At 39.0% G+C, this 124,265-nt stretch overlaps 4 protein-coding genes and 1 long non-coding RNA gene across 11 annotated transcripts; 2 read left to right on the top strand and 3 right to left on the bottom strand.

Annotated features, from left to right (window-relative positions):
• Window positions 1–1,692: 1,692 nt before the first annotated feature.
• Window positions 1,693–2,726, bottom strand: LOC110472175 (uncharacterized). Its single transcript, XR_002465699.2, has 2 exons — window positions 2,477–2,726; window positions 1,693–1,904 (listed from the first exon to the last, which is right to left on the bottom strand). It is a non-coding gene; the product is annotated as an uncharacterized LOC110472175 (long non-coding RNA).
• Window positions 2,727–2,878: 152 nt separating this feature from the next.
• On the top strand, window positions 2,879–20,624 carry TMEM62 (transmembrane protein 62). 2 transcript variants are annotated; one of them, XM_021533533.2, is made up of 14 exons: window positions 2,879–2,964; window positions 6,739–6,850; window positions 7,735–7,872; window positions 8,677–8,722; window positions 9,924–10,065; window positions 10,262–10,386; window positions 10,520–10,642; window positions 11,470–11,625; window positions 12,472–12,631; window positions 14,202–14,315; window positions 15,263–15,347; window positions 16,873–16,977; window positions 17,723–17,841; window positions 18,727–20,624. In XM_021533533.2, exons 3-14 carry the CDS (start codon window positions 7,833–7,835, stop codon window positions 19,051–19,053), a joined length of 1,542 nt encoding a protein of 513 aa, XP_021389208.1. In that variant the 5' UTR covers window positions 2,879–2,964; window positions 6,739–6,850; window positions 7,735–7,832; the 3' UTR covers window positions 19,054–20,624. The 2 variants fall into 2 exon arrangements, with proteins under 2 accessions (XP_021389208.1, XP_021389207.1); XM_021533532.2 differs by lacking the exons at window positions 2,879–2,964; window positions 6,739–6,850; window positions 9,924–10,065 and having other exon boundaries at window positions 7,818–7,872.
• Window positions 20,625–25,552: 4,928 nt separating this feature from the next.
• PTGR2 (prostaglandin reductase 2) lies at window positions 25,553–39,100 on the bottom strand. 5 transcript variants are annotated; one of them, XR_002465696.2, is made up of 11 exons: window positions 39,044–39,100; window positions 34,186–34,281; window positions 32,891–33,009; window positions 31,665–31,856; window positions 30,598–30,768; window positions 29,409–29,618; window positions 28,858–28,979; window positions 27,582–27,669; window positions 27,461–27,486; window positions 26,814–26,853; window positions 25,603–25,766 (listed from the first exon to the last, which is right to left on the bottom strand). XR_002465696.2 is itself a non-coding variant. In XM_021533534.2 (10 exons), exons 2-10 carry the CDS (start codon window positions 34,220–34,222, stop codon window positions 25,702–25,704), a joined length of 1,044 nt encoding a protein of 347 aa, XP_021389209.1. In that variant the 5' UTR covers window positions 34,223–34,281; window positions 39,044–39,100; the 3' UTR covers window positions 25,553–25,701. The 5 variants fall into 5 exon arrangements, 4 of the variants coding, with proteins under 4 accessions (XP_021389209.1, XP_021389211.1, XP_021389210.1 ...); XM_021533534.2 differs by lacking the exon at window positions 27,461–27,486 and having other exon boundaries at window positions 25,553–25,766; XM_021533536.2 differs by lacking the exon at window positions 27,461–27,486 and having other exon boundaries at window positions 25,553–25,766; window positions 34,186–34,254; window positions 39,044–39,090.
• Window positions 39,101–54,127: 15,027 nt separating this feature from the next.
• MIDEAS (mitotic deacetylase associated SANT domain protein) lies at window positions 54,128–107,434 on the top strand. 2 transcript variants are annotated; one of them, XM_077784142.1, is made up of 13 exons: window positions 54,128–54,348; window positions 82,975–84,673; window positions 88,754–89,074; window positions 90,048–90,393; window positions 90,816–90,882; window positions 95,254–95,396; window positions 96,255–96,358; window positions 97,715–97,790; window positions 98,954–99,042; window positions 100,159–100,308; window positions 100,508–100,687; window positions 101,058–101,257; window positions 102,339–107,434. In XM_077784142.1, exons 2-13 carry the CDS (start codon window positions 83,210–83,212, stop codon window positions 102,544–102,546), a joined length of 3,348 nt encoding a protein of 1,115 aa, XP_077640268.1. In that variant the 5' UTR covers window positions 54,128–54,348; window positions 82,975–83,209; the 3' UTR covers window positions 102,547–107,434. The 2 variants fall into 2 exon arrangements, with proteins under 2 accessions (XP_077640268.1, XP_021389215.2); XM_021533540.3 differs by lacking the exon at window positions 54,128–54,348 and adding an exon at window positions 54,480–54,759.
• A 1,767-nt stretch (window positions 107,435–109,201) lies between these two features.
• Window positions 109,202–124,001, bottom strand: DNAL1 (dynein axonemal light chain 1). The gene is made up of 8 exons (XM_021533542.3): window positions 123,951–124,001; window positions 121,458–121,496; window positions 118,838–118,947; window positions 118,122–118,177; window positions 116,580–116,635; window positions 115,222–115,348; window positions 114,652–114,795; window positions 109,202–113,273 (listed from the first exon to the last, which is right to left on the bottom strand). Exons 1-8 carry the CDS (start codon window positions 123,951–123,953, stop codon window positions 113,176–113,178), a joined length of 633 nt encoding a protein of 210 aa, XP_021389217.1. The 5' UTR covers window positions 123,954–124,001; the 3' UTR covers window positions 109,202–113,175.
• Window positions 124,002–124,265: the final 264 nt, after the last annotated feature.

The following is a 124,265-nucleotide window of genomic DNA, read 5'->3' as shown; positions in this document are numbered from 1 at the left end:
TATCTAACCTAAACCTCCAGTGGTGCAGGGGACTATGTCCCCTCATTGCTAGCAAGATAATAGCGCAAGTAATTTCATCTACACGGTGCAAAGTCACTTCCATGTGGTTCCCACATGGGCTAAGCAAAGGGAAAATTTTATTAACTTGGTGTAGGAAGCAACAGTAGCTTTAGGCAAATGCCTAAAGACCAAAGGATCTCCAAGATCAAAATTTTTCCTCCACACCTCCTTCCAACAGCGTATCAAAACTGTTCTGGGTGCTTAGCAGATTTGGCAGATTAGGGCATTTAGGATCTTGATTGAAGTGTGACAAACATGGCCTATGCATTGCTGGAAGTTTTCCAGATTGTTGCAGTCCAGTTGTACAATTCCGTGTGTTTCCACCTTCGTAAGGCTGAGGAAATAGGCAAATAGCCATAGCATTGGATCTTGGGGTCCATTTTGAATGCCTGATATCTTGGATATTGGGAAGACTGCCTTCTTCCACTGTAGTCTTCCTGTTTCAAGCCTCCAAACAGCTTTTTCACTTTCTTCAGTTATCAGTATGTGTGGGTCTCAGATTCAGTTAAAGAAAGAAACTGAGAGTTTCTAGCCAGGCAAAAAGCCTGGGAAAGAGCTGGAAAAGAATGTAAATAATTATTTATCTCTCTTGTTTTTCACATTGTTTATAGTTAAGTTCTATCACTGTGCGTCAAGCACTTTGCACCAATGGTGGTGGGTTGTTTTCATTTCAGAACCAATGGATTTGGTCCTCATGAAGCTTTGTATAAAAGAGCAGTGTATTTTGAATAAAGGGGAGTCTTACTTTCACAGCCTTCTGAGTCAAGTCTATTCATTCCCATCCTGCCTCGACAGTGACAAGTATGGATGGGATAAAGCTTACAGGTGATCTTTTCAGGTATATCCAATGATTTTTTTGTGCTGTACCCAGCCACAAGTACTCTCAAAGTTCTTCTCTTATATCTTCAGAAATCTGAATGTAGTTCCTCTGCCACAGCTACCAGTCATCTTCATATTAAGAAGTCCTGCAGACTTCTTTAATTACTGAAATCTGTCAGTTAAAATCACCATCACTGAGACAGGTTTAGGTATGAGGTGTAAAAAATAAAAATTGAATTTTGCCATGAGACAACAATCTCATCTCGTTCTGTCTGTCCATATTGCTAATTGGTGCCCAATCCTTTCCAATAGCACAGCTGCCCGCTAACCAGAAGTGTTGTTTGCACAACAACTAAGTTTGGACTGTGATTACTGGAGTCCTTCACCTGTTTTGGCATCAACACTAGCAATTATATAATCCAGCTTCCAATGTAGTCGAGCAAGAGAAGCAAGGCAGAATTCCAGCAACAAACCCAGTCAAGCAGCAGGAGGGCTGCCTGCAGCCCCCTGTGCTGCAAGGCAAGCAGTTTGCCTGGCTATCTCTTTTAGCTGTCAGTGGGGGTTTGCTTTCCTGTGTGACTTCAAAAGGTATGCTAATGTAAATCACTGTTTTAATTGAACAGGATTTACTGTTAGACTTACTTTAAAAAATTATTATTAAAAAAATGGAACCCACATGCACTAAAAGACAGCAAATAAAGTGTCAGTAAACCTCTTAAAAAAACAAGTTGGCACCATTGCCCAGGCAGAAATGGCACCAAACAAGATCTCCATGGATACTACAGTAATAGAGGAAAGAAGAAGAACAAAACAGGAATTCAGATCAATTTTAATACAGACAAAATAATTGACAGCCTTGCTAGAGCTAAAATAAAATGGTAGAGCTTCAGGAAGAAAGTGAGAAAGCCCTAGTTCTCCAGATTACTTCTGAAGATTGACAGGATTGCTGATTGATGTTTATTTAGAAACATTTCTTCAGGGTGTTTTGTTGGGGGGAAAGAGTAGACAAACAAGATGAAAGGCAGCTGAAAAAAAAACAAAGCAAACATACATGAAGTCCTGCAAAAGAGTAACTAAATTATGAAGAACATCTAAAAAGACGTGTCATATTAATGCAGTCTAACTGAGCTGAAAAATGTTTTTTTCCCGATCAATCAATGCTATTTATTATCAATGCTAAAATTTAAATCTTTGTCCTATGAGAAATTACATGAGAAAATATAATTACAATTAAATAATACTGAATTAGAAACTTCTAATACCTGAAGTTGTTTGAGAATATTATGATAAATAACAAAGAGTGATGTGAAGTGACAGGAGCTTTTTCACCTGAACTCATACTTAAGATGGGAAGAAAAAAATCTCAACAGTAAATGGGCAGCAGTTAGTAAACTGAGTTGATAGCAAAGAATAACTTAGCAATTATGAAACTGTTCGGTTACTATATCAAGGTTTTAAATGGTGTGTGTACATATATATATATTAAAATGTTCAAAATACCATAAAAATACTTCTGTCAGGATCAAAATAGGTCAACTGCCTAGATTTCCGAGCAGGTAGAATTATAATACCGTAACGAGAAAAAGCCAAAGTTCACATGCTGTATTTGTAGGGAAGCAGGCTGAGATACGGATCTCTTCGTACGCCTGGGTTTCCTTCTGCTTTAACCCAGGCATTTCCAGGCAGCCCTGCGGCTGGAGGGGAAAGCAGGAACGCTCAGGGCACAGGGAGCGGGGGCAGAGCCGGGATCCCCCAGCCTCGCCGGATAGAAGCTCCAGCACAAGGGGAGCGGCGGCATCGCTCCCCCGAGCCAAGCGCGGCCGGGCGCGGGGCGGCGCGGCAGCGGAGGAGGTGGACGCGGAAGTGCCGGGTTCGGCGGCGCAGGGCTCGCCCGGGGCGGGCGCGGTGGCGGCGCGGCGCAGGATGCTGGGGCTGGCGGCGGGGCTGCTGGCGGCGGCCGCCGTGGCGCTGCTGCTGGACTGGTACGGGCCGCCGGCGGCGCCGCCGGCCCCGGGGCCGCGCCGCCGCTGGGCCCCGCAGCCCGCGCCCGGGGCGGCCGCCGCCAGCCTGCTCTGGGTCGTGCAGGTGAGCGGGGCCGGGCGGGCGAGGGGCGGCCGAGCGGCGGGCACGGCGGCGGCGCGCGGTCAAGCCCAGTTACAGGTGTTCGGCCAGGCTGCCCGAAAGGTCGCGTTGAGGAGTATGTTGAGTGCCGGCAGCTCGGTGTGCAGCTGCAGCCTGAGCTCTGGGGGCGAAAGGCCGGGACCTGCGAAATCCTTTGCACAGCGAAGAGCACGGGGCACGGGACCTGTGTCCCGGCCTGGGGACCGGGCACTCAGAGACGGCAGGAGCCCATCACCCCCAGACTTGCTTGCTCTCAGACTCTGAGGGTATAAAAGCCCGGGGATTCCTTTCTTTGGGGCACCTCCTCAGAGGTACCCAAGTCGAACTGTTATTTTGATAATTACTGCACCAAGATTAAATTATTTTAATGATCTCGAAGTCTGAGCTATGGGAAACCTGGAGCTGAGCTGGTAAGGAAACCTGGCCTGACTGTGAGTGTGGGGATGTAGCTGTGAAGGGGCCTCGGTCCCAGGTGGTGTGAGTGTGACTGCCATTATGGCTCCTGGATGGTTGCACAGAGAAGTTTCCTTATCAGACAAGATATGTGTAGTGGAAGCGGGTAATTAAAAATCACCTAATTATTACGCTATCCTGTATATTGCATCAGTACCTGGTGCGATATTATCTAATATCCTGGGGAGAAATGCAGGCTCTGCCTGTCCCTTTCCCCATTCAAAACCTCAGAAAGTTGTGTGGCTGAGAAAATAGCTTTACTGATTTATAGCAGTAGAAGGTACTATGCCAGTATTCAGAAGCTTTGTTTCCAGGTTAAACATAAAAATCCAAGTTGACTGGCATAGTCCTGGAAGGAAATTGTCACATCTTAGGGCTTCTGTGGCCTCTTCTGTGACTCTTCTCCCCAGAGCATTCCCAAAGTACTTAGTGTAGAACTAGCCACAAAAATATGTAAACAAAAATATGTTTACATATTTGTAGTTACTCTATGGCTGAGATGTCACAGGGATTGCTGTGCATTTCCTTCTAACAAATAACTTTTACTGTTTTGTTTTCATTCTAAATCTCAAGAACACTTTGCCTGACTTTATTAGCTGCAGGCAGTGCTCTTAGTGGATGAGCTGGCATATATAAGTCCTTAGGTTCTCTCTAATTGGTGGTGTGATTTTTTTTTCATTAATTTTTCCTTAAGTGACTTAAGGCTTATTTTTACTGCAGAGTACAATTATCAAGAGATATGCTTGAAATAATGTAAGGAAAGCCCCTATCCTGCACTGCTGTCCTGTGAAGAGTCAGATACAGCAGCATATAGCTGCTGCAGAGCTATACTGACAGGCAGTGCACAGGCCCGTGTTTCTCTTACTGTGTTCTCTCTGGTTATGTCAATTCAAGTAGAGCTCTCCCAAGGATAGGTCATAGCACAGCTAATTTGAAACTTGGCTTTGCTTTCAAGTGGTTATGTTCTCTTTCAGACGTGCCCTTTAACAGCTCCTTTATCATTGACCAAACTTGGAAACTAATAAAGCACCAAATCCAGCCTTGTGCCTGATAATGTTATGGGAAACAGGCTTCAGGCTCCCTGGTGATTCCATAGGTCTAGCCTAGGTCACTGAATAGAGCTCAAGATGGTCAGTTCTGCCTCTAGCAGTTCCTGCCTTGTTTTTCTTTCCATACACAGGACTATCTCTTCTTAAACTGAACTAAATCACAGTCTTTCTACTTTGATCTTCTATTAATGGCTCATCCATTTTTTGTAGCAGAATTTCTCTTACTAACTGACAGACACTCTAGTTCAGTATTTGACAGGTATATAATTATTTCTCCTGTTTCTGTCAGCTGAATGCATTCTACTGTTGCTCTAGACCTTGTAATTCTCCCTCGTTAATGCCTGCCTTTCCTGAACCACATCTTTGTTAGATAAGGAATGTTGATGGTGACTCCTTCTCACCCCTAAATCTCTCCCAACACATTTTAATAAAGGTAACTGCCTATGATGCAATAAGAGGCCAAATATCCACATCAGTCAGAGGGAAGGGAAAGAGCAGCAAATGAGCTTTCACCTACATTTTGGAAAGTAAATAAAAGCATTACAAGTTTTTCATCTTGCCCACTCTCTTTCTTCTTATTGGGATATCAGCTGAAATTAATTTTTTTAAAAATTACAAAAAAAAAAAAAAAGAAAAAAAAAAAAAGAAAAAAGGGGAAGAAGCTCCACTTCTGAAATCTTCATATGTCATGGCTGTTAGTGATGAGTGAAACTTAGTCCCAGCTCTCAGAAGTCCCAGGACACTGTAACTCTTAGAAATTACAAGTTGAACCTTTTTTTAAACCTTAAACTCATAGGGAAGAAAAGTGGGATGGTCATTGTAGGAAATTAGGCTTCCAAACCACTCTCTGCTGTAAGGTTGGAAATCTACATTTGCTGTAGTTACTGGTAGAGCAGGAGTAAGATTTTTTTGTCAGACTTTTTTCTCAAGAATGAAAACTGAGTAAGTTAAGTTTTAATTTTCTCTGTTTGAGTGCTGAGATAAATTAATTGCAAATCCACAGGCTGAAAAGAAGCAAAACAAGCTGTATCCTTGTCAATGATTAAATGAGGTTTGATGTATCAAGGTAGTTTTGCTGTGTTCTTTGTCTCACACTAGTTTGAATGCATCAATGCAAGTGAAGATAAAGTTATATCTAAAAGTGTTTGCCTTTTTTAGCATGCAATTCTGATCAAGGCAAAAATTCCATGTCATTCCAAATGGGGAGTTTTCCTAAGCAGAATTTAAAAACTGTATTCAGGTAGTGTTTTCTTTGTATACAGATGAGTGACTAAGTAGAAGTAGATAATTTTTCTCCAATATATTTTATCTGTATTTTTCAAAAACTACAAGCTCTACAAGAACAGGTTTATTAAACTGAATGTAAAAGTTAATGCTTTTCTTTCCAAGTGATATTGTCACATGAGCATTTGCTTACTGCTTTATGAGAATCAAATACCATTTGTTCAGACCAAGGAGGGCAATTAATTGATTGACTGAACTAGAATGGAAAGTGAAATTGAAACCATTCACACAAGGGTTTTGTTTTGGGGTTTTTTTTGTACAGTACTGAAAAGCCACAATGTAAAATAATAGAAAAAGCTTATATTTCTTATTCTCCCCAAACAGTTCTTCTGATGTGAGGGCTTTGACTGACTCAGAAATGAAAAGCATCTTTCATATCATCATGTCTTAGGGAATCTTTGCCTTCTTGAAGGCACATGGAATGGGATCTAAACACACTTGTTTGATCCAATAAAATGCGTGGATAGAATGTTAAAAATCCTTCCACTCAGCTACTGGAAATGTCACACCAGGTATAAAACGAATTTTCGGTACATTTTAAGTACTAGGTAGCTTTAACCTATTGCTTTGCAGAACTTTGTATTCTTACTTGCAGCAAAACCACTGTATTGCACAGCAACTCACAGAATTTGAAAGGCAACAGGCCACTTGCAGTCATCACCATTTACTGTGGATACCCAAGTATTTCCTCATATTTTTGTATTCTCTTAGTTTTAAGGAAATTTTCTTGATGTAAATGTGATTTTAGGGGTTAGAGTTGCAATATCATTTGTTTGTTCTGCTTTCCTTCTCCCCTAGTCAACTACTTCCGTTTCTCCCTGTATCCCTTACACTGACATGAATCACTGTGACTGCTCTTATGATGCATTCTTATGTATACTTGGCTTTGCAGAGCAACTTGGATAGCAATAACCCTCTACTTGGGGCAGTGTTTCACTCTTCTCTTTTGCAGGTGTCAGATATTCATATCAGCAAATTTCAAGATCCCAAACGAGCTCCTGAATTCGAAAAATTCTGTTCTGAAACAATTGATGTAATTCAGCCAGCACTTGTTCTAGCAACAGGTAAGCAATTGAAAAGTGTGAATTTCCTGTTGAGTGTACTGTCAAAGCAAATAGCCAAACTTCTAGGATCTCAAGAGAGAACTTTAAACATTCAGGTATCTTAAGCAATGGAAATTGAATTGCAGCTAAAGGAAGACTACTAGAAGCTGAAAAGAATAACCTCTCAACAAAGGAATTATTATTTTCTTCAGCATTCAGTTTCTTCAGTGAGTTTAGTGTGTTCTATATGTAACAGACACAATCACACAAGGTAGCTATTGTTTTCCCAATATGTGTTGCTGCATCTTGGCCCCTGCTAGCAGCCACCTTCCTTCTTGTCCCGGTCATGATTCTACATTCTTTGTGTTTGAAATTACAGAAGTGAGCAATGTCTGTGGTTAGCCACTAGGATACAGTTCCTCTCTCAGAACAATCCATGCTAATTTGTATGAAATTCATACAAAATACATTAACTTGTGAATTAATGTAAGATTTTATTGTTGGTTTCCATTTGAACATATCATACCAAGAGAGGTGAAATAAACCTTGCCACTTCACTTGACAGCTTGCTATTGAAATAGATTAAGTTTTGACAAGGAAATCTAAAAGACCAAGCCATTACTGTGTGCAAGGCTTTGGAATCCTAATGCTAGACCTGGAGTTTTGTTTCTACAGAGAGTTACTTATCTAATTAGTGAAAGTGCTGCAGTGATGTGGTCAGTAGATGTCTGGTGAGGCTGCTGCATCTGCATTAGAAGGAGTTTACCTTGACATTGTGGACCATATACAGCACCCAGGCCTGCAGCTACTTAAACTTGGAGGCAGAGATGGCATGCTTGCCTAGTTACAGTATTTATATAAGCTTTGTAGGCCTCTAGTTATATCTCACCTTTGTACACTCCCAGGTGATCTGACAGATGCTAAGACAAGAGATAAACTGGGATCTGAGCAGGTAGAAGATGAGTGGAAAACTTACCAGTCAATCCTGAAGAGATCAAGGGTCATGGAAAAAACCAAGTGGATAGACATCAAAGGGAATCATGGTAAGAAGAAAATGAAACATTTCTGTCTTTTCTGTGATTGCAGGTCACAGAATATAGAGGTAAAATGTTCATACTCATTAGTGCAATTCATTAATCAGAAGGGCTTGCCATCCACATGTCTACTGAGGACATACTTTGCTTACAAGCTCTTACTGGAGTGAGTTTTAGTACCAGAGAAGTAAGAGTCTTTTACCTGGCAAGTGGTAGAACATGACTTCAGATGTTAGTTTCCATGTCATTATTTTATATACCACACTATTTAATGGAGGGGCAAACTGTAATCTTACCATACTGAAGAAAAGGTTTCAATTTACTTTTCATAGACTTCCGCCTCACAGGTTTACATTTGCAAGATGTCACATGTCCAGCAGCTAAAGGAAATTTGGTTTCTTTTGAATAGAAAGGAGTCATGGGAGTTTAGATCCTTCAGCTGTTGCCACACTGTGAGCATTCAAACACAAGCTGACAATCATGTAGGCTGTATAAGCAGGCTGTACAGGAAGCTGCACTGGGGGGAAGAAAGTGCATGCTTTGTCATATATACTCATTTTCCTATTAGGCTTCTGTTACCAGCATTAATGGAGAAGTAGAACTGTTGCAGTGCAGGCTTCCCCAAGCTGGTGTCTGTTCTACACACACTATTCTCTAATGCTATGGCTACTTTATTTTCCATTAATAAGTTAAGTCTTTCTTACAGAGCATGCAACCAGTCAAAAAAAAACTTTTGAAAAGCTCTGTGGTCAAAATGGAGACAGGTTTATTTGATCTGAAAGTTTCCTTATTTCCTTTTTTACTCCTTTACAGATTCATTCAACATTCCACGCCTGGATAGTGTTCAGAATTATTACAGGTACTTTTATTTACCATACATGCAGCTATATTCAAGGTCAAATTAACTAAACGATATTCTGTTTTCAGTTACTACATATATGCTTTTTCACTGAGTTTCCTATAACCCAGGATCATACCTACTATTCCCTCTGTCTTTTGCATTGTCAGTTAGTAGAGCAGAATTGACTGAGAAAATAGAGACTTGTTTGTGCAGATTTCTTATCTCTTATCCTTCTGTGTTTTGTAATTGAGTGTGTTAAATCTGTCAATGTCTACAAAATTTTAACTCTAGGAGAGAGAAGATGGAGGAGTGAAATGGAGTTGTTTTTTCAATATATAAAAATATAAATAATATTGTAAAATATTAAAATTATAAAAATTGCTTGCAGAAATAAAAATAGAAGCTAGGAAGAACAGTTATTCAACACCACATTCTGGTTTTCATTATGCATTAAAATTAAAGAGGGCAGGGGGTTATTTTGAAATACAATATTTTTACAGAAAAACATAGGTTCCTACTGCATGTTCACAGCATTAGCATAGGATTAATCAACTGTTACACATACTCAAAGTGGGACTAAAGGAAGAAATTGTATTGAAGTTGATGATGTTCACAGAGATAATGTTAACTTAAATATTGTGAAAGGGTTTTTATGGCATCAGAAGTATGGAAAACGTGTTTTCAATATATTGTCTTATATTCTATTCAGGTCAACCTTCCTGGCAATTTTATTGTTCTGATTGGTGGAGAAACAGGGACATGAACTGATTTTTGGATGGCTTTGTTCAAATTATACTCATCTGAACTCAGGAATGTTTTGGCTCCCACAAATCATGCAGGGAATAAAACAAAATTAAAACAACTAAAAAAACCCAAATGCACACAAAATGCCCACCCCCAAAACCCCCAAAGAATTTTTTTAAAAAAACCAACCTAAACTTAATGAATTTTAGTGATTCTCAGATTAACTCAAAATCATTTTAGTTACAGAATTTAATCCTTAATACAGCAATTTAGGTGGTACTGTTAGTTGAAATGTCATGTCTTTACCAGTGGAAGATATGTACAATTCCCATCTAGCATGAAGTATCAAAAGCATTTCAATTTTGTAGCTCAGAAATAATAAAATACCTGTCATCAGTGGAAGGAGAGAAAGCAATGTATGTTTGTCATGGCTACAGGCTTTCCTAACAGGAGTATTTCCATCTTATTTTGTTAGGAAATACTCTGCCTGGCGTAGAGATGGTTCTTTCCATTACATCCACACAACCTCTTTTGGGAACTATTCATTCATCTGCGTGGATGCCACACTCAGCCCAGGCCCTAAGAGACCCTATAATTTTTTTGGGATTTTAAACATGGTATTGTATAAGTCTTTGCACTCCATTTGGCTGGCTGTTTTATTTCTGTAGTGGTTTGTTTGGGGTTTTTTTAATATAGAAAAATTGTTTGAAAGATTTGTGTTCATCTATAAGAGTGTTTACATTTTTAAGTTACATAATGCATGGGAGACATTTATTTATTTAGCAAAATGGATTTGTCACCTACCTATTTCAGAATCAAATGGCAGAGCTGTCTTTGATGGCAGCAGAAAGTCTACACAGCAACCATACTATCTGGTTTGGCCACTACCCCACCTCAACAATCATCTCCCCATCCCCTGGAATACGAACACTAATGAGGTAAGATCTTCTTACCCTGTATGTTTTCAGCATGAAGTACATTTCTTGCCTGTCTTCACATGCTCATCTCTCAGTTTTCAGATTTTCTGCAGTGGTATTTCCTTCCCACCCAAATAATCATAATTCTTATTAGTTCTGCCACAGCCTATTTATGTGGACATCTCCATACAATGGGTGGGCTGATGCCAGTCTTGCACAGTCAACACCGTGGTGGCACTCTGGAACTTGAGCTGGGAGACTGGATGGATAATAGGAGGTAAGAAAAGCCCATATGAGCAAATTATTATATGAAACCTACCTTGCTGTACTGTGATTCCCTTTTATGCTGTGTGGTGAATTTGAAAGAAGCATGAGATCAGCCTGACTGGTTATTACTATTAGTGCTTTTGAAAAAAAGGCCTTGTGTGTATGTTTGGGATTTTTCCCCATATCAGCAGTGTACTAATAAAGTAAATATTTTTTTCTTAATTCTTGATATTTAAAAACTCAAAAGGGGACGTCTAGATAGTATGTTTAGTATTCAAATGTAGATGAAAAAATTGTAGTAAAGTTCAGCATCACTACTTCAAAATACATATGCTCTGCAGTAGCTGTTGGAATTCTTGACACAGAAATAGTCCACCTGAGAAATGTTACCTTATTTGCATATCAAAAAGTGTCTGATGCTATGTGTAGTGTATAGTAGTATACTAGCTTTTATTCTGCAGTAATCCAAAGAAAGATACTGGTATGAATACAGGGGAAGAGGATGCTGGTGTCATTGTCCTGAGTTAGAGTACCTACACAGACACTGTGGAAATGTACATTATATTTGAGTTCTTTAATGTAATATTCATTTATCTGATTCATGTGCAAAATTCACACTTGGAATTTTGGATGCTACTCCCATGATTTGTAATAAAATTAACCTCATCAGAGGTAAGCAACTGTATAGTTAATATAGCAGAGTTGAAAAATGTAAGATCAACTACAGAAGAGAATAAATGGAAAATAAAGCCAGGTTCTTTAGGAACTTGAGAAGCATAGAAATCAGCTGTTCACACAGTGGTTTGTATTAACAAAATTCTTTTCCTTTAATTATAGATACAGGATCCTCGTGTTTGATCATGACCTCCTCAGCTTCGCAGATCTTAACTTTGAAGAGTGGCCTGTAGTTCTCATCACCAATCCCAAATCCTTCCTTTACAGCAGTTCTACTCATGAACCACTAGTCAAAATTCTTTATTCCACTCATATCAGGTACCCTGTAATGTCATGATTTCACAATATTAAATTATATGTATATACTCAAACCCTTTTTTTTTTTTTTTTAAATGTGTGTCTGCTGTTCTCAGAATTCACTTTTCTCTGGAGGATTGTCCACCATAACTGTATGAAATTACTTCATTTGACTAAAATATGCTCTGGAATGCCATTCATATTACCAGAAATTAAAGGAATTGCATGTGCAATATTTTGAGCCTGTATTAGTATCACTGTTTCTCTGAATATAAGCACTACTGCCAAGTGACAATACATTTCTTGGTATCTGAGATCTGTAATATCAATATTGCATTCTACTCCATTTGTCTTAAATGCAGTTGCAAACTCTGAGAGGTTATATACTGACTAGCAAAAAAAACCAAAAAAACAAAAACAAGGAAAAAGCCCCACTCCCAACAACAAAGGACTTTAGAGAGAGAGAGCCTGGCAATTTTTTACTAAGCCATCTACAAGTATTTAGTTATGTGTCTATGTGTGCTAGAGGATACATCCCACCTGTGTTAGCAAATGTTTTGGAGCAGGAGTTCTAAAATTATTTCTGCCAGGGCCTTACAACATCTGCCACCTTTTTGTCTGTTCCACAGCCAGTTTTCTATCCTGTTCTTTTTTGTAGTGTCATACAGAACTACTTTTTTTTAACAGTAGGAAAGACCTACTATGTTACCATTAGCCTACAGATATTTCACTGTTTTAATTTCTAAAACTTTTGAACTCTTTAATACAAGGCAGCTTAACTTTTAGGGACTTTTTGTTAAGGAAGTAATGACATACCTGCAAGTCCAGTAACAAATCTGTTTCTTTTCCTGTTTATTTACTCCTTAGAATTCTGGCATTTTCTCCTTCTGTCATTATCTCTGTCAAAGTCTACATAGATGGAGTTCACCTGGGGAATGCACATCATGTGTCTGGCCCTCTCTATGTGCTGAAGTGGAGTCCACAAAACTACAGTGAAGGGTTCCATCACATAGAAGCGACTGTCCAGGTAAGGTACCTGTTGGCATTCTTTGTATTATTTTTTTTCTTATGGCTTCTCTATCACCCTCCTGCTTCACATAACTAGGAACAAAATACATGATAACAGACTTACTTTCATATTTCTCTGATTACAAAACTCAAAGGATTTAATAAAGAAATAAACATTGAGTGCTAAGCACCAAAATATTAATAAAGCTTCTGGGATAAAGAAATAAATATTTTTTCATAAGAAGTAAAATAAGACATGACAGAAGTGCGAACTTGCATTTAAATTGGCCAGAGATGTAAAAAATTACAAGAAAGGGTTCTAAAGGTATTTAAACAGCAAACAGAAACAGAAGGAAATTACTAGCCAAGTGTTAAACAGCAGAGGTGAATTAGTCACCAACAGCTCTGAAAGGGCAAAGGTTCTCAACAGTTTCTTCACCTCTGTGTTGGGCCTTGGGAGCAAGGATCAAGCTTGATGCAGAGACCCACTGTCAATGAAAGAAGAGTTGGAGTAAGACCTGGCAAAGGAGCTTGATCCTACAGATCAAGGAGTCCTGACAGTTTCCACTCCAGAGTATTAAGAGACTTGGTTGACATCTTTGTGAAGCCACTCTCCATAGTCTTGGAGAAGTTGTGGAGATCAGGGGGCATACCCAAAGATGGGCAGAAGGCTAATGACTCTCCTGTCTACAAGGGCTTAAGGGAGGATCCAGGAAATTATAGGCCCATCAGTCTTACTTCAGTCCCTGGGAAAATTAGGAAACAAATCCATCCTTGTTGGGGGCTTTCTCAGGTCAGATGAAATACGTGACTGGGAAGAGCCAGCACAGATTAATCAAGGGCAAATTGTGGGCCAAGAAGAACATCATGAAGTTCATAAAGGAAAATTGTAAGGATTTGCACCCAGAAAACATAATCCAGGAGTACAGCACAGGCTGTGATTTGCCTGGCTGGGGAGCAGCTCTGTGAAAAGGGACCTCAGTGTCCTGGTGGAGCACAAGCCCAGTGTGAATGAACAGTGTGCTGGTGCAGCAGAGAAAATCTACTGCATCCTGGGGTACTTCCACAAGAGCATCACCAGCCGAGTCACTATCCTGCTCTACAGAGTGCTTGCCAGGCCACACCTGGAACACTGTGTTCAACACTGCACTATGTTAAATAAATAATAAACAAGTATTTGTTTATCTATATGGGTTTTTGGCAATACACCAGAAATTAAGCACAACAAAATATGAAAATATTTTAATACAGGCTATTACCTAGACTTGAACTTCCAGAAGACAACTGGGACGTGGGGTGGGGGGTGGGGGCAATTAACAGTCACAGTCTTCCATAAGTTGCTGAATCTCTGACAGGCTCTTATCCATATGTAGTACTTTCAGATTATGATTTTATAATCACCAATTTACTTGAAATTGCAGAATTGACTGTAAGTAGTGCTTTGTAGGTAGAATTTAATACAGCAGTATGCCAGAAAAGCATACATCAATCGTATCTTTCTGGAAAAGCTGCAGTGATAATTAGGAACTTTAACTAGACAGTTTTTTGTACCACTGCTATGTAATTCCTCTCATTTTATATCAATTTAGGATGCTTCAGGAAGAATTGGCACACGGGGCCATTTATTTGGTATGGAAGAAAACCTCTCTCTTAGATTTGACTTTTGGTCATCTCTTATTCTTCTCACTGACCACTATGTTCTGGTAAGTACTTTCAGCAAAACAGCTATTATTCCATTTTGGTTTCCCAAGCTGCAGTAGGCATTTTTGTAATTCCTGAAGAAATTCATAGACTTGAATGCAGTTTACTTTTTCCAGATGTGAATTCTCTTTTGGAATTGCAAAACATTTGAAGTTTCTCAAGTTGCACACTTAAACCATAAATGTGCAACAATGGTTTATATAAACAGCTGGGACTGGATTTAGTCCCAATTATCCATTTTCGGGCATAAGTATACACACATTTTGTGCAAGCAAGGAATTGAAAAAGAGCTACTGGAGATAGTAGAAAAAGGAAACATTAAACCAAAGAGAAATTCACTCTGAACTGTTGAAATATGTTTTCTGGAAAGAATGCTGCAAATATTCTCATTGTCAGCTGCTGACATCATAACCAGCTCCAGAGAAGTGGAAGGCAAAATCCCCATCGACTTTTAGTCATATGTGTTACAGCTCAGTACATGCAAAGAAGAATGTCATGTCTTAATAGTCTAGGCGCACTTCTAGAACTACGTAAGAAAGTCCACATGACTGTAGTTCTTATCATAATTGGCTCAACGTTACTATCTTTGTTTTGTTAAATCAGTCACACATTCTACACCATGTCTTGAACTGCATTTCTCCTCAGCTCAGACAGTGTTTTGCCTTGGAAGTGTAACTGCACTTTTTCAATGGATGTGTTTACAAACCCTTTTTTAAAAATATTCGGCTCTATTGCTTTTAGACATCGAGCAGAATTCAAGTCAGTACAATACAAATCCTAGAACTTAGAAATTCTTTAAGTTTCCTTTTTACTCTTCAGTTCAGTGACACCAACAAGCTTTGACTGTGTTTCAAATAGAATCTTTGTACCATTCTATCAGTGCCCATAAAGCATGCTCCAAGGCTGCAATTATTCCAGGGCTGGCTTACAGTCAAAACTGTCTTTTCAGGCTCGAGTGCTCTTTGGATTGATTGTGCTGATTCAGATTACCTTGCTTGTTGTTTTCCGACACCTCCAAAAGCCAGCACTCAAAGGTATCAACTAATGTTTACCTGTGGTTTTTAGTAGATCTGTTTTCCCCCAAATGTTTTATTCTTGACCTGTGTGCTAACAATATGTAAGTAACTGTGCTGTTAATCACCATATGCATTTTACATCTGCTACTGTGGGATTTGATTGGTTTCTCAGAAGCTGCTATCTCGCTTTTAAGGGAAGCTGGAAAACCTCCAATATATCAAATAAAGTAAACTAGAAACTTGAGCAGGTATCTTTATCTAAACAAAAATTAAGTTGATTGAAGTCCAAAGTTTCATTTTAATTTTCTCACTGAAGAATCCAGTACCTAGGGAAAGGAATGTTTTGTTTTGTATTTTCTATATGTGTGCTTGTTTCAATATAGTTGTCGCAGAATTCTCTCTTGCCTGAGTGGAGAAACAGATTTCCTTTTGCAAAGACAGTGTTTGTTAACTTTTGCAAAGAACATGAACAGGATTGGGTCTTTCTCAAAATAATATTAAGGCCATTTCTGTCATAACTTGATACTTTGTGATACATCTAGTAAATGAAAATTATTACTATAAGCTCATGGTGTTTATCCTTTAAACAATCATTTGAACCACACCCTACTAATGAGATTTTTCTGGAAGCCACCTCCCTTCCTATTCATGTCAGTGTTTGTCCCTTCCTTATTACTTCTAATTGTGTGGCATCCTGAAGTAGCTACAGCAACTGCTTACATAGAAGAGAATCAGATTTTCAGTTGCCTTTATGGAACTCAGCAGCTACACATTAAAAAAACTGACTCTGTGGTAAGCTAGGTCCATGTGGACTATGACAAATGTTTTAAAAGACAACTTAGTGAACAAATCTGTTAGAGCTGTTGATTTACAAAGATGAAGCTTGCCCTCTGGGGGTTAATTCTTTGTGAGAAGGCCACGTAATAGGTCTAAGTCTACAAGCCAACTTTTTAGGAAGGCTCTCTTGATCTGTGAATTGTCTGCTTCAGAGAGCTATTACTTCTTTTTTCTACTAGCACCACACACTTGTCAGAATAATGTCATTTTAATGCCTAGCCTTAATTTTGAGTTGCTATCAGATCTCACTAAAGTAGATTTAATCAAAGGAAATCCACCTAATCTAGTCCATGCTGACCTACCTTTCTGGGTTTGCAAAGTTACTGTTTTGTTGCTCTTACTTTTAATTTAATACATACTTTCTCCATGTCTTTCATTCTAGCTAACTTCATTTTCTGGGTATAGAATGGTCATTCAGTATTATTTACATACAGTAAGTGTATTCCTTTAGAATGGCAGGTTCCTCTGCTGTTTTTAATATAGACTGTTATATATTTATTGGTTCTTTATTTTCAGTTATCACAGTAATAGTAATGCATTCTTCTGTAGACATACCAAATATTATTTTTATATTCCTTATTTAAAAGAATGAGTAAATTGTGTGCCGGTTTGTTTCAGAAAGACCAGTATTATACATACATATATATTTGGGGAGGTGTTGCAAACTGAATTAAATGTATTTTTCTTAAATGTTGTGTCTGTTTAGGAAAGCCGGGATTATTTACTCTGACTTCATATTCTCTTCATATCTTCAGTAAAACAAACACCTTCTATTACTCAATTCTGGTTCTGAATTTATACACCATTCTGGGTAAGTAGCCTAGAGTACTGGAGGACATAAATTGGTATTTTGAAATTACACATTAGATCCTGATGAAAAATAAGAATTCTAACATCTTGGAGAATGGGGAAAATCTACTTAAGTTACAAAATCTATGTGGAACTTCAAAAATTATTGTCCAAAGAGACTAAAGGTTTATTTGTAAGAGCCTAACTTAGAAGCCCTGAATTAATGAAACACTTAGCTTGTTAAATTACTCTGAAAGTGAAGTATTTTTAAATACAGTTTTTCACTTATTTTTTGATTGTTCACATCAGAGCTAACAATCTGAGCTTGTTCTCCGCTGATAACATCTTACTGAAATAGTTATTTTCTTGTTAGTCAGTGTAGTATGCATAACACAGAGCAGTCTGCCTATTTTAATTTCTATGCTGAGCCAGGCTGGAATTGTTTGTGACCACGTTTTTCATATATCTTACTGTAATTCTGGGAAAAAAACTATCCTTTTCACCTATCTCATAGGGAAGATATTATATGTGGTGTTGAAAATTGTCACAGAGATGAAACTAATTCAAAAGTATTTTCATTGCATGCCACAAGCCCCCGTCGTACTGTGGCATTTTCACACCAGACTGCTGTTTGCCGAATATAAAAACATGAGGCTGATTACTCTGGACATGCAATAGGGAAGTCTCAGGGTACAAAGGGTTGTGTGGGAAAGGGCTGTGTCTCTGTTGTGTTTCCTGATGATGATGTTTGATTTCCTGTCTTGCAGGACCATGGTTTGTAGGTGAACTGATAGATGGCCAGATGGGGGCCTGTTTTTCCTTTGGGGTGTTTGTTGGTGGTTCCTTCTTACAGGGCAGTATGACATTTGTGGTTGGGATTTTACAGGTGAGTATAAAATAAAGGCTAAAAACCAGCTTTTTTTTCAGGGGCTTTTTTCAATTTTTTAATAGTTTTATAAAGAAAGGAGTCTTGGAATTAGAGAGATTAGTGACCATGCCTGACTACAAGTGGTCTTTCTTACCTTCCTGCAGATTTAAAGAAAGGAAGGAGGTTGTGCATTATTTTCACAAACTTCTCTTTTTCTCTAAAAAAACGATGTTGCTTTGGACTCCCTGGATATTTAGATTAGAGGCTGTCTCTACAGATTTACAACTCTAAATTTTCTGTAAATTTTCTAGTTTTGCCTTTGGCTAACACAGAGTGATTAAACAAAAAAACTGAGTGGACAGGGCAGCCCTTGCAGCCTTAATAACCCTTCAGATCAGTAGGTGTCACTCTCTAAGCACACATGAGTCCAGTTTTCCCAAGAGTGGTTTCCCCGTTAGTCTGAAAGACAAGGTGTCATTCCTTGGCATTTAAGATAGTGGACCAAACCAGCATTGCCTCCTTCTTCATGGTGTCTCCCTTGTACCAGTGGGACTCTGCTGGAGTGGGCTGGGTCAGAGTTAAGCTGACATACAGACCATTTGGTTTTGCCATGCTAATTTTTGGTAAGTCTGTCTCCCTGAATCAGTTAGAGGAAATGTCAAATGCGTGTTAGTGCCTCTTACTGCAAGGGAATGGGCAGGAATGCTTGGCCTGGGACTCAGGCCAAGTGCCTTTATCAGCTGCAGAGTCGTGGAGATAAATCCTGAGATTCTATCTCTGGGAAGTGTACTCAGCCCTTAGAATGGGACAGCTTTATGTGTGCATATGTTTTTAAGCCTTCATAGATGTTACCCAGAACCTTTGCTTGCTCATTGTCTTATTTTTCTTTTCTCTTCCTTTCAGATGATGTTTTTCAACCTGCCATTGATGGCCTACCTGTGCTGGTGCCTGCTGCTGCGATGTCAGGGCCACAGCTTCCTTTCCCACATCCGTCACGTCCGACGCCTCGTGGCTGTGCTGGTTCACCTGGCAATGACCCTGCTCCTGGCCTGGCAGGTCTATTCCTGCTATTTCCTGCAGCGAACATATGGCACCTTGGCGTTCTTCCTCTCCCCAATGAGAACATGGTTGGTGGTACTGACCGCAGCTCTCATTTATAAAACCTGGACACTGAAATCATCAGAGCTCAGAACTTACATAATAGAGATAAAAAACTGCCAAAGCTCTTGAAGTATAAGTACTCCAAGTTCTGTCTTAAAAACTGTCAAGATACAACCTTATCATTTTGTGATGCTGGAATTCCATACACTCCACCATTAGGTGGTAGGACCCAAAGCTGCACCTGCACTGCTACAGAACTGTATTAAATAGTAAATGAACAATATGTTATACACACTTTCCTTGTATTATACAACATACTGTATAAAACATGTTATATAATACAGTCATGCATTATACATCAATACAGTAAACTGTGGAATAATCTCATCAGTGGGTTTTTTTAGTGATACAGAGATAGATATGTCCATATGGCTCACAAATGGAAATGTTTGTCTATTACTACTGTGAATAGAAAAATACTTTTAACTAATTATTGATTTTTTTATAATGCTGCAAAATATGAGCATAGGACTTGATGAGCTTCTTGATTTGTGCTTAATTTGAATTTTATTTCAGGGTTGACATGTGTTTTTACAAGACTAGACCAGATGTCTTTATGAAGTAATGGTGATTGCAAAGGCGTTGTAGTGGCCTTCACAGTCAGAGTCCTATGCCCATACATGTTTTCAGTTCATAATGCTGTATACAAGATTATAGGCTGTACGGTGTGCATATGTTTTTATGTTCATGTTTACCTGAGCTGTGGCCTATAGATCTTGCCCTGGGAGTGCTGGCTAATTAACAGGCTCACTCTCTGGAAGTGAGCTCCTTCTCTGGAAGGAAGGAGTTTCATTTCCCACTACTGAGGCTGCCAGTCCTCTCACCCATGACTGGTGAAAGAACAGTTAATTATCAGCAGTGCTGGGGTTCTCGGCTTCAAAGCAAAGAATGGAGACAATGTCCTCAGGATGGGAGAAGCTGAAGGAATACTATGGTTTGATGCCTATAAAGTCTGTAATTTCTGTTTTATGTGTCTCAGCTGTGTTTCTGGGTCTCAGCCAAATGCACCAAAGAGTGACCTAAGAAAACTAATTTCTTTGTTTTCATTTTTTTCTAAGTCCAAAAATGATAGAACAGTTAGTTACATTAATGAAGAATGTAATGATTGAGAGCTAGGAAAGCTGAAGTGCCTTGATCTGTAAAGAACACTGCATTTCTTCACAAACAACCTGCTGTGAGTGGAATGCTTAAAATACTTTAGGTAATTGTACACTAACTTATCTGTGGCTTCTCAAGAAAAGAGAGGACGAATTTATTTATAGTCCCTTTGGAAAAAAACAGCAGTGACTGTAGTAGAACACAGGAAAATAAATCGGAAGAAAATACTGACTACAACAAGGACTTTTGTTATTTCTAACAGGTGACAGTTTTCCTATTCCTTAATTTCTGTTCTGCAATTATATAGGAAAATAGTTATGTAATACTAATAATAATGTAATTTCTTCAATGTAACAGGGAAAAGAGAGAAAGAGCACCCATTTACATGAGTTAAATACACTGTTAAGAAAATGAAGAATGTAATTCGTTACTACAAAAGTTTGTTTTGCAAAGCTGTTAAAAAATCAGAGACGGCGCAAAATTTATTTGTGAGATACAATACTGAAAAATTGATAATAAAATGCCATTTCACAATTAAAGTACTTTTATGTGATGAGAGTGAAAAAGAAGTTCCCACTGTTAGATATAATGTTACCCAATACTTTTACCCTTAGGTTGGCCTCTCCAATAGTCTCTGATTGACTAAGCCCCACACTGAGCATTCAGGCATGGCTTGTGTGGAGGCTGATTTTTTTTTTTTTTTTTTTTTTAAGAAGAAAGAGGAACTAAAGTTCACTTACCAATCTAGAAAATTCTGGGGGTCCAGAAAAGCTGACACACAACCTCCTTTGGCTTCTTGAAACACCTCTCTGGAGCATTGCAGCACCCTAGCACTGGAGAGGATTCGGTGGAGTCCCTGATCAAGGGGTTGGTGCATGCTGGAGACCTGTCCCATCTGATTCGCTGCTGCCAGGACAGCAGGACAATCCGGCTCTGTGGCTGTGTCACCAAAACTCCTGTTCTCCCAGATATGGGTTCTCTCAGCAGCTGTGCAAGAAGCTGATGGACACAGAGTTGAGAGGTGCATTCCCTGTGTGTGCAGAGCAGGTAATGGGGCAGTGGATCCACAGAGCAAGCACATGTGCAGTGCCAGTACTTGCTTTTGTATATCCCAAGCCCTGGAATGATAGCGTTCCCCCCCACCCCGCAGTCATTGGCTATACATTTTTTTGCCTTCATTTAAAGGCACGCTACTCTCTTATTTTGCCATCCATGCTCTAGGGGAAAGTGGCTGATGGGATTATATTTTACTGCGTTAATGACTAAAGATTAGCACAAAAGTCAAGCAAACTTCTTCTTTGGCCTTATCGGGGTGTTGTTCCTGTCTTCTTATTTACTGGATTTATAGAGCCATCCTCCTGCTTTGCACTAATTTTGCAGATTTATGGAGTAATTTTTTTCTCACTTTACTGGAGCCTTGTTTCTTGGCTCCTCCTGGCTGTCTTGCAGCGAATAGGGTCTGTTGCACATACAACACTCTTATTATCACTCTAGCTGAACCAGAGTACAGTAGCAAAACTGAATTTCACTACTTTTTATCTTTCTACTTTGAATCTACACTTCTGGTTGCAAAATTCTGTGTTAGTGTGGCGAAAACATGTCTCATTTCTGCTTCCTTCTGTGCTTTCCTAAAGAGTTCTGAGTTGTCTCACAAAGTATTTTCTCAGTTTGAAACTTATTCCAGCTGCTGCTACCATTTCTAGTTATGGGATAATGCCATCTGCCTGTGATCTTCTTTTCTCCCCTGGTAATCTATTTATGGATCATATAAACATTACCTACTCTGAAGAGAAGCCAGTAAAGAGAAGGATAGCATAGCAAAAGAGAAGAGCAATGTTACAAACAGGACTAAGTAATCCAGCATTTTCTTCTCCACAATAAACACATAAAAATATTGAATGAAGAAATTAAGCTATTTGAAAGTCATCTGCCTCAGGTCTCTTCACTTTTGTAACAACAGCTACTATAAACTGCAGTTAGAAACATTTATGTCAGGTGTGGAAAGGTCTTTTCATGGTGCTGGTGACATTTTGCATGAAATCCTGACATTTAACTGTACAGTTTAGCACTAAACACTAATAGGTGCTCTTATGAAAAACACCGTGTTTTTCTCATTGTCAATGAAGAAGCCAAAAACGAGCATAAGAAACAAGAGGAACTAAAAAAAACCAAAAAAAACCAACAACAACAACAACAAAAAAAAAACCCAAACAAACAAACAAAGCAACACTTCAAGGTACAAAGGGAAATGGGATGGAAGTGGGAATGCACAAGAGTAATAAATACAAAGCAGAAGATTGTCTTAACAAAAAAAAAACAAAGGTGTCTCTGCCCAATACTGTTTACATTTTATTACCCTTTGCAAATGCTTATTTAGGAAGATTGTAGCTGAACTTCCTTACTGTGTCATGATGTCATATGAAAACAGAAATGCATAAAAGTTCACAAAAAGGCCCTAGCAGCTGTAAGTCGGTTTTGAAACCATAACAATGGGGCTGGAGTAATAGAGCAGTAAAGAGTCCTCAGGAATAGAATGCTATGTGAAAAGGCTCCAGGAATACTATAAATCCTTTTTTAATTAACAACTAATTTTTCGAAGAGTCTCAAGCAGAAACTGTAATAGAATATAAGGTTAAATAATAACTTGATAGCTGATAGAAGGAAAATGTAACTTAGAATTACCTTTGATTACTGTAATACTCAGAGACATTCTCCTCCCCCAGGAAAATTTATCTGTGTAAATGATAATATAATGAACTGGACCCAGATTTGCACATGTGCATAGGAATTTTGTCATAGGCATCAGTAATGAATCATGAGTGACTATTTGTCAGTGTTTGTATGACCCCTCCCTTGACACCTTTTTGAATAAAAGACTGTACTTGTTTCCGAGAAATTGTGCCAGTGCTCTGTCAGTTACAGGAGTTGCTGTTCCATGTACATGGAAAAATTGTTGGATTATGCTAGAAAGTCAAGATGACCTAAAGAGATCAGTAGAGGAACAAAGAAACAAGGACCTCAGCCAATAGGTTCTAAGAGACCCATCTTAAATCAAGAAGGTAAACAAGATGGTGAACTGCTTTGGCTCAGAAATTGTGTCCTCAGAGAAAACGTAATTCTGAGTAATTCTGGAAGTGTCCATGACCATGGACTCAGGAAACCCACTGACTCAAAAGATGAGCAGTTACGCACATGCAGGCCAGTTAGCAAATATGATGCCAGTCAATTATGACTTCAATATGTATTAGATAATAGAGAGAGGCAAATGCATGAATTCCAAGTTGGCTTTGTGGAATTACTACCTAGCACCCATCTTGGTGCAAACATGAAATAAATCAAATATCTTGGCTCTGGGCCAGATACTGGCTTTATACTGCAGGTACTGAGCCCTGCTTGAGGAACACCACCAGCTGTGTTGGGAGATAAGAAACAGATGTATGGGTCTGTTTTTGAGAAAAGGAGAACAGCTTGACCTAAAAAACACAGAATGCAATAAAAGGGAAACTAAGACAATGAGATAAAAGGGAAGAGACCGATTATGATGCTGACATCTCAAGAGACAGAAATAATTAACCATTTGCCCAGAGAGTTACAGGGAATCAGGAGGGGGTTATGAAACATGGTCTTATTGTTGTAAAATGTAAAATATGTAAAAATTCTCTTAAGAAAGAAAGATACTTGGTATTTATATGTTTTCAAGCCTAATTAACAAGAAAGAAGATACAATCCACAAAGCAGGTAGCAGCTAACAAGCAAGCTCTAAGTGATGTTCAGGTGTTAAAGAAAAAGTACTTGTCCTCCTTAACATCTAGGGCTTGGCATTGATCTCGGGCATAGTGGGAGGTTAGCAAAGCTTGGAAAGAATGTACTACTGACAGAGGACACAAAGAATGCAGAGTTTATAGACCACAAGGACATCTGGAAAAACTCCCAAGATATGGAAGAAGCTAATAAAGACAACTCAGCAACTGTGCTGAAATTGGCTCTGACTGGATAAAGGTAATTCTGACATGAGGAGATCACAACCACCAACTCAAGAAACTCAGCAACCAAAAAGAAGTGAAAGACTAGGCATGTGGACTAATTACCATGAGAAGCAACCTCCAGAGCATACTGGATTTTTCTTACCAGTTATTTATCACCCTTTGTTAAATGACACCTCTTACAGTACAAAATACATAATAGATGAAGAGCCACACTATTGCAAATATTAAGAAATTAGGAGGACAAGATGAAAAAAAATAGTAGTTTTTTTAACTGATGGCACTTAATTTAAAGAATCTTCTCATTTTGGCTTTTTATTCTTAAGAGGTGACATGAACCAGGATTCACAAGTAAAGGAATACTTCTGTGAGAATAGTAAACACTGGTGTTATCAGGGTTTACTTGGACTGTCCCTATCTTTTTGTCCTAAAGCCATTTTAACTAATGCTGCTAGAGCCTGTATTGGCCTCCACAGCTTACCTAACTACTGGAATGCTACTGCAATCAAGCTGCCTTTATTATGGTAAGGACTCAGTATCTCAGCATGACCTCACTCTGAATCACCCCTCACATCACAGCTCTTAATAGACTGCTGACTTGTGTGGATTACTAAGCAATTCCTATAAAAATAATAGTGCTGGGAATATTATAATTCTATCATATTTTGTTCCAGTTGTGAAAAATAACTGTCTAGAGGACAATTACTTATGGAAAGTGTGTCAACTCATGGTGCCAGAGATGAGCTCACTCTGGAGTAGCTCTTCAGCAAATATTGTGATATTTACTTCCTCGAGATTTGAATCAAACTGCAGTTTTTTTGCTGTTTATCAGTACCTATAGCTAGGCAGTTATAATTAAGCAATTGCACAGTGAAACATGTATGCATGGCTAATCCTTTGAATTAAGGAAAAGGGAACACAATCCCAAAATAAATGGGCTGTCTGGATGAGAGCCCTTGCGGTGAAGTCAGCAGGACTGAGCAGTAACTGGGGAAAGGTAATCCTGGCAGGGGAGATCAAAACCACTGACCCCCTGACCACCAAGTTAAAACAGATCCCCACATGGAATGGGGGGAAGAAGTGTACATGTGCAATAATTAGCATGAAAAGAAAGAGATATAACTGGCATATAAAGATCTGAGTAGTAATTAATGAGAAAGCTATATCAATTGTAACCAATGAAAACTGATGGCTCTGTTTGCTAAAATGTGCAAATAGTGTAAAATTTTGATGGTGATGAGCCAGACTTTTGTAGGTTGCCCCCTAATTTCCTAGTTTCCACAGAATACAATAAAGAAATAGGAATTCCTCACCTTGGTGCGTGAAGTGGTGTCACACACCAACCAGGTGATAAGCCTGTGCTTGGGACAACACAGGATGTTCTTTTAAACCACACCCATTAAATATTTACAAGTGTAGGTGGCAACTGTCAAAATCATGTCAAGAACACATTACTCATTTTGAGTATATATGATTGCATTGCTGTGTCCAGTTCAATTTAATTTATTAGCATCCCAAAATCTCTGCTTTCAGTACATACAGAGCAACTTAATGGTTTATTTAAGAAATGGCAATTAGTATAAGCTTGCTCACTGTTAGAGACAGAATGCTATTATTTTTCTTGAACCAATGACTTTTACTTTGAAACTGAGACGATCTGTTTTCCAATATTGCCTCCATTCATCATGGACTGGAAAGCAGCTTCAAGAGAAATAATGAAATACGTTAATGCCAAGCAAAACAAGCCAAGTAGCTTCTAAAAAAGAAACCAAAAATTGTAGAAGCAAATGTATTAAGCAGCTCCCTAAAAGGGAGAGATAGCACTTTGGACCTAATCAATATTTATCCTTAATCATGTTATAAATTAAGGAGAGGATTAAAAAAAACAACTATTAGCCTATAATAAACTGCTAAGGGCAGCTTTGTGTAATAATTTAAAAAAATTATCTGTAAGCAACTGTTTCATCCTGTACAAATTAAAAACTACATTTACTGCTTTGTGATATATCACACAAACAGGAAAGAGACAGGGCATGACTGGACACCCCACAAATGCTGTGGGTCACACAAACATTTGTGAAAGAAAAGGTTTATAAATATTGTAAAATAGTGGGAGAAGCTGGTACAAAAGAATATATCTTTGAGTGAACAAAGTATGAAAGTATGATATATGACTGATATATTTGACCAAGTTACTTTAAAATACATATGTATACCAGTAAGCAGGAATTAGCAATTACTAGAATAAATGGAAATATATGAGATTTAGTTATCACTTAATTCTACTATATTTCAATCTTGTGGGATTAATGCCTAAATGGACTAAATCATATTCTCGCCTCTTCCTTGAAAGGGAAGCATTTTTACAACATGTTAGATATTGTGTTTTTAAAGTATAAGTTCAAGAATTTAAAAAAGCATTTCCTTACACACAAGTTCAAAGAAAGGGGCAGCACTTTAAACCTCTAAGATCAGGATGACTATCACCAGCTGCTACGGTAGCAGGCTAAGAATAAATTCCTCTCTGTACTTAAACAACAACAACAACAAAATCTAAATTTATATGCAATGATATTTTAAATATACAATAATTCTCTTACAGAACATTTTAATAATTAGTGAAAAAAGTTATTATAACATAAAAATGTTTTTGATAAAATACAAAAATATAAATTGGTAAATGAAACAAAGGAGTTAGTTAACGTCTAACGTCATCGTATATAATAAAAAATGATGTAAATATCTTACCACCGATGTTTGCTAAGCCTTCTACCACAGTCTCTCTGACCTGTCAATGCAAACAAGTCCTTTCAGTTTTCCTCAAACAAGAGAGCATTTCACATTTCTTAGAAACATGCCAAGGAACTGTCACAGAAACCACCAAAATCTAGACTTTCCTCACTACAATAGACAGGGCTCTGTTTGGACCAGATTCTTTCATCAAGAGAGGCATGAATATTTTCTGATAAATTTGCAAGTGGGTTAATTCTTCAATGAGATACCTGCCCCTACCAAAATTTAATGTCTTGCTATTTTCCCAGGAAGATTACTGATTACTTGAAGAAACAAAACTAATTCAGACAGACTTCACAGGGAAGGCACAGTTAAGCCTGTACCAATTACAAAGTAATAAAGAGTGATTATAAAGCTTACTTAAAGTAAAATTTCCACAAGATCCTCAAAAGCATTCAGGACACTTAACTCATTGGATATTTGAAAGTAGATATTGTTGAAAGTCTGAATCTTTAAGTAAAAAAGCACTTGCACCCTATGCTGAAATAAAGAATACAGACACGAGCAGCATGTAATCAGATGTCAGTCATACTATGGTCAGACCATTCTCAGCAAGTACCTTTGAAAACGGCGCTACCTAATAAGCTTTCAATTATACTTACACATGTTTTAAAAGGTCTGTTCAATCCTGAGGCACAGTAAGAGAGCCAGAGAAAAAGATATTAGTCCTCTTGTAGTAGGAGAGAGTATCAAAGGCCATAGATTAAACCTAGAAGTTCTCACCTTCAGTTTACCTTCTTGGATCCACTGGCAGAGTTGTAATACACTAGCTTCTTGTTTGTCCATGTAATTCAACACCAAGAATCTTTCCCTGTGAAAGAAAAGGATGAGCTTTGGTTTAAGAAACTTAGGTCAATGTACTCGAAAATCTTTAAAAATCTTTTCAGAAAACAGCCTTGTTGAAACTGAAGGGTTATGAGCACGAATTATAAAGAAGTAACTCAGGGCCCTGCCAGTTTGTTGGGACAACTTCCTGCAGTGGGAGCTTGACAGTAAATTCTCTTCACGTATCAGAGAGAAGAGTAATAAAAATCGAGGAGTAAAGTAGTATCACCAAAATAAGTAAACATCTAAAAAAATGTGAGCAAATTCTTATTATTTTTTTACCTTTTTTTTTCTTTTTTAAAGTGGTAGGGAGAATAATTAGTGAACCTACAGCCAGATGGTGAGAATAACTTAATTTTCAGGTTCCCCAGAATTCTGCATATCCTGCTGTCACAGTTTTCTATAGCAATTGAGAAATGGAAATTATCATCAAAAGTTATAATTACTTGTAGGGACATACTGACTAAATTCTCCACTGCATTCTACTATGCATGTTTTACTAATTTTATTCATTTTTTAAAAGGGCAGACAGCAGTACAAGGAAAGATTTTAATTAGAAGAGATAAATTGATTTGCGCAGGAATAAAATCTCCCAAATGTCCCACAATGCAAAGACTGAAAAGTCTAAGATTCTCCTCTTAATTTCTGCCTTAGTTCCATCGGAATCCTAAGAGGAAATTCAGCAATTCAGAGTCAGAACATAATGAAAATGTTTTACCTATATATATCTGTCACACCTAGTTCCATTATCTAATAACCTCCCAAATACTAAAAATGCAGTTTCAATAAAATCACTGCATCAGCTGCAGCCTTATGTCTGAACAACGACATTTTGAAAGAAGGTACTTTGCACATCTGAGAACAGAACTATGGCAACACCTTCCCTTGTACTAAAGAATTGTCAGGGATTAAAGGACTAAATCAAGCAACCTCAAACAAAATGTAACAACTGACATCTATGATTTTATATAAAAACATCCTTTCCCATTTTTATGCTGAAAAAGACAAATGTAAGGGAAAGGATCTACTGATATCATTATTGTATTTTCCTTTTTAGGCATGGCAACATTCTGTTCCAATTACAAGTGGCTACTGCAGATTACAGACTACCTTCCAAACACCATATGAACAATCTACCTGGAACCTGGTCACAAGTTCTGGAGGAAAAATGTACCTTGTGATGTTCCTTTCTTGCTGTATTTTTTCTATGTCAGGAGGCAGTGGAGGGGGATAAGGCACATCTTTGTTATACTGAGAAATCTGTCCACACAGGATGATATGGCTGTTCTGATTCATCTGTTTGGGACAGCATAAAGTGAGAAAAATGGCATTCCTCAGTCTCAGTAACTAAATTTTTCAGATGCAATAGATCTTATTATTGCAAAATTTTCACTAGCTATATTTCCTATTAAAGAATGGAAGAATTGCATGCAGTCCCATTCAATCTATGACAACATTAAAACAGGCAAAAATGCAAGGCAATAGTGAGAAAACAACTGCTAAACAGCCTAGTGTAATTTTAAAAGGCACTAAATAGAAGGAATATAGGAAATTGTTATCTTCATGTGGGCCCCCAGAATCAGCACCTGAAATTGATCACTGAAGTGGAAGCCTGCTGTTATTATTAGTTAAATTACAGGCTGGGCCCCAGTATAAATTAATTGAAAGCTGGGCATGCAGACATTGGAAAATGACTAGAATAAACCTGACAGCTGGAATAATCACCTGACTTATAACTGTATCACTGATGTCTCCACCAACATTGTCAAAGTAAACATCCACACCACCCGGGCAGAGTTCACGTAGCTGTTTTGCCACATCCCCCTTCTTGTAATTGATAGCAGCATCAAACCCCATTTCTTGGACCAAAATGGAGCACTTTTCATCTGTGCCAGCAATCCCCACCACTCTAGAGCAGCCCTCCAGACGGCCAATCTGCAGGCACACAGTTAAAAAACAAATAAACAAACCAACCAAAAACCTCAAACAATAAAGACAAATTAGATCATTAAGCTGCATAAAAGTACCAGTGGAAAAAAGGGGGTCCTAAGGGGTGTTGCAGTTATTGCCATCCCACTAAACCCCAGGCAGCAAATGCTCCCATCTCACCTGACACAATTGCCTCGTCATTCCCTCCTCTCAACTACACATGGGGCAGGTACTATCAAAATTTGCCATATTTTCAAACCCACTGACTGCAGAAGACTGTGTTTGTGTAATCACCAATGACTGCCAGTACTAGAGAACCAAATATGGTAGAAAACTATAATCTGCCAAGTACCATAACTAATAAAAGGAAAAAAATAATAGACAATAATTTATTTAAATACAATCTTCATAGACTTGCTCATGCATTCTTTTTTCATAGCTTCTCTTTATTAGTAGGTCTAAAGTTTGCTTAATAACAATTTTGTTTGTGTGTATATATATGTATCTAGAGAGATATTTGTAGATATGCACATACACTTTCCAAACAGGTTCTGCAAAGCAGAGGAGGATAAAAGGACTGTAAATCTCCAAACACAAAGGATGTCATGGAACACAGCACAAAGAGTTTATCACATTACTATTTCCAACAGCAAAAAAAAAAATTAAAGTCTCCAGTCAATCCAGTGTTGGATGGCAGGCTACCATATAAATGTATAATAAATACATGTATATATACACCATCTATTTTACTTGTACTAGCAACAAGTAATCACCACCATCTGTGTTCTCTTCCTATTTAATGAAACTTGAGTTTCATATGTCAAGTCTTTCACAGTAAGAGTGTGTGCCAAATCTGTGAAACTGGCCATTCCCACAGGGTTATACCTGCTCATGTTTACAAAGATTTTATCTGCATATTTAATAACCAGAATGTTTCAGAAGACAAAACTTGCTAACAGAGTAAGTTTGTATGCCCTAAACCTACCTGGCCAGCCAAAGAGCCGCAGGCACCGGCGGCTCCGCTCACCACCATGGTCTGATTTGCACCTGCGGCCACGTGTCCCTTCTCCCTGATTCCCAACAGGGCCGTCAGCCCCGTGATGCCAGCTGCACCCAGAAAGTAGGAAAGGCGTCCATTTACAAGCTGTGGTACCAGCTGCAGAACAGAAAGCAGGTAGGAGGTCATTTGTTTCTAAGGTGAGGTTTTGCTTTTTGACTGCCTGAGGGTAGAAAACTAATTCAGGATATTTACCAGACAAGGTAAAACTGGTAGGGATGAACTATCTCTAGCTCTATTCTAAAAAGTCTGTACAAAAATGTCTCTGTGGTTTTAGAAAAAGATTTTAGACAAAGTAACTCACAAAAATTTAAATTATGGAAGAGTTAAAAAACAGTTGGGAGATAAGAAGTTTCCAACAATGGTAAACTATCCCTATGCTAGCATAAAAGGATAAAAATGCACCATTTTATCAAATGTGGTGTTTGTAGATCATTGACAAAGAGTCCTAAAGGAAGGAGTTTATTGGAAAGTATAAATTCTCAAACCTCTGTTGCAAGAGAACAGTCAACACAATTTCCATTACACAGTGAAACCTTTCCACTTTCAACTTAACATTGAATACCCTTCCTTATGTGAATGTAAAAACTCAGGTAAAAGCTTTTACTAACATAAGTCAGAAAAATAAATATACCTAAAGCCTTTCATGTCTTACAGTTACACTCTCATGAACAAGTTCTATTAGAATTAAAATAGTTAAGAGAATTATTTAACTGAAGCAGCTTCAGGGAATTTTTTTATTAAAACAACAATTAAAATAATACTGGCCTGTCTATTAACCAGCAAAATTGTTATGAAAAAAAAAGAAATTTATATAAATCTTGTGATCTATGAGTTGATCTGCATTTTGAGAACTGGTTGCTTCAATAAGTATGCTTCTCTTGCATTAAAAAATAGTGTCACTAGCAGCTATTTAGGGAAAAAAGAGGTTGGGGTTGGGGGGAAAAGGACTTAGGGAAAAAACAGTCACGATCTGGGCTTTGCATTGACATGACCTTTTGTAGCGAGTCTCCATGAAGAATTGCTGCTGTCTGCCAGGGCCAAGTGAAGGAAGTTACAAAGTCTCCTTTAGCAAGGTTATGGTGCTTGCTCTCCTCCACTACCCCGATGCCCCCACCGTCAGCAACTTCAGACAGCTGCCAGGGCTGCAAGTAATCCGAGCCTGTGTCCTCATTCATTCGGCAGCGCTGAAAGACAAGGCTTTAATAAAAGGCTCTGATGGAACACAACTTGTTTATCACTTCAAGTTGGGTGGGGGATGAAGATGGGTTCCAAATTTCAAACACAAAGGGCTACTCAAAAATGTCTCAATAAACCCTAAGTATTCATAATCTTTTCTTAGATCACTATTTCCCTTTGTTTGTTTAGTACACACAGAGGATGGACCATCCTGATCTCCGACAGCAGCGTTACCAAAGCCAACAGATTCTACAGACTCAAAGTTGTAGAAAAGTTGGCTCAAAGGCACCAGCAAAACTGACAAGGACTGGCTTGGGTCTGATGAGAACCCTACAAATTCCATTCCTCAACTGAAGGAATCCTAGAAATGCAAGACTGAAAAAGAATGCCCATGAGTCATTTAGTCTATGCCTCTGCACTGAAGGGCAGTCAAATATGCATAGACCATCCCTGACAGAGATCTGTTTAATGAAATAGGACATATTTTCTTTGCAGTTTCCCACGTAGTCAGTATTTCAAGATTCTTAAACTTTTCCTTAATTCTCATGCTAAATGTACTTTCTTGAAATCTAGACTGGTTTTTTTTTCTACTATCACCATCTATGGAGGGAATAAATTATCAGAATTCTCTTTATAACATACTTTTACAGACTGTATCTGTGTGGTTCTTCTTCTACCTTCACTTCCATCTCAACCCACAATTCTCTATGCCACATGATTACTGTAATTTTGCATGAATGGAAAAAAAAATATAAAAAAGGCCAAGTTCAGAAAAAGCTGACACAAACAAATCTGTAATGGCATACTAAGGCTTACAGTCTATTCCTGGTCCAATAAAAATTCCTGTATATATCCCAAGCATATTAATGCCAAATTCCTTTCCAAGGTAACTCCATCAGAATTAATACAATTACTATGTTACACTACATATATATTTGTTCTGTAATTGGTAATTTTGGTGTTAAACATCATGACAGGTACTTAAAGAGTTGAAGATACTTAAAAAATCTAAATCTGGCTTAGCTCTAAGTCCATCACCTACCATGTAGGGGTCCACTGAGAGATAGAGAGTTTTAACAAGCACATGTCCCGCTGGAACTGTATCTGCTATTGTACTTTGCTCCAGTAGGAAGTTTTCAGCCACTGGCACTCCATTCTTACCTAGAGTTATATTAGAATTAAACAAATAAATTAATCAACACAGAACTTCCCTTAATCAACAGGGGAAGGCCTTTTTTTAAGGCAGTCCTTTTTTAAAATAAATTAGGTTATATATTTACTCAGGTGTAAAATTACAACCAACTACTCTCGCCTTTCTGCCTCTTCTGACTCAAGTGAGACTGAGGGAATACAGATTGCAGCCACTGCACATGCACATTCTGCAAGGGCATCCGTTCACAGAGACTTCCTTACATTAAAAGCTTCCCAGAAATACCCATAAAACTGTGGCAAGAACCCCAGAACTGGAGGCTTCATCCTCAGGTTGGTACCACACACAGCATATCAACCAGACAACTGGAACCACCAGTTCTGAGGCAGTGTTGAGACAGCCAGACAGCCTTGCCTATTTTACATCAGAAAGACTGCACAGCTAGAGCAGGCTCCTGATGCACCATTTGAAAGACTTAATTGCAGGTCACACAATAGTTTTTCATGCTTAAAACTATTTTAGCATTAAGCAGCACACAATACTCCCTCCAAAACTTAATGTCTTCTACACCAAATTTATGAACTCACTCCTCAGAATACTGTGCTACTCCATAACAAGGCAAATGCATAAGTATTTTGTGTAAACAAAACCTCAACAGTGTAAACTTAAAAAACAAACCCTTTGAAACATGAGAGAAACAAAAGATTCATTATTTACTACACAGAAACTAAAATTAATAGTAACAAAGTATTTTAGACATCTCTTACAATGCAAAAAGAATGTGAGAACTAAAATGTCACATGCCCTAATCTTTCTTCACTTTCAGCCCCTACACTTAGTTTTCTCATGTATTACATGTTAACCCTTTTTTCTCACCCATTTTAGAAATGTGCATATACAGATTAAACAAATGAAGTTCAAATATGTTATATATTTAATAGAAATGTATCTATATTAATACAATTTATATTTATTAATAAACAGAAAATTTATTACAAATATATTTATTTATATTAATGGAAATTGATAACTTTATATATAAATAAATGGACTTTAATTAGCTGCATACAATATTAAGATATATAAACATCAATATCTCAAATCAGTGTCTGTTTCTACTCTCATCATTTTTGAGCACTGACAATTAGAACAAACAATTGCTTTTTTTAGTGGAGAGAAATACATACCAGGCCGTGAATTCAGCACTACTCTTTGTATAATCATCTCTGCTTTTTCAGTAATTTCACACTGGATTTCTACAAAAGAAAGTGTTGCTTGAAGGCCTGAAACAATTTTTTTTGAAAAAATAATATGAGGCAAAGTACTCAGCAATTTGGAAACTGGAGATGAAATACAGACCTCCCCAACTTCAGCACCCATGCCCAAGGAAGATATAAAGAATCATATAAACCAACTAAACAACATGTGAATAAGGAGTTTCCCTGTTTATCTTATTAAAGTCCTGATTTATACAGTGTCCCAGTAGCACCTACTAGAAAGAAGGAAAACTGTAATGCACCATGCTCTTTGTAGGACCATCACCAGACCCCACCAAGCAGAGGGAGAGGTGTCTGATTAGCTTTCCTGTGCTGATTGAGAACACCCCGGTCCCACCTAACAGATACAGAGGCAGCTTTGCACACAAAGTCAGGCACCACTTGAATAAAAGGTGGGCAGGCACACCAGAATAGCAGTCTGCAGGTACCTGATAAAAAGATATTGTTGTGTAAGATGTTTTGTAAGAAAAAGCAACTTTCTATTAGCAGTGCCCAGAGATGAGAAAGAATGAGATCATTCCATTTCTTCTACAGAAAAATTTCCCCCTGAATTTCAACAGTTTAAAAGAGGATTGCAAATCTGTGATTTTGCACTTGTGAGACCCGAAGTTATTAAGAGGAAATTACCCTAATTTAACAGGGAAAAATCCCACATGCTTTCATATCTAATACAAAATAAAAATGTGATTGCTATTTTAAGCCAAGAGCCATAAATGAACTACCTCCATATGAACAAAGGGCATTAAGGAATGAAACATGATAGCTGACATCATTGTCATAATGATTATTTTGCTGATGAACAGCAAATTGGAGCAAATCTAAAAGATGAGCCTAGTAAGAGTACATCATCACCACTTATCCAACACATTTATTCTTTGAACACTGCAAAATACAGAACCTTCTGCTGTACTGCTACAGTGCTCACATAACAGCACTCACAAACCATCAAGAACTATAGTCTGGAATGCTGAAAAACAATTAAAAAGTTATTAGGAGAAAATGTGCAGAACCCTGGCCATCCCTCTGCTCTAAAACACACAGCTGACTCGAAACACAAGTATCTTGTTAAAGAAACAAATCAAGCTTTAACATTTTATTGTGTTTGCACTTGAAAAGCTACTTATTTGGGAAAAGTCAAAAAACAGTCAATTTCTTTCCAGTATTTCAATACCTAAGGATGCTACAAGGAATGAATCTCAAATGTGTCTTTACACATAATGCTGAAAAAACAAGTGACTTGCAGAGTTCTTTGGACAATATGGTGTAGAACAACAGTCTACAGCAAAAGGAAAAAACCACACACTTTCATGAAATTACTACTTAATATTTATAAACAAAAATAAGCACTGAAAATTAAGGACTTAACAATTAAAAAGTGAAATAAAAATCCATCTTTATACCCACACAGCTGATACAATCTCTAGAACATAAATAATGTAAAACCCTAACAGGAAGGATGGCCTAAGAGAAACTTTGGCAGATGTTAGGTTCAGCACTGTACTCAGCTATGGACTTCCTGTGTGATCACAGGCACATCACTCTGGATTTGTTTTACAGAATATTTTTCAGAATAAAACTCAAAATTCTTCCTGATAACACCTGCCCAACAAAATTACATTCAAGTAGTACAATTGTTATCCTCAGAGGAATTGATTCAGCCCCTGAGAATTTCTGCTAATACAATGAGCATGTTATAAACTGTCAGATGTGCCCAGTGCAGTTTAAAAGGACAAGCCTACTCTAGTAAATGACTTGCACACATTTGCAACTAAGCTGAAGTTTATAACCACTAATCAAACTGCACTGTGCAGAAACAATGAATTAAGAATGCAGTGAATATAAACCAACAGCATCTAACATAAAATCTGACCACATCACTCCTCAATATTTACTATCCATACCCATGGCTGAGGTTTGAGCCTCTGTTTATAAACCACACAGAGCAGGCAGAATTGCTGTACAGCTCATGTCTTACAGAGCAGTCCACTGTCAAAACTGCTGACTCCATTTTTGTTAGCCTGAAACGAAATATGTGTATTATGCAAACACAAAATCCCAATCTGAACAAGAGAGGATGAAGATACCTTTTATTGTGACTAACATACTCCTGAAACATCTACTTTCTGTGATTATACAGAGGAAAAAAAAACCAGTTATATTAAAAAAAAAATCAAGATAACATACTAAAAGAAAGACAAAGCAATACAGAGCAGCATAGAAAGATGTAAGTAGAAAAATTATCCAATGTAAGTTTAGACTACTTCTTTGAATTCCTGACATTCTGAAGGAAAAAAAAAAACAAACCCACAGTTTATTTCCCAGTTTGTTTTCACAGCTTTTGTTTGAGGAGCCTGTGTACTGATTCAATTTGAAGATCTTCCAAATACTGTGAGTGGGTGGACAAAAAGTGAAACTGGCAACTGAATTGTCACTAATTCTGTGACAGCTGCCACAGCAAATACAACACTGCAGATGGACATTTACTTCCAAATGCAAGGACTGCACCTACAGTGGAAGTAGCAACACCAATACAGAAGCAAATGGTCAGAGTAACACAATAAGAATCAATGTTTCCTCATATTACAAACAACACAGAAGTGACTAAAGAAAATAAGTAGAGGCACCATCTTTTAGCACGGTGAGGAAAGCTTTTAGAAAATGAGAACAGATTTTCTTTAAAAAGTGAAATAAAGGGGAATTGTATCATATACACAATTCTTTTCAATACATGCATAGTGCCAGTGTGCAGGATCTTTTTGACTATTTCTTAAAAAGACAACACAATTATAATTTTTTAGCTTTTCCAAACAACACCACTCTAATTTGATTTTACTTTTCAAATCAGATAGAGTAAAAATCCCAAGTTTAACATCAACATGCTATGCTAATCACCTGATCCACCCTATGAGTACCTCAAGAGCATTAAGCAGCACAAGAGCAGCATCCTCAGGGGAGTTTCAAATATGTTTTAGCCCAGTTTTACTCATCTCTGTCTCCCCTTGTCTTTCCTTCCCCACTGTTTCAGAGACATGTGACAACTCCTTTTAAGAAGTTAAATAAATTCTTCAGCACTAAAATACTCAGTTTGTTTGCCCTGGGCTTGGTTCCCAGAACTTCTTGTTTCTGAGATTGCCCATAAGGCAGTTTTCAGTTGCCTATACCCTTGCCAAAACAAGTCACCTGCTTCCAAGTCATTAAAGCCCATGACACATGCAATCTAGTTAAAAAGCAAAAGGAAGAACAGGTAGTCCTGTATCAGGCCCAGGCAGCAAGGAGGAAGAAGGCAGGCAATCTAAACAGAGAAAAAGATTTGGATGTTCTCTGAAACTGTGATGTCAAAATAGCTGGAGCAAGAATCCTCAAAGGAAACTCAAGGAAAGAAATTTCAAGAATAACTGTGAATGAGGAACATGCAGGAAGGAAAGATAGGAAGAATTGGGTCTAGGAATCAGAAAGAACAGAGAAATGTGACAAGAATAGCAATTTAATGGCCAGTAAAAGAGAGAAGAGCAAAATAGAACAGGGAGAGAGAACTGAAGAAACTGGGAATAATGAATGAGACAACCAAGCAAACTGAGGTGGGAATGACTGGTGAAAAAACAAGAAGAGACAACTGTAACTGGCAAGGTGAGATAAATGGAAATAGAAAAGCAAACATAATGGATTAAGCACCAAAGTTTCCACCAGCTCCAATAAGGAGCTCTACATTTCATGACTGTTAATGGCAAGCCAGAATGAATACTGACTGTCATGAATGGAGTAAAACACATGCCATAAAAAGCTAAGTACTTTCACAAACTGAACCAATAAATTTAGATTTCCTGATGTTCTATGTTCTCTGATGAGAAGTCTCTCCCATAGTGTTTTCTTCATGTGGATTTTCTGACACACTATAAGTGTTGAGGGCAGGTTCCAATCTTTCCTCCAAGGAATAAGCAGATGAAAAGAAAAGACAATAGTAGTAGGATCTTGATCCAGCCATCTCTTTTTTTATATCCCCAAGAAGCCTAATATCTTTCAGCTTTTTATCAGATTTCACTGACCTACAAATCAAAAGTTTTAGTAAGTATACACACTAATATCTACATACAACAGGGCTGTATAAACTTTACTTTTTCAGATTTAGGTGTAAAAAAAAAAAAAAAAAAAGCTGTTAGGTACCACATCTTGAACTTGGCCTATTTCTTCTTGGCAGAATTTCACATAAGGAATGCAGATTGCTCCCAGAATGGCAGGAGCATCGCCCGATGGGATTTTTGAGAAGCCTGTAATGCAATTTGCAGGCTTCCACGCGAGAGCCGGCCCAGAGAGCCTAGTGACTATCCAGGTATGCCCAAAGACCAAGCTGGGAAGCAGTGCTGCCAAAGGTGGAAGAGCCCCTGAAGAGAGCCTTGCAGACGAGCCATTACCACATTCGGGAGAGCAGGTAGGGCAGCCCAGGAGAGAGACCCCGAGAGAGGCAGCGCAGGGGCTCAGTCCCACAGGCCGGCCCGGGGCTGCGGTAGGCTCCGCTCCTCTCCTCGGGAATGCCTCCCCGCCCCGGGACGCGCTCTGATCGGGGGCTCAGTAAAGCTCGATTCCAGCTCGCCTTGCAGGGAGCGGGCAACGCCAGCAGCCTCTCCCAACCTCTTCCGCACCTGTGCCCCCGCCTGCCCTGCAGCGAGGCCGTGCTAATCCCCGAGGACGCGACTCCTGGGAAGGAGAGTAGCAGCACACCAAGCACACGCCCCCCCGGCCGAGCTACGGCTCGCCCGCACCTCCTGCTCACCTTGAGCCGCCCCGCGCACCGCACCGCCCCGCCCGGCCCGGCCCGGCCCGGCCCGGCCCCGCGCGCACGCGCGCCGACCTTAAACAGGGAAACGCTGAGGCGGCCCAAGCTTAAAGCGGCGATGGCCCGAGCCCGGCCGTGGCGCTGTGAGGGGCTGTGGGTGTCCCCTGAATCGCATAATCACACAGAAACATTAAAGGTGGAAAAGGCCTCCAGAGCATCAAGATCAGCCTTTCACTGTCTACTAGACAGGACACTAAGTGTTCATACAGTTCACTGAACGCCTCCAGGGAATGCAAGTCCACCCTTTCCCCAGGCAGCCAGACTCCAGTTAATGCTTAATAAACCCTTTAGTAAAAAAATTCTTCATAATGTCCAACCTGAACCTCTTCTGGCATAGCTTGAGGCCATCTCTTCTTGTCCTGTTGCTGACTGCCTGGGAAGAGAGACCAATTCTCACATGGCTACAATCTCCTTCCAGGTAATTGTAGAGAGCAGCATGCTTCTCCCCACCACATCCCCCGCCAAGTCTGCTTTTCCTCAGGATAAACTCCCCCAGCTCCCTCGGCCACTCGTCACACCTCTGCTCCAGACCCTTCTCCACCTCCATTGCTCTTCTCTGGATCCCTGGTCCTGCTGGCCACACTGCTGCTGACACAGGCCAGGATGCCTCCCTGGCCACCTGGGCACACTTTGGCTGATGTTCCTTCCCCTGCCAACCAGCCTCCCCAGGTCCTTTTCCTCCAGTCACTCTTCCCCTGTAGTGCTGCATGGAGTTGCTGTAATCCAAGTGCAAGATTCGGCACTTGGCCTTATCAAACTGAGGTACTGGGAGAAGGCATTTACAATTTATGAGGGCACGATTTCTTTGTGTAATATTGGGACATGTTTGCTCCTCACATGTTCCAGTGGATGACATTTTGTTCATTGCTGCGGTAAGGTTGTTTGGTAGCTATTCCTAAAATTTCACTGAAGTTGCTGTTGTGTGCAATATAATGTATTTATTATATATGTGCTATTTCTGTGCTTGAATATGGATGAAGATTTTTTTTTTCCTTAAAAAAAAATGTTGTAGCAAGATCCAGAGCTTTCCTGGAATGAGGCTTAGGTCCTGGTACTGTCTGACATGATTACTCTGTGTATTTGCCCTATATTGTAGTGATTCACTGTGCTACAAGGACAGACAGGTCTGTGAAGTGGCCATTGAGCTGGTGGGAATTACTTTGGAGCCTGAAGTGACTACTTCAGCATGGAAAAACTCTTCCAGTCTGATGATTCTGATGACTTTGTACTCTGACTCTCACATTAAGGCAGTCAAAACCTTTCTGTTGTAGCTTGACCCATAGCACTGTAATACAGGTTTAAGTGAATGATTTATGTTTGATCCACCATAATATACAAAACTTAGCATTTCACATTAGTTTAAATAACATCATTGGAACTGGAATAGTCTAGAGGGGGAAAAATTAAGTATATTAATAAAGGGATTCATACTTCCATATGTTTTTCCCCCAACTTGTATTGTCTGACCTCATTACAGGTGCCCTGATTGCAGGTGTAATGCACTGAAAGCAAGTCATCAGGGTTTAAATCATCTTCAGAGTTTCAAATGGATACATCTTGTGAGTAGGAGGCCTGTGTTCAAAAGAATGAGCACTGACTTGCCTCCTACTTATGCAAGAAAAGAGCAGCACAATTACAAAAATAATTCCTTTAGAAAACAATGTCACAGGTCACTACATAAGCAAATAGGAAAATATTATGAAATGTATTACTGGAGAACTTCCTGTTTATTTAGAAGTTGTGTATCTCAATGACTAGTAATAATTGAAAGTGGGGAAAGACAAAAATATGTTGTATATCGGCACATGTATTTTTACACCTGTATTATATAATATAATGGCAATACAATTTCTGGTGTTTGATAAAAGTAAAAAAAAAAAAAAAAAAAAAAAAAAAAAAAAAAAAAAAACCCAAGACCCTTAACCTAAACACATAAAATAGTATTTCAAAGTCTCTGCACAACTCCATTTTCTCTTGCCTGGCACAGGGTGGCTGTGTTTCTTCTGCAAACAAGGTTATCCTGGAGGCGGTTGCAGCAATTATCTGTAGTTTGCTGTTTATCCTTTATAGTCACACATACACACACACCCCTCCTTGTCTCTTTTGTTAAGTACTTGTTAAGTGAAGCTATTGTAAAATAAACTGAGGTGTGAATTTAAAATGCAAAAGCTATTCTGCACTGACTTGGCTTGTAGATACTTTTTCTACTCTAAAAATGCTTTTTTGTGGTTTAGCTTGATTCACCTCAGACTCAGCTAAGCTGCACAAAGTCACCCCACATGTAAAATAAAAACCATCTATGCAAGCCAACCATTGTGGAATAGTTGTTACAGAAGAGAGATTAACAGCTGCTACCACTTATAATCAAGTCTAAATGAACATTGACATGATAATTTTAAAGTCAGTCAGAGATGGAGCAGAGATGAAATGGAAGATGTGTTTGAGCTGGAAGATGGTTGTGGTCATGGACAACAAATCACTGCTGCCTACCCAAATAGGGAATGTCATTCAGGGCCATACATCACTGAACAGGTCCTCAAGATATCCTCTGACCAACTTCAGGCAAATTTGAGAGAGCAAAAACATTTCTTAACCACATGGTGAAATAAAAAGATTCCCATTTGATCATTTTAGAACAAAGAAGGGGGGAAAGAGGCTTGTGGATAGAAAATCATTGGGGGCTACCAAAATCATGTGTAAGCTTGGACAAAGTGTAAAAGCAAAACAGCTGTCTTGTTAAGAGTGGTTAAAATCATATTGCCATCAATTTAAGTGGAGTCAAAACTAATAGTTAAAATAGAACTCAAAAATCAAAGTCTGGAGGCTTTCTTCTTTTTCCCTCCTTTAAGATTAACTGACTGTGTCTAACTGACTCCAAACCACCTGTTTGTTCATGTTTACCTGCTCTTAATATAGAAGCAAAAACTTACACATACTGCCTACACTGTGAGGCTTAGGTGTTTTTAAAGTACAAAGGAATCTAAATTCCAGGATTTGCTGGGCTTATGGGTCATATTTATAAGTGTATGCCATAATAATTCTCCTTTTACACATTGTCATGTTCATGGGTAGCTCATTCTTGGCAGATATGTGCCTTTTCTTTATTATTTTTAATTAACATCACCATAATAAGTAGTCTTTAAATCTCTCTAGATGAATAATGCAGATGTTGCTTATGTAACTGAAGTGCAGTTGTGTTTTGGCTGTAAAAATTCCCTGGAGTGTGCATGAGCTCAGAGTGACAGCAGATTCTTTAGCCTCTGTGTGTAGCAAAAGTGGTCTATGAAATCTCTCAAGAAACATCTTTCATGGAATCTGTGAATAGAAATGCTCAGCACAGTTTAAATCTTTATTTTTGATGTAGTATGTCTCTTATATTATAGGAAAGTAAGATGTCATCTTCTGCTGTGGGGAATCATTTTTCTAAGGGTACAAAAAGAGAAAAAATTTTAATCTATTCTTCAGAGAAGTAAGGTATCTTGAGAAAAGGTGTGTTTCTACACTGATAAAGAAGCCTTGTGGAAGAACTTGGTTGAACCCTATGTTCTTGGGCAACAAAACCAGTTCTCTTATCCTACAAATTCTAAAGCACCATTTCAGACTACAATTAGAAAAATTATTGCTGTTGGGGAAGATGAAACAGGAAAGCATTATAAATATGATTGCCTGGCAAAAGATTTTGAGAATATAGAAACTATAAGCAAGATTGAAATGAAAGCAAGCTTTGAGACACCAAGTTGTTACTGAACAACTGGAAAACAATGGTATGACTGGCTGAAGGTAATCCCCTTTTGATGAAACAATACCCTCTAGCTTGCAGACAGGTCCAAGGGTCAGAGCAGACCCTACTAGCTTGGCAGAAGGGGTCCAAAGAGTAGTTTTTAGGGTTTAAAATGTAACACAGAATGGTAATGTCATGATTCTTATAGGTTGTATGTAAATGCTATAGGACTTCTATCTGGTACTAGATTGGTTAGTGAAAATTAGAATATTCAGCACAGAAGAAGATTTATCATATTGTAATGGGAACTTCATTCTCTTACTCTTACTCTTACTCTTGTCCTCTCTGGCTCTTGCCTCTATCTCTCTTGCTCTTTTGGGCCTACTCGGAGCTGTGGCTAGCAGCCCTAAGCAGGACCCCTGCACCCACGCCCTTTGTAATAAATTGCAAGTTCCAAGACCTGACCTCAGAGATCTCTCATCTCCGTCTGTCCCAACCATCCTACCAACCAACGCTCCGACAACTGCAAAGTAATCTCTGGTAGATTTGATGCTTCTGGTTTTCTAAATTATTAGTTTACTAGACTTCAATTAATTTCTTGCTCTTGTTGCTGAGTCAGGAGACCAGACAATGAGAAAACTCCCCTGTTCACTCAGTGCAATGTCATCCAACAGCATGAAGTGCTACTGCCTAATCTCAAAGTGGGCTTCATCTGTAGAGGTAAGTATACAGATAAGTAACCACTGCTACTTTTAATAGTAACATGGTTTTCTGATGTTTCATGCTTGGAAATGTCTCAACCCATCTTTCTTTGTCATCATTTCAAAACCTTCATCTGGGTTCTGACAGGCCAAAGGGCATAGGTAGGATTTGGATTTGCTCTGTCATTAACAATTTTTGTGATGGTGAGGAAGTTTTGCTCTATAAACATACTTTGCTAGTCAAAACTACTGATTTTGATATAGGTTTACACAGAAGACTACCTGTAGGACACATCTTGAAGAATCACATTCATTTTAAGGTAAAAAACTTCTTTAGTAAATAAAGAAAAATACCATATGACAATAACCCACCTTGAGATGTGATTTCTGTAAAGAAAACACAGGCTCAAAAGTACTTCTCATGAATGTTGGGCCTGATCTTTAACCATTTGGGATTTTAGAAAACCTTCTTATACCATAAAAAGTGAGTACAATATGTTACCAGTTTAATCTGATACTGATTATTACTATTTGATCATCATAAACTTTTATTCATGATTTGGTTCCTTATCTGTCTGTGCCTTTTCTTCATCCTTAATGAAAGAAACAAAATACTGAAGTGCTTGCTGCAGAGAATGATCTTCCTGTTGTCTTTATTTGGATAGTAACAGTTTCTTAAATCTATTTTGGTGTAACTACTTATTTAATTTTTATAAATGACCCAAGCATTATGTAGATGAAAATTATCTTGTTGCTGTGCATTACCATGTCAAAATCACATCTTTCATATTTTACTGCAGCACACCTGGGGAAATTAAGAGCTTCTATTTTAGAACCACACTGCTAGATAAGCATCCTACATCTGTGTAGGAGGTTTCTTTCTTTCTTTTATTGTGTGTTATTTCCATTTAATGATATCTCCCAATTACACATAAAAAAAAGGTTCTACTAGTACTCTTTCTGAAATCTGAAACCAGTGAATATTAATATAAGTATGGCTTTTTCTGTCATACTCTGAGATGTCTGTTTCACAACAAAAATACTTGAATTTTCCCAATTTAGTATACAAAACATCATCACTGAAAAATTGAAAATAAAATGTTGTTGTATATGCTTTGTAGTGCAAAATTGTAATTCAAAACAGGAAAGATCAAAGGGTTTTTAAATGAAGACTACTGATAAACTTAAAAGTATTTCTTCTTACTGCTGGCTTTTCCAGTTTAATTAAAATGTACTTCCAAATTTGGAAAAAAGTTATTAAATCCAAGTTATCCCTTATTTTTATTTGTTTCACAACCTATGTGCATGAAAATTTGCAATATTTAGTGAAAAGAAAACTAAATCTGTCACTTAAAAAGACTGATTTTGTTATCAACAAAGCTGTGTTATGTGAGATTCCAACATACTAGCCATCCTGAAAAATGTGGCGAAGGAAGAAATGTGATCACAAAAGCTCAAATGACTCATTCAGAACACAAAATGATCCTTGTACAATCAAACTCAAACTGTGCTAAGGTAAGTTTCTTTAGTTTCAAACTGCTGACAGGAAATGGTCAAGACAAGTATTTCTGTCTGAATCAAGGACAGAAAACACATGAGCAACATTTGTTGAAAATGCTACTGATTGCTGCATCAGACCAAGAGGCAGCAGTGGGTGACAATCTGGCCTGCGTAGTAGAATCCTAATATTAACAGATCACTTAATAGTATTTTTTCATAACTGAAATTCAAATTAATTTAAAAACTGCTCTCTATTTTTAATTAATGCACCCTAATGCTAGAAGAACTAATGCTAATGGCTTACAGAAGCACAAATATAAATGGGTCTTCTAGAATCAGAAAAAAGTAGTTCATATGAGGGATGTGTTTAGGGCTCTGTGAAGTCATACATAGTATACGTAGTGTAGCTCCTTGGTATGCTAATCCTTGATCAAATAGAATTGAAAAATCCATGTTGTGGATTTCAACCTGTGGAAAACCACATTTGGGATGTAGATAAAGATGAAAGCTGATAAAAGGAGAATAAATGTAGGTGTAAGCAAGGAGGAAAATGGATGAGGAGGAAGGTGCTTCTGAAGGAACTTCTCTTGCACTAGCATAATGTTTCTGCAGTGCTATTTGTGAAAAACAAGTACTGGTTTATCAAAGAGGACTACGTAGATTTGCAAAGTCTCAAGATAATCAAAGGCATGTTTTTGGAGCTTTGTCTAGGGCTTGTTTCAGAGCTTCTGGATATTAGTAGAAAGCTTCTCATTTGTTCAATATGTGAACATTCTGGAAATTTACAGCACTTGGTTGTTATCAACTATTAATGACTATGATACCAGTAAATCAGCTGTTGTATTCTGCTGGCCTGGGAATTAACATTTGCAGAGACATTCAGCTGTTTCCTCTAGAGAAGAGAAGAGGGATCAGTAAGCACAACTGGCTTGGACAGAATTAATGGTGCCAGCTACTGTATTCTAGGAGACTGTACTTGCCCTTATTATGGAGGATAAAGTATTTTATTGAACATGTGAAACTTAGACAACAACAATTCTCACTCTGCTAAACAGCTGCAGAACAACTGTGAGGGTTGTCTTTTAGAAAGTGATCAACAACTGGTAACTGGAAGGGCTTAGGCAGCTTGGCAAAACCGGCTTGGGATTATAACTATACTCTGTTTTACCCAGAATAGCTGGTAGGCAGTAAAGAGGCTTTCAGCCATTCCTGAATCACAGTCTCTCAAGACATTTTGGTAATATTATTTCTACATCTACAGAGGAAATGAGAGCTTGTTTGGATGCCTTTCTTTCTGTTTTTTTATGCAGCTTTCTATGGTGTGCCATGCAAGATAGTACTCACAGTACAACCTCTAGATCACTTAATGGATACTGGCTTTGGAAGCACTAGAAGTCACATTAATTTTAAATATAATCGTGAATGCAAATTGACAGGACTAAATAGGCTATATCTTAGTTCTAACAAAATGCTGAGTATTTTAATTATAGCAATACATGACTAGTTGGAGATACCAGGTTTACAAATCAAGGAGCTTCTGACAAGTGAACTTTTCCAAGTGAACTTGTGAAATTATTTCTACAAATAGACTTTTCTCACTGTTTCAAGCACTACAATTTGGAGGCTGAAATGACCTGACAGAATTTTGTTTAGATGTCAGAGAAATGAAGTCTGGATGCTGTTCTCTGGAGCAAACTGGGAGAATTGTAGCTGAGGGTCTGCTGGCAATATATGAATGACAGCTGATGAATCTAAGACTGAAGTGCATGCAGTAGGAGAGATCTATAATTTTTAATAACAATACTCTCCAAAAATATGTTCCTGTTTAACTTCGTTACCTAATTTTTTATGTCCATATCAATTTCTGTGTGTGCTTCCTGCACAACAAAGCTCCACTCTGCAATTAGAAAATCATTTCGTAATTAATTGTGTCAGTGTTTCGTTGTTATGAAGTTCTCTTTGTTGTCTTCAGTGTTGCTTTGAACTTCTGATGTCTTCTCCTCCTCAGCCAATATACATCTTTCCAGAACTTCCACTAATCTTTCACCAAATGGAAAAATCCCCAACCATCCAACTGTTGTAGTTGCCTGAAAGAGCAGTAACATTTGTTTTCTTAGTGGCACAGATGTTAAGAATGATGATCCTATAACTTGGTAATGTTTCTTACCATTCATAGCTTCAAGAAGAGAGGAGGTTTGGGGGTTGTCTGTGTGGTTGGTGTTTTGTGTGGTTTTTTTGGAGAGGGTTGTTTTGGTTTTTTGTCTTAGTTTGGCAGTTTTTTTCTTCCTGCAGTTTTTGGATGCAAATTTGCTGAATCACTTCCCATTCTTGAGAAACCCTAGATGTTTTCTCCATCTTTTCCATGATGCACATTGATACATGAAGCCCAACGCCATGATTCCGTGGTGATTGTTAGTGCACAGTGGATTTGCTATTCTCTGCCTTGAGCACAATAGATTACTGCTGTTTCTTGTTGGTAGCATAAAAGACAACATATTCAGAACACTTCTTGTGGGGCAGAGATTCTGCTGAGAAAAAGACAGTGATTGCTTTTTTTATTACTTGAGACAGTAGTGGTATCAGATGATACCTCTCATACATATGAGGAAAGAGTAAAGAAATGAACAAGTACCTATAAACAGACACTATGGTAAATCCAGCAGAGACAGAATACTTGAGTTTGGTATTTGAATACTTTCTTCATGGTTGCCTTCATGGATTATGTGTATTCCTGGCTCTTCTACTGTACATCTTGGTTACATTAGCCTCTTCCAGATAACATCCTTTGCTTTCTCAGTCCACTGTGGCTTCAAGGAGCTGGAGAAATCTCTGCAGGAGTGGGAGTGGGGGGAGATGAGGGAGGAGCATGCATTTGCAAGGGAGGAAAGATCCTCCTTATTGTGTAGAAGGGGAGGGTTCTGAGACAAAATGTCTGAGATGCATTGATAAAAAACTTCATTGCTTCCTGTTTGGATTGCTGCATTTCCTTCAGCTGGCAGTCCTGGGGCAGCCATGAAGATACATGTTCCTGTTGGCTAACAGAAAACATAAATAATGCTCAAATGCTCAGTGGACCATGTATATAATATAACCACATCTGTATTTGGGAAGCATTCCTGCCTTGGAATACCATATTCTATGTAGGGCTGTTGCCATGAAATTGTGGTTTATGCCCTATGTAGAAATGGAAAAAAATTGTTTTAGATTGTACTACAAGCCTTTTAAGATTCCCATTGACAAGAAAAAAAAGAAAAAACTGTAAATTTTGTATTAAAAAAGAATAAGGAGAGGAAAAAAGAACACACTCCATAATGAGAGAGGAAAAAAGAACAAACTCCATAATTGTACTAGTAAACATTAAGAGAGTAACTGAATTAATTTTCCTTACAATGGAATATGCAATGTACTTTATGCAAAAAATAAAGAATATTCAGAGATCACAGAGATAAACAGACCAACTGGCTGGGATCGGTCACAACTTGGTATTGGAAGGAATCATGGAGAACTGCCAAAATACAACTAGGTTCCAGGTATGGAAATCAGAATGATGCAACTTTCTTGTGAATTTGTGAAGAACAAAACTTCACAGCAATTCACCAAAAACTCTACAGTGTAATGGTGATGACAGGAGAAGCTGCAGCCTGACTTGCACCAATGCAAAGTGCCAGCACAGGCAAGCACGGAGTGACAGAGAAGCAGGATTAAGGAGTAGAGGGACAGATAAAGTCATCAAGGTGCATAATTATGTGCTTGCAGATTATCCTCTGTATTTGGTACCTGCCTATCACATATGTCTTATTTATACATGTTGGCATCTCCCACTGTGGTTTACATTCCCTTGCTATTCTGTAATTTATTTATGTGATGGAATAGGGATGAATCCTCATGAGAGAGTACCATGGGCTGCCAACAGAACATGGTGTTAGCAAATGCTCACTTTCTGATTCCCCTGATGCCCCTAGATTTATGCAGCATATGTTTCAATGTAATTGCAATGGTTCTAAGTCCTTGTCACTAAAACCTGTTTGGGCTGGAAGTTTCTTGAATGACTGTAAGGGTCAAATGATCTAAAATGGGCTTTGAGATTGCTGCTGGTAATACATGAGCTACTGAAGATCAGAAGAATTTCCTAGTTGACGTTCTCTATAAGAGATGACTTTAAGGATGTTCTTCTATATATGCACATACATACATAGATATATATCTTGCATAAGACATATAAATAATAAATAACACAAATATTACAGAATCCTACAAAGATTCCAGAATCCTGCAAATACACCATGTGCCATTAGTTATTACCAATTACTTGAGTCAGTGGGACAGATCTTATTTTTATATTATTAAACAGCCTATTGATCTAATTAAATACCTTCTGCATGGTTCAATAAAAAATTGGTCTACTTAGAGTATTAAAGAAACAACCTAGATTATTCTCTGTAATACTAATTCCTAGTAAATAACATCAATGTTATACAAAGAGAGAAAAAATATCATAGCATATTGTTTCAAATTCTTGATCTTGTTGAGAGCTACTAGACCATGGACTTTTCCCAAGATAGTAGCATTATTATATATATTATCTAAATTATGATGATAAATAATTAAATAGAGCTAAAGAATTTATGGTGCTTTATATTTTCAGAGTTCTAATATACATATATTCATCAGTTCATTTTCTAATTTTCCTCTCACACAGTATGTAAGAAAATATAATCAATAAATATTTAAGAAAAAAAACCAGAAACAATTTACAGGCAGTTTCTTATTTTTTTAACTTTTTTGTTGTTTTTACATTTTTTTAATATCATCCTCCTTAAGGTAATTTGAACCTAATTTTCAGAAGGACTTGTATCATTAATCAGTCAACTGAGCAGCCAGAAGAATTTGGTATCCTACTATTGTACGTGTAGATTTGTGACACTTTGGTGATGGGGCATGTTGGAGTTTAGTACAATCTGCATACTGAACTCCTAAAATGCAGGATAAGTATAGTGTGACAGAAGGGTTTTTATGTGGATTTGAGCATTGGGAGCTAACCAAACTGAGCTATTCAAAATCCATGTGGCCTTCAGCTCACCACTTAGCTTGTTCAAATACTGTATTTTTCTCTATTTTAGTGAACAATGTTACCACAGACTGTTGTTTGTAAAACAAACAAACAAATAATGTGGCATTCTGGGAAAAGTGATAGTAACTGCAGAAAGATTACAAAGTCTTTTAAAAACTATACAAGCTAGCAAAATTAGGAAGAAAGCATCAACAGTTCTGGTTTTCAGCATGCCACATAATTTGTTACTTCATAGATTCCCGCACTGTCATTCCCACCACAGCATCTGAGCTTCTTTCAGTAGTGTTTAAGCAATGTGAATAACTTTGTTTCACATGTGGTTTCTTTTCTAAACCACAGTGATCCTCCCTTTCCCTCATGTAACAAGGTTTCCTCCTGGTTCTCAGGGAGCCAGGTCATGACACTCTGTGTGTGTGTACATATGTATTTACACATGCATGCTCTATAAATACATGTAGTTTCTCCCCAGGCTGATCAAAGAAACTGAATCTTGCTCAAATCTAGCTTGAGTGAAGTGTTTTAATTTTAAAGTCAGATAAGAAGAGTAAAATACAGGTACAAAGGTTTTTGTTTTTTTTCCTTTTTGAAAACACTTTTAAATAGGCCAAACCCCTTCTTTCCAAACATTGTATATGTCTGCATCAAGTTTCCCAAGAGAAGTTGTACCCAAGCATAATATTTCAAATATAGTAACTTGAGTGATTAATTCTGACAAAGATGGGAAACAGACATTGGTATTGGAGAAACTAAAATTTCCCTGTAGTATAAAGTAATTGGTCTTGTATAAAAACCATTTTTATGAACATTTTCTCCTGTAATAGTGCTGGGAAATGGTGACTATGAAGGAATGGCTTTTTTTGAACTTTCACTGCTGTGCACTGGCAGGTGAGTCTTGGCAAAGTGCAGGGCTTTGCATTAGTCTGTGTTGAACTTCACCTCCATTCGCTGGCTTGTCTAGAAGCAGCCCTGCCTCTGAACATTGAATATATTTATGGGATAAACATTGCAGCTATTAATTACTAGTTTATGCTGACATTAATATTTTTCAATAAAAATCACATCCTATTGAAATTTTAGAGGAAATTTCGGTGTGATTATGAGGTGGAAGTTTAGGCTTATTAGAATCTGAAACTCCTATTACAAAGGGTGTAAATGCTTTTTTATTGGCTATAGTGGTTAAGACCTTCATTTTATACCTAATTTCAGGGAGAACTAATGGCTCCATAATGTCTCCCATCATACCGGAGCACAAGTTCAGCTCTTGAGAATTACAAAGAGGGCGGGACCTTGGCTCTGCTCTGGCACGGTGAAAAGAGTGCCACCTACTGAGCCTGTGGCTCGATTTTGCAAACTTAAATATGCAGAGCATAGTCTTTAATCCAAATTCTGACTCAGTGCAACCCAGTGTATTAATGATATGAGTCGATGTTGTTACACTACAAGATGTGTCTGTACAAGCCAAAGAAAATGAAGATTTTATATGCTGATAGCTAGGAGATCTTCCAATCTCCTTCAGTGTAGTAACAAAATAATGACATAACAGGGAATGCGTGTGCATTAAGTTTTGTCGTTGTAAAGCTGATAGAGGTGCAGCCATCGTGTAGTCTCAGCATATGCTGAGAATAGGAGAAAGAAAAACTTTTAAAAAGCATAGCAAAAGCTGTTACTGAAAAGAAGAAAATTATGATGGCTGGTTCTGGAGAAGATGTAAGGACCATGTAATGTGAGGAATGGAGAAACAATTTAAGAGTGTATAACTGTAAAATCCTTACAAAACACTTCATAAAACTTTTATTGCTTGGTAAGGTAAACACTAACATACAGCTCTATAAACTTCATGATGCCTTTGAAGTCTTTCTTCTATTTTAGATCCATAAACTAGTTGGTGTACCTACCTGCTTGCTTGTTTTTGTTCTCATCCCATTTGGTATGTTTAGGAAATACAGTCATTCTTTCCTATAGATTTTGCATCTTACAGTGTGTTTCAGCTTTGTCCTTATGGTTACTATGTTGTATTTGGCTCAGCATTCCTATCTGCATGATACATTATTTAGGAGGGAAATATCAAACCCAACAAGTTAAAATATCTCCTAGAGAAGGGTAGAAAGCACACTCCCTACTCTGTGCAATGTTAGCTTCTGTAGCCGGATGATGACGTTTCTGCCATTGTCTGCTGCTTTTATGTGATTAAGTATTGTGAAACGCAAGATGCTGCTCATCATTTTACTCCCAGCCTCCAAACAGGTGAAGTAGAACATGCATTTGTTCTGTCTGGAACAAAGAGATACACTTTACTGTTAGGACATGATTTAAAATCCCAGAAGACTGGTGGGATTCAGGTTTATTTTTGCTTAGGTTTGTTCTTCCCCCAATGAAAGCTGACATAAGTAATTTCAATCTCAGTATCTGATGTGCTTCATGGGAGGTACCGATTGCCTAACATAACAGAGAGGAAATAACTCCAGTTTATTGAATCTCTCTTTTCAATCTTTATTAGGGCAAATTAAATTAATGAGTTGTATGCCTTTGACTACAGATATTTATTATATGTTCAATAATTTGTTTGCTTTACATATTAGGTAATTTGTGAACATCTGGGAATATTCTTTCTATATTGATTTAAATAGCTGCATTATATTTAAATAGCATTATATTTAAATATAATGAATTTGGAAGACCAAATGGTGCTATAGCAGAGTTTTCCTGAAGGTCCTATTGAGACAGTGTTGCATCAAACGATACCTCTGGTTGTGAAAGAAAAAAAAACCTTTACCAGTAGTACCTGTGGCTACTATTTTGCTCTTTACCACACCATATGTCTCACTGTTATCCTCTGCACCATGACAGGAAAAGATTGGGTGTGGTAATTAGACTGCTGACCTGGGACTCATCAGAGTAACCTGGTTATGCATCTGTAGTCATAGGCAAGTCACTTTTCTGGGCTCCTGTTTCTACATATCTTGAGCTTCCCTGGTAAAAAGTTCTGCAAGGAGCTATTGTGAAAGAAACATGAACTACAGTGAGCAGTACAAAAATTACTTCTATAATTCACTCTATAAGGCAATACATGCTGGAAGGGAAACTACCCTGCTGCTCTGGAAAAAAATCCCAAAATCCAGCAATGCTGCTGGATTCAGTGTGCACTGAATGATCTGAGCCTGGATGGAAGGTAAGCACGTGGCAACGTGCACACTGGAGAAAAATGTTTGGCATTTTCATGTTGTTCGATGTTTCCCTGAATATGAGTCTAATCTGTGAATGCTGTCTAAAGGTTATTTTATAATCTAAAAGTTTCACTGATTGTAACAAACTCGAGTAGCAGAGCAGTCTACAGAGGGAGCAATGACAAAGCAACTTCTTTATTTCCTGCCTTAGTAGAGTAGAGTAGCATACCTACATTTGTCAGCACACTGTGTTTTTTATTCTCGGACCAAGGCAGCAGAGGAAGACATATTCCAGAAGAGGAGCTGGACATTTTTTAGAAGCCTCAGAAGTATGAATTATTGTGAAAGTAAATTTCAGGTGTTGGTAAAACAGCCAACAATATAGACACGACCTGAGGATTTGCATTAGACTAACATCCTTTCTCCCTTCCCTTTTTTTTTTTTTTTTTCACTTTTTCTTCTGAAAAAGTGAAGAGAAAAGGGACCAAAAGGCGGAAACAGAAATGCATGTTTTCCTTTGGTACGGGTTTCCTTAAACCCCAAAAGTTCTTTGTTTTTCTTTAGAGAGAAAGGACACGAAGCCTTGTCTTGCTGAAGAGCCTGGCTCTGAACTCGGGGCATCAAAGCGGCGCTTTCCGCCGGGTACCGGACACGGCAATATTTTGCAGGGCTTGGCTTGGCTTTCAAATCAATGCTGCAAACTCTCTGCCCGCCCCTCACTCGTTGGGGATTTCCTCTCCTTCGTTGCCAACAGCAGCGACAGCCAAGCGCAGAAGGTCAAGCCGAGCCCTGCGGACAAGGGCAGGGGGCCCGGGCCCGTGCCGGGATGAGGCGCTGAGGGCCGGCGGGAAGCTGCGCCGCGGAGGGAGGAGGAGGAGGAAGGCGGGAGGAGGAGTTGAGGAGCCCGGGCCCGGGAGCCTCCCCGCTTACTGCACTAGGAAGTGACGCTTTCGCTGAGTCCCGGAGAGAAAGAAACAAAGTTTGTTTTTTTTTTTTTTTTTCTCTCCTCCTTCTTCCCTCCCGCCCCCCTCTGCAAACAGCCGCTCCACGTTCCCCTGCGGCGCCCTCCGTGCCTGGCTGCGCAGGTGAGCCAGCCCGTTCTCTTTCTTCCTTATCTTGTTTTCCGCGCGGTTATTATTTTTTTTTAATTTGCACGATTTGCTTCCGTTTTCCTGCCATTTTGGAGAGGGGGTGTCTTTCCTGGGGCTTTTTTTTTTTTTTGTGGGTGGTGGTGCGTGCTTTGTTTGTGGGTGCTGGGTGCAGGATGAGGAGCAGAAGTACCTGTGGAGGTGACGAGGGCGGCTGGCTCCGCGCCCGGGCCGCGCAGCCCCACGGGGCCGGGGCAGCAGCGCTCCCGGCCCGCCTGCTGCGGGGGACCAGGCTCGGCTGCTGAGCCATCGCCTCCTGCCGTACCCGGAGTTGTTACAAGCGCTCCGGAGGGGTTTCTTCGCGGCTGCCAGGCTGCTGCACCGTTTTCAGGATGTGTCCGTGTCCGGGTGAGCTGCCTGCGGATGGAATTTTGGGGGGTTGGTTTGGGGCAGGGGGAGGTTCTCTTTGCTCGCGGCGTGGCGGAGCCGGGGCAGCTCGGCGTGTGCGGGGCCCCCGGTGCTGCGCGGGAGCCGCCGAGTCCCGGCAGCCGCTGAGCGCGCATCGTGGCGAGGGTCGGATCGCTCTGCTGGGGTTTACGCAGTGGAGGGGGGTGGGGAGGAATTTGTTAGATAATTTTTGAAAAATCCCGTGCTCTCAAGTGTACAGATATTTTCTGGCAGCAACTGCAAAAGACCGATTCGTTGCAGTTTAGCAGTAAAAGCTGACAATACACCTACGCGCGTATGTGAGAGTCTTATATAATACTTACGGGTTTTTTTTTTTTAACAGGCGTAAGCAGGATTTATTTTTGGTTTGTAAAGTCTTGTGTGATTGCAGCTTGCAGAATTAGCGAAATATTCGATTTGCTCAACAGAGATTTACTGTACATTCTTTTAGAAACATCTAATTTTTTAATAATAACTTGATTTCATTCCGACTACGTGTTTTGAGCTTAGTGTAAAGGCCATCTATACTGGAGCAAGCAGTTCAGGGAGGGGAAGAGAGAAAAAGAAATGTCCTAATGCAGAGACTATTAGGTTGTTTAGAGGGCGAGACTGCAGTTCCAAGCAGCAACAGCAGCAGCTTTATGACTGTGTGTAATTACAGAGTGATTGCATAGAACAGCATTGTTGGAACGAATACGTATACACAGGCTATTGTGCAAGATTTCTGTACCGAACAAAACCTAGTTTTGCATTGCAAATGCTAAAAAGAGAATGTGTTCTGCAGTGGACTGCCACGTTCCTCTTTGACTCCTTCATAGACTTGGAAGAGGAAGATAGGAGAAGTGGAGTGAGGCTGATCGTAGAAATCACAGATCTGAAATACTCAGCAGTAACGCCACTAGTAGTTTCTGAAATCACAGCAAACAGAAATTGAAAGCTCATTGAATCTGCGGGATCATGTTTCTAAAGTGATTTTATACAAGGTGAAATCTAAGCAGGTTTGCTACAGTCCTGCACATTTAGCATAATTCTTGATCTGTTCTAATTTTTTGTGTGCTTGTGTGGGAAAAAGACCTATGTTAAAATAAGCAACTGCAGTTTAACTAGCTAGCTTGGCAGTGGAGAGAAGGGCACTGGGGAGAGTTTCTGTGTCAGGCCACAAAACTGAGAGCCTGAAAGAACTACCAGACCAGAGATTTGCTCAGAGCATGCTTTTTCAATGTTAATTCAAAAGTTGCATCTGGTTCAGCGATCTTTTAGGCAGTGTTGGCTGAGGGATAGTATGAGACACTGAGAAAGTGTGCCACTGACACTGTATTAGCAAGGCTTTTAACTAAGACTTTAAAGAACATCATAATTATGGTAAAGTTCTTGTGGATACAACTTAAGGTCTCTAAGATTTCTTTTTCAGCAATGCTGGTCACCTGTTATTTTTATCAGCTGAGTTTTGAGAGTACTTGGAATGAATGGCATATCAGATCTGAAAGATTTCAGCTCTGGTGCTCAGAGACTGGCCTTTCTAACATTAGAGACAATTTTCTAGAAGTGTTATCTTCAGCTATTATAGCTGATGTCTTAATAAATGCTACAAAGGCTTGTAAAGTATTTTGAGCACTGCAATGAAAAGTACAATAAAAATGGAAAGCTGCTTTTAAATTTCTTGGTGCTCCACTACAAAATATTTTAGCTGAAGGCACAGATCATATTATTGGTAGTTTCCTCAGGTTGTCAAAAAAATGTTTCATGTAAAACACATGTGGCTTTGCTAATGAAGAATGAAGGGATCTGCTGATGGTGTTTTTTGTGTTCTGTTTATTGGGGGTTTTAATGTCATTTGACAAACAATCTTAGTGATCCTTCTGTAAGTTTATTGGAGCATTTTGCTTTAATAGAACATATGAAATAAATATGTTAATACATGCATTACTGTGATGTTCTACTTGTGGATTTTGCTTGAAATTGTACTTCATGTCTTGACTAACTTGACAATCTATGTTATATTGGATGTTCTAATGTCAGAATTACCTCTGGAGTAGTTCTTAAAGATTTATTGAATAATTTGTGGTAGTGATTCAATATAGTCATTCCTTATGCTAAGTCTTTTGGTTTTCACAACCTATGTGGTAGGAGAGAGTTTTTGGCCAGGATTCTTTGGACTTGTATACAAAGGAGTAGGTAACTTGCACGTCCTTGAGTTGTCCTGTGGTTCTCAGTGGACTTAGTCATAGATATATATACATTTGTGTGCATGCTTGCAAAACAAAGGTGTAGCTGTGCTAGCCTTTAACCCATCCAGGTGCATGCGAGTAGTGATGATATGAAATTATGAGAGCTGTAGCACAATGCAGGCTTTTCAAAAGCCTGCATAAATGCTCCAAATGTTAGTTTACATTTTTGCATTTTCACTCTTATGGTCACCTGTCAGTGGTGGCTGCAGAACCATGGGAGATATTTTCAAGCCCATCATCCCTATCAATGATACTCTTCTGTCAAGCTGCTAATCAAGCCCTTAAGTTGCCCCTGACTTGAGGACACACAGCCTTTCTTTGGAAATGGCCACCTTGGTGGTGTGTGTGTGGAGGTGTGCCCAGGCACGTAAGGAGACAAGAGGGACTGCCATGAATCAGAGTGAAAATCTGTCTAGCCTGTGGCCCTGTTTGCAAAGGTGTGTATATTTTCTATATGCTTAGCAGTTCTTGAAGGATTTCTACTCAAGAAACTTACATAGTTTTCTGTTGAGTTTAGGTAAACATTTAGCAAACACCTTTTTTTAACCTACTGATCAAATTGTGCAATAAGAATGTTCGTAAAAACTGCTTTTTTTTTTCTGTTGTTTCACTTTTTATAAACACTCCCCCCATAATAAAAAATAAAACACCCAAAGTACCAAAACTCTGAGATTTTTTGTTTGATTGTTTTTGTGTGTGGATTTTTGTATTGTTTGGTTTTGTTTTGTTTTTTTTGGTCTGGAGGATTGCATAATATCTTAGTACTGTTTGCAGTAAATTAAAGTTTATGCTAAAATGAAATATAGTAAATATGAATATTGTCTCCAGTGCAATTAGTTACAGTCTAAGAGACATGAAGTGAGACGTAAACCACGTTTTGTGAAATGGGGAGGTGAGGAAGGCAGGAGCTCTGGTGGTGAGGTTTTGCAATACATGCTCAAAAAGCTGCAGGTTCTGGCACGAGCAAACCAAGGCTCATGAGTCACATCCAAAGGGAAGACTCGTCACTGAGCAATTTGTAAATAGGAGGGATGAGCTGCTAATTCAGGGAAATATCCTGAGGACCTTCCCTAATAATTGCAAGTGTGGCAGAGAGAGCTTTATGTCAGGCGGGAGTTGCTTGTACTTTGAATCACAAGTTCCCCCGGTGTGATTTGAGCCTTCAAACTAAGAAATCCTTGTTATGCGTTGCACATGTCCCTGAAAGAGGTGGCTGGTCAAGCAGTAATGTAAGTTTTTGTAGCTGCATAGCAGCCACTTGCATTCTGTGTGGCAGCTCCAGCAGCTCGCAGTGGACAAGTGGCAGGTGCCTGCAGCAGGAGGCTGCTCAAGGAGCACTTCACAACACTTTGCACAGCTTCTTTTTCTGAGCGGTCTCCAAATGTAGCCCTTAGTGCTCTGCTGATCGACTCCAGTGACTGAAAAAGTTATGAAGGAAAGCTCTACTTTGCACACCGGGGAAAAAGTGTGAACGCATGCATTTTGAATGCAGCCCGAGTACTTAGGAGCAATCATTCGAATGTAGATGCAGAGATAATCTTGGTAATTAATTCTTTGCTTTTCAGGCTCTCTTGATGCTTTTTATTGTATATTGTGCAACTGACAGCCACCAGATAACAAGTCTTAAATTAATATAATTTATTAATCTGTAATATGATGTACAGCTATTCATTGAAATGTACATACCCCAAAATTAATGTTCTTTCTATGTACAAGTAAATTGCATGAATGCCCCTTGTTGAATTGATGGCTGGTGTTAATCAAGAAGTTGAAAACTGGGAAAAACTAGATTGGGAGGGTGTGGCAAAGTGTTCAGTGTGTGTTAATTTTTAGTTTCTTCTTAAATACACTTTGAAGGGTTTACAGCAAAGCACAGAATAATGTTTTCCTTTTTACCCGTAATTAGTGAAAATTAATGTTTAAGTTCTGTGTAGTTTGACTTTAGCATTGGTAAGGATTGAAAGAAGTTAAATGCTATTAGTGCCTGAAGTGGTAAACTAAGAAACAGTTCTGATATAGTTTTTACTAAATATGTTACTGATAAATTATATATTCAGAGGTGGGATGTAAAGAGACAGGAAGAGGAATCAAGTCAGTGTTCATGCTTTGTTTTTTCTTTGCTGCCTATTATCTTCTCACATTGGTTGTCAGTTGCTTGGCTTTCCACATCATAGGAGAGATACCACTATAATGATATATATTGGTGTATCCTCCTGTCATTTATTTTAGGAAGACACATTAAATATTTGTGTATATTTATATGTACACACACTATTTGTTATATACACTCACGTATCTCATTTTATAACTCAGTTCCCCTGAGAACAAGAGTTTCTTTTCCTTGTGATGCTAGAGTAGTTTGGGAAGTTTTGTTTGTTTTGTTTGTTTTTTTTTAACCATGCTGAAGTTTTTCATTTGACTGTGCTATTACTTTAACCTTGAATATAATGCTGTATTTTGGAGTTTATTTTAATTTGTTGTCTTTGATAATGTTGCTTTTGTTATTTCTAGAGTAATGGTGATCAAAATATTCTGAATTTTAACTGCAAATTTTGTTCTCGTCTATTTTTTAATTTTCTTTTTTGAAGGGCTTGTAACTAGTAAGACTTTTTGAAATACTGGTTTGGCTTTGCAGCCTGTCTGTGGTACCGAATTGTATGGTGGATTTCCAGGTATCAGAGTGACTGCTTCCCTTCAGCATGGACAAACCAGAGCCTGCTGTTCTCTGGAGCTGCATGTTGTGGGACAGTCAGCCTGCTGAAATGCTCGTCACTTTGTCTGCGCTGTGCATCATAATGAGGTCCAAAGTTGAAACTAGTCCCAGAAGTCTGAATAATCTCTAAGTACCCTTGTTAGGGTGTAGTTCATAGGTAAAAGTGCATTTTTGTTTGGATCCCAAGTTTCATGAGGATGTTGCAAGATTTCAAGCTTGACTTAATCATATATGCTTAGGTGCGGCCTTACCTGCTATGCCTCTGCACACCTGGGATTCCTTGAGTATTTCTTTTTCAACTCCTGCATATGTCACCTGGTAATTTATCAAGAATTGCATTATTGTTTACAGTTTTATAATATCCTTAACAATAACCTTGGGAGTTTAAACTGTTTTGATTTCAGGCTTTTATTTATCTCTACATAATGTATTCTTTCATGCACTTCCTGAAAGGAGAGTTTGCTGTGCTTGTGGGAAATTACTGCACTTGGGTGGAGAAGAATTTAGCAAAGTATTTTCCTATTTGAATTTGAGTTTATACAATTTGAGAACAAAATCCCAGCACTGCCAAATTCCTGGTGGGAGGAGAGAGAGCCACAGCTGTAAGACATTCTGACTGCTTTGGGAGCTTCCAATGATGACAACTTAGGATCCCAAAAAATCACGTATGTGAAACTGGCAGGGAAATCTGACTGCCTCTATGATTTTGTTTGATTTCATGACTTTGAAAATTCTGGGTTGAATTATCCTCTTTGAATCTTTTTTTATAAACTCTAGATGTTATCCTGCATGAGACATACTATATATTTGGGACAACTATAGTATCCAATTAATTAATAATATAAATTTATTTGGATTTTTTAATGGAAAGCTATAGTATTTTCAAATCTTTACAAAATATAAGTATATATGAGTAAATAATGTGAACTTTCCAAACAATATTTGTTTAAATGAACATGTTTTAAGGGATGTTGAGATGCCTCTGGAGAAGAAAAGGAATATATTAAAAACAAAACCTAGACTTTTGTCATACTAGTGAAGCATTACTGTACCCTTAGGCATTCTGGTTATTAGGGGCTTAAGCTGTCCTCCTTGACTAACTAGAAAGCCTTTGCACATAAAGGGTGTGATTGTAAGTTAACAACTTAATATCAAATGCAAAATATTGCATTTGATTATTGGCCTCACTTTCTTCTGATTTAATTTCAGCATTGAAGTGGTCTTTCGTTAGCATAATTTTCTAAATACATTTAAGATGTAAAAGGGTATTTAAGACATTTCTTTCCCCTTGAAGTATGGGAACTGCTTTCCTTTTGAAGTATGGGACTCCTTGGTTTAATCCTTTTTCTTTGACAAAAGCGAAACATTTCAGGTATGATACTAGCTGAGTTATTTTGCTATTGCAGCTTTCTTTCTGCAGAAAATGTACTGTAAATGTTTCTGTAGAAAAATTTGATCTGTGTTAAAAGAAAAAAGAACTTTTATTGCCTAAGAAGATACAAAAAAGAATGTAAAGCTCCTTATAAACAGTGTAGTTTAATTTTGAATTTGAGATGTAAAGAATAAACATTTGAAGGATTGAGGAATTAAAAATCTGAGAAGTGTGATATAGCTGATATTATACTCAGGGTTTGCACTTGTTAGCAGTGAATAAGGGGCTGCCCTGCTAGAAGCTTTATTGATGTCAATGATGATATTTTTCTATTAAAAGATGAACTAAGATATCTTGGCTTTTTTAAAATTTGCAATATAAATAAACCTAGTGTCCTTACTTTTAGAGAGGAAATTAAAATTCAGAGGACTTTGTTAGCAAAAGAAATGCAGATTTGAAGCCTTGATTTGTAAAGTTTTTCTTTGCAACTGGAAGAGCTCTTTAATAATAATAATAATAATAATAATAATAATAATAATAATAATAATAATAAATTACTACTGATAAAAATTGCACACTGGAAAATTCAGTTTCCGTATTCAGGTAATCTCTCCTGGCATTTTAAAATGAACTAGCCTGCCTGTGCACACATGTATGCCATGAAGCAAATATTTGTTTGTCTGAGAGTGGCATAAACAGGTATTTGCTGAATTCTTAAGCACAGGAGACAGATGAAGCTGGAGTGGACTGGTCATAAAGCAAATGAATTTCTAATACAGAGGCAATAGAGCAAGGCTAGAGACCCTTCACTGGCCTCCAGCTTGCACTGCTACTTTTTAGCCACTTTATGGATTTCTTTGCTAGGCACCTCTGTCAGAGGTATCATTAGGCAAGTATGAGAGCAAGGGCAGTGGCCCAAATACTTGTCAACACCAGCAATTGCTTGACCACATATACATGGATATTTAGTTAAAGGGACAGTGTGTTTGATACTTGGAACTGATGTTAAAACATCCATGTTGGCACAATGCTGCTGCTTCTGTGCTGACCAAAGTGATGTTGAAATGGCTTTTACTTTTTTCTTAAGAGAAGTGTTTCTTTTTCCCCAGTGGTGATAAATCAATAGTCTGTTCCAATCCTGATCAGCAATATTCTACTGTTGTAGTACTATCAAGTTCCTATTGATATTTGTGGAAGAATGACATTTAGATGAAAGAGCAAAACGCCTTGTTTTTAAAAGACAACCCACAAACCAGCATTCTCATGCTCACACAAAATAAAAAATACGAGTATAGGAAGATACTTAGATTTAGAAATTCTTAATGCTTCCTTCATGAGAGATATTGGTATTTCAACTATATTTGGAATTTTGATCTCAAATTATAAATGCTTACTTCAGCCTGTATACTACCATAATAGTATACTTCAAGGACCATATGACAAAAAGCAAACAAGAAAAGTCAGTGGTTCACAAGTTACTCAGTTGAAAAGCAGAGATGGCACTAATGTTTACAGCAACCCTTTGGTGTAAAAAACAGAAAGATAATTTCTTATGAAACAAAAAATCCAGTTTTCTATATTCTCTTGAGTTTGAGATCTGCTGAAGAGGGATTTTGAGTATAATTCAAACCTGCATAAGATGTTTTTCTTCTGCTCTTCTGTCAAGGTTTAGGAATGGTACTCCCTAGTTTAGTGCCCCCACTCTCCAAACCACATACCAGTTCTCTCTTTTCTCGTCCTCTCCCACTTTGATGGGCTGAAGAGGAGAATTGGAGGCACAAAAGGCAAAGATCATGACAAGTTTACTGGAAACAGCAATGAGAAGAAAAGGAGCAGTAACTGCAACAAAATAGCTGATGACTCCCTCTGCCGCATTTTCTCACCAGAAGGAAATCTACAATTTCAACAATCATCCTTTTCCCTAGAAGAATGTCCCTTTCCTGCATCCCAGAAATGACATGAGATGGTGTAGAGTAACCTCCATGACCTAGCTATGCCCTTTATGTCTGCTACAAAAAATAACCCTGTTCTGGGTGGAACCAGGACATCTTCACATCACGAGCATTAATAAAAAAGACTGCACCTGGTCTCAGGCTGCATAGCTAAGTCTACAGTTTAATTTTCGGAGGCAATATGGTTTTACTGAGGTTTTTCCCACTTTAGTTTGAATAATATACTACAAAGGTGCGGGATACATCTAGATGTCTGGAAAGCTAATTAATCTAGAGGTGTTCCTTTGGTCAAAAGCAATTTGAGGATGTCATTTGCTAGTGGAGATTGCAGTTCTGTGATAGGGCCTGTACCAACAGTTCTTACGGAGATCTGTTTCAGGAATATAGCCTGGAAATTGAACCTAGGGGAGCTTTCTAACATATTAATTGGGTTAAAATATTTAAGAAGTCACATCCATACTCTTCCCAAGAAGGCAATGGCTTTGCATAGCCTTTTAAAATCTGAAGTAAAATCTTGCTCTTAATCTCTTTTAGTAGCCTGAAGTGCTTTTATTGTTCTTTCTATGGTGTCCCACCCTTAAAGGGAAATGATGATTTATCATTTCATTGAGCCTTTTATTCATACTTAGACACAACAAGGTGCTTATACGGAAACTAAAATGGGCAGCAATAAGGAACAGGTACCCTGAGCTTAGAGCAAGTCATGCTCTTTGCCCTCATGCAGAAGAACATTAGGTCTTCCAGTTGTGGAACTTCCTGTATCTATAATAGACGAGTCTACACTTGCATCTACAAGCTCTTAGACAGCTATAGGATAAGTAGGACTAAAGGCAGGCAGACCTGAAAGAGAAGACAACAAAATTCAATTCAGGAAGCCTTTGTTTTCTGTTGCCATGGGACATAAAACAATAAAATGTTTCCAGTCTTCTCCCTTTCTTGCAAGCTTTACATTGTTTGTGCCATGTTATCATCCTCGTTTAAAGGCGAGGTAATCGTCTTCAACCGAGAGGCTACAAAACCATATTCTGACCGAATACTCAGTGGCATAATGGGAGTAGAAATGGAGATTCTGCCCCACACAGAGAAGTTGATTGATGGGCCCTCCTGATAGGGGAAGGTGTGGTATGTGAGTCTGAATTTGCATCTTTAAGGCTGGGTGAGTGTTTTGTCAGCAGGCTTTGTAGAGGAGTCCAGACTCTGTCACACCTCCTGGAGAAGCATCTGATATCGCTGTTCAGAAATGGTTTTTGGCACCCTCTGTTTACCTTCAGCAGATAGAGGCACTTAAGCCTTGGGTGAAATAGCAGTTTTTCATTGAATTGCAGACACATGTTTGCCTACATGCATCTGCTATGGGCCCTCTTGACGTCTTTTTCCTGGACATTGTGATTAAAAGCTTGAATTTTAGTTCTCTGCTTAATTCTATCATGCTTGTTCTAGAAATCTAAGATGTGGAGTGGAGGCTTATGAATTGCACTGTAGAAATGGTGTGCATAGAAACGAGTGCTTTAACTTCTGTGTGGAGCAGATTGAGTAGTTTCCCTAGCTAGGTTACTTACTTGGCTTTCAATCATGTCAGTGAACAAAATTATCTCCCTGGTTCTGTGCACTTAGGTGATTTCAGTCTGCCTCTTATGCAGAGTTATTTCATACATTTCTGTTTCTCAGTTGGGTAACTTCAGTAGCGTCAGTGAAAAGGTCAAAGATGGAAGAAGAGAAAGTGGTGGATCAACATTCTCCCCTGAAGCATGGGTTCAGGGCATTTTTTACATCTCTCAGCCGCTCTGTTGTGGGTTTTTTTTATTGTGAAGATGAATAGAACAACTCTATTTTGCTACATGCTATAAAGCATTTTAAAAAGACAGTTCTTTCTAAGTCACTTGATTTATTAGAGTACAGTATGGAGGTGGAAAAAATTCTTTGTTCAGTGACAGCTCTAACAGAGTAACTGTAAGTGACAGAATTTGCTTGGGAAAGTGCTCTAGGTTAAGTGTAGGATGTCTGGCTGTTTACAAGTAACCATCTAAGCCATACAGTTTGGATGTGTGGAGGCAATGTGAAAATCTATTGACATCTTTAGTTACTCAACTGGTTTATTTTTGGGAGCTCATGAATTGGCAGGACATACTGACCCTGTCTGGAGGGGAAAAGCATAATGACTTTGAATGCAGGAGACTTTGTGAAAATTTTGTCAAGTTATTTGCTACTATTTTTTTGCAGCAACTATCAAGGAGGTTTTAACCCTTTGCTTTCCCCCTTGAACATTTTTTGCATAGTGTTGATATATTGTAATGAAAACCTACTAGTCTGTCAAGGCAAAATGGCTTAATGCATCCTATAACAGATTTGAAGAGCATGAAGTTTTCTTGCATGAAAAAAGGGGAAAATATTTGGTAGTAGATTGCTTGTTTGTAACCCTTTGTAATATTAAACCTTCACTTGGAACAGCTATAGGCTGGATTCAGGATTGGTCGTGGACACAAAAGGCTACAGTGTAGGAAGGGCGGGGCAGTCTTGCACACAGGTAATATTGGATTATAAGGAAGTAAGGAGTTGAGAGAAGTTTTATTTATGTTCAAAAACACAGCTGTATTTTTTGTGAAACTGATACTACTTTTGCTCTATGTGACTAGAGAGGACCAGCAGACAAAATCAAAAACTGATAGTAACAACTGCAAAGTGAACACTTTGCCCTTCCTATTACAGAGTTTCTGCTTGTGACTGATTTACACAAAACATGTTACCTACTGTGCATAAGAAAGTGGAAACAGGAAGGCTTTTCTGTAGTGTTCTCTTTGTAGCTACTACTTAAGGTCCTGATTTGGAGAGCCAGTGCAAGGTTGCATGGAATAAATAGGGAATTTGTCATGGAAGAAGGTGATTTTCTTTTGGCTTTCAATATTCAGTATTCTGACACCATCAGAAATTCTCAACTGCATTGTCTGTTTAGTTGAAAATAATTTCATTGCTGGAAATAAGTAACTTCAAAACATTTTGCTTGATGGAACTTGCAGTCATCTTACTGAAAAGTTAAAGTTGTGTTTGTAACTCTTAATTATTCCATATCCCTTTATTCATTCACACAATTAACTTGTAGTCTCACACCAGCATTGCAAGATTTCTTCTAGATGCTGAATTATGAAAAAGATGAGTTACCAATCACTTTAAAGGGAAAGAACCACTGATTTGACTTTTCTGTGTTACACAAGCAAAATTTAAAAGAAACCCAATAGATGAAGAAATAAAATAAAGCACATGTTAACACTTGGCTAGCTGACTGGACTCACTGAGACCATTTTGTTTGAAAGGTGTCTCCTTCACCATCTTTTTTTTTTAAGTAAGTTGAAATGATGGTGGGTTTTTTGGGTTTGGGGTTTTTTTTTTTGTTTGTTTTTTGGTGGTTTTGTTTTGGTTTTTTGGGGTTTTTTGTTTGTTTTTTGTTTGTTTGTTTGTTATTTTTTTTGTTTAATTTTTTGTAATATGAAAAGGAAGATCTGGAAAACTCATGTGTCTGGAATGATGTCAGCTTATCTGTTCAGAAACAGCCCAGTCCCTTACTATTGTTAAATACAATTGCTGGAAAAATTTGCCTTGAGGCAGGAATGTTAATTTATTTTTGATGGGTTTTTTTCTGAAGTGTGTATTGGACATAAGTTTCAAAGAGTTTTATTTTTTTTCTCAGTCTTATCAGTGCTATTTTTCACCTTAATAAATTTGTGGCTTTGTTATAAAATTATATAACTAATCATTTTGGGAGTTTCCTTCCAATGCAAAAGTTGAAAATGAAGCTGTGTATATTCATAGCTGTAGAAAAGCCAAATAAGCAGTATAAACAACAGAAAGTGCTATTTATTTAAAAAAAAAATAAAATTGAAAATTTCTCATTCAAGACCTACATGAAGTGAGTGTTCCAGAAGCCTTTCTGTGCCGGACTCTGCTCGTGCTGCAAACACCTACAGCCCGGCCTGCCTCTGCCGGGCTCGGTGCCTGGGGGCCCTGGGGGGTGTCCCAGCAGCCGCAGGTCTGCCGGGCCGTGCCGAGCCGAGCCGGGCCGTGCCGTGCCAAGCTGCCTGCGGGGGCAGCTGCCGGCTGCCTCTTCGGGAGGGCAGCCTGTGACTTGCAGCTCTGCTGCGGGGGGAAGGGGACACAAACCCTTTGAGAGATAATGTTTCTTCAGGCTATCACTCGGGCTCCTGCTCAGCAGCTGAGGCATTTCATTGGGAAATGCAACATCAGAAAAGCATGCTTTTAGTTTCCAAGTGGCTTTGGAACAGCTGTACTGGAGCAGCTAAATAAATATAAGCCTCTATAAGAGGAAATAACTTTTCTAACAGATATATGCACAGATGGATTGTAATAATTCTGAGCCCAGTGTTTGCCTGAGCAAGAGAGGAAACCTTTTAATAGCAATCTATAAATGGAAATTTCTGCTTATACCAGCTTCTTCTAGCAGCGATTGGAGAATGCTACTCCTGCCTAGTGGGAATGAGATAAGAATCTCAGGGAGTTGGAAAACTAGATGAGCTAGGGACACAGCAGCTATGAGCTAAAACAGCAATGTACATTAAAATGTATCGGTGCCCAGATACCTACAGAAGTGTCTGGGAGCAGTTCTTTTACAGCAGTGTGAGTGGGCCTGGGTAACACACAGCTGAGGTATTCAGTATGCTTGGAAAGAGCAGGGGAGTATAACATTCCTGTCAGGGGGAAACCCGGTGTTTTGCTACCTCCAAAATGCAGAAAAATGAGATACAAAAACAAATTTCAAAATTGGAACATACTTAGTAATTACAGATGCACATCCTAAAATATTTTATAATAATAAAGCAAAGCTGAAATCACCTATGAAAGTTGCTGCTTCAGGAAGGAATTACAATTGTAAAATAGTGGATCTGGTAAAAGTTAATCCCAGATTTGGGGGGCGGAGGGGTTATTAATGAGTGAGGGAGTTCTTTAATAAATACTTTAATAAAGTACTGTCCATCCCTTAATTTTCAAATTTTAAGATATTTAATGAAGAGGGAATTGTTACTGGTAGGAATTAGCTTCAAAACAGCAGCTTCAAAATGAAAGCAATTGGTAGATTTAAACACCAACCTGTCTGTCTTAAAATAAATTGATGGCATCTCCTGACAGACATGGTGCCAGTAATCCAGAGGAGGCCTTGGGGCCATGTGATGAAGTTGCATGCCTTAAATAGTAAAACATGACTTTAAGTTAGTGCATACATTTGTAATTCATTTGTAATTGTATGCCTGTATTTTTTTTCTTGGTGGGGGGGGAAGTGGGGGGAGTTTAAATTTTAATGTGGGATGGAAGAGGTGGTCAGTGATTGCTTTTAAACATGGAGGTTTTCCAGAATGCCTGGGAAGGACATGGTGCTGCTTTAGTGGTGCACGTTTGCTGAGGTCTGTGCGGCTGCAGATCTCTGGCAAGAGCTTGCTGTGCTGCACAGGCCAGTTTTCCACAAGCCTCAGCAAAGTTGGTCACCGTGGATTATTCTTTCCACATGTCGATTTTGTGCATGAAACTACTTTAGGGAATTGAAGCCAAAATTCAGGAGTTAGAAGGTTAATTGTTTTCCTTGCCTTTTGTGTATATGTGTGTGCTACTTACTTGGAGGGAGAGGGAAGAGAGTGTTAACCATTTACAAGTGTACATCTCCCTTCATTCCTTCCCAGATGATGGTGGAAAATATTCCTAGGCTAGTTTAGTTTAACAGCTAAGTCACTCAGTAGTACTGTTGTAAATACACAGGTTATTAGCAAGAAACACACAGGGCTTGGATTTTGTTGCTGAAGAATTAGTTCTCCACAAGGAACAGGAAAAAATGTGTCCATGTTCAGCTGAGGAAATTTTTACTGATGCAGCTAGGCAAGCAAAGTATATGTATTGCTACGGTCTTTATTTGAAACCATTTTTTCAAAGACCACCAGAAGTGTCATTTTACCTACTTAAGGCATAAAAAGCTAAAAAAGTCAGAATGTGGAAGGCAATTTCCCTTTTTAACGTTGGAGCTGCAGATATACTTATTTTAGAAGTTGACTAGAGAGCTGGTGAAATGATACTGGGAGCTGAGGAACTGACAGGTGGGGTTTTTCCAGCTGCTGCTTTTAAAAACTTGAACTTAAAAGTCCAATGTCTACTGAATGCTAAGGGGAGCTTACTGTATGAATTTTTTCAAATTATTTTTAACAGTTTGCAGTATTTGAAATTATAAGCAGTTTTCCCACTGATATTGAGAAAATTGGCATACAACATTCTCTCCATATATAAGAAAAAAGTGCTAATTAGTCTTTACCATGCAATCTACTTATCTTTATTGGATGTAGCTTTTTATATGTCCACATCTATCTTATTATTACCAGGTAAGGTATAAGTAAAAAAATTGCATAAAAGAAATTACCAGTTACAAAAAGCTACCTTAAAAAAAATAAAGTGGTGACACACAAAGAAGTTATTAATTGTGGCTTAATTGAATGGGTAGTTCACGTCTTTTGGAAGCCTTTGAATTACCATGATGTTTTTGTGGAACTAAGTATGTTTAACTGGAAGGCATCATATTCTAGAAAATTGACAAAATCTACTGGAAATGTAGGAGCAAGAGGAAAGGCGTCTGGAGGGACCGATACACTTGTGGTTTGAGATTTTCTTCTTTCTGCTAGCTTTTTTTGTCATTTCATTCTTTTCTCACTTGTTAGCTTCTTGTGTGTTGCAACACAAATGGAAATGGAATGGAAACTGATCATCATTAGTGAGCTCAATTGAAAGCATGAATTCTTCAGCCCTGGGCCTCTGAAAATGCTGCTGGGGGAATAATCCCTGTCTCTGCACTGGTGCTACCGTGAAGCTTTATGCCAACACCAGGGTCACAAGTCTTGCAGAAAGTGAGCTGAAGACAGCTGAAGGGTGTGGAAACCTTGCCTAAGCAGAGCCGCTGAGTTTAGAAATGTCTGCAGTAATAGAAACTTGGTCTGCTACCTGCAGGAACTGTATATGTGTAAATGCCATTGTTTTATCTAAACTTTTTTTCCTCATGGCCTAATGTGCAGACAGCAATGAGTGTGAATTTCCTTCTGCTTTTTCGTTAATTTTTGTGGCTCTGACACTACTTTTGTGACTCTGATTTGTCAGGTGTTGTCTGCAAGGGAAAATTTTGTGCAATGTTCAAGATTTTCAGTAAGACAGAGAGAGAACAAAGCCACAAATACAAGTGGTGCAAGACTTAGGAAGAGCATTGACATAATTATTTAACCTACTGTAATAGGGGATTGTCATCAGTTATGTGCAAATTAGTACTTGTCCTTTCTTTTTAAGTAATACTGTGACAGCATTCTTCATGCATAGCTCTCAAGGCTTAGTTCTGTTGCTGTTTTTTGCTTGTTTGTTTTTCCCCCCTGTAAATAGCTGTGACAAGTACATATCTTTTTATGTAAAGGGAAAAATGACACTGCCAGTTTCATCCATACTGTCTGCATTTTAAAAACTCTGGGCCCTAATTTTTTTTTTTTTTCCTATGAAACCTGGCTATATTTCACAACCAAATGTGTGATGGTTCTGACCATTCCTTCCCCTTCTCACCCCTTCAATGACAGAAATCTGACATTTGCTGCTGCAGGTCAAAACATGTAGCCAAAGACCATGGTGCTCCCTGACTTCTGGGGCCCTCAGAAGGGGAAGTGGGAGCAGTGGCAGAGCTCTTTCCACAGTCTGCTGAAAGAACCCTTGTTCCTGTAGTCCAGCTGCTGTGATGTGTGCTGTCCTCCTGCTAAATATCAATACAGGTTGTTCTTAACTTGTCCAGCTAAAACAGAACATTCAGTCAGAGGGTTCAAGGAGTGGAAGATGTGGAAGCTTGTCCCTGCACGAGTCAGCTCTGAACATGTGTGATGCCTTTTTAATAAATACCTATCTTATTCATTTAACACTGTCTAGCCTCTGTTCTAGGTAGCCTCTCAAAGCATTGCATGCAGTTCAAATGCATCCGTTCCTTGTTGGCCTGAAAGCTGTTTCTTATTTGTGGCATCTCAGCTGTTGCAGTTGTGGGAAAAGAACAAAAATTCTTTTCCCTTGGGGTGGTGGTTGGGAATGTGGTTGCAAATATGGGAGGAATATACATATCATGATAGTTGCTAAAAGCACTCTTACTGGGTTTTAGAGCCCCCTTTTTTAATTCTCTCATTCCAAATTGTGCTTTTATGCTTATGGTGCTCATAACTGATGCAAACAGATGAAAGCTTGTATCAATGTTAATCAACTAATAGGTATAAACAAATACCTTCCCTTCTTTGTTCATATGATTTTGTAATTGCATGCAGGGAAGGAATTGGGTGAGATTCTTCAGTGTTGTTATCCAGTTCCTAGGCAAAATTAGTAACAATGTTGTGATTGCACCTGAATAGGTCTGCCTAGTATCCTGGATTTCTCTGTGTCCCCTGGACACCACCGCAGCCAAGGCTAGCGTATGTGCACATAAGTCTTACAGATGACAACTCTAGTAAAAGCTAGCATGATATTTTTAGATGCACAATAAACCTGCATTGACTGCTGTATGCTTATCTTGAGTTTATTAATGTGCATGGCATACGGTCTCGTGGGCGGGCTGAAATAGGAACAAATGTTTTGGAGAGGTTTCATGTGTACTTTAGCCAACCTTAGGATGGGATTTCAAACTGAATAAGAGACTAAATATGTTTGAAAGGATAGGCACTAACCTGAGACTCGGTTAGATTATCTTGTCTGTCCTAGTACTCTTGGGACAAGTAATTTTAAGATTTCCCTCTCCCAGATTTAGCTGTCTTGAATAAAAAGGGAATGATAGTAGTTCAGTTCCTTAAAGTGACATTGCCAGAGTAAGTGCATAAAGAGTATACACTTTATGCATTCTTTAGTGCTGTTATACTGTGATTCTGAGGCCATGCAACCATGTAAAATAGAAATTGCTATAATTCCGTTTCTGTACTATAGTGCAGGGAATGAAGCCATGGACAAAAAGAGCAGTACACCTGCCTAGTCATTTGCTTTAAAAGGAAGTCTAAGACCCCAACCAACATGCAAGTGGAAGAGCCCTTCCCCTTAGGCTGCAGTTCTAGGCAGAGTTTGAGGAGAGTGCAAAGGCATTATAGAATACTGCATCAGCGTTCTATAGTAGTTTCTGGTATATATAGAATTTGGTATAACTGTTCAAAATGAAGGTGCTTTATCTGACATCTTGCAAATGAAGTCTGTAAACGAAACTGAGATAAAGGAAATACAGAAGAATAATCTCATCTTGGCTGCCTTTTTGCTTTTTAGTGCAAAACAGGCTGCTTTGTCTCTCTGTGTGTACCTGTTAGAAATACAAAATGTTGCAAGTGACACATGCTGTGAAGATGAATGAATTGGTTGATACATTGCTTTGACGGTTGCCAAGTATTACATAATGGTAAGTATTCCAATAACATGAAGTTTGTTCATGGATAAGTTACTTCAACTACTTTCCCCAGGAGAAATTTTTCTGTTGTATAATAACTGGTAGAATATTTTTCTGCCTTGGTGGATTCATAGATCTTTTCCAAATGGGGAAGAACTGTGTAACAAATGTCAGCCTGCTGATGAGAGATTGGATGTTCGTTCTTATTGTTTGGAGATGTGTTGAAAAAAAGTAATGTCATCAGATGCTGGGGGACATAAGCTGGACCACTTGAAGTAACCTACTTGAAATAAGAGAGTGCTATTTGCCTGGTGTGAAAAAATCCTTTAGAATCCATTATCACAAAATCAAAATGGTTTACTTTGGAAAGGAACTTATAGATCATGTCATTCCACACTCCCTGGCAAGGGCTAGCATGCTTTGCTCTAGAGCAGATTGCTCAAAGCACAATCCAAACTGGCCTAGAACTAGATGACTAGATGCATTATGGATTGTAAAGGGGCATCAGTCTCAGAGTTTCTTTGGTGTGAGACAATCAGGTTAATGGAATCCATATACCTGAAGACACTATTAGTTTGTTAGCCCTTCATTCTGAAGTGAAAACCATATAATGGAAGGGAATTTATATTTTCCTTCATGCTTAGTGATTTTATTTCGTAGATGGCCAATGTTTAGTGCAGCTGATCTTATTAGCTTTTCTAGTAAGTTTCTGTTCTTCCAATTATTTATATCCTGGTTGTTTTTTTTTTTGTTGTTTTTTTTTTTTTTTTCCCACAATTTGCAAGGACTTATTGTTCCTGTTAATAGCAATTACATAGCCTGTATCTTTAGCAAATACAGCTGTTCAAAGTGTAATGTGGGATTATTGAATCAAAATGTTATGACTTCAGTTAAAATATATTTATATTCCAGGACTTGCAGAGTAAACTGTGAAAGTGCAGGATACATCGAATCTGCTTAAAACTCATAGAATTCCATCTACAGGTGGATTAATGTGTAAACTTTAGTTTTTCTCATAATATTGAACTTAATGTTAGTGAACTCAACTTTGTTTTACTAACAACTGGGTCTTTTGCACAGTTTAAAATAGCATTGTAAGGGTTCTTAATAGAGAACACTTTTCTTCATACTGTTATTTGTTAGGCTGAATCTTTAGGAAATTCCTGACTTTGCTCTGAGTCCATATGAGGCTGATGTCACTCATGCCCCATAGTGGAAGTGCTTTATAATGCTAGTAAGGATACAAATAAGCCACTACAGAAATGGAGGCACTTTGTATTTGATCCAGTATTGGTGCCAGCCATCTGCTCTTTCCTTCCTCCACTGAAATCCCTGTGGCTAAAAGGAGGAGATTGGGCAGGTATCTGTAAGGTAACTGGCAGGGAGCTCTGAATCCAGAGACCTAGAGAGTGCTTTGATTTTTTAATTAAAGGTTAAGAAATCAGAGTGCTCTTTTAGCCCCTGGAGTCTTAAAACCTTACTGTTTTCTGCTGTGTGATGATCCTGCTTGCCCATATCTTTCAGTGTTCCTATTCCCAGTACTAGTGTGCATTTGCTTAGCTGCATTGTTGTAATGCCTGACAGCCCCAGTCATGGCCGAGAGCTTACTGTACCTTATAACAGACCAGCACAGTAAAGAGACCCTTTTATAGTCAACAGTGATTGCAGGAATTCTTAAAAGACATAATTTTAGACATTTGAACTGAAGCCCTGTCAGTGCTGTAAGACTGACTGTGCTCAGTCAATACTGTCATCTGTTTACAGCAAGTGTGTGGATGTGCAAACCAAGGTCAGCACCGCTTCAGCTTAGATAACTGCTGATCAAGATATTTCTGGGTCAAGTGAGATAGAGGCAGGCATGTGACAAAAGCCTAACTATGTTATTGTGCAACTTTTTTCCTTCACTTTTTGTTTTACTCCCTCTTCTTTGTTTATCACCACCCTGATTGGATCATGTCTGAAATTAGACTTCTGAGCTCTTTGTGGAAGACTGTCCATTTAGGCAGTTAGTGGCTATTGTTAAAGATAATACAACTTTTATGACTTCAAAATACTCCATTAATATAAACATTTTTCATTTCAAGTATTATTCTTTTATGAAACAATTTGAAGTGGCTTGCTTAAGGTGCATGTCTGTATCAGAGTTGGAAGCTGATCCCAGATCCCAGGGGTTCTGCCTGTACATGTAGTCTCAGCTGTTGTCCAGCCAGACTTTGGGTGAGTGATGATGCCTGCTTGACGGTCTTAAGAATGTCTCTGCCAAGGGCTCAGGCTGAGGTATTGAGTACCTTTATGTTTCTCTGGGAATAGAAAGTATCACTGTATGAACTTTCACCATTCTCTTCCCTTATTTGTAGCCCATTGCCTCTTGCAAAGCCTCAAAGGAATCTGTAAAACACTCAAACTTTCTTGTTCTGTACAGTGGACATCTGTGCAAGCCTGGTTTTGTGTTGAAGTGCTGAAGGGGTTGAGATGGGAACAACTGAACCTGTAGCAATCTTTCCTGTTGCAGCTCAGTGCATTCAGTTGTGTTTTCTTCTCAGGGCTAAAGTGCGGAGGGATTTGGTCAGTCTCTGGGGTGTCCATGTAATTCTGCAGCTGGTATGTCTGTGGCAGGAGGGGCATTTGGAGTGAAGGATGTGTTGTGGTCCTGTCAGGTATGAGAATGCGAGGGCAGGGAAAAGCTTTTGGCCTGCTCTTTGCCATTCTGACTTTGGAGCCTGCTGTGATTCCTGCATGTTAGTCTCTGTTGCTAGCAACTGCCTTTCCAGACAGCTCCAAACAAAAAAGCTTAAAATAACTGTCTAAGGGCTTACAATTAGAGCTGTTAACCCATTTCCAGTGGGAAAGAATTATGTTCCTGTAACTTTACAAAGCCTGAAAGCAGCATTTTGTACTCTGTAATTACTGTGCTCATTCTGCTCTCTAAGACTGCCCAAGCTTCAGATCAGGGTTTATCATGATGACAGATTATAATAACAATTATTCCTAACTCCAGTAAGTTTATAAACATTAACCAATATAAGAAATGGACCATGTATGTATTTTATTAAAGGATAAGCCTGGTCTGTGTTGCAAAGCCATTCGTAAAGATGGGCTTTCCTGTGTATGTGTTTACAAGAGTCCAGATTGTGGAGATCCCTCTCTAGTAGTGCAAGACAAAAGACTAGTCTGGTGCAAATCATGAATAATTTGTTTTCCTGTGATGAGGTTTGCATGAAATTTCGATTATTTTGGAAACAGCACTCAAAGTTTTGGTTGAAAATAAGTGTAGATCTTACATATCCTTTCAATAGCTGGTAGAAACAACTTGGTCAGTTCCTTTTAAAAAAATCTGGTTGTGGCTTTTTTTCCCTTTTTGTTGTATGTTTAATTATCTGCTAAGTTTTAAAGTTTTAGTGTGTCTTTTTAGTAGTTTTTCTACCTCATACATGCTGATTTTCTTCTGGTGGAGCTGTTTGTGTAAGCCAGGTTTTGTCTGGCTTGTTATAAGGCTAAGACTAATCAGCACTTGATGGGCATTTTCTTTGTAGCAACTCTTTGTCTCTTCCTCATCTATTAGAACAAAATTATGTGGAAAATCCTGGGTGTGTTTTGAAAAGGAAACCTCCAATACTTGTAACCAGGTTTACAGCTTGAATTAAGGAAGACAACCCCAAAAAACACGTTATTTTTTAAGTGTTCATCAAGAGTATATGACTTTACCCTCATAGAACTGTTACCTGAAAACTTCCCTTTGAGTTGTAGCTGAGGCGCTTCAGACCTTCTAATTCAAAACACCAAAATCCTTCTCTGTAACATCCTCCATACTAGGATGGATCTGTGCCTTTAGATTGAGTATGGAAATATTGTGGTGATGTGGATAAATAAAATCACATCCATGAATGTAAAAAGTAGGTCCAAATAGAATCGGAGTGCATACTTTGGTGAATTTGAAGACCGTTGGAACAGAAATGTACCTAATTAAATAATGTTTAAAGGGTTGCATTTTCACTGCTTCACATTTATTACCTCCTTTACCATAAACAAAAATCTTTTCTTGAAGTAGGATTTGTATTTCTCCTTGGATTGATTACTTTGTGAAGTGTAGTTCATGTATTTCCATTTAAAATATGGTAGTTCTACATTTTGTGTTATTTTGCTTGCTGTGGGTAATTAACTTCTGGTGGTGCTGAATGTCAGGAATGGTTTAGATTGGAGCAGTAGTCTGTGGTATCTGATGGTCCAATACAAGCGGCCTTATTTTGCTGGCACATAGTCTGTCACAGCATGACCACTTTCTCACACGTTTCACCTCACAGAGCTGATGGGTTTCACTTTTGAGTCTCTGGTTATTACAGTGGTTTAATAAAGCTTTATTAATTCCCATCCTCTGAAAATGGGAAAGTGGCAGCAAAGTAATTGTAAGTGTGTCCTCAGGGCAGAGGCGCCCCTACAGTCAGTCAGTTCAGTCTTTCGTGGCAGTAGAAAAGGGCCAATCACATGAAAATTTGGGTAGGTCTGTAAGTGTCTGCTATGCATACTACTTATTTAGGTGTTTGCTAGCCCCAGGCAGGTACCTTCAGGAATCAGTGGAAGTTGCCAAACTTCCTGGATGCTGTGTTTTCCCTTTTGTTGTCTGTCTGTGAAGCAGCTTTCCTTTCATCATTTTGTCTTTATTACAGGACTGCTGTAGGATTCCTTTTTTTGCTGTGTAGTGTTATGGTGTTATACAACAAGTAAGCCTTCCCCATTTCATGGGCTTTATTGATTCTAAGACTTTGGTCTGATAAATTCTCTGGATTAGTTTCATACTTGGAGGTGTTAGGGGAGATTGATACCTAATTACATTCTTTTGTAGTGGGCTTCTTTTACACTGCAGATGGCTCAGTTGCTTGGTTTTGTTTGTTTGCTTTGGGCTTCAGCTGTTGCACTTCTGTAGTGCCACGCTCCTGGAAAACACACCTTTTGCTATAGTGACAGTCATTCTGGATGTCTGGAAAATACCATACCATTTGTGATAAAGTGACAGAAACATAAAATCATCATCTTTGTATTTGGCTTTCTTGCACAAACATGGTTTATTTTCTATGCTGTGCTGTTATCCTTCCTGTTCAAGGTGTCTGAAGGTGGTGAGTAGGAGGTTGGAAACAATCCGCAGGAATTTTGATGTAGCTAACTGTCTGGAAGAAAATGTGACAAAGTGAGTGTGCCAAGAGGCTTTGGAAGGAGAGATTGAAGCTGTTTCCATATACAGCAGGGTAAGCATAGGCTATATGTAATAAACTTTGGAAATCTTTTGCAAACACAAAAACTGACCCATGTTTTCTGCCTTTTATCTGTTCATATCCAAGACTGTTGCAAATGGTGCTAGCGGTTTCACAGAGGTAGATTTCTGCTAGCTGCAACAAGTTTGTGATGACCTGTAACTCTTCAGTCATTTTCAAAAATGTAAAAGCCAGAAACAAAATCTACCCTATTGAGCCTCTTCTGACCTCCTATTGAACTGAAGGAATTTAAACTTTTTTGCCTTTCTGCACATGAATAGCACACCCAACTTACATATTTCACAGGTAGATTTCATTAAACCCATGTTTTCTTTCAGATTTGAAGGGGAGCTGGTAGCTATTATATTATATTGCTTAATTTTTGACCTTGCTTATTGCATCATATAAGTGAGTTGTTTCCTCTGTTTCTCTTCCTTATTATTAAAATACATATTATAATTCTTCACGTGTTTCATAAATGTGAAATGTTGCCATAATAATGAGTAAATTGGAGAAAGAATGTTTTATTGCTCTATCTCAGAAGGACATGGGTAATTTGCTGCATTTGTCTTAAATGTAAGATTATTCTTGGAATCTGTCCATCATCCTGGTTGAAAGTGATTGAGCTGCTTACTAGGGAGAACCATAATTTCAGTTGCTGGCAGCAGGAGGACTTAGTGAGAAATTATTGTCATCACAGTAATCTGACAGATTTCCTGTAAAGAACAGTGACATCATTGTTGCAGTTAAAGCTGAGCATGTACATTAGCTAACACAGAGGAACATTTTATTTTACATGAATAAAACCCTAAAAGAGAGGAATTTAAAAGCTAAGATGGTGGAATAAAAGATGGTCTACAACTGCAACTACAACTTGTTAGTATTCTCAGCATCCTTAATTTTGCTGAAGTTTGAGGAGAAATCAGAGTTCTGTCAGAGAGAAATGTTTGCAAATGATCTCAAAGGAGAATGAGGAGTGTGCACAATTTCAACTTTGTTACTATGCCAGATATAGCTGATGTAGCAAATGAACTAAACAATGCACAGGACAGCACAGTCCTCAAAAAGTGAGCTGAAGAGTAAGGTTCAAGATTACTACAGTGTGTGAGGTCATGAACTTGATATGTGAAACTGTACAAATATACATATGCTTAGTTAAGAGAATATTTATAGAAATGGAATAATGGTGGTTATTTACCAGTTTTACAGGCAACAGTTGCCAGTTATACAGGGAACAAATTTTGAAGAGAGATAGAGATACTTTACATTAAATGGTTACCATTGAGTGTTTTTTATTTGTTCCCTAAATAAAATAATCTTTAACTTTAGTTAAGGTTTTATTTCAGGCTTTCCAGGCTAATAATAAACTCTGACAAGATAATTGCACTGTGTTGGGATGTCTCAATAATTCTGCTTTGAATTGGGTAAAATCTGATGATGGGTGGTCTGGCTGGTAATGGCCTAGTGAGCAGCTCTGAGTGTCTATGCCCTGCACGCTTCCAATATCTATTTTGAAAGGACTTCATCATTTCAGAACAGAATCCTGGATGCAGGAAGAGACTGCTCTGTAGTCCTTTTGTATACTTCAGGAAGTTCTTCAGCATTCTTTGCCTAAATTAACTCATATGGTGTTTTATATGTGTTCATGATTTTGTTTAATGCATTAGTGCAGATACACTAGAGAAGGTTTTAGCTAAAAATGCTAAGCCTAACTTTCCTCAGTAAGGTGCCATGAATTACTTTCCTTAGGTATTTTTCCTTCTGGAAAATACTGCATATGTGCTCACTGGATATGTATATATAATTTGTCATTCTTTTTAGGTGTGGAAGTGACAGCCTTACAATATCAAAAATCCCTTAGAAATATGAAAATATTTACAGTATTAAAGGAGGTGATATACAATTAGTATTTATCTGGAGAAAGTTCAGGAGAAGTTCTTGAATGTCAGAAGCTCCTGGAAGTGAAAATAACTGATGATGTTGCATGCCAAATCATAGAGTTATTAAAACAAAATATACTGATCCTAGGTTCTACTTTTTATCTGTGCAATGTAAAAGCAATGCTAAGTGTCATAACACCTCTGTATATTTGGAGGCAAGACACAGTATCTTCTGGGAATTACAGTATTGGAACTGGTTCTGTGCTTTATTCAAAGGTAAGGAATGGTCCAGGGTGTACTGCTCCAAAGCACTTAAGCCTGGAAGCGTGTTGCCATTTTCCTGTGCTACTACAGGCTGATTCTTGTGCTGAAATTCAAGTAAAACAAAACAAAGCAAAGCAGAAAAACCCCAAAGCTGGTAATTGGCTTGGATGATGATTGTGTGAGCTCATTCCCCCAACCTCAGGAGGGAAGCCTGTTTAGTCAGCCAACAGTGCTCATGCAGTGAAGCTGCCAAGCATGATCTTTCCTGAAGCATAGTCATGCTGCAACTTGAACATTTATCACTGCAGCTTAAACTCTGAACTGTTATTATTAGAATGGCAAAGAAGATACTTTTCTGTAGATTTTCTATATGGAAAGAACTTCTAAAATGTGAATTTTGTGGTACTTTCTTTTACCATTAAATACCAGATGCACCAAATCTTCCTTTATCTTGGTGATCTCTTAGGATGTAGTTATTTTTGCATGTAACTGGGAGACCTGGGATGTTCAGTATGCGTGTTTTTTCAAAGTACCTTAAATATCTTTTCTCCCTGGTCATGTCCTTTTCACTATCCTGGGTTTTGTGCTGAATAACTTCAATTGTACATATTCCTTTTCCTCATTTACGTTATCTCTGAACTTACTACTTTTTATACTTTGCATCTTAATAGTTTTGTTAGAACTCTTTCCCAGATTGCTGCAGTTCTAAACTGGTCTGAGTTAAACCTTGTGATATTGGTATCTTCTTACCCAGTAATAGAAAAAGCAGAATCAAAGTCCACACAAGTGCAGGTTTGGAAAGTTGTGCTAATGCAATGCTTTTTTACTAATGTGAGAGTCCTCTTGCTAAAGGTCTTCTGGGTACTTTTCTGTGTGGTGACTGCAAATCCCAGCCACAACTATTAAGAACAGCATCAGCTGGGCTCTTTCTTACTTTCTTTCTTTGGTTGAAAACAAAGGCCCTTCATGTCGAAAGTTGAATGACATCTTTTTGACAATTATTGTTGTATTTTTCTTCACAGTGTAAAAAGTCTACAGCAGAATTTCAGAAAGCTGTCAGGTTAAAACTTGATCCAATGGTAATGTCTTCTAACTTTTAATATACAGAAAACCTTCCATTCTTTTTATCAGAATGCTGTGACTGATCATTACAAAAGCATCAAGAGAAAGAAAATTTTGCTGAGTTTGGAGAGAAAAATAGCTTGTGATGATCTCACAGAGTAAGACTGTCAGAAATCACTCTTAGTAGTATTACCTCAGGTGTTGAAGTTTAGCTGTTATCTCTGATACATTTGCAGTACTGCAAAAAGCAAGGAGAGAGGATGGATAGCATTAAGGCTTCTGAGAGGCATATGGCAGCTTATCCACCTCTACATTTTTGCTACCAGGGATTCAGTTTCCTGCTGTAAGATGTTTTTTCCTCTCCTAGTGAAATTTTGAAGTAGGAAAAACTTACCTTATGAAATTTTTGTTTGTGTACTAATTGCTGTTTAGAGAGAATTTTCCATCTCACGTGTCCATAATTTCTCCTATTTTCGTCCTGTTGTGATAGTCTTGGGAAATGAGCTGAGACGTTGTGCTTAGAGGAGGGAGGAATGCCCTGGCTCCGTGCTGCGGGGTGGCAGAGGTCCATGGTTTGTAGCCAAAGGCAAAGGGGAGGCAGTGTGGGGGAACAGCTATGTAACAGCCTGAGGAAGTGAGTCACTTCACTCTGAAACACAGTCCCGTGGTTCCAGTCGCACTGAAGCCAAGCTTGGCCTCTGAGGTGGAAGCTGCGTAAGTTAATTAAAACTTTTTGTCCTTTCCTTCTTGTCATGCTCCCAACCCCACCTCAGTATTAAAACCTGCACTGTACCCATATCCATCTGAGGAAGCTCAGGTTACAGGACTTCAGTGTGCTATATAATTTTGGTTTATTATTTTTCAGTTTGGAAAGCGGGATAAGTAGATTGCAGGCTTCATTGGAGGGGATGTGTGTGTTAGTCTTACCTGCTCCACTCAAGACAAACTTGATTATATAACAGAAGGGATGTAATAAGAATAGGGTTTTAACAATTTGCTGTAAGTTTCCTGGAATATATTGGCAGTGGGATTTAAAGTGGAACAGAATGCACACTGAAAAGGGTAGGAATAGAGACTTACACTAGAATGTTAGTAGTGGTAATCTGATAATATAATTGAATTTAAAACTAAACATGTAAAAAGGTTTTAGGTGTCCAAGTAGAAATACTAGTATATGTGTACACACATTAGACCTTAATCCTGCAAACTAGCCTCTTAGAGTTTGTGGATAGCTTTTCTTCATGGAAGAAGAGAATAGGAGGGTAGAATTGTAGTAGAGTGCCTGTTCTGGAAAGGCTTTCTCCTGTTATGTTTTTAGCTTTACACTAACAGATATTTGCTGATGCCTGTGAACAGCTGTTACAACAGAGCTGCCTGAACTGCCTTTCAGTGAGTGTTACCTGAGCAGGAGCAGTTTCTTTCAGCTGTTGAAGAAAACTTCTGAGGGAGCAACAGGTTGAGCAGGCCCTGGCCCTAGGGCTTGGACGCTCAGCAGGCAGTTCTTGACCAGAAATCATCTGTAATCATTGATGGTATATGTGTGACTGATGGACTGTTGCCTGACCCTTTTCTTTCAGAATTCTGAATTGAGCATCTTGCTGCAAGTTTGGCTGCAGTCTTCATGTACACACGTGTCTTTTAAAGGTCTTTGGGAAGCAAGCCATGATGGTTTTTTGTTTTGTGGTTTTGAGTTGCGATTAAAACCAGATTATTCTGGCTACAGGAAGATGTGGAAGTCATTGGCCAGATCAGAGGTAGTAAAGAGTAAGAGTAAAACTTTCAGGATGAACTTAAGTGATTAGTCAGAATTCTTGTGTGCAATAGGGAGTTGCATCATGCAAGTACAGTGTGGTATCTATTTTGTAAAACTAAGTTGTTTTGTTTTGCATTCTTCTAGCAGGTCACATCTGTTGTTTCTTCCATCTATTATCCTGGTCTTCATTTCCATGGGAGATGGGACAGACATACACATTTTTGCTTATCACATGAGCATTCATAGGCCAGTTATGTCTGTTGATGATTCATTGCAATTGCTTCTCTATTTCAGGACCTGTAACTAAGTGGTCCGTAGTGACCTCTGAACCACAAAGTATAAGAGTGAAAAGAAGTGGGAAAAGCACACAAAGAAAAAGGAAGTGAATGCACTTTCATCTGGACTTCTATCCTACCATTTATTACTGAAGCTGAATGGGAAAGAAAGACTGCTGTGCCTTTCCTCCCCCAACCTCAGGGATGGGTGGATTATAAATACTGTGTGTGTGGCTGGGAGAATAGACTGAACCATGAATCTTCAGGCTCAGCAAAAGTCTTCAAGTAAACGGACTGGGAAACGAGTTGCCTATTTTAATGAGCAGGACATAGCTGTGCCATCAAAAGAACCACAGCAGCAGCTTAAGGAAGGGCAGTACTATGGTCATGGAGGGAATATACCAGTCTCCCAAACTATGGAGATTTCTCATCCAGGAGGATTAACAAGTGCACCCAACAACGTTGCTTTGATGAACTCTGTTTACAATCAAGATAGGGGAGAATCAGTGATGATGCCCCAGTCAGTAACAGCTGTCAAATGGCAGAATTCACTAATGGGAAACCGGTTGCCAGAGAGGGGTGACAGCCACTGGCAGTCTCCACCTTCAATGTGGAATCACAGTATGGTTTTTGGGGGCAACCCAAAAGGACCCCACTCCAATGCTGGTGCCCCAGGTTTCTATGGCCACCCAGAAGCCATTAAAAGAAATCAAGAGAAAGGAGTATTTGTGTCACAGCTGGATTTATATGGAGATGCTGTCCAGCAGATGATGTCTCAGAAGGCTCAGCTGGAACAGCAAGCCCTGGTTAGACAACAAGCTCAAATGAATTCTTTTCATCAAATGCAGAAACAGCAGCAGCAGAATCAAACTCTGCCATTGCAGCCTTTCCAACTTGCATTTGGTCACCAAGGCCAAAAGCAAGGTCTTCCTGAGCTATTACATGTATTCCAAGAAGCCCCAACTTCTTCCAGTCCAGCATTTACTGCACAACAAAAACAGCAAGCTCTTCCCCAGCTACAGCTCTTCGAAAATTTCTATCCTCAGCAGCAGCAGCAGCATCAGCAACAGACTGCCACACAAGCCTTTGGTCTGCAGCAAACAACTTCTATAGCACAGCCTCATGTGGCAGCTGCAGCACCTCAGCATCACATGATGCCACACCAGTTTCAGCAAGCAGAGAGGAACCAGGAGCTATTCAAGGCATTAACAGAGCAGAACCAACAGGCTGTTCTACCTCAGACGCAGATTCCCTTTCCAAGAAGGTCACGGAGACTCTCCAAAGAAGGTGGCCTGCTGACATCTGCAGGAGAAGTGTTGACTTCTAAGCAGGCAGAACAGCCACCTAGCAATTTATTTCTGCATCACTGGCAAACACATCAGCAAGAGGTCCCGTTACAGCAAACACCTGAGTCATTGGCCCACAGTAAAAGTAGCTATTTGCACCCCAAAAGATTGGATCTGGGGCAGAAGGATGTCCTGGTGAATAGTGAGCAGTGCCAGATGGAAACAGACAGGCAAGCTGCAGCCCACAATGGTAGAGATGAGGAGAAGCAGGCAGCAGCACCTGAAGAAAACACTCAGAGAACTAATGATCTTCAGAGTGTCAGAGGTGGTGTAATCCAGAGTACCCGACGGAGGCGACGTGTTTCTCAAGAAGCCAATTTGCTGACTTTGGCCCAAAAAGCTGTTGAGCTGGCTTCTCTTCAGAATGTAAAGGTAAGGTATAGACCCTAACCAATATAACATGTGTTAGACTACAAAATAGGGCTGAAAGGAAGTTATGCAGGATAGGATAGTATCTTGAAGTGTGCAACAAGGGCAACTCTGGTGTGGAGGCATATAAGTTCAGCTACTCTAGTTCATAGATGTGGGAGAACAGAGATGTAGTGTAGTAAAACCACTAAGGGAAAGTTTTATTTCAATAACACCAAACATTATTTTAGCCCATAAAAATGAAAATATGGCTGAAAATATGAATGTTTTTAGCTTTGGTCTCAATGTGATCAGGAGTTTTGAGAGGCAAGTATAAGCAGCTTACTTGTTGTCTTTTTACCAATTTAATATTCTCTTTCTTTTTTGTTTAAAGACTTAGGCTTACCTGCCAGTTTTTCAGTTTCAGCAGTTGAAGTGTTTCTAAAATTCTCTATCTAAAAATTACATGTTCAATATTTCTCAAATATTAAAAGTCAAAGGAAGCTTCACTTACCTGAAGGACCTATACCAGGCATGACAAAGGCCTGTCTCGTGCAGCATCCTGTTTCTAAGAATGACCTAAGAGCTGTAGAATGACCTGTCTGCCCAAATGACCTGTCTGCCCATAGACCTCCTGTACGACTTAAAGGAGAAGAAAGTGCTGACTGATTTGGTAGTTCACTACTCCTAAACTTTTGATATCCCATCAGTCTAAACTGAACAGTATATTTTCCATATGGCAGAATGACAGAGTTCAAAATTAACTAGTCTATTGGGAGACAAGTGATGGGATTAAATTTTGGAGTTGAGTGAAGATTTTTGAAGGGATTGTTTTTTAATGTTTTCTTAGAGTTATGGTTTGCCTAATCTTTCATTGAGTGCTTCTTAGGAGGCACACTTTTCCTTGGAAGTTTTGTTGCCAAAGGCTGAAGAAATATACGTTACATGAGCTACTTTTACCTACACTTTTGATATCTGAGTTGCTATCCATTCAGACGATAAAGGGAAGGGCATTTTGTTGCCTGTTTTGTTCTTATCATCCTTTTTATCCTAGTCTGTCTGTCACTGTTTTTCCCATCTCTTCCTTAGTGGAATGTGCTGTTTGAGTGAAAGAACTAAACTAATAAACAATGAGCTGAATATCCATAGCCTGCTCCATCTCTTGGACAGCAGAAAGTTTGATGTTGGGTTGATGCTCTCTTCAATCCTTTTTGCTCTAACTCCAGTTGAACCAGCAGATTTGATAAAGAAATGGTAGTACATAGTAGCATGGTGTATTTGCTCATACTTTGCCAGCCACTGTGTGGTTATATTGCAGAAGGCCTGCAATGCACATGGCACTTGGATCACTAACAGTGTCAACAAGAAGCACATAGAGCATTTAGGAAAAGGCCCTGAGAGATGAAGCTAGAAATTGGCTGTTTGAAGGCACGTCTGCTTGCAGTCAGATTCATAATGTAAAGACCAGAGAAGTGTTTTGACAGATGCTCTTTTGTTCTTTGCAGTTATGCAAGCATAATGGCACTAGCAGAAGAACTCGTTATGTTTAGATCTCTTCAGGTTTTCAGGAGGAGGTTTTGAAAGATAATAAAATTCTTACCAGAGGTCTGATGGATTTTACATCTTTAAGATGCTGGATATTATGTCAGGGAGAAAAAGAAGATATGTTTGCTGAATGAGAGTGGGCTGCTTCTCTTATGAGTGTCTTTCTATTAAAAACAACCTAGAATCTTTCTCTGCATAGGTTATCTGAAGAGTGTGTAGAAGGCCATAGAGTTAAATTATTGATTGAAGAAGATAACATTCATAATTTGAACTAGTTTTTTTAATATCCCAGTCTAGGTATGTGTACCTTACACAAAAATAATATTCTGGACAGCAATATCTGTCTACCTGCAGTGTCACAACTGATGCTTTGCACCAGAGCTGCCTGTGGCTGCCTTTTTTTTTTTCAGGTGATGCAAGCTTGTTGCTGCCTACAGGCTGCAGTAAATTCTCAAATCCTAGTTTAATTGTTTCAATGTGACTTCTTTTCTTCTAAAAGTACAGAAAAAAATTTCTCAAATCTGAATGGTTATCTGAAAGGATGTCTGAATTTAAATAGTCCTTTATGGAAGGAAGATAAATTTTGGTTACCTAGCTGTTTTTCTCTGGCACAGGGCAGGGCACCAGCTGCTACAAACAAAACGGGGAAAAAAAGTTTTGTTTGCAGAATTGTAGTTGTGGACTCGCCTCTTTCATGGACAAGCTTTGGTTTGACTGCAGACAGAAGCTGCCTCCCCTTGATGAAGATGATGCACAAGGATAGCAGAAAGCACTATGTAGGCAGGTGTTTTTAAAAGGATGGTGTGGTTTCTAATCAGATCACATATGTGGCCTTGGAACAGTTCTTTTGACTGTTGCAGTTGGGTTTTTCTGTGAATTTTAAGTTTTTTGAGGGATAGACAGGATTGATGCAGGAATGTCTGATAGGTTTCTGTGGATTTCCCGGAGGACTCGAGATGACTAGTTCATATCTCGGTATTTATGCAAGAGTCTAAATGAAAGTGCCACATGTCACACTTGCTGCAGTTATCCAGCAGCCCTCCTGCCCCAAATTCTGCAACAGGCATGTTGAGGTAGCTGAAAATCCCCTACCAGGTCCCATCCTTTCTGCTTACCTCTGTGAAAAATCTAACAGCTGAGAAACTATTTAGGGATCTGAACCAAAAGGCTTAATTTCAAAATTAGTCATGTCTCTTAGTAAACATTAGGTATGTGTGAACTTTTGTGATCAGAAAAGCAGTGGTGTGGACATTTTTAAGGATGTCACAATTACTTATATTAAGTCCCAACTGATGCCTTTTCTCTATCAGTGCTACTGTTCAGATCTTCTCTTCTTCTTTTGGAGGGGTCATCTCTCCCATCTCTGAGGAGGAGTCCTTTGTTGTTTTCCCCCGAGTTTTGAAAATAAAAGGAGCATAGTTAACCAATAGAGGAATAGAGGAAAGTGACACTTTTGGGTGACTATTGCACTTTTGAGCTGCCATAATTTCCTTCTTGAAGTCAGCAAATTAGTTCAGGTCTCTTGACCCAGGAAGTACCTGAGGTTTTAGATTGGTCAGAATTGGTGTTTATTCACACATTCACATTGTCATTACATGTTGCTGTACCCAGAACATGGTGGAGGGAAGCTACCAAAAGATACAGGAACCCTTTTATGTCTAGAGTCAGTGGACTCCAGTGATGTCTGTCAACATGATGAACATGATGAATGCCATCCAAACCCAAAATGGGTGGTTTTATGGGAAAGTACAGGAGCCTGACACCAGTCTGAAGTGAAGACAGGTCCTGAGACCTCATTAATTTGTCCTGAGGCTTATTCTGGGACAATGGATGCCACTTGTGACTTTACAATTGTGCGTTCCATCACTGTGTGGTAGGGGTGTACATCTGCAGTGTCTGTGAAGAAGGAGTCAGACTTGTAAACTGCAGAGTAAGTTACAGAGTAAACCTTTCTGTGCAACTTAGCCCAACTCTAATAAAAGGTCTTGAAAGGAGACAGTCCTGGATCTTCTTGATATAGTAGATTTTATATGCTCAATCTTGTTATCTGGCTTATTTTGAAGGCTTAATGTTTTCCAGAGTCAGAAAAAAAAAAAAAAATGAAGCAAAAAAACTAGCTCTGGGTTTGGGTTTTTTTTTGTGTGAGAGATTTAATTAAGATATTATCATGGTTCAGTCTTCCCTAGAGCAGAAATCCAATATTTGAAATTAATAACCTGCAGCTTTTGATCATTACTAAAACTAAAGAGCTGTTGTTGAAAGTTATAAAGCAGGACACAAATTCATATAGAAAATAAAATGTTAAAACATAGGTAGTGAAACAATTCTTAAGAATGACCTATATAAGTGTTCTAGCAGTTGAGACTACAGGCAATTGTCAAGTTATTCTGTGGAATTTTATTAACACTGTGAAGTATTTTTTTTTCCTCCAGTAATGCTTCCAAATCCATTTCAGCTTGCAAATTGCTTTGAGAAACTTGATATACACTGAAAGTGAGATGATATCTCATTTATTACGTAAGTAATACAGAATTTTTAGGACTCTGTATTTCTTCTCAGGAGCTGGATAATTCAGAGGAGAAGAAGAGCGTACTAGTAACAGCTCCAGGACCTACTGCAGCTTCAAAAAGTGTTGTGGAATTCGCCTGCTCTTCACCAGCTCCCAAAAAAGCCCGGGAGGATAACAGCCTTGTGCCTCTTATCATTCCTGTGTCTGTACCAGTGAGAAAAATTGACTTGCAGAGCCTTGAAAAGGAAAAGTCTGAGGATGGAAAGCTCCAGAGAGGCCAAGCAAACGATCGAGCTCCGTGTGAACGGAAGCCTTCTGTGATAGTCACTCGGAGGCGATCTAATCGTAATAACATGGAGACCTCGAGTCAGGTATGGATGGACTAAGAAACCAAAGATGAGCCACTTCTGTTAAATTTAATCACGCAGTTTTTAGCCATGAACTTTTCTATTAAAGTAGTTTGATTTCAAGACTTGGAACTTGGACTGTCTGTAGTCTGGGGATTTTATCATAATGTTACCATATATTTGGGCATTGCTGGCTTTTCATGACCTACAGCTAATGCTAGTAAAGCCAGGCAGCACCTCACTGAATTCACTAAACAGTGAATAAAGCCACATGGAGAGTAAGACTAGAATAATAGTCTGTCTGTGTCAAGAGTGCTTTCTTCATACATACATAAATACCAATGAATTCTAAGTAGTGCACATATCTGTCAATGTGAATAGAATCCAAAGTGAAGATTTATTCTCATGCAATTGAAAATCTTTACTGAGTTCTGAAGGTCAGTACTTGAGTGTTCCCCTGCAGCATGGTAGTGATGAGTGGGTGGATTGATATTTTTATTTTCCCTCTCTTCTATCCAGAAGTATAACAGAATGTTCAGATAGCAGAGACATGGCAGGCATCTGGGGAGGTTTCTCTGCATTTAAATGCCTAACCATCTAATAAAATGCTGTTATATTGTCTTCTGTTCTCTTAGCGCTATTTGGTGTCACTGTGTAGCTGTATCAGTGTTCTGGTGTATCTGTACCAGGGTTCTGCTGTGCTTTTTTGTTCTCTTTTAAAGCTGCCATGAATGCTGGACCAGATGTACATGAAGTTCTTGTGAAATATAACTTCATAATCACATGAGCTAGAGCTGCTACCTAATAGTTCCTGTGTCCAGTTTATTCCATTCCCTGTGTTCTTCCTCTCACTTTCCCTTTCTGCTAATTTTGAGACATCCTCTAACTGTCCTATCCAGATTTTAAGCTGCCATGAAAAAATATTGTCATCTCACTGAAGTTGTAAAACAACCTGAGATTTTAAATTAAATTAACAATATGATTTTTTTTCTAATAGCATGAAGATGCTGTTCCAAAGGATGAAGCAGAGGGCTTTGCCCGAAAACCAAAGCAGCGGCCAAGACCCGAGCCACTCTTCATACCACCAAAAGCTGGCACCTTTATTGCACCACCTGTTTATTCCAACATTACTCCATATCAGAGCCACTTACGGTCACCTGTCCGTCTGGCAGACCATCCTTCAGATAGGAACTTTGAGCTACCTCCATACACTCCTCCCCCAATCCTTAGTCCAGTGAGAGAAGGATCTGGGCTGTATTTTAATGCTATCCTCTCTTCAAGTGGTCATTCGGTTGCACCTCCAATGACTCCCAAAAGTGGTCACAGAACTCTGCTTAGATCAAGTAAGTTTCATTTTAACCTTCCTTTCTTGTGTAATTTATGATTAGGAACTGTGGAGCATTAGGAGGAACATCATGCCCTTAGGAGGTGTGATTGTGTGAAACTGGAGCTTCTTCCTGATTGTCTGGGAGCTGGAATAGAGGAAATGCAGTGTGGCTCCATCTCGGCAGGGATGTTAAGATGGGTTCACAAGCAACCTGCAACACCCTCTGCTGACGTTCTTGGGAATGAAAAGTCAGTTCCTCTCTCAGGTTGTCAGTATCTTGAACTGAGGGGAAGAAGGCAAGTTCCTTGTCATCTGAAACACCTTTATTTAGCCTGGGGGTACTTTTTTTGAGAGATGGACAGCTCTGATTAGATTTGCAAGCTGTGTAAAAAGTAAATCTCAGATGTGAAGCTGAGCTGTTCTTCCTTCTCTTTGCAGATAGTTCTGAAGTTACCCCTCCGATTCTTACAGTAGTGGGGGAAGCCACACCAGTCAGCATTGAACCGTAAGTAGCCAGTAGATTCAGTCTCTTAGCAAAAGTGCTTCCTCCTAAAGCTTCAAGTTGCTCCCTGTGTGACCAATGTATCTCTTAGAAGCATTAAGACTATTCTTATTGGTGGTTCAAAATATAAGTTGTCTTGATTAAAAATTACTCGATATGATAAATAGTGTTTGTTTGGGCAAATGTAATTCTGGTGACACTAACTGCTGTCTGTTGTTGCTCACCTGTCTCTGGGCTGAATTACTGTTAGTTACCTAAAGAGGAATCAGTCCTGTGTTGTTGTATATGAGCACTTCTTTGTATGCTGTGTGCTTGTTTTAGGTCGGGAAGATGATGCTCCTTTAGAAGAAGGACAGAATGTCCTTGGAAAACTGGGGTTAGCTCTCACATGGACTGGCCCAATTGAAGGTGTGTTGTAGCTGCAACACAGCTGTGAACACCTGGCTTTCCCCTGGGCGAGCTCAGCCTGAAAATGCCACGGCCAGTGGCATATGGGGTGTGTGCCCTGAGCTAATCAGCCTTGTTGGTTTTAGCTGGCTGTGTGCTGGGAAACCTGTGGACACAGCAGCAGTAGGGAACACAGTCTGGAGATGCTGAAGCTGGAATTGTGAGCTTAGGCTTGGTGCCAGTTCTGCTAAACCTGAGCAGAGCTGCAAATATCTTTGCGCAGCCTTTGCCAATGCTCTGGGAGTGTTATCAGTTCAAGCTCAGTACTGCAAAAGTACAGCAAGGTAGTGTAGTTCCAGTTCATTGCTATACCTAATTAATTAATTCCTGCAAAATCTAATCATGGAGATGCATGGAAGCACCCATATGGCATAAAAACACCCACATGGCTCTGCATCTGACTGTGCAGTCAGGAATCTCTGCTCTAACTCTGCAGCTTATCCCATAACATTTGCGATACTTAACTCAAACTTTCTTTTGCTTTTATCCAAAACGGTTTTTATTTTAAAAATGGACTGGAGCATTTGCTGACAATTTCTTTTTCTTGCCCTTTTTCCATTCTCCCTTCTTGTTTGAAGGTCAGTTTTCTGCACTTGTCAGAGCAGCTGTCCTAAGCAAATGTTGCAATTGTGAATGAATGTCATCTTAAGTCTTACTGAACAGACGCTTATGCAGGAAGATTGCTTTTAACTTTTAATGACAACAAATTATTAACCTGGTGTCATTCTGTGCTTGGCAGCACTGTTGTGGTCAGTTATGTAGACATATCTTCCTTAAAGAAAATATGGCAGAAAGCACTTTTTTTAAGAAGAAAAAAAAGTCTAATTGGCTTTGTAGTCTTGTCAGAAGTTGACTCTAACTTGTGATTGCCCAGTACAGTGGTCTTAATTGCTTGTGCTTTGCCAAACCTTCTGTTAATGCTTTTCAAAGGTTATTTAATTGCAGTGATTTGAAATAGGAAATGTGATAATGAAGCTTAATTCTTTCTGAAATGGTACAATAGGCATCTGTTGTCACAGATCCTTGTGTCTTGCTGGTCTTGTAGTTTAGTTGCACCGAACTGCTGAAGTAGGCAGCCTTAAATATACCTGTGGTGCATCAATGTGAACTGCCTTCCCAGTTCACAGCCTTAATTCTGGATGTTGTCACACTTGGTTCCCATGGCATCCCAGGAGCACCATTGGTACTTACAGGCAAGAGCTCTTGATGTATTGAAATCTAGACTTCATCAGTAAAGGAACAGAAGAATAATACAACTTGAATGAATCTCTGGAGATCATCTGGTCCAAGCCCCTGCTCAGAGCAGGCCAAACTTCGGTTACCCAGATCAACTCTTGCTGTAGAATTCTGGTTTCATTTGGGCATTGCAGGTACGAGGTGTAATTCAGTTTTTTCTAGCCCACAGATGTCATATTCTGAGTTCAGTTTCAAAATGGAAAGCAACTTTCAAGAAGGCCCGCATTCTTTCCCTTGCTCCAGATTTTCCAGTCTCTTTCTTTCTCGGAAGTAAGGTTAGAGGTGTCTGTGCCCTGAGACATGAAATATCCCAAATTTCTGATGAAATTCTGGTTCTACTGCAAAAACACCTTTTTATCTGTTGCCAGGTGACAGCAAAGTGTCAGTTTCAAGCAGTCATTCCTTCTAGGGCAGATTATAATACTTTCCTCCTCTGTGAAACTGCATGCCATAACAGTAAGCAAGACTAATCACAATGAGTAGAAAAATTCACATGAACATTACTCTGCAGTCCATCTCAGTATGCTCTGAAAGGAGGGCTGGTTTACCAGGGTAGTTGTTTGGCTTTGCTTTTTTAGCAAGGTCTTCTCAGTCGTGCATGAAATCTCTTACTTTTCATTTTTAGTCTGGATTGTGTACTTTTACTGTCCAAGATGAATAGGATAAGTGAAGGAAAAATAGAAAATTATATAGTATTATAAACAACTTTTGTACCTGTAAAATACTTAAAATCAAATTTTAATGTTTTCTTGGGGTTCTTTGTTCTTGCATGTTCCACTTTAGTGTGCATTTGAAATGAAATTACTTTGGAGAACCAGATCCTGATAGAGTTATAACAAGGGGCATTAGAGATGCAACCTTTTCATGCAACATTGCTTTAGTTCATCCCTGCCCATGGCTGTGATTTGAAATGCGTATTGTCCCTGTTGCTTTACCTTCAACAGGGATTGGAAACAATGTTTTTGGGGAAAAAGACAGATAGTACATGGCTGCCTACATAAAACTTCCCTACTTACATCTATCATGCTTGATGTCATCTTGCCATCACCTACTGAGAGGAAGTTAGCATCAGTCTTTGCATCTAGCAGATTCTGGAGGAAGGAATCCAAGAAGGAATCCCACCCCACTTGTGTGGAGCTACTGCTGAATGGGCGATGAAATTGCAACAAACGTATTGTTAACTTCTGCATTGCTTTGTTTACACATGAACTGTTCCCCTTAAGGACATCTGGATCTGCTGTAGATGCAAAAAAAAAAAAAAAAAAAAAAAAAAAAAAAAAAAAAAAAATAGTTTGCAGAATATCTTTTCATGTGTTTTAGAAGTCAGTCATTTTTTTGAACATGGGCTTTTCCAACACATGCCATCTTACAATGCAAGTATTTCATAATAATACCAAAATGAGGAATTGGGTGTAAAAAGGAATTAAGATATTTGCTTCTTCTCCTTCCATACCCATTTCTTCCTGTTTGATAACACAGGACTTCAAAACACCATATTGAAACACTTGCTAGTATCTCTGTATTTTTGTACAGGTTATATATTGTTTTAAGGCTTCCTCATACCTTTTCCAAACTGCTTTTCATAATAAACATCTGTGTGTCATTTCAGAAGATGAGAAAAGTCTGGAGGTTGGCATTTCTTAGAAGTTTTTGTTATTATTCCTTATTGCACTAGATCATGCTCTTTCTCTGGTAATTGTGCTAGGTGTGAGGCACGAAGTCAAGACTTGAGAATTATAGCAAACCTTGCCTTGGGTGCAGGGAGTTTTATTTTTTTCTAGTGAAGCAACTCCAGAATTTTATCATCTTCTAGGCACTGCCTAATCTGCTCTCTCCAAAAAAGAGCGTCTTTTTCTATGCTTTATTATTTCAAGAGCTATCAGTGTGGTTGACTAACATCTGAATGAGAAACACTTTTGCATTGAGTACATAGTAGAATAGTCTTTCAGTGGTGGTTCTTACCCACCTCTGTGCACAAAATCATGTTTGCTAATAAAGAGAAGAATCTCTGTGGATGGTCTTGACTTAAAGCAAATGTGGATTGCATGTAGTGAAAAATCTGTCTGCTAATTCAGATGTAAAAGTATGAGATTGCTGGTGAAAGAATAGAATTTGGGCTTGGTACAAAATGAGTGATACAGGTTTCATTGTTTTATATTTTTGGTTTCAGTTGTTAGAAAGAGTACCTAGAAGACACCAGCTTGTGTCAAGGTCATAAAGGACCAAATTTTGATCTTGCTTTGAATGGGAAGTTGGACCAGATGGCAGTGTTTAGGTTGAAAAGGACTTTTGGAGACTCTGGTTCAGTTGTTAACTGACAAAACGTTAATACTAAAACAGGCTCACACTATGTGATGCCTGAGGAGCAAGCTTGCCATAAGAGGACCTCTCAAAAAGTGATGGTTATTGGGAGCTAATAACTATTCTTTGAGCAGCTATTAGGGGATGCTAATTTAAATACAGTTTCAACCTATGCTAACAAAAAAAATAGAAACTGGTAATAGATGTAAAACCTCTCAACTTCTGAGTTATTTATGTAACCTACAACACTGTTGGTGTTATATGCAAGAGCCTGCATTTGTATATACATTTGGCTCTTCATTTGGTTCTTCATTAATGTTTCTATCAGAGAGGAAGACTTTCTGGGTATTGTAACAATGGCCTGACTGTAACGTTTTTCCTTCTCTGCAGGCGAATAAATGTAGGAACTCGCTTTCAAGCAGAAATCCCATCACTCCAAGACAGATCTCTAGCAGAAGCTGATGAACATAAAGCAGAGCTGGTGTGGCAGCCATGGGGTGACTTGGAAACCAACAAAGTCACCCAAGAGAATGGTAAGAAGGTGGAAGGCTGTTAAAGAGGGCAGAGTTGTTGCAGTGGTTGTAGGGGTAACCACTACTGTAGGCATAATTAAAAATCTTGTAGAGCTGCCATTCAAGTGGCATGTCTGAGTGGTCTTGAGAAAGAGTTTTAGGAGCTAAACTTGTTTATCAGATTGCATGTTGGGGTAAGGGGAGGCTGGTAGGATTGGTTCTTTTGTGAAAAAAGAACCAATGAACTGTGAAAAAACTGGGACTGTTGCTTCTGTCAGGCCAAGAGCAGCCTTTTGTTCAGTGAAGCTTCCTTGGTTTTGTTAACATTTGAAAACCACACACACTCAACTCCTGTATTTTTGAGGGATGTTCTAGATGTAATAGTATTTTTTAAAAAATCAAGTTGTAGGCTGATGAGAAAGCAGGAGTTGTGGTGGCTAGTAGCAGACCTGGGGAGCTGACTGCTTCTGTTACACATGGATTTTGGCCTGTATAAGTCCTGAATAGAAGAGGAAGTGGGCAAGCTTGGAAGAAATATTTTTGAATGAGAGAGAAAAAAGGGTTTTGTGAGATGGAAATTCACAATACAAGGGTGGTTTCAAGAAATGTCTGAGGTGAAGGGAGGGTGGGAAGACAGAGCAGGGAGGAGATTTGCAAGAAATTCCATGTGTAAATAGTGCTGCATGACCTTGTAGTCTAATAGCGTTCTGGGGTCCAAATTTGACCCAGGTAAATTTGCAAGGACATTGAGCTTTTCTGAGTTTTACTTTCTGTTATGTCTATTTCTCCTCCAAAAGAGGTAATTAATCATGTCAATCCTGTAGGAAACTTCATTTTAGTCTTCTTTTCTGATTTTTTTTGGTACCCCCGTGGAAATAGTGGAAAACCTGCTAGCTGCTGCTTGTTCAAGCATTTTTCCTGGGGCTGGAACCAACCAGGAGCTGGCATTGCATTTCTTACATGAAGAAAAAGGAAGCATTCTGGTGAGTCTGCCCAGCTGTTCACCTCAATGTGGTCAAAGATATTAAGGAAGGTCAGGTAACCTCTCATTCCTGAGATGAGAGCCTTGCAAATTCCTTTCAGTGCATCTGGTTCCCATTGTATGTGTCCCTTGTATGTCCCTAAAGTGGGTTCTGACTGATGCACAGTTCCATGTGCACTTTCTATCTTTTATATTTCCAACTTGGACATATTTGGCTTTTTAACAAACACACTGACAGTCTATCAGGGCAAGTGAGCCAAGACTGCTAAATGAGTCTTAGATGTTGTCTTCCTGGAAAATTTACTATGTAGAAAGGAAAAATAACAGGCTAAAGCTGAAAGCTGAGTCAGAGGGCAGTGTCTTGCACCTCTTTGTTTTGGTAGATCCCATTTGACTTCTCTCTCTGTCTGTTGAACAGCTGTGCTGCTAATTTTGTATCAGTATTGTAAGACATGATACACTTTCATTATTGCCCTTTGACACCCCTGGGAGGTAATATCAAAGAGCAGAGCAAACAGCAAAGCTTTGTCATATTTTTACAGTTCTATGGCTGATTTAACCTGGCATAAATCAGCCCTGTGGTCAGGAGTATCCCATACTTTTGCCTGGCTGCTTGTTTCCCATCCCCTGGCACTGACACTTGTGAGACTACATGAACTTGCATGGGAGAAGAGCTCAAACAGAAAGTAGTTTTTGTCCATGTATGTGTTAGGTTTCCAGCAGCCCATTGTTGAGAATGTTGCTGTTGGCATTAGGGAGGAGCAGGACTGCCTCTGACAAGAGGAGCTCATTGTTCAGGTGGTTAAAACTGCCAGTGGAAGCATGATTCTGTTGTCTCCTTCCTACAAAATTTGAAAGCTTTTCTGGTTTAAATGAAAACTAAAAAGCAGCTTGAGAGATGGGCATTTTGAGTGTGTAATCTTTCAGTCACATGACTGCTGTTTTATTTTGAAATAATGCTTAGTCAAGTGAGATCAGAATACAATTACTTGGATGTATAAGACAGGTATCATTCAGGATGTTTTTGGATGTGTGTGTATTAGGCCTTTGATTAATGAGAGGAAACTGATGCAAGATCTCTATCTACGGAATTAGCTCTCTCCCAGTACCCTGGTGGTTGTGTCAATTCACAGATATGAAGAGGTGCCAAGAGTGTTCCACTTGCCTGTGATACCTAAGATTAGGTGGGCAGTCAAGAATGTGATTTTTAAAGTTGTCCTAGGTGGTAAGCTGTTACTCTGAGCTGTGCTCTGTTACTTTTCTATTAGCTTGCCACAGAAAAGAGGGGATTAACAATTGCCTGATCTTTGTTTTTAATACCCCAAACATTTAATTATTTTACTTGTGTTTATCCAAGGGAGCTCTGACCAAACTGCTGTTGAAGAAGCCAGTGCGACCACCTACCCACCCTCTGGCAGATTATCACTACACAGGTTTGTTAACCAGAACAACCCTGGGCTGCCTGCTTATCATACAGGATTTTTTCTATCCTTTTCTGATTTTTGGGGTACTCTGTTACATTACAAGAAGATTAAAAGAGCAGTACTCTTGTAACTCAAATGATGGCTTGCCATAAATTTTGCTTATGCAAATTATGACACTTTAAATCTAAGAAACATTGTACCCTTCTGAACATGTGCATGTATATTGGGATAGGTATGAGTTCTGATTTTCTCTGTGGGAAAAAGGGAGGGTAATCCCTTGCACTAAGCCACAGAGAATGTAGAAAGACAGACAGTATGTACAAGAAAGGCTATGGTACCCTTAGAATCATAGCCTCTCTGGCATTAGTTTCCAGGGTGGAGTTAAACAGGAGTTTTATGGGGAATAGTTTTCAAGCTTACTGAAGAAGCCTCAGCCAGCTATGGATACCTGTTAGTGTTTCTGCAAAATTTAAATGCCTTAAGCTTCTTTTGTAGTCTTGCGCCTAATTAGAAAATAGTCAGCTGTGTGACACTGACTTCAGTGATGTGGAGTGACCCAAGTCATCTGAAAGAACTTATGTAAAGTGGTAGAGAGATGTCTCATAGCTGGTGCCACAAGGCATAGAAAATTCAATTCTTCATTATTACTCATTCCTACTGTAGTTCTTGGCAAATATTACTTGAATAATATTCATAAGGAAGGAGGGGAATCAAAAATGTGTTTATTATTAGAGGCAAGGAATATTTGAGGAATACTGGAGATGTAGTAAATCTTCAAGTACAGATTGCTGCTGGAAGAGAAGATCCTGTTCTTCTGCCCCACCATTACCCTACTATAAAATCTTATGACTGGGTCACCACTAAGTGTGTCACTTCACCTTGCTTGGGCAACATCTTAGTTCATCTGAGTGTTTTTTGCAAGCTGAACTGAGTTAAGCTGTGGTGATGAGCATTAGATCTAGCACAAAGGAAGTGTTGAGAGGAGAGCTGAGGTGGAGCAATAAGGGAGGAGTCAACAGCACTCTGCAGTTTTACTGTAGTAGGCTCGAGGACAGACTCACCCTCACATGTGTGTATAGGTCTTATTTAAGGCAAACATGAAGAAGAGGTATGTAGAAGAGTAAACATTTGAAATTGTATGGGCTTCTATTACAACTTACTTTTACCTACAGGATCAGACAAGTGGAAGGTTGGTGAAAAAAAGCTATTCAACAAAGGCATTGCAGTCTACAAGAAAGACTTTTTCTTGGTCCAAAAACTTGTAAGTTACTTTTGTTTGTTTGCTTTCATGATACATTTTTATATGTTTGCTGAACATTTTATACAGGAAGTTCAGTCTTGATTTTTCTGAAACCTTGATTTTAGGCATTAGGTCCTGCACTCAAAAGATTTCAGAGAAATGTCAGCATCCAGCACAGCATGAAATCTCACCAGAAAACTAGAGCAATAATGTTGGTTTTGCTTAACCCTGGCATTTAAACTGCATTAGTTCCATTAGTCCATGCTGCAGATATCTACTCTGCAGGGCACATTTATAGAGCACTGGCAGTGTTTAACTTAAATGGCTTGCTGATAAAACTAAAAAGAAACACATCTCTGCCACTGATAGAGAGGACCAAAGAAGGATATGAGAAGATGCATCCTATCTATCTCTCTTTCCAGTGTTGTGACAATGATAGTAAAAATGATCACTCCCATGTTTTAATGAGGTATAACATGTCAGCAAGGGGGAAATCACTGAAGGAGAGTGTGAAACCAGGAGCTGCAAACATATTTACTGAATAAATTCCCCAAAGGCATTACATTGCAAAAGCTCAGAAGCTAAGAATAAATTCCAAATATTTCATTAAAATCACTGATGCAGAATATGTACATGGTCACAAGTCTGTGGTGATAATTGTCTAGCACCATATGCCTACAAAATGCATGTGGCCAAAACGGGAAGGGGCTGCAAACTTCACTTCCATTTTTGGATTGGTATTCTGCTCTGGTCTTCTCTGAAGTGCTGCTGCAAAATAAACCTCCTCCATAAAACTGAGAGGCTGCTGTCAGGCCTGATAGCTCAGCTGGAACATTTCAGAGGCTAAGAGGTGCATTAAGCTTACAACATTCCAGGTTCTGTCACCTTTACATTGACCAGCTTTTCTTCTGAAAGTTTGTCCTCAAGTTCTCAGTGAATAACAATGGCAGTAGGGGATAAGCTGTGGGATGGGGCAGACAGGCAAATATGACACAGAAAAGGAGGCTTCAACAGCAGCTGTGGTGGAATGGAAACTATGGAAAGACAATACAAAGTGTATTTATTGCACCCCTAGTAATTATTTATAAGTCTTTCTAAAATCATGTAATCCATTGGACTTTCATGTTTTTTAAACAGATAAAAACCAAAACAGTGGCTCAGTGTGTGGAATTCTACTACACATACAAAAAACAGGTGAAAATTGGTCGGAATGGGACCTTAATCTTTGGGGACATTGATGGTGCTAGTGAGAGATCTATGAAAGATGAAGCTGAAGTTGACATCAAGGTAAGTAATTTCCTAAATTTCTCTCACCTATTTTGGGCTGTGGTTTGAAGCCTTGGGTGTTGTCTTACTCACAGGTCAAATCAAAATCACAATCTGATTTCTCCACAGAAGTCCAGAATCACAAATTTTTGTCCTGTGTCACATAATGTCATTTACCTACAGAGATCAAAACTAACAGTTCCTTTATCCTCTGGTGAAGAGTTCCCATAGGTTTGCACGTGTTCTTCCTCTCAGAAGGGACATCTTCAGTGAGGAACATGGGCATGTGGAAGAGGAGGAGGAAGAGGAGGAAGAAGAGGAGGCAGAGGAAGGGTTGGATAACAGAAAGAGGAGTGCAGATGCTCTGAAAGATGAACCAACACTACAGGATGGTGTAATAGTAAGTGCTGCATTGTGCATGTTGTGCTTTCTATGCCACCTTCACTCTGCAAATGGTTTAGAAAACAGTTCCAGATGCAAAAAGTTTTCATCTCCTACTTTTTCTGGAGCAAGAGATTGGGCTGAGTGTTCCCATCAATCAGACTGTATGCTGTGATGGGAGAACTGAGATGTGTAAGGTGGAAATGTATTCTTTGTGGCTGGTGAACACAGAGGGCCCTGATGAGAGATGTCCTTAAAATAGCCTGAAGATTTTATCATTAAATAAGAGCTTTGTCTGGAATGAGTGAATCACAGGAGCTCAGCCATTGTTTCCTTCTGATGGTGGGTTTAAGTGTCACTTTGCCTCAACTCTTCTCCTCTTTGCAAAGGCCAGCGACACCAACATGAGGAGTCACGAGTCAACTGTCACGGGCAGAACTGGGAGGAAGACAAGGGAGACAACAGTGAAGCCTCGAAAGCCTATTACTGCTCCAGTGCAGAGGAAGAAGAGGAAACAGAAGATGAAACCAGATGCTACCAGTAAAACACAAAACGCAGAAAACACATTTCCATGTAAAAAATGTGGCAGGTAAGACGAACTCTGCTTCCAGCAATAGTCACAGAATCACAGTAGGGCATCTCCTGTGGAAACTTTTTCTCAAATGAGCTTTCTGTCTTTCTGTATAGGCCATAGACATTAGCAAAAGTTCTAAAGAATTACTGCCCCACTAATACTTACAAATTAAGGCTTGTTTTTCCTCAAATGGCATGAGATACCACCTAAGTTTCAACTGTGTACAGTAGTTGGTGTTAAGCTGCACTTTCAAGCAGCTGCTCTGTTGGCCCTCTGTAATGCTTACAATTTTGTAACAAGTTTCTATGTATTTGCTAGATCACATATAAAGAGCATGGTATAGACTTAAGAACAGTGGTGTAGAGGCACTACCATTGTTATAGCAGCAGCTATTAGGGCAGTAGGTACATAGTTCATCTGGTTGCATTTGCAGCTGTCTTTGGTGGATGTCAAATATATTTGTATTTCCTCACACATTTTTAGTAGTTTTTGTTGCCAACAGAATCAAACTGTCAGGAAAATTCTGTTCCCTACATAAGTTGCTTACTCTTAAAACAACAGGACAAGCACACAAGGCTTCTTAATGATGTCTGAACTTCACTTGTGGCATTTCATGCAAAATCCAAATAGCTAATGGTGGAGGAACAGATCACAGAAATGTAAAGTCGGAAGGAAAAAGCTCAGGTATTCTGAGCTCTGTGGACAAGGCTCAGGAGTGGCATTGGACCATCATTTGCCTCCATGCTGATTGTATTGTTGCAGCCCAGGGGTATGCCTGAAAACCAGGGCTGTGTTGTGTTAAGCAGCACATGCATAATTCAGGTACCAGCACTGCCCCTCTGAATTCAGAGCTGAATGAGAAATGGCCACAGTAAGAGACGAAGCGAGAGGTTTGAGGGTGCTCAGGATCCCTGGCAAGCGTTGTGCTGGCACATGCTGAGTGGTGTTTGCCGTAGGTGCTCTATCGCAGTGCCAGTGGGAGTTCTGGAGCTGAAGCTCACAAACTTGAGGCCGGAGCAGCAGAAGCTCTTCCAGAGAAGTGTTGAAGGAGGCCACAGGAGAGGCCAATGCTAATGTCCATGTGTGCCTTCCTCAGGGTGTTCTACAAGGTGAAGAGCCGCAGTGCTCACATGAAGAGCCACGCGGAGCAGGAGAAGAAGGCGGCGGCGCTGAAGCAGCGAGAGAAGGAGGCGGCAGCGGCGGCGGCAGCCCGCAGCCAGGCCCAGCAGGAAGAGAGCAGTGACAGTGGGAGCAGCAGCAGCGGGAGCAGCAGCGCCAGCTCGGATGAAGATGGAGAAATATAGCAGCAGACCAGAAGTGGAGGGAGTAGCAAGGCTGGGCCCAGCCTCCTTCTCAGTGGTCTCACTTTTTTTGCTTGCACTTTTCTTACCTGAACCATCAGGTTTTGGTTTCAGTGCTGCCATTTCCTCATGCCACATGTTCCACTTCACGTTGCCAGTACTGACCAAGCCAGGATGGTGGATAACAAGATTTGATTCAACTTGGATTTTTTTTTTTTTTTTAAGACTAATAAGATTCCTATTCTATTTATAATGATATCTGAGGTACATAATAGAACAACGTCACTGCAGTGGAAGTAAGTTCTCTCAGGTCAGTCAGACCTTTCTTTTGGTTCTTGTCAGGAATTGTGGTAGTAGGACTCTTGGAAATAAAGGTTCCCAGACTGGAGCAAGAAAATGAAGCTCTGCTCTGAGCTAAGTGTATCCAGTTACTATGACACTGGTGATTTCTAGTTGTTTCCTTTCTCAGCAAGTTCTTTTTTTTTTTATGCTTTCCTGCCTTTCTTTATGAGCAGTTATTCAGGCAGAAAACAAGTTTTCTGGAAATATTGTGTACACTTTTGACCTCTGTTTCACAAAAATGAGGAGAAGGATGAGCAAGACATTCTTCTTCCTTTTGAGGGGAAGTTTTATTTTTCAATTGGAAGCCTGAGGTCAGTTATCTTATGGCATTAAGAACATAGCAATGGATATAAAAATATCCTGTGAGATAAGAGTAGCAACAGGCCTTGCAGGTTGTCTCATCTTGGAAAACAAAATAGCCTTTGATTGACTTAAAGGAGTCTGGGCTTCACAAGTGCAATTTGAAATGAAAATTGCTGGGTTTGAATTTACATAAATGGGAGCAAGTTTGTTTAGTGAAAATGAACCCAGATTTTCTTGTGTCCTAGATTGTGTGCAGCTCAGAAATGGGAGGAATGGAATCTCATCTCCAGCAGTGATCCCTCTGTGAATGCTTTTACCTCTCAATATCCTCTTCTGTCTTGTACCAACTCTCATTTATTCCTTGAAATTGCCATCATTAAGCTTTTATGGCAGGGCCCTAATTTCCCAGACAGTTGCTGTCAAGACAATGTGTACAGGAGAAGCTTGTCATCTATTTGCACACCAGTGGCTGGGCAGTGCTGCCTGCTGGGTTGTCCTGCTATGAGCTGTGCTCTTTGCTGAAATGCTGACTCTTCCTTCAGAACTGACACAAGCTAGTATCCCAAAAAGTCTAGCCACCAAAAGCTGCTGGTGAAAGAGAGTTAAGAAGAAGTGGCACAGGTGACAGATATTAAATTCAGACAGGATTGTTCCATACATCTTTATAGCCCACATTTATCATTATTTTGTAAGGATGCAGAGAATCACTTGTGCTTCATGGCCAGCTGGTGCCATCCTGTAGCCTGGCTGCCCAGCTTCCTCCCTCCAGCCAGTGCTTAGGAGCAGCACTGATCCCCAGCTTCTCAGGTGCTGGCATTATGTCAGACCACACCGTACTGAAGGAGCTGATCACTCCTGCCTTCCCCAGCAGGGAACCAAGAGATGTTGTTGTACGTGAACTACTGAGTGTGCCTGACTGGCAGATTATTTCTAATTTAAATCTTGACCCTTCCAGCTGCTAGATAAATTCCTGGTTAACTATAGAAAGAGGCTGTAACTCCAGCATGTCATCTGTCAGTCTTCTTCCCCTGTAGATGGCTTCATGATGGCTTCACTCTTTTGTTTGGGAGGCTGTGTATTGTACAATGTTTGCTTTAACATATCTATGCCTTTGCATAGAATTTTTTTTCTGAATAGCAGAAACAGTTACTACTCTTACAAAATCAGGAGGAACATAATTAAGGACTGCACTCTTTGCAAAGTTGACACTTTCACGTGTAAGTGCTCAGTTTTCTGTCAAGATTGTATTTTTTATTCCTATCAAAACTGGGGCTCCTTTCAGCATTTGGATGACTGTTCCACGTTCCTACATTGAATGGATCTGGCTGACTAACCAGGAAGCACATGGCACATAGTGAACTGGTAATATAATTTAAAAACTGCAAAGAACTAAAAGCTGCTTCTTTAAAAAGAAGCTTAAGCAAATCAGTCTTCCTCTTAAGGTTTTCAGTGTTGAATTTTATCTTTTGTTTTTTATAAACTGGGGAAAATGTTTGTCTGCCATTACCTTAGGGCCCTTGGAGAGAACAGAAGCTTTAACACAGTCAGGAGAAACAGTAGGTGAAGCAACTGCAAGTATTATTACAGTCTTCCAAAGGCCAGATCTTTCATTGATTCTCCCTATTTTAGCAAACTGATATAATTTTTCCTCTTGTCAAGTACAAGCTCTTGAGGTGCTGGTTAGAACAAATCAGAGATTTTCTTTACTTTCATAGAAGTGTTGTGATATTATGTGCTGATTCCAGTACTGGTTGTTTCTCTCCCACCCTTCTGCAGTTTAAGTAGAATGGAACAGGAAAACTGGACAGTCTGTCATTGAAAGAAAATCAGAAAAGGGCTTTTCTGAGGATAACCTCTATAACAGCTGTGGGCTAGCAGGGCTGACCACAATCAGGTAAATGTGCTAAGTAAGTAGCATCAAGTTGGAATGTTTCTGAGCATACTTCCAAATTGCTAGCAGCCACCAGAAGACTTCTTTTCTGGCATGGTAGTAAGTAAACCAGCTCCTCCAAGTGTCATCTTAAAAGACAAATAAGCAAACCAAGCCTTCTGTTCACTGGCTTACAGAGGAGTTTAGAATTGATCCTGCATTTGAATTAGAGCTTGCCTAGTATCAAAAGCTAGCAGATTTTTTTTTTTTTTAAAGAACAAAATCAAAACCCAAACAACCAACCCCCAATTTCAGTGGACAAAGCATTTAAATGGAATTTGTCTAATCTGGAATGAGTTATGCTCCTACTCTTTGTGGGGGAAAAATAACGAGTGTCTCTTTACTGTAGCACAATGTTAATTTGTGTTATTCTCGTTAAGATTTACAAAAACCCATCCCAAACAAACAAAACTCTTCTCAATATTCTGTTGATATGTCTGTTTTAAAACTCCATGCTCATTATATCCCATTGTTTAAGGGCCTATTGACTGATCCCCATTTAGTGTAAGGGTTTGCTGCTAATTTAGAAAACAGGCAGAAGAAAGTAATTAATTTGAACAAAGTGTTACTTCACTTTGAAGAACAAATGGGAACAAATATAATATTTATAGAATGTAATTCTGTAAATGTGTACTAATAGATTTGCCTTTTACAGTGCAAGATCAGGCTTCAGATGGTCATATACCCCATAGTCAGATGGCTGTATTTCAAATCATTATCTACTTGAGTCTTGAATGCCAGCACTGGGCATCATGGAGATGCAGTGACAGGTCATATTTGCCCTGATCACATACTTCTGCCTGTGCTTCTGCCTGTCCTTTACAGATAAATTCATTCTTTCAGGTTTGTGATCTGCATGGGATAGCATCTGAGTTTTGTAAGACTATGTGTGTATGTAATTACTAGATAGATGCATGTACTTGTGATGCATATCTGATACAGCTGCAGGTGTTTTGCAGTCCAGCTGGAAGAACCACTCTGCATTTTAATTTATTTGATGTTTGTTCTTTTACTGATACAGAGATGGTATCAGAGAGAACTTGGCTCTGTAAGTTGAAGGCCTACAGAATTTCACCCAGCTGTGCAGGACCATGGCATTTTGCTGGCTAGAAACAGGTAGGGATGTAGCTGCTTAAAGGAAGGGCAAAGATAGAAATTCAAAAGCTTAAAGGTAACTCATCTGTTAAACCCATTGTAGATATAGTCCAATTTAACTAAAATATTCCCGATTTATCAGACTGAGGCTTTTGGTCATTTTTATCATTACAACAAGCTTAGATTAAAATCAACACTTCTCAGAAAAAATGTTTCTTAAATCACAAATGTAAGCTTTCTCACTCTCTGCAGTTACACACTTCTTAATTCTCTTTCAGGCAATGGACTAGAAGGTTTCTACAGATACATACTGTATTTTAAAGAAATGGGAGTAGGAAGGACTATAGCCATAGGAGTCTTGCTTTCATACAATGGCACATTTAGTCCAATGCTTACCAGAAACCTTATTCTAATACACATTTTCCCACACAAACTTTCTCCCTGCTTTATATTCTGATGTATGTCTGGAAGTTTATAAAGCTTTAAAGAGGCAGAGAAGCGAGTATACAAATCATATTTGATTTCTGGGAGGGGTGAATTTCTATGTAAATTTGTCACTTGGGTTCAGCTTTACTTTCCCTCCTTCTCTTCTGTGTCATATGTTAGGAAGACACAAACTTTAAATCCCAAGCTGTCTAAGGATCTTTCTTTCCAAGACTAAGATTCCACTGACAGCTGATCCTGAAAAACCATTAACTTCTCCAGATTAGAAGACAACATATATTTTTATAGAAATGTAATTGTGTATTTTAAAAAAGTTTCCTGCAGCTTCTCCACATGTATTTCCCCCCTTGTAGTTCAGATTTGATATAAACTTTTTTGTGTTCATTCTTTTTATGTTCTGTTTTTAAATTTGTAGTCAAAGCTTTGGTGTACTGTACAGGAGCAGTCAGCCTTTGTAATTACTGTATAAATGCTTTATAATAAAGTATATTACTTTTATTTTAACAAGTGAGCAGACATTCCTTTTGCGTGTCTGCTGCCTAGGGCACCTTTTAAAAGACTGTTACATGTTTAAAATGTACATATATAAATATATTTACCTGTTGCTGTACAGTTGTGATAGACTGGACTGAATTTATTTTTTGTGTGCTTTTTTATAAAATATTAATACACTAAAGGAAATCTTGCAGATGTGATTGTAATGTACTATGTAACTTATTTACTTAATATCCTCTATATATCTAAAAAACCTTTTATTAAATGAGGTTAAAAAAATAATCTCTTACCTAAGTTTCTCGATGGTACGAGGGAGTGGCTGGGGGCTTGTGCAGGCTGTGATGCACCGGAGGCTGTCCCGAGTTCTTTGGTTGCTCTGCTCTCTCTTTGTACTCACCTGGGTTTCCTACAGCAGCCCCAGAGGCTGTTTGTCACCTTCCCCTGAGGCACAAGCCTGCAATATGTGTTATTTCTTACATCCAAGAAAATAACTGGCACCTGTGGCTGTAGGAGACCAGGGAAATCTGCAGCTCCACTGCTTTACAGAAGGGGGATGTGTGTCCCCCTCCAAGCCAAGCACCTTTGCAGAAAGACAGAAACAACCTTGACACTGTGCTAGGAATTCCTGGGGAATAGTTCTAGGTCTGCTGTGCTATAAATAAGGCCGGTGGGATTCTGACACTACCTGAAACAACTACAAAGACCATGGGCAAGGCAAAGACATCATGGAGTAACTTAGTACCTGATAGGCTTGCATCACATGTGAATTCTTCGATGGCTTCAGTTGTAGATCATATTGTATCACACTTTCAGTGACAAAGTTTGAAAAAACTTTTACTAAATACTGTCTTAAAGGCACTTACTTGTTACCTGAATCGAGGGGGGGGATATTTAACAGGTTTTGTTACACAGTATGTATTTTGTTTCTTTTGGCACCAGTTGGATACCTTGCTGTGGATTTTAAATACGCTTGCATCTATCCTCAAAACATCTTCCTTCTGTTTTGGTACTTTGCCTTTTAGTTAACTGGGCTACACAGGTGTTCTCACACCTGTGGGTATGATGTCTTTAAAAGCTACAAATGCTACATAAAGCAGATGGCAGAAATGTGCCAGTGCCTGACTGGACTCCTGTGAGATTGCACTTAGGATCTAAGGCAGCACACCTGTTAATTTATGCTGACCTTTTAATTTCAATATTTTTGGCAAAGATGGCAGGAGAAAGACTCAGCCCAAAACATGAAAACACTAATTTTTTCAGCTCAGTATAGAAGTCTTTGCTTTAGTTTAATCCTGTGCCTGTGGCAGTTGATCAGCAATGACATTTGGAGAAAAAATTATTTTGCTTGGTGTGTGAAGAAATAGGGAACACTGAAGCCTTCATTTGAGATAACAGACCAGGACTTTAAGGCTTTAAGTCATGCATTTGCATCCCTGTCAAAGCCAGCTGACAAAAATGCTGAAGTTTAGTACTTGGCACTAAATCTGAGGCTGTGCAAACAAACCTTGGACAATCAAAAACCCCACACATTTGGACCAATTTGGGTTCTCTCTTTTTTTAACTGCTGGATCTAAGTCCAAGCTTCTGGAAGTTACTTCAGCTACTGAAAGGAACCTAATAAAGCATTTTAGTGACTAGTAAGCTTTGAGTTAGTGGTACTGTGAGGAGTTCGGCAGTAACTCCCTATACGCTTTCTAAACAGCATTACAACCATCACGGTAGGATGCTGCTCTTGTCATTATTGAGACCAACTGCTGTGGACTGTGGGGTAGGAAGAATTTTCTTTATACAGAGTTTTGAAATTTCACTTCAGTGACATGGTCTACTCAAGGCTGAAGTTTCTATTAGAGAAGTCTTTGAATCAGTTAGCCTTTCCCTGTCTGGGTTTAATGGAACTGATTGTATATTATTGTTAATAGAATTTAAATTCAAAGTGAATTTTGTCGTGAAGAAACCAGCTATTTTTTCTAACTTACCTGGATATTTTTCCACATACAGCAGTAGTAGACTTTTCTCTTAGGACCCAAGAACAAATTCTGACAACCAATGTCTTAAAAGATTAAAAAATATTTATGTATCAGATGACAACAATCACAATATATCAGCATTTTTAAAGCCTGAAGTTATTTTCTATTCTAAAATATAGAGGCAATAAGGAACAGCATTTACATGCTATCATACTCTAAATACATTGCTTCCTGAGCAGCCAGGAACGTTTCATGAAAATGAAATTTAATTTCCAAATACTCTTCACAAGCTGAACTATTTCATTACACATCAGCCAAAGACATTTGTATAAAATAAGGTTATATTATTTTTGAACAACTTTCACAGAATAACATTTATAAATATAGGCCTAAATAATTTAAACACAGCAAATTTAACAGCTTCTCATGCTACAAAATTACTGTATACAAAAGATTGCCAAAGGGGATGTTAAAAGTGCTCTCTTGCTTGGAAGTTTTTCTAGATGAGCCTACTTCTAGTGTAACCTGAGTCATCTGCTGGTTCTCAGGTCTCTTCTGTCATTTTCCCATCAGTTCTCAATAATCACTGCATACATCAATCAGCTCTTTGAAGACAGGTGAGTGTGCCAACAGGCAAGCAAAAAACCTAGCTAGTTTCTACCACTAATTTAATTTTAGGATATTTCTCTAAGGAATAAAGTGGATGCTAGTCCTCTGTAACTTCACTGGGAAAGGCAGAATTCCACATGGCTTGCACATTTTATATGGGTGCTCCATTCATTCATGAATAATAGCGTGCTTACTGCTTCGCTGGATGTGGTGTGATAGGGAACAGCAGGTGCACAAGTGAAAGCCAGGCCTTCCAGCATCTCACTCTAATGTTCCTGTGGGGGCACAGGCCAAGGTGTCACTGTCCCCTTATACATAGCATTGTGTAGCACCACCAATATGCAAACCAGCTGTTTTAATTCTACCACCTCTCTATGACTTCCATCACATCCAGTGCCTAATTTTAAAGTGCAAATTAAAAAATTTAGGAAAATTTTGGAGGAGAAAAAGTTTGGGGAGGTTGTTTGGTTCTTGAGAGTAATCATGACTCATCAGACAAAGCAAGGTAAAGTGAAGATACCAGCTTTGAGACAAAGCATCTCCTGACAAAGAAAAGCCACAGCCAATTCTACTCTTACTGTATTGTTTCAATGAGACTGACAGTTTTTATCAGAAGGGTTTTTAATTATATTCTAAGACTTGATGCTCCCTTTCTTCAATAATGATTTTTTTTCCCCTTTTTTGTTGGTATTTATAATGCAGCCCCCAAAGAAAAGCGCTAGAGAATTTGTGCCATTTCATCTGTGGAAAGCACCAATGCCAGTGGGCCACACAATCCACCCAGCTCTACCACCACCTACAATAATTTTGGACTGATTACTGTAGATGTAGCTTCTACTCATCACTTTCAAGAGCCAGGAACTGCTCTTATCCCTCACAGCTTGTCAATGGATCTGTGTTTCATTTCAATCATTACAACATAGTCAGAACAGTAAGTTTCTATTCTGCTCTCAGAATGCCCTGATATAGCCAAAGTGTAGAGCAAGTGCTGTATCTAACATAACCTTCAGAAATGCACAGATTTAGGCCATATTTAAAGAATCAACCAGCAGGATTACTTGGTATTGGACTGTGCTCGTCACTCCCTTTTCCTCCTGTCACAAGCATGTGTGGAGCTAACCCAGCCATACACACTACTTGCAGCTGTGCTGGGAGAGACCAGGTCCACAGCTGCAACCACTTTGTGGCCAAGCACTAGGAGAAGAGCACCATGTGGTCAATATCTCCAAACACAGAGATGAATCTGGCATTTCTGCTTGTTGGGAACACTCAGAAGGCAAATTTTGAGTCAGTCAAGCTCTGGCTCGCGTGAGCCACACTGACTACAGTGGTCAAGGGCACAGCCAATCTCCTGTGGGCCACCCCAGCAGATGGGGCCAGCAGGGCACGTGTGTGCCATGGGCTCTGTACTGCCAAAGCACACCCACCTTGCCAAGAGTGGTTGACTGCAAGTGAACAGAATGGCTTGGCTTCAAAAGACATGTGAAATGACACTCCTCCATGGTGCTTCTTGGTCATTGCTGCCTTTACTCATGATAAAGCTAGGGGAATACTTCTAAAGAAATAACAAACAAAAATGTAATTGTCTAGACTCAGTGAACTAGCTAACTAAGAAAGTAGTTTCTAGTAAAGAGAACAGCTGCCTGGAAATAGTTTGTGCTGAGTGAAGAACGTCCAGAGTTTTTGCCATTGTGCTCATGACCTTACTTTTAGTAATGGATCCAAACCAAACTCAAACCTCTTCAGCAAATGCCAATTTAAATCAGAATGCTTTAGAATTCCTCCAATAATCACAGATTAAGTAGCAATATATTGAAACAAAACTGTGATTGTCTTGTAATTTACTTCACAGTGTTCACTTAGAAACTGATTCAGAGAATTGCCTACAACAATTATACTTGGAGCTTGAGATCTGTACCACTGTTGCCTGGACCAATTCTACCATTTCATCTCTGAACTTGTCCTCCAAGATTTCTCCACACTCCTGCCACACCTTCACGAACAAACAACTAAGAGTGGCATTCTGACCCTGTCCCTCCTATGCCTGGGTTGGAACCAGCAGATATACGTGTTGTCACTTCAATTTAAAAAAAAAGATGGTACCACAAATTGGAAGAAAAGCTTGTTAAAAAAACAAAAAAGAACTGCAGAAAAATCTACTCAGGTGATTCCATCTATTCTTTAAAAAGAAGAATTAAAACTGCACTATTGGCATCCCACAGTGCAATCAGGTATGTCTTCATCATTGTTTACTGCTTTTCACTAGAAATAGCCACATAAGGGGGCTTCACTAAAACTGGTTACCCTGCAATATAGCACATTCAGTACCTCTTCAATACTTTTTTTACCAATCTCTCTTCTCTTCTCTTCTCTTCTCTTCTCTTCTCTTCTCTTCTCTTCTCTTCTCTTCTCTTCTCTTCTCTTCTCTTCTCTTCTCTTCTCTTCTCTTCTCTTCTCTTCTCTTCTCTTCTCATCCCCACTAACTACATCATCCCCACTACTTTCTCTCACTGCTTATACCTGTGCTTTCACAAAAAGTTAGTATCCCCAAAATCAAAATTTTCTGTCCTCGAGCCCAGGTCTTCTGTTTGATGTTAGTTTCTCTGTTACTATCAGCCTCCTTAGTTACAGGAAGATTCCAGAGCTGAGAAGGATTATGTCCACCAGTGACCCAATCCAAAGCCAGACAAGAGCTGTAAGCTAATAGGCCACATATTCCAATCTAATATAATGTCTTAGTAAGAGATAAAACCCAAAGTTAGCAGGTATTTTGGTCTTACAGAAACCATGCAATGAATTCCCACTGCCTCTTAAAAATAAATAAATATATAAGTTAGACATGGCCTTCTAAGCAATGCAGTTGAGTTCCAATGTGAGAAGCCCATTTCAAGACTTAAGGCCAGGAACAAGCACTCATCAGACCAGTATGTTTTTTGTGCGTATGTCTGCAACCACTGGGCCTGTTTGGCATAATACTTCATGGAATGAACAGGCAAAATCACATATTAAAAATATTGAGAAAGTCCCATGACAAAATGAAACACAACAAAGCTCGTCAGGTGTCTCTAAACCACAACATTGTTCTTCTGGCCTCAGACTTTCCAATTCAATATTGGCCAGCAGCACCAATAACCCAAGAGTGAACAACAAGCACCACTAATCAGGAATTAAAAATAGCTATGTATCAATTTAAATAAAAATCTCTTGCTAGCCAAACAGCAGGTAAACTCAGCTCCACTAGTCTCTACAGAAGGTGTCATAAGCTTGACAAAACCAGTGTGAGCAATTTTTGGTAACTAACTCTTTGGGTGAGAGACTGTGGAGAGATAAGCTGGTCTTTTAAAAACTGCCCAAAGATTTCCTTCAAAACAAATACTTTTATAAAAGTTTATGTGCAAAGCTATCTGGAGATACTTTAATAATTTAATACGCAATAAGAAAGTGTCATCAGTTTCCTCCTTCTGCTCCTTCTGCTCCTTCTGCTTCTTCTGCTCCTTCTGCTCCTTCCGCTCCTTCTTCCTCTTCTCCTTTAACAACTAAGGTACCTAGGAGGAAAAAAATAGGAAAAGAAGAAGAGGAAGACATAGTTAATTATGATCTACCTGCAATTATGATCTTATCTGAATGATGAATTATCTGTCCTTTTGGAAAGAGTCAGGAGTTGTATTTCCTGCCTGTTTCTAACCAACATCAACTTCCACATACCTCAACTGGTCTTAACTAGAAAAGTCTTCAACTTATGAGCTCCTCTGTTGGATGTTTTTCCAACCTCTTGGGTAACAGGGAACAAAAAGGTACTAAATTATGTTCTGCAAAGATCAGCCTCACTTGGTCTCTGGGAGATGCACCAAGTCAGTTCAACTGCTAACAACCAATCAGCACATCACCCTTCTCTTGTGGGGCCCCTATTTTGTGCTGCCTTTTCCTGACATATGTGCCCAAGTTTTAGTGTGGTTAGTAAGTCTAACCTTATTCTACCAAGGGCACTTTTTGCCCACAACTGTGTGCCCTTTTCTTTTTTGTTTTGGTGTTTTACATTCAAAACTTCTCCTATTACAAAGCAAATGGACAACTGCAGGCCATCGTTCCTAGCAGTGCAAATCTCTCATCAGGTTTCCACTTTCTAATAATTTTTTTTTACTGTAGTTGATCTGGTTTTAGATAGAGTCTGGTAATAGACTTCCCATCCACCACCCCCTGTAGTGAAGCTGTCACCTTTTGTTGGCATGCTTCCACTCTTCCCTTCCCTGCTGTTATTCTGACTCTGTGTTAGTGTAACCACTCCTGCTCTCCCCTTCATTGCTTTAATAAACAGGGGATAATAGTGAACAGCTAACATCTCCATTTACAGGAATTAACATGTTTTAAAGCAGATTTCAAAATTATCTAATTTTTAGTAACTAAATGGTTGAATATCTTTTCATACCAGTGTCTTAAATAGGAGAGGACAGCTCACAAATTGAGGCTTATTGCATATTCAGGCATTTAGGAAATTTGCATGCAGTTTTGAAAATTTGCCCTTGCATCAAAAGCAAGCCAGAATATATCCCTGTCTATCTCCATTCTCTCACCTCTTTTGTTGGGAAAACTAATTCAACTTGGCAGATGAAAGCCTTGTTAACTTATTTAATGCTAAATCTTTCCATTCCCTATTAGGTATTTGATAAAACTACTTGGGTAACTATGGAATAATGCCCAACTGTAGGTTGCAAGACCACTTGGATTTAGCACTCCAAAATCCATCAAACATTGTGGCCAGGATCTCAGTAACTACTTCCTCTTCAGTGAATAACTCTGAAGAGGAGGGAGGAATATTAATTTAATGGGCACACAAATTAATCTCTGAGGTTATGTTTAATTTCCCGTGGTTGTCTTTATATTAAGCTTTTAACTCTACCCAATTGCCTCATGCCCCAAACTCACCATCCAGCTTTTTCAGGTTGGGTACCCGTTTGGTTGCTTCTTCAATCCAACTGCTCTGATCAGCAGCAAATTTCTCTTGTAGTGGATTGCCTACAAACACCAGCTCCTCTAGTACTGGCAGCTCTGCCAGTCTCACAAACTCTGCTGCAACCACAAAGGTGAAAACACTAACCAGATTGTGGAACATGGAAAGTACAGCTGCACCACACATTCCTTTCACACTCAGTGCAAACATAAAGAGCATGGGATACAACAGGAGAGGGACTGCTTGGGCTCTAACTGGTGTCAGGTTAAAGAACAGCGATGTGCTTTAAGAGAGTTTGGAGAAAGATGATTCAAAGCATGAACTTAATTGGACTTAGAAGTTAAATTCAGTATTCTAACTATTTTTATTCTCTTGCATGAGTGGGTGTTTAGGGATTTTGCACATGTCTGCAGGCTTGTCAGTTACAATCAAAGCTCCATGAGATACTCCATGAGTTCTTGTGAGCACTATTTTTCACTTGGTGACTTAACTCATGCATTCACCACACTACAGAAGTCTCTACAGAATAGAGATGTTTGGCTTACCCCAGTCTTTCACCAAATTATTTGACATATAAAGAACCTTCAGTTTCTTCATTACACGGATACCCCTCAGTTTCTCAATTAAGTTGTATGAGATCCACAGTTCCTCTAAAGTTTCAGCAACTGCCTCCTGGAAAATGACAGGACTACTCAGATAAGCGGAAGTACATCTTCCTTATTATTCATACTCTTTCTTCAACTTCTACAGGTGAAGAATCACCTTCTCCCATGTGAGAAAATACTAAGGTATATTGGTCCTCATTTCCTTTTAAGCAGGTCCCTAATTATTAGGCATTGCAAATGCTCATGGGAATCAAAAGGCAAAGTTATATATGCAAATATATGTAAGAAGGACATAAATTGCTATACTGGAATGAAACAAGATGTAGCTGGCTGCAGTAATTCTTAAAGCATAGGGGCAGAGGACACTAATCTGCCTACTTGTGCACTGCAAGCATGTGTGAAGAGAATTCAATTCAGCAACTGCTTTGGAAGGCATGTTATACAGTGTGAGAGCATTATTCCTTCTGGTATATTCTGGTATATTTGTATCTGCTGGCCAGAAATCCCATTCCTAATTCTCTCAAAAGAGAGGTTTTTTTAAACCAGTCATTACACACTAACTCTGCCTTTCACACTTAAGAGATGCCATCTCTGAAGGTCAGAACATCTCTGAGTCGAAACCTTATCTCTTGAGAAAGAAAATAATTTATATATTCATTTTAAAAATACTGATTGAAAAAAGTGTTATTCTGGCCTGAATTCAAATGTAACAAAATTGATCAATTTTTTTCCTCAATTAATTTTCCCCTACTAGGTAGACTCAGTCCTGCCACCATCAACTCTAAAGCCATACCGTTCCAGGTGCCAGTTAACATACAAGGGGCTGACTTTGAGGAAGTCTGTTTTTACAGGACTGCCAATATTTGTATTAAAGAAGCACAGCCTCAGTATCTTCAGGTACAAAATTCTGCATGCAGAAAGTCTGCAGGAATTATATTCATCTAAAGCCAGCGGAATTTAAATGGCTTTACAGATATACAGCAATTTTCAAATATAAGTTCTGATTATCTTTAATAAAGATAAGAAAATCTCTCTTTCTAAAATTTTTAAGTGTAGTAAATTAAGGTAGAAAAATTTCCAAATATAAAGAGAATTTGAACCAAAAAAAGTGAACAACTATCTGAAAATTCAGAAGTAAGAGGGTGAACAGATGACAGCAAAAGGAGAATATAAAAGATTAGTGCCTAACCTTTTAATTCACTTAATTTTATTGAATTCAGCAAAGACTTGTATGACCACAGGGAAATAACCTCATATTCTATTTTGTTAGTGAAATATTGATACTAAAAAGCACATACCAATCCATTCAAGTTCTTTATGTTATTTCTTCCCAAAGACAGAATCCTCAAGTTTTCTGTAATAAATTAAAAAAAAAAAATCTTGTTAATAAACAGGGTTTCTTTAAAATAAGAAGATGCTGTAAGTCAGGTAAAATACCATATTCTATTTACAAATTGCACTCTGAACAGGCTGCCTTAAGAAAGAACAACCTAACAGAAACAAAACCTTCTGACCTAAACGATTACAAAGCTGCTAGTGTGTAGGTTACCTAGTTGAAATTCAGTTTTGATAAAAACTGAACAAAAAACTATTATTTAACCTTGCACCTGAATTCTGACTGCTGACTTGCTTCTTTTGGTCTTACATAATTCATATCACTTATTCTCTAGGCAAAAGTGGTTCTGATCTTATTTTAAGGTATCAGATTTGGTTTCTATACTAGAGGCAGCATATAAAGCTGCCTTATAGATGCCTGATGAGAGACATTCAGCTTAGGTCTAGTTTGTCTGGCTTTAGCATCAAATACTTGGTATAGACTGGATGTTTTGAATCTACATTAATATAAATATTTAGGATGCTTTAAAGGCATTTAAGGTTTTATCCCACTAAAAAAAATTATTGGTTTCACTTCTATGTATAACTGCTTAATTATTTTTTCTCATGATACTCAATTGAATACTCAATTGAAGTATTACAGAACAGTTATTTTGAAAAACTACTGGAATATTTTTCCCTAACTAGTATTTCCAAATCTTTTCAAGTCTGAGCTTATTATGCAAATAATAAGTTTATCAAGTTCTTTGGCAGATCTCTTGGTGTGCAGTTGGAAAGGATGAGATTCCAGGTTTCTTATCTATACAACTGGCATTTTAATAGGAACAGAAAAGCCTGGAAGCTTGACTTCAAAACTTGCGGCTCTTTGCCAGCCTCATGCCACAGTCAAAGTCTTGAGGACAGACCATTAAGACTTCTGTTCCAAAGTCAGTAACCTAAGAGTTTCAAAGACAGTTGTCCAAGAAAGAGAAGCTCTACTTCTAGACAGGTGGCACATCCATATATAAAGTATGAATAAAATGAAACCAAATATATCCAATCCTCTGCAAAGTGGAATGACATTTTTTCCATCCAGGTCTATAATACTCCAACCTCACTGCAACCAATAATGCATTTGTAGAGTTGTTGAATGGCAGACTGTCTTCATCAGCAACATGGAAAATGGTGATGACATCACTTTAGAACTGATTAGGTGTTGAATAGCATGGCAAGGCCCATGGAAAGGTACTGAAGTGCTTAGTGAATGGAATTTTTTGATTGTTGCACTGTGAGACAACTGTCAAGGCTAGTGCAGGGATACCTGCTGCAATACACCATGGCTGTTCAGCATGCATTCTCCAGTAAGACTGGTCATTTTAAAGGTCACTTGTAATGTTCTATGAGGAGGGAATAAAAACGAATAATAACAGGTATAAATAAAGCTGGACACATGTAACTAATGATGGTATATCTTCTAACCAGGCAACTAGAAAACAAACATAATGGACAGCTGGCTTGTCACTTACTTAGGTTGTTCAAGTTGGCGATTCTGTCAATGCAGTTTGTAGACAGTGATAGTTTCCTTTAAAAGAAAGAATAATTGATTCACAGTGTATAAGGGATCACTGCATTGGAAGAGTTCCATGTCCCAACACCACTGCATTAAAAATAATTATATGTTCTTGTCTCATTAGATGGTAAACTAACTGTATGCGTAACAGACTCAAAATATCCTCATACCATTAAGATTTCTTTAACTTTATGTAGCTTTGGGAAAGTACCATGAGTTACTTACATGAAATACTGTATTATCTTTTGATGCCTAACCTTATCAAATGCATGGATATTTATTTCTGAAATGACTCTAATCTCCTTCTGAAAGTCTGTTCAAATTGCCTCTTCTTTCCCATGAATTTTGGAGTGGATCATGAACATGCCATTTAGCCGATAGACTCCAAACACAAATCTGTAATTATATACTGATAAACAGTATATAATTTTCTAGGGACAAATATTAATACAGAATCTACCCTAACAGCTTCTGAGTTAAGTTACAGGGGTCTTTGAATTACAAAGGGCAATTGTGTACAGAAAGAGAAGCTTGGTTAAGGAAAAAAGAAGAGAAAGTTGCTGCTTTGAAGGCACACAAACACAGTAAACACATATTTGCAGTGGACAGCAGAAAAACTGAAATGAAGAAAGGAGAATATTTTGTTTCCAACATGTTTTTAATTGAACTTACTCGCAGTTAACAAGTGCGGAGAGAGCGCTATCCATCTTTTCCACAGGAGGAACCTGCCCGTACAGTTTCACTTCTTTTGCCTCTGAAGCCTTCTGGCCACTTTTCTCTTCCTAAAGAAAAGACAAGGTGAGGAAGAGACTCACTGCTACATGCAATTACCAAAAACTACTACACTAAAAGAATTACTCTAAAAGTGAATACTATAGAAGGAATTCCAATATACTACTGGAAAGAGAAAGTATTTTGAGTGCTGTTATTAAGATTCCTGCTAGTGTGGTATAAAAAGGGTAAAGCTAGCTTATTTTCAAGATATCAAAATAACATACATTACATATGCTGTTTTTTAAAAGTTGTGTAACACTTCAGCAATTCAGTAAAGGAGTCATCTGCCAAAAAGAATGGAAAATAGATGGAAGGCTAAAATTCTGGATTAAGGTATTTCCATGGAGACTGACATATATCCATAAACCTCAACTAGGGCCAGTCTAGAGCAGAAGCAGATTTAAAAGTTCTGACAGAAAAGTCTCCTTCTCACTTCACCCAGAAATCTCAGAACTCATTCTCAGCTCACAGCACAAACTGAACACAGGGGAGTGTGTTCTGGGGGAGAATCAACAGATTCATAGCATTAGGAATAAAAGAAAAAAATCTAATTAGCCATTAAAAAAGAGTGAGGGAAGATGTCACGCTTTAGAGAATATAGCAAAAGACAGATTTCCCATTTACAACCTAGGCTGATAATTCAGAGCCTTGGAAAAATGGACACAACTTTGGCATTTAGGTTTATTAAAAAATATGGTCAATTAAAGCTTTTAAAATTCTGAAGTGATGTCAGTTATTGACTAAACACTTGGAACAAGTATCTGTTTAGAGAGTAGGAGCAGTTTTGACAGCTGCCTCCCTGACAGCACAAAGGGAGCATTTTGTCAGTTCACTCAGTGTTCGGTGCAAGAACTGGAAGTCCATTAACAATGGAGAAATCTTGGGTGCTTTCAAAACAAGGAGTTCTATTTCCTCCTCCATTTCATGCATCTACTGAAAAGAGTAGTGTGTACTGAAAAGCTGAGTGTGCCACAGTTGATATGGCTACTTTGTAATTAAATTAATCATATGCCATAAGTCTTTTAGTATCCCACAGAGGAACATCAGGTTTTGATAACATTGTTTTTCCTCTTATGCATCCAAAATACTTCAGAAAACTTAATTTTTAAAAAATCATGTTGTCTTGTACATTTATTTATATTCCAGTTTCCGTCCAAATTCAGTGTGACAGTGTTTTTACTAAAAATTAGTGATTTAGCAAATAAGCACATCAGATGTTTTGCTGGAATATGGTGATACATGTTCAAACAAAGTAATTATATCAATGTGAAACTTCCATTTTCTTTTCTAACAACAGTACTGTATCTGTTTGTATTTACACTCAGTTTGTAATCTATGATCTTATACCAACAAAATACATTTTTCCTTAAAAACATGGAAGGGAGAGAGCTTCCAACACAGACTAGGCCAGCAGTGAGCACCTTCAGGAAGAAAATTCATCCAGACTGCCAAGTACTTCTGGAAGCAGCTGCACAGCCACAATATCCCACAGAGAAAATATAGGTACAACAGACATGTTTTTATAAGAACAGGTAACATGTTTGCCAAGTTGAAGCTGCTTTGATTTCAAGTTGCTTTGATTTAACTAATGTCACCCTGGCTGTAGGGCAGAGGGGAGAAAAACACTCAGAATGCAACACAACACCAAATGCAATTGTACAAGTCACATAGACCCAGATTAGGAAGAGTAAAAGGAGCATTTAGACCAACCCCTAATAACTTGGAACAGAAAAACAAATGCAGCACTTTATGCCTAACATAAATGGAAACTCACTGACACAGGCTGATTCTGTCTAAGAGACATGTGACAGAGGAGCAAATGAAAAATAAATCTGTTAATAGGAAACATGGAGCTGAAGTTCTGGAAGGCAAAAAGAGTGAGGGAGGAAAAACAAACTTTTTTAATATCCTTGAGCATCCTACATCATCATTTCACATTATATCCACATCCTTGCCAACACAAGACCTTGACCTGGTCTTCCAGCTTTCTGGAAGACCAGGTCAGCCACAACCAGACAAATAAGCTTCTGTATTAACAGAGTACTTTAAGAAGAAAAAAAACCAAGAACCTCGTTCCAAGTTAAGCTTTGCACAATATGAGGGACCATATGTCAAAAGACATGTAAAAGATTCACTGAATTCAGTGAATTCAGTACAGTGAGAATTTCATGCTTGTTTATTCTGTGGGAAAGACTGCACTTGGGTAAAGTGAACAGAGCATATTTAAAACATAATACATCCCCAACTTTGAAACTCTTTGTGGCTTCAGGACAATGCATATGCAACAGAACAAGGCAGGAGGGCAAAACAGACTAATCTATACCAGTTGTATCAATTTAACAGGAACATACAGAAAGTGTGACAGAATGTACTATACAACAACAGTAATCATAATTTTACTTTGTGAAACTTCTTAAAGCGGATGTTTCAAGCAAACATATTTCTCATAATGTTTTAAAAACAATATTAGCTGAATACAGTCAAACCTTACGCTGCTAGACACTGTTCTAGTACTTACCCATCTGGCTAGAGCTTCTTTGATGGTTGTTGCTTTTGCCTAAAAGTGAAACAAACTTAAGTGAATGAATATTCATTGAATTTTTAAAGTGGCTCATTCACTGCAAATCTTTTTCTTCTTCCTTCCCTCTCCATATCCTGCTTGTTTGCCTCCCTTCCACCACTTGGGTCAGCCAAGTCAAAGGAGTTGAAACCCTTCAGTGTCCTGTAATTTTGTTTTCTGGGTTACTTTGCTGTATTTTTGGAAGAAAACAATGGGCTTAATGTCAGGACATTATCTTCTTGATCTCATTCTCTGTCCCATGGCACACTGCTTATTAGCTTTTATGGTGAAATTCAATTTAAAGGCATAAGAAGTTACTGTGTTGAAAATTGCAGTCTAATGTTCTTAAGCCCTCACACTTTCTATTGTGCATTAGCAACTTCCTGCCTCAAAGCAAGTCTGTGACCAGAAAATGATACAGCCTCCTAAAATTCACTGAAGAAAATGAGGTACATCTTGCCAAAACTCAAGAACAATCTAGATTATATATATTTGGAATTTCTTTCCAATTGTTTTGCATTGAGTTACACCATGCAATGTGAAAACATCTATTATTTGGTTTGGAAAAACCTGAGAGATGCTTTTTAAGGACTGACTCACTGACCAACTTTCTGTAGTCTCTAACTCTTACTTTTCTACCTCACATCAGAGTCTTAATGAAACCACATAAAGATATCCAAAACAGTAGTATATAAACAACATGTTTAATGTTTCTCTAAACATTAAACATATTCCAAGATGTCTTTGGGATTAAAAAGGTTTCAGAGATCAAGCTTTTACAAACAGTGATCAACAGCCTTCTTTCTACAAATACAGGAAGACTGTAGTTTTGGCATCGCTGTTGCAAGGTGTGCATTAAAAGCGCCCTTTCAGGTAATCAGATATATAACCCCTTCACACATTGTAGAAGTTAAAAGCAACAAACTAACTTCCTCCAAAAATCTTACAGGCAGCCACCTCAAGTCACAGAGTTTTAGTGTTGGGTACTTTACTCTGGACCACAGGAAACTCTGGTCCCAGCAATTTATAAGGCAACAGCTGAGACAGCTTTATATAAGAAAAGGCCACAGCCACTGAACACCCAGCAACACCAGGGAGCCTGAGCATGCACCTCAAACATCAACATGCACCTCCATTTAGACATCCCCAGATGTTCCAGCTGTTTCTGCCCACTGACAGGCATTCATTTCAATCTGGTCTATACCAAGTAATAGCTAGCTCTAAGTCTCATTGGAGATGACCTGCAAACTTGACCCCCAGTGGCAGCTCCCCAGTGTCTGCCAGAGATTAACATCTGCATAACCTCCTCTGGGTCATGCATCCCTAAGTTTCAACTACAACAGCCTCATTCAAGTCAATTAACAGTTACCAGTGTGCAGACAAAAACAGCTGGCTTCAAGTTAATTGGGGTTTTTTGGGCAGAAATTTCATTGTCTTTTGCATAATTATAGCAGCCAATCACCATGGCATTTGGGTACATGATCTCAGTCACTCATGTTGAAGGCAGAAATGCATTTATAAGATCAGTGGCTGCTGCTGTTTCAAAGGCATGCCTAAAAACAGTTTGGACTTTAAAGCTACTGATCCATGGGAGCACAAGGAGAAGCTTCTTCCCTGACCTCTGTAGACTTATCTCTGCTGATTGGATGAAAACATGGACATCAGCACAGCAAGTTATCTGGTGAGCACATATTAGGGATTTCATTTTCTTTGAGGTGCACTTGAAATTTCTGTAGGTAAATCAGAGTATCTTCTGCCATGGGAGGGTATTTGAGGGAAACTTCCTCCAAAAAGCTTATCTGCAGGGTTCTTCTACCTGCTTATTGAACAATTTTCTACAGGTATTTAGTCAAAAGAAAGTCATAATACTTCATTTTAAAATATTCAAAATGCCAAGTGAACAGTGGTCACTCTGAAGAGTTACCATTAACATGGTAGAAACAAGAAACAGAATTTCCGAAGGGGAAAAATAACCACTCCTGTACTAGTAATAGTTGTAAAAAATATATGTATGTCCCCGCGTAAAACATAGAGGGTGGACACATAGTATGCTCAAAATTTAGACCCCCGGTAAAAAGCAAAACAGCGACACTTCGCCTTTATTTGTAGACATTTATTTGTATTTTAAATAGATGAAATCGGAATTGCACAGCAACAGACAGCAAGCTAATCGCTGTATGATCACCGATACTGCCACCTTAAAACCACGTACTACGGAGGTTTGCGGTTTGTGACTCCGCTCTTTCCTTTCCCGGGGCACGGCAGCAGGCCACCGGCCCCCGCCTCAGCCGCCGCCCCGGCCCGCGCTGCTCCCGGGCGCTCCCGCCGAGCCCGGGCTGCTCCGCGCCGCCCCTCGCCGCCACCGCCGGCCGGGGGCCGCTCCGAGCCCCGCTCCGAGCCACGCTCCGAGCCACGCTCCGAGCCCCGGCGCCGCCCGGCCGCAGGACTCACCATGGCGCCGTGGATACCGCGAACGCTCCGGTTGCTACGGGCGCGGGCAGCGCCCCGCCCGGAACTCGCGCGCGGCGGCCGCGGCGCCTTGTGGGAGCGGCGGCGGCCCCGGCGCGGCCCCGGGCGCGGCGCGGCCCCGGCGCGGCCCCGGGCGCGGCGCGGCCCCGGCGCGGCCCCGGCGCGGCCCCGGCGCGGCCCCGGCGCGGCCCCGGCGCGGCCCCGGCGCGGCGCGGCGCCCCCCGAGCACCCGTCTCAATGGAAAGTGATGGGCGTTTGGCCTGGCAAAAAATTACCGTGGCGGGTTCCGGGCTCCTC

Source organism: Lonchura striata, chromosome 6 (genome assembly GCF_046129695.1).
Source record: "Lonchura striata isolate bLonStr1 chromosome 6, bLonStr1.mat, whole genome shotgun sequence".
NCBI lineage: Eukaryota > Metazoa > Chordata > Aves > Passeriformes > Estrildidae > Lonchura > Lonchura striata.
This window is presented reverse-complemented; position numbering and strand designations above follow the sequence as displayed.

What these genes read in the sequence shown, in the direction of transcription:
- PTGR2 (XM_021533534.2), bottom strand. Translation starts at nt 34,222, where the DNA reads ATGATTATACAAAGAGTAGTGCTGAATTCACGGCCTG. An exon ending in GTGATACAGTTATAAGTCAG is followed by an intron (nt 28,980 to 29,408) that starts GTGATTATTCCA and finishes TGTCCCAAACAG; the next exon opens with ATGAATCAGAACAGCCATAT. An exon ending in AGGCTTAGCAAACATCGGTG is followed by an intron (nt 25,767 to 26,813) that starts GTAAGATATTTA and finishes TTTCTCTTGAAG; the next exon opens with CTGCTTTCCAGTCCATGATG.
- DNAL1 (XM_021533542.3), bottom strand. An exon ending in TAATTTGGTGAAAGACTGGG is followed by an intron (nt 114,796 to 115,221) that starts GTAAGCCAAACA and finishes TTGTGGTTGCAG; the next exon opens with CAGAGTTTGTGAGACTGGCA. An exon ending in CAACCTGAAAAAGCTGGATG is followed by an intron (nt 113,274 to 114,651) that starts GTGAGTTTGGGG and finishes TTTTCCTCCTAG; the next exon opens with GTACCTTAGTTGTTAAAGGA.
- MIDEAS (XM_077784142.1), top strand. Translation starts at nt 83,210, where the DNA reads ATGAATCTTCAGGCTCAGCAAAAGTCTTCAAGTAAACGGACTGGGAAA. An exon ending in CAGAACTCTGCTTAGATCAA is followed by an intron (nt 90,394 to 90,815) that starts GTAAGTTTCATT and finishes TTCTCTTTGCAG; the next exon opens with ATAGTTCTGAAGTTACCCCT. An exon ending in TTTTCTTGGTCCAAAAACTT is followed by an intron (nt 99,043 to 100,158) that starts GTAAGTTACTTT and finishes TTTTTTAAACAG; the next exon opens with ATAAAAACCAAAACAGTGGC.
- TMEM62 (XM_021533533.2), top strand. Translation starts at nt 7,833, where the DNA reads ATGGAAAAAACCAAGTGGATAGACATCAAAGGGAATCATG. An exon ending in GACTGGATGGATAATAGGAG is followed by an intron (nt 10,643 to 11,469) that starts GTAAGAAAAGCC and finishes CTTTAATTATAG; the next exon opens with ATACAGGATCCTCGTGTTTG. An exon ending in CCAAAAGCCAGCACTCAAAG is followed by an intron (nt 15,348 to 16,872) that starts GTATCAACTAAT and finishes GTGTCTGTTTAG; the next exon opens with GAAAGCCGGGATTATTTACT.